Genomic DNA, 144179 nt, shown 5'->3' with positions numbered 1-144179 from the left:
TTCAAACCCTTGTTTTATGCATCACCCCACCTGATCTTTCCCGTTAAGCAGCCATAGTGTGTTTTCTAAACGTGTGACTCTGTTCTGTTTTGTAATTCAGTTCAAGTGTAGCGATTTTGACATTCCCTCTATAAGTGATATCTTAGGATAAGTGTCTTTTTCTGTGTGACTTATTTCACTTAGAGTCATCGTAACTAAATCCACTCGTCATGCTGCTACTAGCCTTGTGACGTTGATTTCATGGCTGAGTGATATTCCATTGTGCATAAGTATCACAACCTCTTTATCCATTTTTCTCTTTCCTGGGCTATTGAAGGTGTACCGAAGTGGAGATTCTTGTAAACAGAGCAGCCCTACACTCTGGGGTGCCTGTGTCTTGTGGATTTTCAGTTTTCCCAATGTATATGCCCATGAGTGGAAGTGCCCTATGCTCTCTAAGCTGTGTTTATTACATGTTTCAGAACACACCGTACACTTCTCCAGAGTGGCTGTTGGCAATTTACATCCCGCCCATCAGCGTAGCAAGGCTCCCATGTGTCCATGGCCTGTCCTGCATTTCTGGTTTTTACACTTTTTTCAGCATGGCCCTTTTGACCGATGGCAAGCGAGACTTCTTTGTAGTGCTGATTTGCCTTTCCGGCTTGCTTGGTTGGCCAAAAAGGGCGTATGCGTTTTTTCCTGAATATATTCAGGAAAAAACGCATACGCCCTTTTTGGCCAAGGGCATCATTGTCGACGTTTTGCCGCTTTTCATGTGCTTTAAAGGCGAGTCGAATCTACCTCCTGAAATCTGTTTCCTGCAATTCTGCCTTGCTTTCAAATCCTCTTCGTTGCCTTCCCTCAATATATTTGTGGACGAGAGTTATCATTTAGAACTCTGCAGGTTTGTGAATTGCAGTGCCCCTGAGCTCCATGTGTCAACTCGCTTGTTTGGGAGCTGGCCGCAAAAGCGCAGGATTGCTTCAGGCCCTATTCTGGTTCCGGGGGGGCAGGCTGAGCCTGTGGTTCATTCTTCTTCCTGATGGGAAAATAGAGTGACCTGTGCCTGTCCCAACACCTAGAGCTAGTCTATCCTTGGTTCCCCCTCTTCCCGTTCATCCTCAGGACAAATTGCAACCTGTACGAAACAGGAGGTTAACGGTGCTGATTCTCCAACTAGGGAGATTGTTATTAAAGTGGCTGGAATGGCGAACCCGAGCACAAGGATAGGAGAAATGAGGTTCGTTTTAGAAACCTTTCCCGATCACACGGTTTACCAACTTCTGAGTTTCCCATGCATGTTTTCGATGTAGGAAGATGCCCTTGAACCTGGAGATTTGGGACCCATGGGATGGGTACCACGCAGTATTACTTTAAAGGGTCTGCGTTTGCTCACCCAACCTCACCAATCCTCTCAGCCTCAAGAGTGTCCAGCCTTATGTCTCATACAGCTCTGGGTCTAGATATGGTCAATCCAGGTTGCATCACAGCCCCTGAACAGATTTTGTAAGAATTTCTCTCTCTTTCACTGTCTTTGTTTTATGGGTTTTTTTAAAAGTAATTTATTTTTGTTATGGGGTTTAGCTGCTTTTCACTGCTGTGTTTATGCCGCTTTACACCCTATTGATTCATTTCCAGAGAGATATCAATACATAGGTTTTAAGATTCTTACTAGTCAGATATATTCTTGTGCGGTGAATAGGGGATGTTGAGTCCAGTTCACTGAGCAGGGAGTAGGTTTGTCTATTACATATTTGGCTTATGGAACGGTATCTGAGCTAATTTCAAACCCTTGTTTTATGCATCACCCCACCTGATCTTTCCCGTTAAGCAGCCATAGTGTGTTTTCTAAACGTGTGATTCTGTTCTGTTTTGTAATTCAGTTCAAGTGTAGCAATTTTGACATTCCCTCTATAAGTGATATCTTAGGATAAGTGTCTTTTTCTGTGTGACTTATTTCACTTAGAGTCATCGTAACTAAATCCACTCATCATGCTGCTACTAGCCTTGTGACATTGATTTCATGGCTGAGTGATATTCCATTGTGCATAAGTACCACAACTTCTTTATCCATTTTTCTCTTTCCTGGGCTATTTAAGGTGTACCGAAGTGGAGATTCTTGTAAACAGAGCAGCCCTACACTCTGGGGTGCCTGTGTCTTGTGGATTTTCAGTTTTCCCAATGTATATGCCCATGAGTGGAAGTGCCCTATGCTCTCTAAGCTGTGTTTATTACATGTTTCAGGACACACCGTACACTTCTCCAGAGTGGCTGTTGGCAATTTACATCCCGCCCATCAGCGTAGCAAGGCTCCCATGTGTCCATGGCCTGTCCTGCATTTCTGGTTTTTACACTTTTTTCAGCATGGCCCTTTTGACCGATGGCAAGCGAGACTTCTTTGTAGTGCTGATTTGCCTTTCTGGATTGCTTGGTTGGCCAAAAAGGGCGTATGCGTTTTTTCCTGAATATACTCAGGAAAAAACGCATACGCCCTTTTTGGCCAAGGGCATCATTGTCGACGTCTTGCCGCTTTTCATGTGCTTTAAAGGCGAGTCGCATCTACCTCCTGAAATCTGTTTCCTGCAATTCTGCCTTGCTTTCAAATCCTCTTCGTTGCCTTCCCTCAATATATTTGTGGACGAGAGTTATCATTTAGAACTCTGCAGGTTTGTGAATTGCAGTGCCCCTGAGCTCCATTTGTCAACTCGCTTGTTTGGGAGCTGGCCGCAAAAGCGCAGGATTGCTTCAGGCCCTATTCTGGTTCCGGGGGGGCAGGCTGAGCCTGTGGTTCATTCTTCTTCCTGATGGGAAAATAGAGTGACCTGTGCCTGTCCCAACACCTAGAGCTAGTCTCTCCTTGGTTCCCCCTCTTCCCGTTCATCCTCAGGACAAATTGCAACCTGTACGAAACAGGAGGTTAACGGTGCTGATTCTCCAACTAGGGAGATTGTTATTAAAGTGGCTGGAATGGCGAACCCGAGCACAAGGTTAGGAGAAATGAGGTGCGTTTTAGAAACCTTTCCCGATCACACGGTTTACCAACTTCTGAGTTTCCCATGCATGTTTTCGATGTAGGAAGATGCCCTTGAACCTGGAGATTTGGGACCCATGGGATGGGAACCACGCAGTATTACTTTAAAGGGTCTGCGTTTGCTCACCCAACCTCACCAATCCTCTCAGCCTCAAGAGTGTCCAGCCTTATGTCTCATCCAGCTCTGGGTCTAGATATGGTCAATCCAGGTTGCATCAGAGCCCCTGAACGGATTTTGTAAGAATTTCTCTCTCTTTCACTGTCTTTGTTTTATGGGTTTTTTTTAAAGTAATTTATTTTTGTTATGGGGTTTAGCTGCTTTTCACTGCTGTGTTTATGCCGCTTTACACCCTATTGATTCACTTCCAGAGAGATATCAATACATAGGTTTTAAGATTCTTACTAGTCAGATATACTCTTGTGCGGTGAATAGGGAAGGTTGAGTACAGTTCACTGAGCAGGGAGTAGGTTTGTCTATTACATATTTGGCTTATGGAATGGTATCTGAGCTAATTTCAAACCCTTGTTTTATGCATCACCCCACCTGATCTTTCCCGTTAAGCAGCCATAGTGTGTTTTCTAAACGTGTGACTCTGTTCTGTTTTGTAATTCAGTTCAAGTGTAGCGATTTTGACATTGCCTCTATAAGTGATATCTTAGGATAAGTGTCTTTTTCTGTGTGACTTATTTCACTTAGAGTCATCGTACCTAAATCCACTCGTCATGCTGCTACTAGCCTTGTGACATTGATTTCATGGCTGAGTGATATTCCATTGTGCATAAGTACCACAACCTCTTTATCCATTTTTCTCTTTCCTGGGCTATTGAAGGTGTACCGAAGTGGAGATTCTTGTAAACAGAGCAGCCCTACACTCTGGGGTGCCTGTGTCTTGTGGATTTTCAGTTTTCCCAATGTATACGCCCATGAGTGGAAGTGCCCTATGCTCTCTAAGCTGTGTTTATTACATGTTTCAGGACACACCGTACACTTCTCCAGAGTGGCTGTTGGCAAATTACATCCTGCCCATCAGCGTAGCAAGGCTCCCATGTGTCCATGGCCTGTCCTGCATTTCTGGTTTTTACACTTTTTTCAGCATGGCCCTTTTGACCGATGGCAAGCGAGACTTCTTTGTAGTGCTGATTTGCCTTTCCGGCTTGCTTGGTTGGCCAAAAAGGGCGTATGCGTTTTTTCCTGAATATATTCAGGAAAAAACGCATACGCCCTTTTTGGCCAAGGGCATCATTGTCGACCTTTTGCCGCTTTTCATGTGCTTTAAAGGCGAGTCGAATCTACCTCCTGAAATCTGTTTCCTGCAATTCTGACTTGTTTTCAAATCCTCTTCGTTGCCTTCCCTGAATATATTTGTGGACGAGAGTTATCAGTTGTAACTCTACAGGTTTGTGAATTGAAGTGCCCCTGAGCTCCATTTGTCAACTCGCTTTTTTGGGAGCTGGCCGCAAAAGCGCAGGATTGCTTCAGGCCCTATTCTGGTTCCGGAGGGGGGGGGCAGGCTGAGCCTGTGGTTCATTTTTCTTCCTGATGGGAAAATAGAGTGACCTGTGCCTGTCCCAACACCTAGAGTTAGTCTCTCCTTGGTACCCCCTCTTCCCGTTCATCCTCAGGCCAAATTGCAACCTGTACGAAACAGGAGGTTAACGGTGCTGATTCTCCAATAGGGAGATTGTTCGTAAAGCGGCTGGAATGGCGAACCCGAGCACAAGGAGAGGAGAAATGAGGTGCATTTCAGAAACCTTTCCCGATCACACGGTGTACCATCTTCTGGGTTTCCCATGCATGTTTTCGATGTAGGAAGATGCCCTTGAACCTGGAGATTTAGGACTCATGGGATAGGTACCACGCACTATTACTTGAAAGGGTCTGCGTTTGCTCACCCAACCTCACCAATCCTCTCAGCCCCAAGAGTGTCCAGCCTTATGTCTCATCCAGCTGTGGGTGTAGATATGGTCAATCCAGGTTGCATCAGAGCCCCTGAACGGATTTTGTAAGAATTTCTCTCTCTTTCACTGTCTTTGTTTTATGGGTTTTTTTTAAAGTAATTTATTTTTGTTATGGGGTTTAGCTGCTTTTCACTGCTGTGTTTATGCCGCTTTACACCCTATTGATTCATTTCCAGAGAGATATCAATACATAGGTTTTGAGATTCTTACTAGTCAGATATATTCTTGTGCGGTGAATAGGGGATGTTGAGTCCAGTTCACTGAGCAGGGAGTAGGTTTGTCTATTACATATTTGGCTTATGGAACGGTATCTGAGCTAATTTCAAACCCTTTATTTTATGCATCACCCACCTGATCTTGTCGGTTAAGCAGCCATAGTGTGTTTTCTAAACGTGTGATTCTGTTCTGTTTTGTAATTCAGTTCAAGTGTAGCGAGTTTGACATTCCCTCTATAAGTGATATCTTAGGATAAGTGTCTTTTTCTGTGTGACTTATTTCACTTAGAGTCATGGTAACTAAATCCACTCATCATGCTGCTACTAGCCTTGTGACATTGATTTCATGGCTGAGTGATATTCCATTGTGCATAAGTACCACAACTTCTTTATCCATTTTTCTCTTTCCTGGGCTATTGAAGGTGTACCGAAGTGGAGATTCTTGTAAACAGAGCAGCCCTACACTCTGGTGTGCCTGTGTCTTGTGGATTTTCAGTTTTCCCAATGTATATGCCCATGAGTGGAAGTGCCCTATGCTCTCTAAGCTGTGTTTATTACATGTTTCAGAACACACCGTACACTTCTCCAGAGTGGCTGTTGGCAATTTACATCCCGCCCATCAGCGTAGCAAGGCTCCCATGTGTCCGTGGCCTGTCCTGCATTTCTGGTTTTTACACTTTTTTCAGCATGGCCCTTTTGACCGATGGCAAGCGAGACTTCTTTGTAGTGCTGATTTGCCTTTCCGGCTTGCTTGGTTGGCCAAAAAGGGCGTATGCGTTTTTTCCTGAATATATTCAGGAAAAAACGCATACGCCCTTTTTGGCCAAGGGCATCATTGTCGACGTTTTGCCGCTTTTCATGTGCTTTAAAGGCGAGTCGAATCTACCTCCTGAAATCTGTTTCCTGCAATTCTGCCTTGCTTTCAAATCCTCTTCGTTGCCTTCCCTCAATATATTTGTGGACGAGAGTTATCATTTAGAACTCTGCAGGTTTGTGAATTGCAGTGCCCCTGAGCTCCATGTGTCAACTCGCTTGTTTGGGAGCTGGCCGCAAAAGCGCAGGATTGCTTCAGGCCCTATTCTGGTTCCGGGGGGGCAGGCTGAGCCTGTGGTTCATTCTTCTTCCTGATGGGAAAATAGAGTGACCTGTGCCTGTCCCAACACCTAGAGCTAGTCTATCCTTGGTTCCCCCTCTTCCCGTTCATCCTCAGGACAAATTGCAACCTGTACGAAACAGGAGGTTAACGGTGCTGATTCTCCAACTAGGGAGATTGTTATTAAAGTGGCTGGAATGGCGAACCCGAGCACAAGGATAGGAGAAATGAGGTTCGTTTTAGAAACCTTTCCCGATCACACGGTTTACCAACTTCTGAGTTTCCCATGCATGTTTTCGATGTAGGAAGATGCCCTTGAACCTGGAGATTTGGGACCCATGGGATGGGTACCACGCAGTATTACTTTAAAGGGTCTGCGTTTGCTCACCCAACCTCACCAATCCTCTCAGCCTCAAGAGTGTCCAGCCTTATGTCTCATACAGCTCTGGGTCTAGATATGGTCAATCCAGGTTGCATCACAGCCCCTGAACAGATTTTGTAAGAATTTCTCTCTCTTTCACTGTCTTTGTTTTATGGGTTTTTTTAAAAGTAATTTATTTTTGTTATGGGGTTTAGCTGCTTTTCACTGCTGTGTTTATGCCGCTTTACACCCTATTGATTCATTTCCAGAGAGATATCAATACATAGGTTTTAAGATTCTTACTAGTCAGATATATTCTTGTGCGGTGAATAGGGGATGTTGAGTCCAGTTCACTGAGCAGGGAGTAGGTTTGTCTATTACATATTTGGCTTATGGAACGGTATCTGAGCTAATTTCAAACCCTTGTTTTATGCATCACCCCACCTGATCTTTCCCGTTAAGCAGCCATAGTGTGTTTTCTAAACGTGTGATTCTGTTCTGTTTTGTAATTCAGTTCAAGTGTAGCAATTTTGACATTCCCTCTATAAGTGATATCTTAGGATAAGTGTCTTTTTCTGTGTGACTTATTTCACTTAGAGTCATCGTAACTAAATCCACTCATCATGCTGCTACTAGCCTTGTGACATTGATTTCATGGCTGAGTGATATTCCATTGTGCATAAGTACCACAACTTCTTTATCCATTTTTCTCTTTCCTGGGCTATTTAAGGTGTACCGAAGTGGAGATTCTTGTAAACAGAGCAGCCCTACACTCTGGGGTGCCTGTGTCTTGTGGATTTTCAGTTTTCCCAATGTATATGCCCATGAGTGGAAGTGCCCTATGCTCTCTAAGCTGTGTTTATTACATGTTTCAGGACACACCGTACACTTCTCCAGAGTGGCTGTTGGCAATTTACATCCCGCCCATCAGCGTAGCAAGGCTCCCATGTGTCCATGGCCTGTCCTGCATTTCTGGTTTTTACACTTTTTTCAGCATGGCCCTTTTGACCGATGGCAAGCGAGACTTCTTTGTAGTGCTGATTTGCCTTTCTGGATTGCTTGGTTGGCCAAAAAGGGCGTATGCGTTTTTTCCTGAATATACTCAGGAAAAAACGCATACGCCCTTTTTGGCCAAGGGCATCATTGTCGACGTCTTGCCGCTTTTCATGTGCTTTAAAGGCGAGTCGCATCTACCTCCTGAAATCTGTTTCCTGCAATTCTGCCTTGCTTTCAAATCCTCTTCGTTGCCTTCCCTCAATATATTTGTGGACGAGAGTTATCATTTAGAACTCTGCAGGTTTGTGAATTGCAGTGCCCCTGAGCTCCATTTGTCAACTCGCTTGTTTGGGAGCTGGCCGCAAAAGCGCAGGATTGCTTCAGGCCCTATTCTGGTTCCGGGGGGGCAGGCTGAGCCTGTGGTTCATTCTTCTTCCTGATGGGAAAATAGAGTTACCTGTGCCTGTCCCAACACCTAGAGCTAGTCTCTACTTGGTTCCCCCTCTTCCCGTTCATCCTCAGGACAAATTGCAACCTGTACGAAACAGGAGGTTAACGGTGCTGATTCTCCAACTAGGGAGATTGTTATTAAAGTGGCTGGAATGGCGAACCCGAGCACAAGGAGAGGAGAAATGAGGTGCATTTCAGAAACCTTTCCCGATCACATGGTTTACCAACTTTTGAGTTTCCCATGCATGTTTTCGATGTAGGAAGATGCCCTTGAACCTGGAGATTTGGGACCCATGGGATGGGTACCACGCAGTATTACTTTAAAGGGTCTGCGTTTGCTCACCCAACCTCACCAATCCTCTCAGCCTCAAGAGTGTCCAGCCTTATGTCTCATCCAGCTCTGGGTCTAGATATGGTCAATCCAGGTTGCATCATAGCCCCTGAACAGATTTTGTAAGAATTTCTCTCTCTTTCACTGTCTTTGTTTTATGGGGTTTTTTTTGAGTAATTTCTTTTTATAATGGGGTTTAGCTGCTTTTCACTGCTGTGTTTATGCCGCTTTACACCCTATTGATTCACTTCCAGAGAGATATCAATACATAGGTTTTAAGATTCTTACTAGTCAGATATACTCTTGTGCGGTGAATAGGGGAGGTTGAGTCCAGTTCACTGAGCAGGGAGTAGGTTTGTCTATTACATATTTGGCTTATGGAACGGTATCTGAGCTAATTTCAAACCCTTGTTTTATGCATCACCCCACCTGATCTTTCCCGTTAAGCAGCCATAGTGTGTTTTCTAAACGTGTGATTCTGTTCTGTTTTGTAATTCAGTTCAAGTGTAGCGATTTTGACATTCCCTCTATAAGTGATATCTTAGGATAAGTGTCTTTTTCTGTGTGACTTATTTCACTTAGAGTCATGGTAACTAAATCCACTCATCATGCTGCTACTAGCCTTGTGACATTGATTTCATGGCTGAGTGATATTCCATTGTGCATAAGTACCACAACCTCTTTATCCATTTTTCTCTTTCCTGGGCTATTGAAGGTGTACCGAAGTGGAGATTCTTGTAAACAGAGCAGCCCTACACTCTGGGGTGCCTGTGTCTTGTGGATTTTCAGTTTTCCCAATGTATACGCCCATGAGTGGAAGTGCCCTATGCTCTCTAAGCTGTGTTTATTACATGTTTCAGGACACACCGTACACTTCTCCAGAGTGGCTGTTGGCAATTTACATCCCGCCCATCAGCGTAGCAAGGCTCCCATGTGTCCATGGCCTGTCCTGCATTTCTGGTTTTTACACTTTTTTCAGCATGGCCCTTTTGACCGATGGCAAGCGAGACTTCTTTGTAGTGCTGATTTGCCTTTCCGGCTTGCTTGGTTGGCCAAAAAGGGCGTATGCGTTTTTTCCTGAATATATTCAGGAAAAAACGCATACGCCCTTTTTGGCCAAGGGCATCATTGTCGACGTTTTGCCGCTTTTCATGTGCTTTAAAGGCGAGTCGAATCTACCTCCTGAAATCTGTTTCCTGCAATTCTGACTTGCTTTCAAATCCTCTTCGTTGCCTTCCCTCAATATATTTGTGGACGAGAGTTATCATTTATAACTCTACAGGTTTGTGAATTGCAGTGCCCCTGAGCTCCATTTGTCAACTCGCTTGTTTGGGAGCTGGCCGCAAAAGCGCAGGATTGCTTCAGGCCCTATTCTGGTTCCGGGGGGGCAGGCTGAGCCTGTGGTTCATTCTTCTTCCTGATGGGAAAATAGAGTGACCTGTGCCTGTCCCAACACCTAGAGCTAGTCTCTCCTTGGTTCCCCCTCTTCCCGTTCATCCTCAGGACAAATTGCAACCTGTACGAAACAGGAGGTTAACGGTGCTGATTCTCCAACTAGGGAGATTGTTATTAAAGTGGCTGGAATGGCGAACCCGAGCACAAGGATAGGAGAAATGAGGTTCGTTTTAGAAACCTTTCCCGATCACACGGTTTACCAACTTCTGAGTTTCCCATGCATGTTTTCGATGTAGGAAGATGCCCTTGAACCTGGAGATTTGGGACCCATGGGATGGGTACCACGCAGTATTACTTTAAAGGGTCTGCGTTTGCTCACCCAACCTCACCAATCCTCTCAGCCTCAAGAGTGTCCAGCCTTATGTCTCATCCAGCTCTGGGTCTAGATATGGTCAATCCAGGTTGCATCACAGCCCCTGAACAGATTTTGTAAGAATTTCTCTCTCTTTCACTGTCTTTGTTTTATGGGGTTTTTTTTGAGTAATTTCTTTTTATAATGGGGTTTAGCTGCTTTTCACTGCTGTGTTTATGCCGCTTTACACCCTATTGATTCACTTCCAGAGAGATATCAATACATAGATTTTAAGATTCTTACTAGTCAGATATATTCTTGTGCGGTGAATAGGGGATGTTGAGTCCAGTTCACTGAGCAGGGAGTAGGATTGTCTATTACATATTTGGCTTATGGAACAGTATCTGAGCTAATTTCAAACCCTTGTTTTATGCATCACCCCACCTGATCTTTCCCGTTAAGCAGCCATAGTGTGTTTTCTAAACGTGTGACTCTGTTCTGTTTTGTACTTCAGTTCAAGTGTAGCGATTTTGACATTCCCTCTATAAGTGATATCTTAGGATAAGTGTCTTTTTCTGTGTGACTTATTTCACTTAGAGTCATCGTAACTAAATCCACTCGTCATGCTGCTACTAGCCTTGTGACGTTGATTTCATGGCTGAGTGATATTCCATTGTGCATAAGTATCACAACCTCTTTATCCATTTTTCTCTTTCCTGGGCTATTGAAGGTGTACCGAAGTGGAGATTCTTGTAAACAGAGCAGCCCTACACTCTGGGGTGCCTGTGTCTTGTGGATTTTCAGTTTTCCCAATGTATATGCCCATGAGTGGAAGTGCCCTATGCTCTCTAAGCTGTGTTTATTACATGTTTCAGAACACACCGTACACTTCTCCAGAGTGGCTGTTGGCAATTTACATCCCGCCCATCAGCGTAGCAAGGCTCCCATGTGTCCATGGCCTGTCCTGCATTTCTGGTTTTTACACTTTTTTCAGCATGGCCCTTTTGACCGATGGCAAGCGAGACTTCTTTGTAGTGCTGATTTGCCTTTCCGGCTTGCTTGGTTGGCCAAAAAGGGCGTATGCGTTTTTTCCTGAATATATTCAGGAAAAAACGCATACGCCCTTTTTGGCCAAGGGCATCATTGTCGACGTTTTGCCGCTTTTCATGTGCTTTAAAGGCGAGTCGAATCTACCTCCTGAAATCTGTTTCCTGCAATTCTGCCTTGCTTTCAAATCCTCTTCGTTGCCTTCCCTCAATATATTTGTGGACGAGAGTTATCATTTAGAACTCTGCAGGTTTGTGAATTGCAGTGCCCCTGAGCTCCATGTGTCAACTCGCTTGTTTGGGAGCTGGCCGCAAAAGCGCAGGATTGCTTCAGGCCCTATTCTGGTTCCGGGGGGGCAGGCTGAGCCTGTGGTTCATTCTTCTTCCTGATGGGAAAATAGAGTGACCTGTGCCTGTCCCAACACCTAGAGCTAGTCTATCCTTGGTTCCCCCTCTTCCCGTTCATCCTCAGGACAAATTGCAACCTGTACGAAACAGGAGGTTAACGGTGCTGATTCTCCAACTAGGGAGATTGTTATTAAAGTGGCTGGAATGGCGAACCCGAGCACAAGGATAGGAGAAATGAGGTTCGTTTTAGAAACCTTTCCCGATCACACGGTTTACCAACTTCTGAGTTTCCCATGCATGTTTTCGATGTAGGAAGATGCCCTTGAACCTGGAGATTTGGGACCCATGGGATGGGTACCACGCAGTATTACTTTAAAGGGTCTGCGTTTGCTCACCCAACCTCACCAATCCTCTCAGCCTCAAGAGTGTCCAGCCTTATGTCTCATACAGCTCTGGGTCTAGATATGGTCAATCCAGGTTGCATCACAGCCCCTGAACAGATTTTGTAAGAATTTCTCTCTCTTTCACTGTCTTTGTTTTATGGGTTTTTTTAAAAGTAATTTATTTTTGTTATGGGGTTTAGCTGCTTTTCACTGCTGTGTTTATGCCGCTTTACACCCTATTGATTCATTTCCAGAGAGATATCAATACATAGGTTTTAAGATTCTTACTAGTCAGATATATTCTTGTGCGGTGAATAGGGGATGTTGAGTCCAGTTCACTGAGCAGGGAGTAGGTTTGTCTATTACATATTTGGCTTATGGAACGGTATCTGAGCTAATTTCAAACCCTTGTTTTATGCATCACCCCACCTGATCTTTCCCGTTAAGCAGCCATAGTGTGTTTTCTAAACGTGTGATTCTGTTCTGTTTTGTAATTCAGTTCAAGTGTAGCAATTTTGACATTCCCTCTATAAGTGATATCTTAGGATAAGTGTCTTTTTCTGTGTGACTTATTTCACTTAGAGTCATCGTAACTAAATCCACTCATCATGCTGCTACTAGCCTTGTGACATTGATTTCATGGCTGAGTGATATTCCATTGTGCATAAGTACCACAACTTCTTTATCCATTTTTCTCTTTCCTGGGCTATTTAAGGTGTACCGAAGTGGAGATTCTTGTAAACAGAGCAGCCCTACACTCTGGGGTGCCTGTGTCTTGTGGATTTTCAGTTTTCCCAATGTATATGCCCATGAGTGGAAGTGCCCTATGCTCTCTAAGCTGTGTTTATTACATGTTTCAGGACACACCGTACACTTCTCCAGAGTGGCTGTTGGCAATTTACATCCCGCCCATCAGCGTAGCAAGGCTCCCATGTGTCCATGGCCTGTCCTGCATTTCTGGTTTTTACACTTTTTTCAGCATGGCCCTTTTGACCGATGGCAAGCGAGACTTCTTTGTAGTGCTGATTTGCCTTTCTGGATTGCTTGGTTGGCCAAAAAGGGCGTATGCGTTTTTTCCTGAATATACTCAGGAAAAAACGCATACGCCCTTTTTGGCCAAGGGCATCATTGTCGACGTCTTGCCGCTTTTCATGTGCTTTAAAGGCGAGTCGCATCTACCTCCTGAAATCTGTTTCCTGCAATTCTGCCTTGCTTTCAAATCCTCTTCGTTGCCTTCCCTCAATATATTTGTGGACGAGAGTTATCATTTAGAACTCTGCAGGTTTGTGAATTGCAGTGCCCCTGAGCTCCATTTGTCAACTCGCTTGTTTGGGAGCTGGCCGCAAAAGCGCAGGATTGCTTCAGGCCCTATTCTGGTTCCGGGGGGGCAGGCTGAGCCTGTGGTTCATTCTTCTTCCTGATGGGAAAATAGAGTGACCTGTGCCTGTCCCAACACCTAGAGCTAGTCTCTACTTGGTTCCCCCTCTTCCCGTTCATCCTCAGGACAAATTGCAACCTGTACGAAACAGGAGGTTAACGGTGCTGATTCTCCAAGTAGGGAGATTGTTATTAAAGTGGCTGGAATGGCGAACCCGAGCACAAGGATAGGAGAAATGAGGTGTGTTTTAGAAACCTTTCCCGATCACACGGTTTACCAACTTTTGAGTTTCCCATGCATGTTTTCGATGTAGGAAGATGCCCTTGAACCTGGAGATTTGGGACCCATGGGATGGGTACCACGCAGTATTACTTTAAAGGGTCTGCGTTTGCTCACCCAACCTCACCAATCCTCTCAGCCTCAAGAGTGTCCAGCCTTATGTCTCATCCAGCTCTGGGTCTAGATATGGTCAATCCAGGTTGCATCATAGCCCCTGAACAGATTTTGTAAGAATTTCTCTCTCTTTCACTGTCTTTGTTTTATGGGGTTTTTTTTGAGTAATTTCTTTTTATAATGGGGTTTAGCTGCTTTTCACTGCTGTGTTTATGCCGCTTTACACCCTATTGATTCACTTCCAGAGAGATATCAATACATAGGTTTTAAGATTCTTACTAGTCAGATATACTCTTGTGCGGTGAATAGGGGAGGTTGAGTACAGTTCACTGAGCAGGGAGTAGGTTTGTCTATTACATATTTGGCTTATGGAATGGTATCTGAGCTAATTTCAAACCCTTGTTTTATGCATCACCCCACCTGATCTTTCCCGTTAAGCAGCCATAGTGTGTTTTCTAAACGTGTGACTCTGTTCTGTTTTGTAATTCAGTTCAAGTGTAGCGATTTTGACATTGCCTCTATAAGTGATATCTTAGGATAAGTGTCTTTTTCTGTGTGACTTATTTCACTTAGAGTCATCGTACCTAAATCCACTCGTCATGCTGCTACTAGCCTTGTGACATTGATTTCATGGCTGAGTGATATTCCATTGTGCATAAGTACCACAACCTCTTTATCCATTTTTCTCTTTCCTGGGCTATTGAAGGTGTACCGAAGTGGAGATTCTTGTAAACAGAGCAGCCCTAAATTTTGGTGTGCCTTTGTCTTGTGGATTTTCAGTTTACCCAATGTATACGCCCATGAGTGGAAGTGCCCAATGCTCTCTATGCTGTGTTTATTACATGTTTCAGGACACACCGTACACTTCTCCAGAGTGGCTGTTGGCAAATTACATCCTGCCCATCAGCGTAGCAAGGCTCCCATGTGTCCATGGCCTGTCCTGCATTTCTGGTTTTTACACTTTTTTCAGCATGGCCCTTTTGACCGATGGCAAGCGAGACTTCTTTGTAGTGCTGATTTGCCTTTCCGGCTTGCTTGGTTGGCCAAAAAGGGCGTATGCGTTTTTTCCTGAATATATTCAGGAAAAAACGCATACGCCCTTTTTGGCCAAGGGCATCATTGTCGAGGTTTTGCCGCTTTTCATGTACTTTAAAGGCGAGTCGAATCTACCTCCTGAAATCTGTTTCCTGCAATTCTGCCTTGCTTTCAAATCCTCTTCGTTGCCTTCCCTCAATATATTTGTGGACGAGAGTTATCATTTATAACTCTACAGGTTTGTGAATTGCAGTGCCCCTGAGCTCCATTTGTCAACTCGCTTGTTTGGGAGCTGGCCGCAAAAGCGCAGGATTGCTTCAGGCCCTATTCTGGTTCCGGGGGGGCAGGCTGAGCCTGTGGTTCATTCTTCTTCCTGATGGGAAAATAGAGTGACCTGTGCCTGTCCCAACACCTAGAGCTAGTCTATCCTTGGTTCCCCCTCTTCCCGTTCATCCTCAGGACAAATTGCAACCTGTACGAAACAGGAGGTTAACGGTGCTGATTCTCCAAGTAGGGAGATTGTTATTAAAGGGGCTGGAATGGCGAACCCGAGCACAAGGATAGGAGAAATGAGGTGCGTTTTAGAAACCTTTCCCGATCACACGGTTTACCAACTTCTGAGTTTCCCATGCATGTTTTCGATGTAGGAAGATGCCCTTGAACCTGGAGATTTGGGACCCATGGGATGGGTACCACGCAGTATTACTTTAAAGGGTCTGCGTTTGCTCACCCAACCTCACCAATCCTCTCAGCCTCAAGAGTGTCCAGCCTTATGTCTCATACAGCTCTGGGTGTAGATTTGGTCAATCCAGGTTGCATCATAGCCCCTGAACAGATTTTGTAAGAATTTCTCTCTCTTTCACTGTCTTTGTTTTATGGGTTTTTTTAAAAGTAATTTATTTTTGTTATGGGGTTTAGCTGCTTTTCACTGCTGTGTTTATGCCGCTTTACACCCTATTGATTCACTTCCAGAGAGATATCAATACATAGGTTTTAAGATTCTTACTAGTCAGATATACTCTTGTGCGGTGAATAGGGAAGGTTGAGTACAGTTCACTGAGCAGGGAGTAGGTTTGTCTATTACATATTTGGCTTATGGAATGGTATCTGAGCTAATTTCAAACCCTTGTTTTATGCATCACCCCACCTGATCTTTCCCGTTAAGCAGCCATAGTGTGTTTTCTAAACGTGTGACTCTGTTCTGTTTTGTAATTCAGTTCAAGTGTAGCGATTTTGACATTGCCTCTATAAGTGATATCTTAGGATAAGTGTCTTTTTCTGTGTGACTTATTTCACTTAGAGTCATCGTACCTAAATCCACTCGTCATGCTGCTACTAGCCTTGTGACATTGATTTCATGGCTGAGTGATATTCCATTGTGCATAAGTACCACAACCTCTTTATCCATTTTTCTCTTTCCTGGGCTATTGAAGGTGTACCGAAGTGGAGATTCTTGTAAACAGAGCAGCCCTACACTCTGGGGTGCCTGTGTCTTGTGGATTTTCAGTTTTCCCAATGTATACGCCCATGAGTGGAAGTGCCCTATGCTCTCTAAGCTGTGTTTATTACATGTTTCAGGACACACCGTACACTTCTCCAGAGTGGCTGTTGGCAAATTACATCCTGCCCATCAGCGTAGCAAGGCTCCCATGTGTCCATGGCCTGTCCTGCATTTCTGGTTTTTACACTTTTTTCAGCATGGCCCTTTTGACCGATGGCAAGCGAGACTTCTTTGTAGTGCTGATTTGCCTTTCCGGCTTGCTTGGTTGGCCAAAAAGGGCGTATGCGTTTTTTCCTGAATATATTCAGGAAAAAACGCATACGCCCTTTTTGGCCAAGGGCATCATTGTCGACCTTTTGCCGCTTTTCATGTGCTTTAAAGGCGAGTCGAATCTACCTCCTGAAATCTGTTTCCTGCAATTCTGACTTGTTTTCAAATCCTCTTCGTTGCCTTCCCTGAATATATTTGTGGACGAGAGTTATCAGTTGTAACTCTACAGGTTTGTGAATTGAAGTGCCCCTGAGCTCCATTTGTCAACTCGCTTGTTTGGGAGCTGGCCGCAAAAGCGCAGGATTGCTTCAGGCCCTATTCTGGTTCCGGGGGGGGGGGGGCAGGCTGAGCCTGTGGTTCATTTTTCTTCCTGATGGGAAAATAGAGTGACCTGTGCCTGTCCCAACACCTAGAGTTAGTCTCTCCTTGGTACCCCCTCTTCCCGTTCATCCTCAGGCCAAATTGCAACCTGTACGAAACAGGAGGTTAACGGTGCTGATTCTCCAATAGGGAGATTGTTCGTAAAGCGGCTGGAATGGCGAACCCGAGCACAAGGAGAGGAGAAATGAGGTGCATTTCAGAAACCTTTCCCGATCACACGGTGTACCATCTTCTGGGTTTCCCATGCATGTTTTCGATGTAGGAAGATGCCCTTGAACCTGGAGATTTAGGACTCATGGGATAGGTACCACGCACTATTACTTGAAAGGGTCTGCGTTTGCTCACCCAACCTCACCAATCCTCTCAGCCCCAAGAGTGTCCAGCCTTATGTCTCATCCAGCTGTGGGTGTAGATATGGTCAATCCAGGTTGCATCAGAGCCCCTGAACGGATTTTGTAAGAATTTCTCTCTCTTTCACTGTCTTTGTTTTATGGTTTTTTTTTAAAAGTAATTTATTTTTGTTATGGGTTTTAGCTGCTTTTCACTGCTGTGTTTATGCCGCTTTACACCCTATTGATTCATTTCCAGAGAGATATCAATACATAGGTTTTGAGATTCTTACTAGTCAGATATATTCTTGTGCGGTGAATAGGGGATGTTGAGTCCAGTTCACTGAGCAGGGAGTAGGTTTGTCTATTACATATTTGGCTTATGGAACGGTATCTGAGCTAATTTCAAACCCTTTATTTTATGCATCACCCACCTGATCTTGCCGGTTAAGCAGCCATAGTGTGTTTTCTAAACGTGTGATTCTGTTCTGTTTTGTAATTCAGTTCAAGTGTAGCGAGTTTGACATTCCCTCTATAAGTGATATCTTAGGATAAGTGTCTTTTTCTGTGTGACTTATTTCACTTAGAGTCATCGTAACTAAATCCACTCATCATGCTGCTACTAGCCTTGTGACATTGATTTCATGGCTGAGTGATATTCCATTGTGCATAAGTACCACAACTTCTTTATCCATTTTTCTCTTTCCTGGGCTATTTAAGGTGTACCGAAGTGGAGATTCTTGTAAACAGAGCAGCCCTACACTCTGGGGTGCCTGTGTCTTGTGGATTTTCAGTTTTCCCAATGTATATGCCCATGAGTGGAAGTGCCCTATGCTCTCTAAGCTGTGTTTATTACATGTTTCAGGACACACCGTACACTTCTCCAGAGTGGCTGTTGGCAATTTACATCCCGCCCATCAGCGTAGCAAGGCTCCCATGTGTCCATGGCCTGTCCTGCATTTCTGGTTTTTACACTTTTTTCAGCATGGCCCTTTTGACCGATGGCAAGCGAGACTTCTTTGTAGTGCTGATTTGCCTTTCTGGATTGCTTGGTTGGCCAAAAAGGGCGTATGCGTTTTTTCCTGAATATACTCAGGAAAAAACGCATACGCCCTTTTTGGCCAAGGGCATCATTGTCGACGTCTTGCCGCTTTTCATGTGCTTTAAAGGCGAGTCGCATCTACCTCCTGAAATCTGTTTCCTGCAATTCTGCCTTGCTTTCAAATCCTCTTCGTTGCCTTCCCTCAATATATTTGTGGACGAGAGTTATCATTTAGAACTCTGCAGGTTTGTGAATTGCAGTGCCCCTGAGCTCCATTTGTCAACTCGCTTGTTTGGGAGCTGGCCGCAAAAGCGCAGGATTGCTTCAGGCCCTATTCTGGTTCCGGGGGGGCAGGCTGAGCCTGTGGTTCATTCTTCTTCCTGATGGGAAAATAGAGTGACCTGTGCCTGTCCCAACACCTAGAGCTAGTCTCTACTTGGTTCCCCCCTCTTCCCGTTCATCCTCAGGACAAATTGCAACCTGTACGAAACAGGAGGTTAACGGTGCTGATTCTCCAACTAGGGAGATTGTTATTAAAGTGGCTGGAATGGCGAACCCGAGCACAAGGATAGGAGAAATGAGGTGCGTTTTAGAAACCTTTCCCGATCACATGGTTTACCAACTTTTGAGTTTCCCATGCATGTTTTCGATGTAGGAAGATGCCCTTGAACCTGGAGATTTGGGACCCATGGGATGGGTACCACGCAGTATTACTTTAAAGGGTCTGCGTTTGCTCACCCAACCTCACCAATCCTCTCAGCCTCAAGAGTGTCCAGCCTTATGTCTCATCCAGCTCTGGGTCTAGATATGGTCAATCCAGGTTGCATCATAGCCCCTGAACAGATTTTGTAAGAATTTCTCTCTCTTTCACTGTCTTTGTTTTATGGGGTTTTTTTTGAGTAATTTCTTTTTATAATGGGGTTTAGCTGCTTTTCACTGCTGTGTTTATGCCGCTTTACACCCTATTGATTCACTTCCAGAGAGATATCAATACATAGGTTTTAAGATTCTTACTAGTCAGATATACTCTTGTGCGCTGAATAGGGGAGGTTGAGTACAGTTCACTGAGCAGGGAGTAGGTTTGTCTATTACATATTTGGCTTATGGAATGGTATCTGAGCTAATTTCAAACCCTTGTTTTATGCATCACCCCACCTGATCTTTCCCGTTAAGCAGCCATAGTGTGTTTTCTAAACGTGTGACTCTGTTCTGTTTTGTAATTCAGTTCAAGTGTAGCGATTTTGACATTCCCTCTATAAGTGATATCTTAGGATAAGTGTCTTTTTCTGTGTGACTTATTTCACTTAGAGTCATCGTACCTAAATCCACTCGTCATGCTGCTACTAGCCTTGTGACATTGATTTCATGGCTGAGTGATATTCCATTGTGCATAAGTACCACAACCTCTTTATCCATTTTTCTCTTTCCTGGGCTATTGAAGGTGTACCGAAGTGGAGATTCTTGTAAACAGAGCAGCCCTAAACTTTGGTGTGCCTTTGTCTTGTGGATTTTCAGTTTACCCAATGTATACGCCCATGAGTGGAAGTGCCCAATGCTCTCTATGCTGTGTTTATTACATGTTTCAGGACACACCGGACACTTCTCCAGAGTGGCTGTTGGCAAATTACATCCTGCCCATCAGCGTAGCAAGGCTCCCATGTGTCCATGGCCTGTCCTGCATTTCTGGTTTTTACACTTTTTTCAGCATGGCCCTTTTGACCGATGGCAAGCGAGACTTCTTTGTAGTGCTGATTTGCCTTTCCGGCTTGCTTGGTTGGCCAAAAAGGGCGTATGTGTTTTTTCCTGAATATATTCAGGAAAAAACGTATACGCCCTTTTTGGCCAAGGGCATCATTGTCGACCTTTTGCCGCTTTTCATGTGCTTTAAAGGCGAGTCGAATCTACCTCCTGAAATTTGTTTCCTGCAATTCTGACTTGTTTTCAAATCCTCTTCGTTGCCTTCCCTGAATATATTTGTGGACGAGAGTTATCAGTTGTAACTCTAAAGGTTTGTGAATTGAAGTGCCCCTGAGCTCCATTTGTCAACTCGCTTGTTTGGGAGCTGGCCGCAAAAGCGCAGGATTGCTTCAGGCCCTATTCTGGTTCCGGGGGGGCAGGCTGAGCCTGTGGTTCATTCTTCTTCCTGATGGGAAAATAGAGTGACCTGTGCCTGTCCCAATACCTAGAGCTAGTCTATCCTTGGTTCCCCCTCTTCCCGTTCATCCTCAGGACAAATTGCAACCTGTACGAAACAGGAGGTTAACGGTGCTGATTCTCCAAGTAGGGAGATTGTTCGTAAAGCGGCTGGAATGGCGAACCCGAGCACAAGGAAAGGAGAAATGAGGTGCATTTCAGAAAGCTTTCCCGATCACACGGTGTACCATCTTCTGGGTTTCCCATGCATGTTTTCGATGTAGGAAGATGCCCTTGAACCTGGAGATTTAGGACTCATGGGATGGGTACCATGCACTATTACTTGAAAGGGTCTGCGTTTGCTCACCCAACCTCACCAATCCTCTCAGCCCCAAGAGTGTCCAGCCTTATGTCTCATCCAGCTCTGGGTCTAGATATGGTCAATCCAGGTTGCATCATAGCCCCTGAACGGATCTTGTAAGAATTTCTCTCTCTTTCACTGTCTTTGTTTTATGGGTTTTTTTTAAAGTAATTTATTTTTGTTATGGGGTTTAGCTGCTTTTCACTGCTGTGTTTATGCCGCTTTACACCCTATTGATTCATTTCCAGAGAGATATCAATACATAGGTTTTAAGATTCTTACTAGTCAGATATATTCTTGTGCAGTGAATAGGGGATGTTGAGTCCAGTTCACTGAGCAGGGAGTAGGTTTGTCTATTACATATTTGGCTTATGGAACGGTATCTGAGCTAATTTCAAACCCTTGTTTTATGCATCACCCCACCTGATCTTTCCCGTTAAGCAGCCATAGTGTGTTTTCTAAACGTGTGATTCTGTTCTGTTTTGTAATTCAGTTCAAGTGTAGCGATTTTGACATTCCCTCTATAAGTGATATCTTAGGATAAGTGTCTTTTTCTGTGTGACTTATTTCACTTAGAGTCATGGTAACTAAATCCACTCATCATGCTGCTACTAGCCTTGTGACATTGATTTCATGGCTGAGTGATATTCCATTGTGCATAAGTACCACAACCTCTTTATCCATTTTTCTCTTTCCTGGGCTATTGAAGGTGTACCGAAGTGGAGATTCTTGTAAACAGAGCAGCCCTACACTCTGGGGTGCCTGTGTCTTGTGGATTTTCAGTTTTCCCAATGTATACGCCCATGAGTGGAAGTGCCCTATGCTCTCTAAGCTGTGTTTATTACATGTTTCAGGACACACCGTACACTTCTCCAGAGTGGCTGTTGGCAATTTACATCCCGCCCATCAGCGTAGCAAGGCTCCCATGTGTCCATGGCCTGTCCTGCATTTCTGGTTTTTACACTTTTTTCAGCATGGCCCTTTTGACCGATGGCAAGCGAGACTTCTTTGTAGTGCTGATTTGCCTTTCCGGCTTGCTTGGTTGGCCAAAAAGGGCGTATGCGTTTTTTCCTGAATATATTCAGGAAAAAACGCATACGCCCTTTTTGGCCAAGGGCATCATTGTCGACGTTTTGCCGCTTTTCATGTGCTTTAAAGGCGAGTCGAATCTACCTCCTGAAATCTGTTTCCTGCAATTCTGACTTGCTTTCAAATCCTCTTCGTTGCCTTCCCTCAATATATTTGTGGACGAGAGTTATCATTTATAACTCTACAGGTTTGTGAATTGCAGTGCCCCTGAGCTCCATTTGTCAACTCGCTTGTTTGGGAGCTGGCCGCAAAAGCGCAGGATTGCTTCAGGCCCTATTCTGGTTCCGGGGGGGCAGGCTGAGCCTGTGGTTCATTCTTCTTCCTGATGGGAAAATAGAGTGACCTGTGCCTGTCCCAACACCTAGAGCTAGTCTCTCCTTGGTTCCCCCTCTTCCCGTTCATCCTCAGGACAAATTGCAACCTGTACGAAACAGGAGGTTAACGGTGCTGATTCTCCAACTAGGGAGATTGTTATTAAAGTGGCTGGAATGGCGAACCCGAGCACAAGGATAGGAGAAATGAGGTTCGTTTTAGAAACCTTTCCCGATCACACGGTTTACCAACTTCTGAGTTTCCCATGCATGTTTTCGATGTAGGAAGATGCCCTTGAACCTGGAGATTTGGGACCCATGGGATGGGTACCACGCAGTATTACTTTAAAGGGTCTGCGTTTGCTCACCCAACCTCACCAATCCTCTCAGCCTCAAGAGTGTCCAGCCTTATGTCTCATCCAGCTCTGGGTCTAGATATGGTCAATCCAGGTTGCATCATAGCCCCTGAACAGATTTTGTAAGAATTTCTCTCTCTTTCACTGTCTTTGTTTTATGGGTCTTTTTAAAAGTAATTTATTTTTGTTATGGGGTTTAGCTGCTTTTCACTGCTGTGTTTATGCCGCTTTACACCCTATTGATTCATTTCCAGAGAGATATCAATACATAGGTTTTAAGATTCTTACTAGTCAGATATATTCTTGTGCGGTGAATAGGGGATGTTGAGTCCAGTTCACTGAGCAGGGAGTATTTTTGTCTATTACATATTTGGCTTATGGAACGGTATCTGAGCTAATTTCAAACCCTTGTTTTATGCATCACCCCACCTGATCTTTCCCGTTAAGCAGCCATAGTGTGTTTTCTAAACGTGTGATTCTGTTCTGTTTTGTAATTCAGTTCAAGTGTAGCGATTTTGACATTCCGTCTATAAGTGATACCTTAGGATAAGTGTCTTTTTCTGTGTGACTTATTTTACTTAGAGTCATCGTAACTAAATCCACTCATCATGCTGCTACTAGCCTTGTGACATTGATTTCATGGCTGAGTGATATTCCATTGTGCATAAGTATCACAACCTCTTTATCCATTTTTCTCTTTCCTGGGCTATTGAATGTGTACCGAAGTGGAGATTCTTGTAAACAGAGCAGCCCTACATTTTGGTGTGCCTTTGTCTTCTGGAGTTTCAGTTTTCCCAATGTATACGCCCATGAGTGGAAGTGCCCTATGCTCTCTAAGCTGTGTTTATTACATGTTTCAGGACACACCGTACACTTCTCCAGAGTGGCTGTTGGCAATTTACATCCCGCCCATCAGCGTAGCAAGGCTCCCATGTGTCCATGGCCTGTCCTGCATTTCTGGTTTTTACACTTTTTTCAGCATGGCCCTTTTGACCGATGGCAAGCGAGACTTCTTTGTAGTGCTGATTTGCCTTTCCGGCTTGCTTGGTTGGCCAAAAAGGGCGTATGCGTTTTTTCCTGAATATATTCAGGAAAAAACGCATACGCCCTTTTTGGCCAAGGGCATCATTGTCGACATTTTGCCGCTTTTCATGTGCTTTAAAGGCGAGTCGAATCTACCTCCTGAAATCTGTTTCCTGCAATTCTGCCTTGCTTTCAAATCCTCTTCGTTGCCTTCCCTCAATATATTTGTGGAGGAGAGTTATCATTTAGAACTCTGCAGGTTTGTGAATTGCAGTGCCCCTGAGCTCCATTTGTCAACTCGCTTGTTTGGGAGCTGGCCGCAAAAGCGCAGGATTGCTTCAGGCCCTATTCTGGTTCCGGGGGGGCAGGCTGAGCCTGTGGTTCATTCTTCTTCCTGATGGGAAAATAGAGTGACCTGTGCCTGTCCCAACACCTAGAGCTAGTCTCTCCTTGGTTCCCCCTCTTCCCGTTCATCCTCAGGACAAATTGCAACCTGTACGAAACAGGAGGTTAACGGTGCTGATTCTCCACGTAGGGAGATTGTTATTAAAGTGGCTGGAATGGCGAACCCGAGCACAAGGATAGGAGAAATAAGGTTCGTTTTAGAAACCTTTCCCGATCACACGGTTTACCAACTTCTGAGTTTCCCATGCATGTTTTCGATGTAGGAAGATGCCCTTGAACCTGGAGATTTGGGACCCATGGGATGGGTACCACGCAGTATTACTTTAAAGGGTCTGCGTTTGCTCACCCAACCTCACCAATCCTCTCAGCCTCAAGAGTGTCCAGCCTTATGTCTCATACAGCTCTGGGTCTAGATATGGTCAATCCAGGTTGCATCACAGCCCCTGAACAGATTTTGTAAGAATTTCTCTCTCTTTCACTGTCTTTGTTTTATGGGTTTTTTTTTGAGTAATTTCTTTTTATAATGGGGTTTAGCTGCTTTTCACTGCTGTGTTTATGCCGCTTTACACCCTATTGATTCACTTCCAGAGAGATATCAATACATAGGTTTTAAGATTCTTACTAGTCAGATATATTCTTGTGCGGTGAATAGGGGATGTTGAGTCCAGTTCACTGAGCAGGGAGTAGGATTGTCTATTACATATTTGGCTTATGGAACAGTATCTGAGCTAATTTCAAACCCTTGTTTTATGCATCACCCCACCTGATCTTTCCCGTTAAGCAGCCATAGTGTGTTTTCTAAACGTGTGACTCTGTTCTGTTTTGTAATTCAGTTCAAGTGTAGCGATTTTGACATTCCCTCTATAAGTGATATCTTAGGATAAGTGTCTTTTTCTGTGTGACTTATTTCACTTAGAGTCATCGTAACTAAATCCACTCGTCATGCTGCTACTAGCCTTGTGACATTGATTTCATGGCTGAGTGATATTCCATTGTGCATAAGTATCACAACCTCTTTATCCATTTTTCTCTTTCCTGGGCTATTGAAGGTGTACCGAAGTGGAGATTCTTGTAAACAGAGCAGCCCTACACTCTGGGGTGCCTGTGTCTTGTGGATTTTCAGTATTCCCAATGTATATGCCCATGAGTGGAAGTGCCCTATGCTCTCTAAGCTGTGTTTATTACATGTTTCAGAACACACCGTACACTTCTCCAGAGTGGCTGTTGGCAATTTACATCCCGCCCATCAGCGTAGCAAGGCTCCCATGTGTCCATGGCCTGTCCTGCATTTCTGGTTTTTACACTTTTTTCAGCATGGCCCTTTTGACCGATGGCAAGCGAGACTTCTTTGTAGTGCTGATTTGCCTTTCCGGCTTGCTTGGTTGGCCAAAAAGGGCGTATGCGTTTTTTCCTGAATATATTCAGGAAAAAACGCATACGCCCTTTTTGGCCAAGGGCATCATTGTCGACGTTTTGCCGCTTTTCATGTGCTTTAAAGGCGAGTCGAATCTACCTCCTGAAATCTGTTTCCTGCAATTCTGCCTTGCTTTCAAATCCTCTTCGTTGCCTTCCCTCAATATATTTGTGGACGAGAGTTATCATTTAGAACTCTGCAGGTTTGTGAATTGCAGTGCCCCTGAGCTCCATGTGTCAACTCGCTTGTTTGGGAGCTGGCCGCAAAAGCGCAGGATTGCTTCAGGCCCTATTCTGGTTCCGGGGGGGCAGGCTGAGCCTGTGGTTCATTCTTCTTCCTGATGGGAAAATAGAGTGACCTGTGCCTGTCCCAACACCTAGAGCTAGTCTCTCCTTGGTTCCCCCTCTTCCCGTTCATCCTCAGGACAAATTGCAACCTGTACGAAACAGGGGGTTAACGGTGCTGATTCTCCAACTAGGGAGATTGTTATTAAAGTGGCTGGAATGGCGAACCCGAGCACAAGGAGAGGAGAAATGAGGTGCATTTCAGAAACCTTTCCCGATCACACGGTGTACCATCTTCTGGGTTTCCCATGCATGTTTTCGATGTAGGAAGATGCCCTTGAACCTGGAGATTTGGGACCCATGGGACGGGTACCACGCACTATTACTTGAAAGGGTCTGCGTTTGCTCACCCAACCTCACCAATCCTCTCAGCCCCAAGAGTGTCCAGCCTTATGTCTCATACAGCTCTGGGTGTAGATTTGGTCAATCCAGGTTGCATCATAGCCCCTGAACAGATTTTGTAAGAATTTCTCTCTCTTTCACTGTCTTTGTTTTATGGGTTTTTTTAAAAGTAATTTATTTTTGTTATGGGGTTTAGCTGCTTTTCACTGCTGTGTTTATGCCGCTTTACACCCTATTGATTCACTTCCAGAGAGATATCAATACATAGGTTTTAAGATTCTTACTAGTCAGATATACTCTTGTGCGGTGAATAGGGAAGGTTGAGTACAGTTCACTGAGCAGGGAGTAGGTTTGTCTATTACATATTTGGCTTATGGAATGGTATCTGAGCTAATTTCAAACCCTTGTTTTATGCATCACCCCACCTGATCTTTCCCGTTAAGCAGCCATAGTGTGTTTTCTAAACGTGTGACTCTGTTCTGTTTTGTAATTCAGTTCAAGTGTAGCGATTTTGACATTGCCTCTATAAGTGATATCTTAGGATAAGTGTCTTTTTCTGTGTGACTTATTTCACTTAGAGTCATCGTACCTAAATCCACTCGTCATGCTGCTACTAGCCTTGTGACATTGATTTCATGGCTGAGTGATATTCCATTGTGCATAAGTACCACAACCTCTTTATCCATTTTTCTCTTTCCTGGGCTATTGAAGGTGTACCGAAGTGGAGATTCTTGTAAACAGAGCAGCCCTACACTCTGGGGTGCCTGTGTCTTGTGGATTTTCAGTTTTCCCAATGTATACGCCCATGAGTGGAAGTGCCCTATGCTCTCTAAGCTGTGTTTATTACATGTTTCAGGACACACCGTACACTTCTCCAGAGTGGCTGTTGGCAAATTACATCCTGCCCATCAGCGTAGCAAGGCTCCCATGTGTCCATGGCCTGTCCTGCATTTCTGGTTTTTACACTTTTTTCAGCATGGCCCTTTTGACCGATGGCAAGCGAGACTTCTTGTAGTGCTGATTTGCCTTTCCGGCTTGCTTGGTTGGCCAAAAAGGGCGTATGCGTTTTTTCCTGAATATATTCAGGAAAAAACGCATACGCCCTTTTTGGCCAAGGGCATCATTGTCGACCTTTTGCCGCTTTTCATGTGCTTTAAAGGCGAGTCGAATCTACCTCCTGAAATCTGTTTCCTGCAATTCTGACTTGTTTTCAAATCCTCTTCGTTGCCTTCCCTGAATATATTTGTGGACGAGAGTTATCAGTTGTAAGTCTACAGGTTTGTGAATTGAAGTGCCCCTGAGCTCCATTTGTCAACTCGCTTGTTTGGGAGCTGGCCGCAAAAGCGCAGGATTGCTTCAGGCCCTATTCTGGTTCCGGGGGGGGGGGGGCAGGCTGAGCCTGTGGTTCATTTTTCTTCCTGATGGGAAAATAGAGTGACCTGTGCCTGTCCCAACACCTAGAGCTAGTCTATCCTTGGTTCCCCCTCTTCCCGTTCATCCTCAGGACAAATTGCAACCTGTACGAAACAGGAGGTTAACGGTGCTGATTCTCCAACTAGGGAGATTGTTATTAAAGTGGCTGGAATGGCGAACCCGAGCACAAGGATAGGAGAAATGAGGTTCGTTTTAGAAACCTTTCCCGATCACATGGTTTACCAACTTCTGAGTTTCCCATGCATGTTTTCGATGTAGGAAGATGCCCTTGAACCTGGAGATTTGGGACCCATGGGATGGGTACCACGCAGTATTACTTTAAAGGGTCTGCGTTTGCTCACCCAACCTCACCAATCCTCTCAGCCTCAAGAGTGTCCAGCCTTATGTCTCATACAGCTCTGGGTCTAGATATGGTCAATCCAGGTTGCATCACAGCCCCTGAACAGATTTTGTAAGAATTTCTCTCTCTTTCACTGTCTTTGTTTTATGGGTTTTTTTAAAAGTAATTTATTTTTGTTATGGGGTTTAGCTGCTTTTCACTGCTGTGTTTATGCCGCTTTACACCCTATTGATTCATTTCCAGAGAGATATCAATACATAGGTTTTAAGATTCTTACTAGTCAGATATATTCTTGTGCGGTGAATAGGGGATGTTGAGTCCAGTTCACTGAGCAGGGAGTAGGTTTGTCTATTACATATTTGGCTTATGGAACGGTATCTGAGCTAATTTCAAACCCTTGTTTTATGCATCACCCCACCTGATCTTTCCCGTTAAGCAGCCATAGTGTGTTTTCTAAACGTGTGATTCTGTTCTGTTTTGTAATTCAGTTCAAGTGTAGCAATTTTGACATTCCCTCTATAAGTGATATCTTAGGATAAGTGTCTTTTTCTGTGTGACTTATTTCACTTAGAGTCATCGTAACTAAATCCACTCATCATGCTGCTACTAGCCTTGTGACATTGATTTCATGGCTGAGTGATATTCCATTGTGCATAAGTACCACAACTTCTTTATCCATTTTTCTCTTTCCTGGGCTATTTAATGTGTACCGAAGTGGAGATTCTTGTAAACAGAGCAGCCCTACACTCTGGGGTGCCTGTGTCTTGTGGATTTTCAGTTTTCCCAATGTATATGCCCATGAGTGGAAGTGCCCTATGCTCTCTAAGCTGTGTTTATTACATGTTTCAGGACACACCGTACACTTCTCCAGAGTGGCTGTTGGCAATTTACATCCCGCCCATCAGCGTAGCAAGGCTCCCATGTGTCCATGGCCTGTCCTGCATTTCTGGTTTTTACACTTTTTTCAGCATGGCCCTTTTGACCGATGGCAAGCGAGACTTCTTTGTAGTGCTGCTTTGCCTTTCTGGATTGCTTGGTTGGCCAAAAAGGGCGTATGCGTTTTTTCCTGAATATACTCAGGAAAAAACGCATACGCCCTTTTTGGCCAAGGGCATCATTGTTGACGTCTTGCCGCTTTTCATGTGCTTTAAAGGCGAGTCGCATCTACCTCCTGAAATCTGTTTCCTGCAATTCTGCCTTGCTTTCAAATCCTCTTCGTTGCCTTCCCTCAATATATTTGTGGACGAGAGTTATCATTTAGAACTCTGCAGGTTTGTGAATTGCAGTGCCCCTGAGCTCCATTTGTCAACTCGCTTGTTTGGGAGCTGGCCGCAAAAGCGCAGGATTGCTTCAGGCCCTATTCTGGTTCCGGGGGGGCAGGCTGAGCCTGTGGTTCATTCTTCTTCCTGATGGGAAAATAGAGTGACCTGTGCCTGTCCCAACACCTAGAGCTAGTCTATCCTTGGTTCCCCCTCTTCCCGTTCATCCTCAGGACAAATTGCAACCTGTACGAAACAGGAGGTTAACGGTGCTGATTCTCCAAGTAGGGAGATTGTTATTAAAGTGGCTGGAATGGCGAACCCGAGCACAAGGATAGGAGAAATGAGGTGCGTTTTAGAAACCTTTCCCGATCACACGGTTTACCAACTTTTGAGTTTCCCATGCATGTTTTCGATGTAGGAAGATGCCCTTGAACCTGGAGATTTGGGACCCATGGGATGGGTACCACGCAGTATTACTTTAAAGGGTCTGCGTTTGCTCACCCAACCTCACCAATCCTCTCAGCCTCAAGAGTGTCCAGCCTTATGTCTCATCCAGCTCTGGGTCTAGATATGGTTAATCCAGGTTGCATCATAGCCCCTGAACAGATTTTGTAAGAATTTCTCTCTCTTTCACTGTCTTTGTTTTATGGGGTTTTTTTTGAGTAATTTCTTTTTATAATGGGGTTTAGCTGCTTTTCACTGCTGTGTTTATGCCGCTTTACACCCTATTGATTCACTTCCAGAGAGATATCAATACATAGGTTTTAAGATTCTTACTAGTCAGATATACTCTTGTGCGGTGAATAGGGGAGGTTGAGTACAGTTCACTGAGCAGGGAGTAGGTTTGTCTATTACATATTTGGCTTATGGAATGGTATCTGAGCTAATTTCAAACCCTTGTTTTATGCATCACCCCACCTGATCTTTCCCGTTAAGCAGCCATAGTGTGTTTTCTAAACGTGTGACTCTGTTCTGTTTTTTAATTCAGTTCAAGTGTAGCGATTTTGACATTCCCTCTATAAGTGATATCTTAGGATAAGTGTCTTTTTCTGTGTGACTTATTTCACTTAGAGTCATCGTACCTAAATCCACTCATCATGCTGCTACTAGCCTTGTGACATTGATTTCATGGCTGAGTGATATTCCATTGTGCATAAGTACCACAACCTCTTTATCCATTTTTCTCTTTCCTGGGCTATTGAAGGTGTACCGAAGTGGAGATTCTTGTAAACAGAGCAGCCCTAAACTTTGGTGTGCCTTTGTCTTGTGGATTTTCAGTTTACCCAATGTATACGCCCATGAGTGGAAGTGCCCAATGCTCTCTAAGCTGTGTTTATTACATGTTTCAGGACACACCGTACACTTCTCCAGAGTGGCTGTTGGCAAATTACATCCTGCCCATCAGCGTAGCAAGGCTCCCATGTGTCCATGGCCTGTCCTGCATTTCTGGTTTTTACACTTTTTTCAGCATGGCCCTTTTGACCGATGGCAAGCGAGACTTCTTTGTAGTGCTGATTTGCCTTTCCGGCTTGCTTGGTTGGCCAAAAAGGGCGTATGCGTTTTTTCCTGAATATATTCAGGAAAAAACGCATACGCCCTTTTTGGCCAAGGGCATCATTGTCGAGGTTTTGCCGCTTTTCATGTGCTTTAAAGGCGAGTCGAATCTACCTCCTGAAATCTGTTTCCTGCAATTCTGCCTTGCTTTCAAATCCTCTTCGTTGCCTTCCCTCAATATATTTGTGGACGAGAGTTATCATTTATAACTCTACAGGTTTGTGAATTGCAGTGCCCCTGAGCTCCATTTGTCAACTCGCTTGTTTGGGAGCTGGCCGCAAAAGCGCAGGATTGCTTCAGGCCCTATTCTGGTTCCGGGGGGGCAGGCTGAGCCTGTGGTTCATTCTTCTTCCTGATGGGAAAATAGAGTGACCTGTGCCTGTCCCAACACCTAGAGCTAGTCTATCCTTGGTTCCCCCTCTTCCCGTTCATCCTCAGGACAAATTGCAACCTGTACGAAACAGGAGGTTAACGGTGCTGATTCTCCAACTAGGGAGATTGTTATTAAAGGGGCTGGAATGGCGAACCCGAGCACAAGGATAGGAGAAATGAGGTTCGTTTTAGGAACCTTTCCCGATCACACGGTTTACCAACTTCTGAGTTTCCCATGCATGTTTTCGATGTAGGAAGATGCCCTTGAACCTGGAGATTTGGGACCCATGGGATGGGTACCACGCAGTATTACTTTAAAGGGTCTGCGTTTGCTCACCCAACCTCACCAATCCTCTCAGCCTCAAGAGTGTCCAGCCTTATGTCTCATCCAGCTCTGGGTCTAGATATGGTCAATCCAGGTTGCATCAGAGCCCCTGAACGGATTTTGTAAGAATTTCTCTCTCTTTCACTGTCTTTGTTTTATGGGTTTTTTTTAAAGTAATTTATTTTTGTTATGGGGTTTAGCTGCTTTTCACTGCTGTGTTTATGCCGCTTTACACCCTATTGATTCATTTCCAGAGAGATATCAATACATAGGTTTTGAGATTCTTACTAGTCAGATATATTCTTGTGCGGTGAATAGGGGATGTTGAGTCCAGTTCACTGAGCAGGGAGTAGGATTGTCTATTACATATTTGGCTTATGGAACGGTATCTGAGCTAATTTCAAACCCTTGTTTTATGCATCACCCCACCTGATCTTTCCCGTTAAGCAGCCATAGTGTGTTTTCTAAACGTGTAATTCTGTTCTGTTTTGTAATTCAGTTCAAGTGTAGCGATTTTGACATTCCCTCTATAAGTGATATCTTAGGATAAGTGTCTTTTTCTGTGTGACTTATTTCACTTAGAGTCATCGTACCTAAATCCACTCATCATGCTGCTACTAGCCTTGTGACATTGATTTCATGGCTGAGTGATATTCCATTGTGCATAAGTACCACAACCTCTTTATCCATTTTTCTCTTTCCTGGGCTATTGAAGGTGTACCGAAGTGGAGATTCTTGTAAACAGAGCAGCCCTACACTCTGGGGTGCCTGTGTCTTGTGGATTTTCAGTTTTCCCAATGTATACGCCCATGAGTGGAAGTGCCCTATGCTCTCTAAGCTGTGTTTATTACATGTTTCAGGACACACCGTACACTTCTCCAGAGTGGCTGTTGGCAATTTACATCCCGCCCATCAGCGTAGCAAGGCTCCCATGTGTCCATGGCCTGTCCTGCATTTCTGGTTTTTACACTTTTTTCAGCATGGCCCTTTTGACCGATGGCAAGCGAGACTTCTTTGTAGTGCTGATTTGCCTTTCCGGCTTGCTTGGTTGGCCAAAAAGGGCGTATGCGTTTTTTCCTGAATATATTCAGGAAAAAACGCATACGCCCTTTTTGGCCAAGGGCATCATTGTCGACGTTTTGCCGCTTTTCATGTGCTTTAAAGGCGAGTCGAATCTACCTCCTGAAATCTGTTTCCTGCAATTCTGCCTTGCTTTCAAATCCTCTTCGTTGCCTTCCCTCAATATATTTGTGGACGAGAGTTATCATTTAGAACTCTGCAGGTTTGTGAATTGCAGTGCCCCTGAGCTCCATTTGTCAACTCGCTTGTTTGGGAGCTGGCCGCAAAAGCGCAGGATTGCTTCAGGCCCTATTCTGGTTCCGGGGGGGCAGGCTGAGCCTGTGGTTCATTCTTCTTCCTGATTGGAAAATAGAGTGACCTGTGCCTGTCCCCACACCTAGAGCTAGTCTCTACTTGGTTCCCCCTCTTCCCGTTTATCCTCAGGACAAATTGCAACCTGTACGAAACAGGAGGTTAACGGTGCTGATTCTCCAAGTAGGGAGATTGTTCGTAAAGCGGCTGGAATGGCGAAACCGAGCACAAGGAGAGGAGAAATGAGGTGCATTTCAGAAACCTTTCCCGATCACACGGTGTACCATCTTCTGGGTTTCCCATGCATGTTTTCGATGTAGGAAGATGCCCTTGAACCTGGAGATTTGGGACCCATGGGACGGGTACCACGCACTATTACTTGAAAGGGTCTGCGTTTGCTCACCCAACCTCACCAATCCTCTCAGCCCCAAGAGTGTCCAGCCTTATGTCTCATCCAGCTGTGGGTGTAGATATGGTGAATCCAGGTTGCATCAGAGCCCCTGAACGGATTTTGTAAGAATTTATCTCTCTTTCACTGTCTTTGTTTTATGGGTTTTTTTTAAAGTAATTTATTTTTGTTATGGGGTTTAGCTGCTTTTCACTGCTGTGTTTATGCCGCTTTACACCCTATTGATTCATTTCCAGAGAGATATCAATACATAGGTTTTAAGATTCTTACTAGTCAGATATATTCTTGTGCGGTGAATAGGGGATGTTGAGTCCAGTTCACTGAGCAGGGAGTAGGTTTGTCTATTACATATTTGGCTTATGGAACGGTATCTGAGCTAATTTCAAACCCTTGTTTTATGCATCACCCCACCTGATCTTTCCCGTTAAGCAGCCATAGTGTGTTTTCTAAACGTGTGACTCTGTTCTGTTTTGTAATTCAGTTCAAGTGTAGCGAGTTTAACATTCCCTCTATAAGTGATATCTTAGGATAAGTGTCTTTTTCTGTGTGACTTATTTTACTTAGAGTCATCGTAACTAAATCCACTCGTCATGCTGCTACTAGCCTTGTGACATTGATTTCATGGCTGAGTGATATTCCATTGTGCATAAGTACCACAACCTCTTTATCCATTTTTCTCTTTCCTGGGCTATTGAAGGTGTACCGAAGTGGAGATTCTTGTAAACAGAGCAGCCCTACACTCTGGGGTGCCTGTGTCTTGTGGATTTTCAGTTTTCCCAATGTATACGCCCATGAGTGGAAGTGCCCTATGCTCTCTAAGCTGTGTTTATTACATGTTTCAGGACACACCGTACACTTCTCCAGAGTGGCTTTTGGCAATTTACATCCCGCCCATCAGCGTAGCAAGGCTCCCATGTGTCCATGGCCTGTCCTGCATTTCTGGTTTTTACACATTTTTCAGCATGGCCCTTTTGACCGATGGCAAGCGAGACTTCTTTGTAGTGCTGATTTGCCTTTCCGGCTTGCTTGGTTGGCCAAAAAGGGCGTATGCGTTTTTTCCTGAATATATTCAGGAAAAAACGCATACGCCCTTTTTGGCCAAGGGCATCATTGTCGACGTTTTGCCGCTTTTCATGTGCTTTAAAGGCGAGTCGAATCTACCTCCTGAAATCTGTTTCCTGCAATTCTGCCTTGCTTTCAAATCCTCTTCGTTGCCTTCCCTCAATATATTTGTGGACGAGAGTTATCATTTAGAACTCTGCAGGTTTGTGAATTGCAGTGCCCCTGAGCTCCATGTGTCAACTCGCTTGTTTGGGAGCTGGCCGCAAAAGCGCAGGATTGCTTCAGGCCCTATTCTGGTTCCGGGGGGGCAGGCTGAGCCTGTGGTTCATTCTTCTTCCTGATGGGAAAATAGAGTGACCTGTGCCTGTCCCAACACCTAGAGCTAGTCTCTCCTTGGTTCCCCCTCTTCCCGTTCATCCTCAGGACAAATTGCAACCTGTACGAAACAGGAGGTTAACGGTGCTGATTCTCCAACTAGGGAGATTGTTATTAAAGTGGCTGGAATGGCGAACCCGAGCACAAGGATAGGAGAAATGAGGTGCGTTTTAGAAACCTTTCCCGATCACACGGTTTACCAACTTCTGAGTTTCCCATGCATGTTTTCGATGTAGGAAGATGCCCTTGAACCTGGAGATTTGGGACCCATGGGATGGGTACCACGCAGTATTACTTTAAAGGGTCTGCGTTTGCTCACCCAACCTCACCAATCCTCTCAGCCTCAAGAGTGTCCAGCCTTATGTCTCATCCAGCTCTGGGTCTAGATATGGTCAATCCAGGTTGCATCAGAGCCCCTGAACGGATTTTGTAAGAATTTCTCTCTCTTTCACTGTCTTTGTTTTATGGGTTTTTTTTAAAGTAATTTATTTTTGTTATGGGGTTTAGCTGCTTTTCACTGCTGTGTTTATGCCGCTTTACACCCTATTGATTCATTTCCAGAGAGATATCAATACATAGGTTTTGAGATTCTTACTAGTCAGATATATTCTTGTGCGGTGAATAGGGGATGTTGAGTCCAGTTCACTGAGCAGGGAGTAGGATTGTCTATTACATATTTGGCTTATGGAACGGTATCTGAGCTAATTTCAAACCCTTGTTTTATGCATCACCCCACCTGATCTTTCCCGTTAAGCAGCCATAGTGTGTTTTCTAAACGTGTAATTCTGTTCTGTTTTGTAATTCAGTTCAAGTGTAGCGATTTTGACATTCCCTCTATAAGTGATATCTTAGGATAAGTGTCTTTTTCTGTGTGACTTATTTCACTTAGAGTCATCGTACCTAAATCCACTCATCATGCTGCTACTAGCCTTGTGACATTGATTTCATGGCTGAGTGATATTCCATTGTGCATAAGTACCACAACCTCTTTATCCATTTTTCTCTTTCCTGGGCTATTGAAGGTGTACCGAAGTGGAGATTCTTGTAAACAGAGCAGCCCTACACTCTGGGGTGCCTGTGTCTTGTGGATTTTCAGTTTTCCCAATGTATACGCCCATGAGTGGAAGTGCCCTATGCTCTCTAAGCTGTGTTTATTACATGTTTCAGGACACACCGTACACTTCTCCAGAGTGGCTGTTGGCAATTTACATCCCGCCCATCAGCGTAGCAAGGCTCCCATGTGTCCATGGCCTGTCCTGCATTTCTGGTTTTTACACTTTTTTCAGCATGGCCCTTTTGACCGATGGCAAGCGAGACTTCTTTGTAGTGCTGATTTGCCTTTCCGGCTTGCTTGGTTGGCCAAAAAGGGCGTATGCGTTTTTTCCTGAATATATTCAGGAAAAAACGCATACGCCCTTTTTGGCCAAGGGCATCATTGTCGACGTTTTGCCGCTTTTCATGTGCTTTAAAGGCGAGTCGAATCTACCTCCTGAAATCTGTTTCCTGCAATTCTGCCTTGCTTTCAAATCCTCTTCGTTGCCTTCCCTCAATATATTTGTGGACGAGAGTTATCATTTAGAACTCTGCAGGTTTGTGAATTGCAGTGCCCCTGAGCTCCATTTGTCAACTCGCTTGTTTGGGAGCTGGCCGCAAAAGCGCAGGATTGCTTCAGGCCCTATTCTGGTTCCGGGGGGGCAGGCTGAGCCTGTGGTTCATTCTTCTTCCTGATTGGAAAATAGAGTGACCTGTGCCTGTCCCCACACCTAGAGCTAGTCTCTACTTGGTTCCCCCTCTTCCCGTTTATCCTCAGGACAAATTGCAACCTGTACGAAACAGGAGGTTAACGGTGCTGATTCTCCAAGTAGGGAGATTGTTCGTAAAGCGGCTGGAATGGCGAAACCGAGCACAAGGAGAGGAGAAATGAGGTGCATTTCAGAAACCTTTCCCGATCACACGGTGTACCATCTTCTGGGTTTCCCATGCATGTTTTCGATGTAGGAAGATGCCCTTGAACCTGGAGATTTGGGACCCATGGGACGGGTACCACGCACTATTACTTGAAAGGGTCTGCGTTTGCTCACCCAACCTCACCAATCCTCTCAGCCCCAAGAGTGTCCAGCCTTATGTCTCATCCAGCTGTGGGTGTAGATATGGTGAATCCAGGTTGCATCAGAGCCCCTGAACGGATTTTGTAAGAATTTATCTCTCTTTCACTGTCTTTGTTTTATGGGTTTTTTTTAAAGTAATTTATTTTTGTTATGGGGTTTAGCTGCTTTTCACTGCTGTGTTTATGCCGCTTTACACCCTATTGATTCATTTCCAGAGAGATATCAATACATAGGTTTTAAGATTCTTACTAGTCAGATATATTCTTGTGCGGTGAATAGGGGATGTTGAGTCCAGTTCACTGAGCAGGGAGTAGGTTTGTCTATTACATATTTGGCTTATGGAACGGTATCTGAGCTAATTTCAAACCCTTGTTTTATGCATCACCCCACCTGATCTTTCCCGTTAAGCAGCCATAGTGTGTTTTCTAAACGTGTGACTCTGTTCTGTTTTGTAATTCAGTTCAAGTGTAGCGAGTTTAACATTCCCTCTATAAGTGATATCTTAGGATAAGTGTCTTTTTCTGTGTGACTTATTTCACTTAGAGTCATCGTAACTAAATCCACTCGTCATGCTGCTACTAGCCTTGTGACATTGATTTCATGGCTGAGTGATATTCCATTGTGCATAAGTACCACAACCTCTTTATCCATTTTTCTCTTTCCTGGGCTATTGAAGGTGTACCGAAGTGGAGATTCTTGTAAACAGAGCAGCCCTACACTCTGGGGTGCCTGTGTCTTGTGGATTTTCAGTTTTCCCAATGTATACGCCCATGAGTGGAAGTGCCCTATGCTCTCTAAGCTGTGTTTATTACATGTTTCAGGACACACCGTACACTTCTCCAGAGTGGCTGTTGGCAATTTACATCCCGCCCATCAGCGTAGCAAGGCTCCCATGTGTCCATGGCCTGTCCTGCATTTCTGGTTTTTACACTTTTTTCAGCATGGCCCTTTTGACCGATGGCAAGCGAGACTTCTTTGTAGTGCTGATTTGCCTTTCCGGCTTGCTTGGTTGGCCAAAAAGGGCGTATGCGTTTTTTCCTGAATATATTCAGGAAAAAACGCATACGCCCTTTTTGGCCAAGGGCATCATTGTCGACGTTTTGCCGCTTTTCATGTGCTTTAAAGGCGAGTCGAATCTACCTCCTGAAATCTGTTTCCTGCAATTCTGCCTTGCTTTCAAATCCTCTTCGTTGCCTTCCCTCAATATATTTGTGGACGAGAGTTATCATTTAGAACTCTGCAGGTTTGTGAATTGCAGTGCCCCTGAGCTCCATTTGTCAACTCGCTTGTTTGGGAGCTGGCCGCAAAAGCGCAGGATTGCTTCAGGCCCTATTCTGGTTCCGGGGGGGCAGGCTGAGCCTGTGGTTCATTCTTCTTCCTGATTGGAAAATAGAGTGACCTGTGCCTGTCCCCACACCTAGAGCTAGTCTCTACTTGGTTCCCCCTCTTCCCGTTTATCCTCAGGACAAATTGCAACCTGTACGAAACAGGAGGTTAACGGTGCTGATTCTCCAAGTAGGGAGATTGTTCGTAAAGCGGCTGGAATGGCGAAACCGAGCACAAGGAGAGGAGAAATGAGGTGCATTTCAGAAACCTTTCCCGATCACACGGTGTACCATCTTCTGGGTTTCCCATGCATGTTTTCGATGTAGGAAGATGCCCTTGAACCTGGAGATTTGGGACCCATGGGACGGGTACCACGCACTATTACTTGAAAGGGTCTGCGTTTGCTCACCCAACCTCACCAATCCTCTCAGCCCCAAGAGTGTCCAGCCTTATGTCTCATCCAGCTGTGGGTGTAGATATGGTGAATCCAGGTTGCATCAGAGCCCCTGAACGGATTTTGTAAGAATTTATCTCTCTTTCACTGTCTTTGTTTTATGGGTTTTTTTTAAAGTAATTTATTTTTGTTATGGGGTTTAGCTGCTTTTCACTGCTGTGTTTATGCCGCTTTACACCCTATTGATTCATTTCCAGAGAGATATCAATACATAGGTTTTAAGATTCTTACTAGTCAGATATATTCTTGTGCGGTGAATAGGGGATGTTGAGTCCAGTTCACTGAGCAGGGAGTAGGTTTGTCTATTACATATTTGGCTTATGGAACGGTATCTGAGCTAATTTCAAACCCTTGTTTTATGCATCACCCCACCTGATCTTTCCCGTTAAGCAGCCATAGTGTGTTTTCTAAACGTGTGACTCTGTTCTGTTTTGTAATTCAGTTCAAGTGTAGCGAGTTTAACATTCCCTCTATAAGTGATATCTTAGGATAAGTGTCTTTTTCTGTGTGACTTATTTCACTTAGAGTCATCGTAACTAAATCCACTCGTCATGCTGCTACTAGCCTTGTGACATTGATTTCATGGCTGAGTGATATTCCATTGTGCATAAGTACCACAACCTCTTTATCCATTTTTCTCTTTCCTGGGCTATTGAAGGTGTACCGAAGTGGAGATTCTTGTAAACAGAGCAGCCCTACACTCTGGGGTGCCTGTGTCTTGTGGATTTTCAGTTTTCCCAATGTATACGCCCATGAGTGGAAGTGCCCTATGCTCTCTAAGCTGTGTTTATTACATGTTTCAGGACACACCGTACACTTCTCCAGAGTGGCTTTTGGCAATTTACATCCCGCCCATCAGCGTAGCAAGGCTCCCATGTGTCCATGGCCTGTCCTGCATTTCTGGTTTTTACACATTTTTCAGCATGGCCCTTTTGACCGATGGCAAGCGAGACTTCTTTGTAGTGCTGATTTGCCTTTCCGGCTTGCTTGGTTGGCCAAAAAGGGCGTATGCGTTTTTTCCTGAATATATTCAGGAAAAAACGCATACGCCCTTTTTGGCCAAGGGCATCATTGTCGACGTTTTGCCGCTTTTCATGTGCTTTAAAGGCGAGTCGAATCTACCTCCTGAAATCTGTTTCCTGCAATTCTGCCTTGCTTTCAAATCCTCTTCGTTGCCTTCCCTCAATATATTTGTGGACGAGAGTTATCATTTATAACTCTGCAGGTTTGTGAATTGCAGTGCCCCTGAGCTCCATGTGTCAACTCGTTGTTTGGGAGCTGGCCGCAAAAGCGCAGGATTGCTTCAGGCCCTATTCTGGTTCCGGGGGGGCAGGCTGAGCCTGTGGTTCATTCTTCTTCCTGATGGGAAAATAGAGTGACCTGTGCCTGTCCCAACACCTAGAGCTAGTCTCTCCTTGGTTCCCCCTCTTCCCGTTCATCCTCAGGACAAATTGCAACCTGTACGAAACAGGAGGTTAACGGTGCTGATTCTCCAACTAGGGAGATTGTTATTAAAGTGGCTGGAATGGCGAACCCGAGCACAAGGATAGGAGAAATGAGGTGCGTTTTAGAAACCTTTCCCGATCACACGGTTTACCAACTTCTGAGTTTCCCATGCATGTTTTCGATGTAGGAAGATGCCCTTGAACCTGGAGATTTGGGACCCATGGGATGGGAACCACGCAGTATTACTTTAAAGGGTCTGCGTTTGCTCACCCAACCTCACCAATCCTCTCAGCCTCAAGAGTGTCCAGCCTTATGTCTCATACAGCTCTGGGTCTAGATATGGTCAATCCAGGTTGCATCATAGCCCCTGAACAGATTTTGTAAGAATTTCTCTCTCTTTCACTGTCTTTGTTTTATGGGTTTTTTTAAAAGTAATTTATTTTTGTTATGGGGTTTAGCTGCTTTTCACTGCTGTGTTTATGCCGCTTTACACCCTATTGATTCACTTCCAGAGAGATATCAATACATAGGTTTTAAGATTCTTACTAGTCAGATATACTCTTGTGCGGTGAATAGGGAAGGTTGAGTACAGTTCACTGAGCAGGGAGTAGGTTTGTCTATTACATATTTGGCTTATGGAATGGTATCTGAGCTAATTTCAAACCCTTGTTTTATGCATCACCCCACCTGATCTTTCCCGTTAAGCAGCCATAGTGTGTTTTCTAAACGTGTGACTCTGTTCTGTTTTGTAATTCAGTTCAAGTGTAGCGATTTTGACATTGCCTCTATAAGTGATATCTTAGGATAAGTGTCTTTTTCTGTGTGACTTATTTCACTTAGAGTCATCGTACCTAAATCCACTCGTCATGCTGCTACTAGCCTTGTGACATTGATTTCATGGCTGAGTGATATTCCATTGTGCATAAGTACCACAACCTCTTTATCCATTTTTCTCTTTCCTGGGCTATTGAAGGTGTACCGAAGTGGAGATTCTTGTAAACAGAGCAGCCCTACACTCTGGGGTGCCTGTGTCTTGTGGATTTTCAGTTTTCCCAATGTATACGCCCATGAGTGGAAGTGCCCTATGCTCTCTAAGCTGTGTTTATTACATGTTTCAGGACACACCGTACACTTCTCCAGAGTGGCTGTTGGCAAATTACATCCTGCCCATCAGCGTAGCAAGGCTCCCATGTGTCCATGGCCTGTCCTGCATTTCTGGTTTTTACACTTTTTTCAGCATGGCCCTTTTGACCGATGGCAAGCGAGACTTCTTTGTAGTGCTGATTTGCCTTTCCGGCTTGCTTGGTTGGCCAAAAAGGGCGTATGCGTTTTTTCCTGAATATATTCAGGAAAAAACGCATACGCCCTTTTTGGCCAAGGGCATCATTGTCGACCTTTTGCCGCTTTTCATGTGCTTTAAAGGCGAGTCGAATCTACCTCCTGAAATCTGTTTCCTGCAATTCTGACTTGTTTTCAAATCCTCTTCGTTGCCTTCCCTGAATATATTTGTGGACGAGAGTTATCAGTTGTAACTCTACAGGTTTGTGAATTGAAGTGCCCCTGAGCTCCATTTGTCAACTCGCTTTTTTGGGAGCTGGCCGCAAAAGCGCAGGATTGCTTCAGGCCCTATTCTGGTTCCGGAGGGGGGGGGCAGGCTGAGCCTGTGGTTCATTTTTCTTCCTGATGGGAAAATAGAGTGACCTGTGCCTGTCCCAACACCTAGAGTTAGTCTCTCCTTGGTACCCCCTCTTCCCGTTCATCCTCAGGCCAAATTGCAACCTGTACGAAACAGGAGGTTAACGGTGCTGATTCTCCAATAGGGAGATTGTTCGTAAAGCGGCTGGAATGGCGAACCCGAGCACAAGGAGAGGAGAAATGAGGTGTATTTCAGAAACCTTTCCCGATCACACGGTGTACCATCTTCTGGGTTTCCCATGCATGTTTTCGATGTAGGAAGATGCCCTTGAACCTGGAGATTTAGGACTCATGGGATAGGTACCACGCACTATTACTTGAAAGGGTCTGCGTTTGCTCACCCAACCTCACCAATCCTCTCAGCCCCAAGAGTGTCCAGCCTTATGTCTCATCCAGCTGTGGGTGTAGATATGGTCAATCCAGGTTGCATCAGAGCCCCTGAACGGATTTTGTAAGAATTTCTCTCTCTTTCACTGTCTTTGTTTTATGGGTTTTTTTTAAAGTAATTTATTTTTGTTATGGGGTTTAGCTGCTTTTCACTGCTGTGTTTATGCCGCTTTACACCCTATTGATTCATTTCCAGAGAGATATCAATACATAGGTTTTGAGATTCTTACTAGTCAGATATATTCTTGTGCGGTGAATAGGGGATGTTGAGTCCAGTTCACTGAGCAGGGAGTAGGTTTGTCTATTACATATTTGGCTTATGGAACGGTATCTGAGCTAATTTCAAACCCTTTATTTTATGCATCACCCACCTGATCTTGCCGGTTAAGCAGCCATAGTGTGTTTTCTAAACGTGTGATTCTGTTCTGTTTTGTAATTCAGTTCAAGTGTAGCGAGTTTGACATTCCCTCTATAAGTGATATCTTAGGATAAGTGTCTTTTTCTGTGTGACTTATTTCACTTAGAGTCATGGTAACTAAATCCACTCATCATGCTGCTACTAGCCTTGTGACATTGATTTCATGGCTGAGTGATATTCCATTGTGCATAAGTACCACAACTTCTTTATCCATTTTTCTCTTTCCTGGGCTATTGAAGGTGTACCGAAGTGGAGATTCTTGTAAACAGAGCAGCCCTACACTCTGGTGTGCCTGTGTCTTGTGGATTTTCAGTTTTCCCAATGTATATGCCCATGAGTGGAAGTGCCCTATGCTCTCTAAGCTGTGTTTATTACATGTTTCAGAACACACCGTACACTTCTCCAGAGTGGCTGTTGGCAATTTACATCCCGCCCATCAGCGTAGCAAGGCTCCCATGTGTCCGTGGCCTGTCCTGCATTTCTGGTTTTTACACTTTTTTCAGCATGGCCCTTTTGACCGATGGCAAGCGAGACTTCTTTGTAGTGCTGATTTGCCTTTCCGGCTTGCTTGGTTGGCCAAAAAGGGCGTATGCGTTTTTTCCTGAATATATTCAGGAAAAAACGCATACGCCCTTTTTGGCCAAGGGCATCATTGTCGACGTTTTGCCGCTTTTCATGTGCTTTAAAGGCGAGTCGAATCTACCTCCTGAAATCTGTTTCCTGCAATTCTGCCTTGCTTTCAAATCCTCTTCGTTGCCTTCCCTCAATATATTTGTGGACGAGAGTTATCATTTAGAACTCTGCAGGTTTGTGAATTGCAGTGCCCCTGAGCTCCATGTGTCAACTCGCTTGTTTGGGAGCTGGCCGCAAAAGCGCAGGATTGCTTCAGGCCCTATTCTGGTTCCGGGGGGGCAGGCTGAGCCTGTGGTTCATTCTTCTTCCTGATGGGAAAATAGAGTGACCTGTGCCTGTCCCAACACCTAGAGCTAGTCTATCCTTGGTTCCCCCTCTTCCCGTTCATCCTCAGGACAAATTGCAACCTGTACGAAACAGGAGGTTAACGGTGCTGATTCTCCAACTAGGGAGATTGTTATTAAAGTGGCTGGAATGGCGAACCCGAGCACAAGGATAGGAGAAATGAGGTTCGTTTTAGAAACCTTTCCCGATCACACGGTTTACCAACTTCTGAGTTTCCCATGCATGTTTTCGATGTAGGAAGATGCCCTTGAACCTGGAGATTTGGGACCCATGGGATGGGTACCACGCAGTATTACTTTAAAGGGTCTGCGTTTGCTCACCCAACCTCACCAATCCTCTCAGCCTCAAGAGTGTCCAGCCTTATGTCTCATACAGCTCTGGGTCTAGATATGGTCAATCCAGGTTGCATCACAGCCCCTGAACAGATTTTGTAAGAATTTCTCTCTCTTTCACTGTCTTTGTTTTATGGGTTTTTTTAAAAGTAATTTATTTTTGTTATGGGGTTTAGCTGCTTTTCACTGCTGTGTTTATGCCGCTTTACACCCTATTGATTCATTTCCAGAGAGATATCAATACATAGGTTTTAAGATTCTTACTAGTCAGATATATTCTTGTGCGGTGAATAGGGGATGTTGAGTCCAGTTCACTGAGCAGGGAGTAGGTTTGTCTATTACATATTTGGCTTATGGAACGGTATCTGAGCTAATTTCAAACCCTTGTTTTATGCATCACCCCACCTGATCTTTCCCGTTAAGCAGCCATAGTGTGTTTTCTAAACGTGTGATTCTGTTCTGTTTTGTAATTCAGTTCAAGTGTAGCAATTTTGACATTCCCTCTATAAGTGATATCTTAGGATAAGTGTCTTTTTCTGTGTGACTTATTTCACTTAGAGTCATCGTAACTAAATCCACTCATCATGCTGCTACTAGCCTTGTGACATTGATTTCATGGCTGAGTGATATTCCATTGTGCATAAGTACCACAACTTCTTTATCCATTTTTCTCTTTCCTGGGCTATTTAAGGTGTACCGAAGTGGAGATTCTTGTAAACAGAGCAGCCCTACACTCTGGGGTGCCTGTGTCTTGTGGATTTTCAGTTTTCCCAATGTATATGCCCATGAGTGGAAGTGCCCTATGCTCTCTAAGCTGTGTTTATTACATGTTTCAGGACACACCGTACACTTCTCCAGAGTGGCTGTTGGCAATTTACATCCCGCCCATCAGCGTAGCAAGGCTCCCATGTGTCCATGGCCTGTCCTGCATTTCTGGTTTTTACACTTTTTTCAGCATGGCCCTTTTGACCGATGGCAAGCGAGACTTCTTTGTAGTGCTGATTTGCCTTTCTGGATTGCTTGGTTGGCCAAAAAGGGCGTATGCGTTTTTTCCTGAATATACTCAGGAAAAAACGCATACGCCCTTTTTGGCCAAGGGCATCATTGTCGACGTCTTGCCGCTTTTCATGTGCTTTAAAGGCGAGTCGCATCTACCTCCTGAAATCTGTTTCCTGCAATTCTGCCTTGCTTTCAAATCCTCTTCGTTGCCTTCCCTCAATATATTTGTGGACGAGAGTTATCATTTAGAACTCTGCAGGTTTGTGAATTGCAGTGCCCCTGAGCTCCATTTGTCAACTCGCTTGTTTGGGAGCTGGCCGCAAAAGCGCAGGATTGCTTCAGGCCCTATTCTGGTTCCGGGGGGGCAGGCTGAGCCTGTGGTTCATTCTTCTTCCTGATGGGAAAATAGAGTTACCTGTGCCTGTCCCAACACCTAGAGCTAGTCTCTACTTGGTTCCCCCTCTTCCCGTTCATCCTCAGGACAAATTGCAACCTGTACGAAACAGGAGGTTAACGGTGCTGATTCTCCAACTAGGGAGATTGTTATTAAAGTGGCTGGAATGGCGAACCCGAGCACAAGGATAGGAGAAATGAGGTGCGTTTTAGAAACCTTTCCCGATCACATGGTTTACCAACTTTTGAGTTTCCCATGCATGTTTTCGATGTAGGAAGATGCCCTTGAACCTGGAGATTTGGGACCCATGGGATGGGTACCACGCAGTATTACTTTAAAGGGTCTGCGTTTGCTCACCCAACCTCACCAATCCTCTCAGCCTCAAGAGTGTCCAGCCTTATGTCTCATCCAGCTCTGGGTCTAGATATGGTCAATCCAGGTTGCATCATAGCCCCTGAACAGATTTTGTAAGAATTTCTCTCTCTTTCACTGTCTTTGTTTTATGGGGTTTTTTTTGAGTAATTTCTTTTTATAATGGGGTTTAGCTGCTTTTCACTGCTGTGTTTATGCCGCTTTACACACTATTGATTCACTTCCAGAGAGATATCAATACATAGGTTTTAAGATTCTTACTAGTCAGATATACTCTTGTGCGGTGAATAGGGGAGGTTGAGTCCAGTTCACTGAGCAGGGAGTAGGTTTGTCTATTACATATTTGGCTTATGGAACGGTATCTGAGCTAATTTCAAACCCTTGTTTTATGCATCACCCCACCTGATCTTTCCCGTTAAGCAGCCATAGTGTGTTTTCTAAACGTGTGATTCTGTTCTGTTTTGTAATTCAGTTCAAGTGTAGCGATTTTGACATTCCCTCTATAAGTGATATCTTAGGATAAGTGTCTTTTTCTGTGTGACTTATTTCACTTAGAGTCATGGTAACTAAATCCACTCATCATGCTGCTACTAGCCTTGTGACATTGATTTCATGGCTGAGTGATATTCCATTGTGCATAAGTACCACAACCTCTTTATCCATTTTTCTCTTTCCTGGGCTATTGAAGGTGTACCGAAGTGGAGATTCTTGTAAACAGAGCAGCCCTACACTCTGGGGTGCCTGTGTCTTGTGGATTTTCAGTTTTCCCAATGTATACGCCCATGAGTGGAAGTGCCCTATGCTCTCTAAGCTGTGTTTATTACATGTTTCAGGACACACCGTACACTTCTCCAGAGTGGCTGTTGGCAATTTACATCCCGCCCATCAGCGTAGCAAGGCTCCCATGTGTCCATGGCCTGTCCTGCATTTCTGGTTTTTACACTTTTTTCAGCATGGCCCTTTTGACCGATGGCAAGCGAGACTTCTTTGTAGTGCTGATTTGCCTTTCCGGCTTGCTTGGTTGGCCAAAAAGGGCGTATGCGTTTTTTCCTGAATATATTCAGGAAAAAACGCATACGCCCTTTTTGGCCAAGGGCATCATTGTCGACGTTTTGCCGCTTTTCATGTGCTTTAAAGGCGAGTCGAATCTACCTCCTGAAATCTGTTTCCTGCAATTCTGACTTGCTTTCAAATCCTCTTCGTTGCCTTCCCTCAATATATTTGTGGACGAGAGTTATCATTTATAACTCTACAGGTTTGTGAATTGCAGTGCCCCTGAGCTCCATTTGTCAACTCGCTTGTTTGGGAGCTGGCCGCAAAAGCGCAGGATTGCTTCAGGCCCTATTCTGGTTCCGGGGGGGCAGGCTGAGCCTGTGGTTCATTCTTCTTCCTGATGGGAAAATAGAGTGACCTGTGCCTGTCCCAACACCTAGAGCTAGTCTCTCCTTGGTTCCCCCTCTTCCCGTTCATCCTCAGGACAAATTGCAACCTGTACGAAACAGGAGGTTAACGGTGCTGATTCTCCAACTAGGGAGATTGTTATTAAAGTGGCTGGAATGGCGAACCCGAGCACAAGGATAGGAGAAATGAGGTTCGTTTTAGAAACCTTTCCCGATCACACGGTTTACCAACTTCTGAGTTTCCCATGCATGTTTTCGATGTAGGAAGATGCCCTTGAACCTGGAGATTTGGGACCCATGGGATGGGTACCACGCAGTATTACTTTAAAGGGTCTGCGTTTGCTCACCCAACCTCACCAATCCTCTCAGCCTCAAGAGTGTCCAGCCTTATGTCTCATCCAGCTCTGGGTCTAGATATGGTCAATCCAGGTTGCATCATAGCCCCTGAACAGATTTTGTAAGAATTTCTCTCTCTTTCACTGTCTTTGTTTTATGGGTCTTTTTAAAAGTAATTTATTTTTGTTATGGGGTTTAGCTGCTTTTCACTGCTGTGTTTATGCCGCTTTACACCCTATTGATTCATTTCCAGAGAGATATCAATACATAGGTTTTAAGATTCTTACTAGTCAGATATATTCTTGTGCGGTGAATAGGGGATGTTGAGTCCAGTTCACTGAGCAGGGAGTATTTTTGTCTATTACATATTTGGCTTATGGAACGGTATCTGAGCTAATTTCAAACCCTTGTTTTATGCATCACCCCACCTGATCTTTCCCGTTAAGCAGCCATAGTGTGTTTTCTAAACGTGTGATTCTGTTCTGTTTTGTAATTCAGTTCAAGTGTAGCGATTTTGACATTCCGTCTATAAGTGATACCTTAGGATAAGTGTCTTTTTCTGTGTGACTTATTTCACTTAGAGTCATCGTAACTAAATCCACTCGTCATGCTGCTACTAGCCTTGTGACATTGATTTCATGGCTGAGTGATATTCCATTGTGCATAAGTATCACAACCTCTTTATCCATTTTTCTCTTTCCTGGGCTATTGAATGTGTACCGAAGTGGAGATTCTTGTAAACAGAGCAGCCCTACACTCTGGGGTGCCTGTGTCTTGTGGATTTTCAGTTTTCCCAATGTATACGCCCATGAGTGGAAGTGCCCTATGCTCTCTAAGCTGTGTTTATTACATGTTTCAGGACACACCGTACACTTCTCCAGAGTGGCTTTTGGCAATTTACATCCCGCCCATCAGCGTAGCAAGGCTCCCATGTGTCCATGGCCTGTCCTGCATTTCTGGTTTTTACACATTTTTCAGCATGGCCCTTTTGACCGATGGCAAGCGAGACTTCTTTGTAGTGCTGATTTGCCTTTCCGGCTTGCTTGGTTGGCCAAAAAGGGCGTATGCGTTTTTTCCTGAATATATTCAGGAAAAAACGCATACGCCCTTTTTGGCCAAGGGCATCATTGTCGACGTTTTGCCGCTTTTCATGTGCTTTAAAGGCGAGTCGAATCTACCTCCTGAAATCTGTTTCCTGCAATTCTGCCTTGCTTTCAAATCCTCTTCGTTGCCTTCCCTCAATATATTTGTGGACGAGAGTTATCATTTATAACTCTGCAGGTTTGTGAATTGCAGTGCCCCTGAGCTCCATGTGTCAACTCGTTGTTTGGGAGCTGGCCGCAAAAGCGCAGGATTGCTTCAGGCCCTATTCTGGTTCCGGGGGGGCAGGCTGAGCCTGTGGTTCATTCTTCTTCCTGATGGGAAAATAGAGTGACCTGTGCCTGTCCCAACACCTAGAGCTAGTCTCTCCTTGGTTCCCCCTCTTCCCGTTCATCCTCAGGACAAATTGCAACCTGTACGAAACAGGAGGTTAACGGTGCTGATTCTCCAACTAGGGAGATTGTTATTAAAGTGGCTGGAATGGCGAACCCGAGCACAAGGATAGGAGAAATGAGGTGCGTTTTAGAAACCTTTCCCGATCACACGGTTTACCAACTTCTGAGTTTCCCATGCATGTTTTCGATGTAGGAAGATGCCCTTGAACCTGGAGATTTGGGACCCATGGGATGGGAACCACGCAGTATTACTTTAAAGGGTCTGCGTTTGCTCACCCAACCTCACCAATCCTCTCAGCCTCAAGAGTGTCCAGCCTTATGTCTCATACAGCTCTGGGTCTAGATATGGTCAATCCAGGTTGCATCATAGCCCCTGAACAGATTTTGTAAGAATTTCTCTCTCTTTCACTGTCTTTGTTTTATGGGTTTTTTTAAAAGTAATTTATTTTTGTTATGGGGTTTAGCTGCTTTTCACTGCTGTGTTTATGCCGCTTTACACCCTATTGATTCACTTCCAGAGAGATATCAATACATAGGTTTTAAGATTCTTACTAGTCAGATATACTCTTGTGCGGTGAATAGGGAAGGTTGAGTACAGTTCACTGAGCAGGGAGTAGGTTTGTCTATTACATATTTGGCTTATGGAATGGTATCTGAGCTAATTTCAAACCCTTGTTTTATGCATCACCCCACCTGATCTTTCCCGTTAAGCAGCCATAGTGTGTTTTCTAAACGTGTGACTCTGTTCTGTTTTGTAATTCAGTTCAAGTGTAGCGATTTTGACATTGCCTCTATAAGTGATATCTTAGGATAAGTGTCTTTTTCTGTGTGACTTATTTCACTTAGAGTCATCGTACCTAAATCCACTCGTCATGCTGCTACTAGCCTTGTGACATTGATTTCATGGCTGAGTGATATTCCATTGTGCATAAGTACCACAACCTCTTTATCCATTTTTCTCTTTCCTGGGCTATTGAAGGTGTACCGAAGTGGAGATTCTTGTAAACAGAGCAGCCCTACACTCTGGGGTGCCTGTGTCTTGTGGATTTTCAGTTTTCCCAATGTATACGCCCATGAGTGGAAGTGCCCTATGCTCTCTAAGCTGTGTTTATTACATGTTTCAGGACACACCGTACACTTCTCCAGAGTGGCTGTTGGCAAATTACATCCTGCCCATCAGCGTAGCAAGGCTCCCATGTGTCCATGGCCTGTCCTGCATTTCTGGTTTTTACACTTTTTTCAGCATGGCCCTTTTGACCGATGGCAAGCGAGACTTCTTTGTAGTGCTGATTTGCCTTTCCGGCTTGCTTGGTTGGCCAAAAAGGGCGTATGCGTTTTTTCCTGAATATATTCAGGAAAAAACGCATACGCCCTTTTTGGCCAAGGGCATCATTGTCGACCTTTTGCCGCTTTTCATGTGCTTTAAAGGCGAGTCGAATCTACCTCCTGAAATCTGTTTCCTGCAATTCTGACTTGTTTTCAAATCCTCTTCGTTGCCTTCCCTGAATATATTTGTGGACGAGAGTTATCAGTTGTAACTCTACAGGTTTGTGAATTGAAGTGCCCCTGAGCTCCATTTGTCAACTCGCTTTTTTGGGAGCTGGCCGCAAAAGCGCAGGATTGCTTCAGGCCCTATTCTGGTTCCGGAGGGGGGGGGCAGGCTGAGCCTGTGGTTCATTTTTCTTCCTGATGGGAAAATAGAGTGACCTGTGCCTGTCCCAACACCTAGAGTTAGTCTCTCCTTGGTACCCCCTCTTCCCGTTCATCCTCAGGCCAAATTGCAACCTGTACGAAACAGGAGGTTAACGGTGCTGATTCTCCAATAGGGAGATTGTTCGTAAAGCGGCTGGAATGGCGAACCCGAGCACAAGGAGAGGAGAAATGAGGTGTATTTCAGAAACCTTTCCCGATCACACGGTGTACCATCTTCTGGGTTTCCCATGCATGTTTTCGATGTAGGAAGATGCCCTTGAACCTGGAGATTTAGGACTCATGGGATAGGTACCACGCACTATTACTTGAAAGGGTCTGCGTTTGCTCACCCAACCTCACCAATCCTCTCAGCCCCAAGAGTGTCCAGCCTTATGTCTCATCCAGCTGTGGGTGTAGATATGGTCAATCCAGGTTGCATCAGAGCCCCTGAACGGATTTTGTAAGAATTTCTCTCTCTTTCACTGTCTTTGTTTTATGGGTTTTTTTTAAAGTAATTTATTTTTGTTATGGGGTTTAGCTGCTTTTCACTGCTGTGTTTATGCCGCTTTACACCCTATTGATTCATTTCCAGAGAGATATCAATACATAGGTTTTGAGATTCTTACTAGTCAGATATATTCTTGTGCGGTGAATAGGGGATGTTGAGTCCAGTTCACTGAGCAGGGAGTAGGTTTGTCTATTACATATTTGGCTTATGGAACGGTATCTGAGCTAATTTCAAACCCTTTATTTTATGCATCACCCACCTGATCTTGCCGGTTAAGCAGCCATAGTGTGTTTTCTAAACGTGTGATTCTGTTCTGTTTTGTAATTCAGTTCAAGTGTAGCGAGTTTGACATTCCCTCTATAAGTGATATCTTAGGATAAGTGTCTTTTTCTGTGTGACTTATTTCACTTAGAGTCATGGTAACTAAATCCACTCATCATGCTGCTACTAGCCTTGTGACATTGATTTCATGGCTGAGTGATATTCCATTGTGCATAAGTACCACAACTTCTTTATCCATTTTTCTCTTTCCTGGGCTATTGAAGGTGTACCGAAGTGGAGATTCTTGTAAACAGAGCAGCCCTACACTCTGGTGTGCCTGTGTCTTGTGGATTTTCAGTTTTCCCAATGTATATGCCCATGAGTGGAAGTGCCCTATGCTCTCTAAGCTGTGTTTATTACATGTTTCAGAACACACCGTACACTTCTCCAGAGTGGCTGTTGGCAATTTACATCCCGCCCATCAGCGTAGCAAGGCTCCCATGTGTCCGTGGCCTGTCCTGCATTTCTGGTTTTTACACTTTTTTCAGCATGGCCCTTTTGACCGATGGCAAGCGAGACTTCTTTGTAGTGCTGATTTGCCTTTCCGGCTTGCTTGGTTGGCCAAAAAGGGCGTATGCGTTTTTTCCTGAATATATTCAGGAAAAAACGCATACGCCCTTTTTGGCCAAGGGCATCATTGTCGACGTTTTGCCGCTTTTCATGTGCTTTAAAGGCGAGTCGAATCTACCTCCTGAAATCTGTTTCCTGCAATTCTGCCTTGCTTTCAAATCCTCTTCGTTGCCTTCCCTCAATATATTTGTGGACGAGAGTTATCATTTAGAACTCTGCAGGTTTGTGAATTGCAGTGCCCCTGAGCTCCATGTGTCAACTCGCTTGTTTGGGAGCTGGCCGCAAAAGCGCAGGATTGCTTCAGGCCCTATTCTGGTTCCGGGGGGGCAGGCTGAGCCTGTGGTTCATTCTTCTTCCTGATGGGAAAATAGAGTGACCTGTGCCTGTCCCAACACCTAGAGCTAGTCTATCCTTGGTTCCCCCTCTTCCCGTTCATCCTCAGGACAAATTGCAACCTGTACGAAACAGGAGGTTAACGGTGCTGATTCTCCAACTAGGGAGATTGTTATTAAAGTGGCTGGAATGGCGAACCCGAGCACAAGGATAGGAGAAATGAGGTTCGTTTTAGAAACCTTTCCCGATCACACGGTTTACCAACTTCTGAGTTTCCCATGCATGTTTTCGATGTAGGAAGATGCCCTTGAACCTGGAGATTTGGGACCCATGGGATGGGTACCACGCAGTATTACTTTAAAGGGTCTGCGTTTGCTCACCCAACCTCACCAATCCTCTCAGCCTCAAGAGTGTCCAGCCTTATGTCTCATACAGCTCTGGGTCTAGATATGGTCAATCCAGGTTGCATCACAGCCCCTGAACAGATTTTGTAAGAATTTCTCTCTCTTTCACTGTCTTTGTTTTATGGGTTTTTTTAAAAGTAATTTATTTTTGTTATGGGGTTTAGCTGCTTTTCACTGCTGTGTTTATGCCGCTTTACACCCTATTGATTCATTTCCAGAGAGATATCAATACATAGGTTTTAAGATTCTTACTAGTCAGATATATTCTTGTGCGGTGAATAGGGGATGTTGAGTCCAGTTCACTGAGCAGGGAGTAGGTTTGTCTATTACATATTTGGCTTATGGAACGGTATCTGAGCTAATTTCAAACCCTTGTTTTATGCATCACCCCACCTGATCTTTCCCGTTAAGCAGCCATAGTGTGTTTTCTAAACGTGTGATTCTGTTCTGTTTTGTAATTCAGTTCAAGTGTAGCAATTTTGACATTCCCTCTATAAGTGATATCTTAGGATAAGTGTCTTTTTCTGTGTGACTTATTTCACTTAGAGTCATCGTAACTAAATCCACTCATCATGCTGCTACTAGCCTTGTGACATTGATTTCATGGCTGAGTGATATTCCATTGTGCATAAGTACCACAACTTCTTTATCCATTTTTCTCTTTCCTGGGCTATTTAAGGTGTACCGAAGTGGAGATTCTTGTAAACAGAGCAGCCCTACACTCTGGGGTGCCTGTGTCTTGTGGATTTTCAGTTTTCCCAATGTATATGCCCATGAGTGGAAGTGCCCTATGCTCTCTAAGCTGTGTTTATTACATGTTTCAGGACACACCGTACACTTCTCCAGAGTGGCTGTTGGCAATTTACATCCCGCCCATCAGCGTAGCAAGGCTCCCATGTGTCCATGGCCTGTCCTGCATTTCTGGTTTTTACACTTTTTTCAGCATGGCCCTTTTGACCGATGGCAAGCGAGACTTCTTTGTAGTGCTGATTTGCCTTTCTGGATTGCTTGGTTGGCCAAAAAGGGCGTATGCGTTTTTTCCTGAATATACTCAGGAAAAAACGCATACGCCCTTTTTGGCCAAGGGCATCATTGTCGACGTCTTGCCGCTTTTCATGTGCTTTAAAGGCGAGTCGCATCTACCTCCTGAAATCTGTTTCCTGCAATTCTGCCTTGCTTTCAAATCCTCTTCGTTGCCTTCCCTCAATATATTTGTGGACGAGAGTTATCATTTAGAACTCTGCAGGTTTGTGAATTGCAGTGCCCCTGAGCTCCATTTGTCAACTCGCTTGTTTGGGAGCTGGCCGCAAAAGCGCAGGATTGCTTCAGGCCCTATTCTGGTTCCGGGGGGGCAGGCTGAGCCTGTGGTTCATTCTTCTTCCTGATGGGAAAATAGAGTTACCTGTGCCTGTCCCAACACCTAGAGCTAGTCTCTACTTGGTTCCCCCTCTTCCCGTTCATCCTCAGGACAAATTGCAACCTGTACGAAACAGGAGGTTAACGGTGCTGATTCTCCAACTAGGGAGATTGTTATTAAAGTGGCTGGAATGGCGAACCCGAGCACAAGGATAGGAGAAATGAGGTGCGTTTTAGAAACCTTTCCCGATCACATGGTTTACCAACTTTTGAGTTTCCCATGCATGTTTTCGATGTAGGAAGATGCCCTTGAACCTGGAGATTTGGGACCCATGGGATGGGTACCACGCAGTATTACTTTAAAGGGTCTGCGTTTGCTCACCCAACCTCACCAATCCTCTCAGCCTCAAGAGTGTCCAGCCTTATGTCTCATCCAGCTCTGGGTCTAGATATGGTCAATCCAGGTTGCATCATAGCCCCTGAACAGATTTTGTAAGAATTTCTCTCTCTTTCACTGTCTTTGTTTTATGGGGTTTTTTTTGAGTAATTTCTTTTTATAATGGGGTTTAGCTGCTTTTCACTGCTGTGTTTATGCCGCTTTACACACTATTGATTCACTTCCAGAGAGATATCAATACATAGGTTTTAAGATTCTTACTAGTCAGATATACTCTTGTGCGGTGAATAGGGGAGGTTGAGTCCAGTTCACTGAGCAGGGAGTAGGTTTGTCTATTACATATTTGGCTTATGGAACGGTATCTGAGCTAATTTCAAACCCTTGTTTTATGCATCACCCCACCTGATCTTTCCCGTTAAGCAGCCATAGTGTGTTTTCTAAACGTGTGATTCTGTTCTGTTTTGTAATTCAGTTCAAGTGTAGCGATTTTGACATTCCCTCTATAAGTGATATCTTAGGATAAGTGTCTTTTTCTGTGTGACTTATTTCACTTAGAGTCATGGTAACTAAATCCACTCATCATGCTGCTACTAGCCTTGTGACATTGATTTCATGGCTGAGTGATATTCCATTGTGCATAAGTACCACAACCTCTTTATCCATTTTTCTCTTTCCTGGGCTATTGAAGGTGTACCGAAGTGGAGATTCTTGTAAACAGAGCAGCCCTACACTCTGGGGTGCCTGTGTCTTGTGGATTTTCAGTTTTCCCAATGTATACGCCCATGAGTGGAAGTGCCCTATGCTCTCTAAGCTGTGTTTATTACATGTTTCAGGACACACCGTACACTTCTCCAGAGTGGCTGTTGGCAATTTACATCCCGCCCATCAGCGTAGCAAGGCTCCCATGTGTCCATGGCCTGTCCTGCATTTCTGGTTTTTACACTTTTTTCAGCATGGCCCTTTTGACCGATGGCAAGCGAGACTTCTTTGTAGTGCTGATTTGCCTTTCCGGCTTGCTTGGTTGGCCAAAAAGGGCGTATGCGTTTTTTCCTGAATATATTCAGGAAAAAACGCATACGCCCTTTTTGGCCAAGGGCATCATTGTCGACGTTTTGCCGCTTTTCATGTGCTTTAAAGGCGAGTCGAATCTACCTCCTGAAATCTGTTTCCTGCAATTCTGACTTGCTTTCAAATCCTCTTCGTTGCCTTCCCTCAATATATTTGTGGACGAGAGTTATCATTTATAACTCTACAGGTTTGTGAATTGCAGTGCCCCTGAGCTCCATTTGTCAACTCGCTTGTTTGGGAGCTGGCCGCAAAAGCGCAGGATTGCTTCAGGCCCTATTCTGGTTCCGGGGGGGCAGGCTGAGCCTGTGGTTCATTCTTCTTCCTGATGGGAAAATAGAGTGACCTGTGCCTGTCCCAACACCTAGAGCTAGTCTCTCCTTGGTTCCCCCTCTTCCCGTTCATCCTCAGGACAAATTGCAACCTGTACGAAACAGGAGGTTAACGGTGCTGATTCTCCAACTAGGGAGATTGTTATTAAAGTGGCTGGAATGGCGAACCCGAGCACAAGGATAGGAGAAATGAGGTTCGTTTTAGAAACCTTTCCCGATCACACGGTTTACCAACTTCTGAGTTTCCCATGCATGTTTTCGATGTAGGAAGATGCCCTTGAACCTGGAGATTTGGGACCCATGGGATGGGTACCACGCAGTATTACTTTAAAGGGTCTGCGTTTGCTCACCCAACCTCACCAATCCTCTCAGCCTCAAGAGTGTCCAGCCTTATGTCTCATCCAGCTCTGGGTCTAGATATGGTCAATCCAGGTTGCATCATAGCCCCTGAACAGATTTTGTAAGAATTTCTCTCTCTTTCACTGTCTTTGTTTTATGGGTCTTTTTAAAAGTAATTTATTTTTGTTATGGGGTTTAGCTGCTTTTCACTGCTGTGTTTATGCCGCTTTACACCCTATTGATTCATTTCCAGAGAGATATCAATACATAGGTTTTAAGATTCTTACTAGTCAGATATATTCTTGTACGGTGAATAGGGGATGTTGAGTCCAGTTCACTGAGCAGGGAGTATTTTTGTCTATTACATATTTGGCTTATGGAACGGTATCTGAGCTAATTTCAAACCCTTGTTTTATGCATCACCCCACCTGATCTTTCCCGTTAAGCAGCCATAGTGTGTTTTCTAAACGTGTGATTCTGTTCTGTTTTGTAATTCAGTTCAAGTGTAGCGATTTTGACATTCCGTCTATAAGTGATACCTTAGGATAAGTGTCTTTTTCTGTGTGACTTATTTCACTTAGAGTCATCGTAACTAAATCCACTCGTCATGCTGCTACTAGCCTTGTGACATTGATTTCATGGCTGAGTGATATTCCATTGTGCATAAGTATCACAACCTCTTTATCCATTTTTCTCTTTCCTGGGCTATTGAATGTGTACCGAAGTGGAGATTCTTGTAAACAGAGCAGCCCTACATTTTGGTGTGCCTTTGTCTTCTGGAGTTTCAGTTTTCCCAATGTATACGCCCATGAGTGGAAGTGCCCTATGCTCTCTAAGCTGTGTTTATTACATGTTTCAGGACACACCGTACACTTCTCCAGAGTGGCTGTTGGCAATTTACATCCTGCCCATCAGCGTAGCAAGGCTCCCATGTGTCCATGGCCTGTCCTGCATTTCTGGTTTTTACACTTTTTTCAGCATGGCCCTTTTGACCGATGGCAAGCGAGACTTCTTTGTAGTGCTGATTTGCCTTTCCGGCTTGCTTGGTTGGCCAAAAAGGGCGTATGCGTTTTTTCCTGAATATATTCAGGAAAAAACGCATACGCCCTTTTTGGCCAAGGGCATCATTGTCGACGTTTTGCCGCTTTTCATGTGCTTTAAAGGCGAGTCGAATCTACCTCCTGAAATCTGTTTCCTGCAATTCTGCCTTGCTTTCAAATCCTCTTCGTTGCCTTCCCTCAATATATTTGTGGACGAGAGTTATCATTTAGAACTCTGCAGGTTTGTGAATTGCAGTGCCCCTGAGCTCCATTTGTCAACTCGCTTGTTTGGGAGCTGGCCGCAAAAGCGCAGGATTGCTTCAGGCCCTATTCTGGTTCCGGGGGGGCAGGCTGAGCCTGTGGTTCATTCTTCTTCCTGATGGGAAAATAGAGTGACCTGTGCCTGTCCCAACACCTAGAGCTAGTCTCTCCTTGGTTCCCCCTCTTCCCGTTCATCCTCAGGACAAATTGCAACCTGTACGAAACAGGAGGTTAACGGTGCTGATTCTCCACGTAGGGAGATTGTTATTAAAGTGGCTGGAATGGCGAACCCGAGCACAAGGATAGGAGAAATAAGGTTCGTTTTAGAAACCTTTCCCGATCACACGGTTTACCAACTTCTGAGTTTCCCATGCATGTTTTCGATGTAGGAAGATGCCCTTGAACCTGGAGATTTGGGACCCATGGGATGGGTACCACGCAGTATTACTTTAAAGGGTCTGCGTTTGCTCACCCAACCTCACCAATCCTCTCAGCCTCAAGAGTGTCCAGCCTTATGTCTCATACAGCTCTGGGTCTAGATATGGTCAATCCAGGTTGCATCACAGCCCCTGAACAGATTTTGTAAGAATTTCTCTCTCTTTCACTGTCTTTGTTTTATGGGGTTTTTTTTGAGTAATTTCTTTTTATAATGGGGTTTAGCTGCTTTTCACTGCTGTGTTTATGCCGCTTTACACCCTATTGATTCACTTCCAGAGAGATATCAATACATAGATTTTAAGATTCTTACTAGTCAGATATATTCTTGTGCGGTGAATAGGGGATGTTGAGTCCAGTTCACTGAGCAGGGAGTAGGATTGTCTATTACATATTTGGCTTATGGAACAGTATCTGAGCTAATTTCAAACCCTTGTTTTATGCATCACCCCACCTGATGTTTCCCGTTAAGCAGCCATAGTGTGTTTTCTAAACGTGTGACTCTGTTCTGTTTTGTAATTCAGTTCAAGTGTAGCGATTTTGACATTCCCTCTATAAGTGATATCTTAGGATAAGTGTCTTTTTCTGTGTGACTTATTTCACTTAGAGTCATCGTAACTAAATCCACTCGTCATGCTGCTACTAGCCTTGTGACATTGATTTCATGGCTGAGTGATATTCCATTGTGCATAAGTACCACAACTTCTTTATCCATTTTTCTCTTTCCTGGGCTATTTAAGGTGTACCGAAGTGGAGATTCTTGTAAACAGAGCAGCCCTACACTCTGGGGTGCCTGTGTCTTGTGGATTTTCAGTTTTCCCAATGTATATGCCCATGAGTGGAAGTGCCCTATGCTCTCTAAGCTGTGTTTATTACATGTTTCAGGACACACCGTACACTTCTCCAGAGTGGCTGTTGGCAATTTACATCCCGCCCATCAGCGTAGCAAGGCTCCCATGTGTCCATGGCCTGTCCTGCATTTCTGGTTTTTACACTTTTTTCAGCATGGCCCTTTTGACCGATGGCAAGCGAGACTTCTTTGTAGTGCTGATTTGCCTTTCTGGATTGCTTGGTTGGCCAAAAAGGGCGTATGCGTTTTTTCCTGAATATACTCAGGAAAAAACGCATACGCCCTTTTTGGCCAAGGGCATCATTGTCGACGTCTTGCCGCTTTTCATGTGCTTTAAAGGCGAGTCGCATCTACCTCCTGAAATCTGTTTCCTGCAATTCTGCCTTGCTTTCAAATCCTCTTCGTTGCCTTCCCTCAATATATTTGTGGACGAGAGTTATCATTTAGAACTCTGCAGGTTTGTGAATTGCAGTGCCCCTGAGCTCCATTTGTCAACTCGCTTGTTTGGGAGCTGGCCGCAAAAGCGCAGGATTGCTTCAGGCCCTATTCTGGTTCCGGGGGGGCAGGCTGAGCCTGTGGTTCATTCTTCTTCCTGATGGGAAAATAGAGTGACCTGTGCCTGTCCCAACACCTAGAGCTAGTCTCTACTTGGTTCCCCCTCTTCCCGTTCATCCTCAGGACAAATTGCAACCTGTACGAAACAGGAGGTTAACGGTGCTGATTCTCCAAGTAGGGAGATTGTTATTAAAGTGACTGGAATGGCGAACCCGAGCAAAAGGATAGGAGAAATGAGGTGTGTTTTAGAAACCTTTCCCGATCACACGGTTTACCAACTTTTGAGTTTCCCATGCATGTTTTCGATGTAGGAAGATGCCCTTGAACCTGGAGATTTGGGACCCATGGGATGGGTACCACGCAGTATTACTTTAAAGGGTCTGCGTTTGCTCACCCAACCTCACCAATCCTCTCAGCCTCAAGAGTGTCCAGCCTTATGTCTCATCCAGCTCTGGGTCTAGATATGGTCAATCCAGGTTGCATCATAGCCCCTGAACAGATTTTGTAAGAATTTCTCTCTCTTTCACTGTCTTTGTTTTATGGGGTTTTTTTTGAGTAATTTCTTTTTATAATGGGGTTTAGCTGCTTTTCACTGCTGTGTTTATGCCGCTTTACACCCTATTGATTCACTTCCAGAGAGATATCAATACATAGGTTTTAAGATTCTTACTAGTCAGATATACTCTTGTGCGGTGAATAGGGGAGGTTGAGTACAGTTCACTGAGCAGGGAGTAGGTTTGTCTATTACATATTTGGCTTATGGAATGGTATCTGAGCTAATTTCAAACCCTTGTTTTATGCATCACCCCACCTGATCTTTCCCGTTAAGCAGCCATAGTGTGTTTTCTAAACATGTAATTCTGTTCTGTTTTGTAATTCAGTTCAAGTGTAGCGATTTTGACATTGCCTCTATAAGTGATATCTTAGGATAAGTGTCTTTTTCTGTGTGACTTATTTCACTTAGAGTCATCGTACCTAAATCCACTCATCATGCTGCTACTAGCCTTGTGACATTGATTTCATGGCTGAGTGATATTCCATTGTGCATAAGTACCACAACCTCTTTATCCATTTTTCTCTTTCCTGGGCTATTGAAGGTGTACCGAAGTGGAGATTCTTGTAAACAGAGCAGCCCTAAACTTTGGTGTGCCTTTGTCTTGTGGATTTTCAGTTTACCCAATGTATACGCCCATGAGTGGAAGTGCCCAATGCTCTCTATGCTGTGTTTATTACATGTTTCAGGACACACCGTACACTTCTCCAGAGTGGCTGTTGGCAAATTACATCCTGCCCATCAGCGTAGCAAGGCTCCCATGTGTCCATGGCCTGTCCTGCATTTCTGGTTTTTACACTTTTTTCAGCATGGCCCTTTTGACCGATGGCAAGCGAGACTTCTTTGTAGTGCTGATTTGCCTTTCCGGCTTGCTTGGTTGGCCAAAAAGGGCGTATGCGTTTTTTCCTGAATATATTCAGGAAAAAACGCATACGCCCTTTTTGGCCAAGGGCATCATTGTCGAGGTTTTGCCGCTTTTCATGTACTTTAAAGGCGAGTCGAATCTACCTCCTGAAATCTGTTTCCTGCAATTCTGCCTTGCTTTCAAATCCTCTTCGTTGCCTTCCCTCAATATATTTGTGGACGAGAGTTATCATTTATAACTCTACAGGTTTGTGAATTGCAGTGCCCCTGAGCTCCATTTGTCAACTCGCTTGTTTGGGAGCTGGCCGCAAAAGCGCAGGATTGCTTCAGGCCCTATTCTGGTTCCGGGGGGGCAGGCTGAGCCTGTGGTTCATTCTTCTTCCTGATGGGAAAATAGAGTGACCTGTGCCTGTCCCAACACCTAGAGCTAGTCTATCCTTGGTTCCCCCTCTTCCCGTTCATCCTCAGGACAAATTGCAACCTGTACGAAACAGGAGGTTAACGGTGCTGATTCTCCAACTAGGGAGATTGTTATTAAAGGGGCTGGAATGGCGAACCCGAGCACAAGGATAGGAGAAATGAGGTTCGTTTTAGAAACCTTTCCCGATCACACGGTTTACCAACTTCTGAGTTTCCCATGCATGTTTTCGATGTAGGAAGATGCCCTTGAACCTGGAGATTTGGGACCCATGGGATGGGTACCACGCAGTATTACTTTAAAGGGTCTGCGTTTGCTCACCCAACCTCACCAATCCTCTCAGCCTCAAGAGTGTCCAGCCTTATGTCTCATCCAGCTCTGGGTCTAGATATGGTCAATCCAGGTTGCATCAGAGCCCCTGAACGAATTTTGTAAGAATTTCTCTCTCTTTCACTGTCTTTGTTTTATGGGTTTTTTTTAAAGTAATTTATTTTTGTTATGGGGTTTAGCTGCTTTTCACTGCTGTGTTTATGCCGCTTTACACCCTATTGATTCATTTCCAGAGAGATATCAATACATAGGTTTTGAGATTCTTACTAGTCAGATATATTCTTGTGCGGTGAATAGGGGATGTTGAGTCCAGTTCACTGAGCAGGGAGTAGGATTGTCTATTACATATTTGGCTTATGGAACGGTATCTGAGCTAATTTCAAACCCTTGTTTTATGCATCACCCCACCTGATCTTTCCCGTTAAGCAGCCATAGTGTGTTTTCTAAACGTGTAATTCTGTTCTGTTTTGTAATTCAGTTCAAGTGTAGCGATTTTGACATTCCCTCTATAAGTGATATCTTAGGATAAGTGTCTTTTTCTGTGTGACTTATTTCACTTAGAGTCATCGTACCTAAATCCACTCATCATGCTGCTACTAGCCTTGTGACATTGATTTCATGGCTGAGTGATATTCCATTGTGCATAAGTACCACAACCTCTTTATCCATTTTTCTCTTTCCTGGGCTATTGAAGGTGTACCGAAGTGGAGATTCTTGTAAACAGAGCAGCCCTACACTCTGGGGTGCCTGTGTCTTGTGGATTTTCAGTTTTCCCAATGTATACGCCCATGAGTGGAAGTGCCCTATGCTCTCTAAGCTGTGTTTATTACATGTTTCAGGACACACCGTACACTTCTCCAGAGTGGCTGTTGGCAATTTACATCCCGCCCATCAGCGTAGCAAGGCTCCCATGTGTCCATGGCCTGTCCTGCATTTCTGGTTTTTACACTTTTTTCAGCATGGCCCTTTTGACCGATGGCAAGCGAGACTTCTTTGTAGTGCTGATTTGCCTTTCTGGCTTGCTTGGTTGGCCAAAAAGGGCGTATGCGTTTTTTCCTGAATATATTCAGGAAAAAACGCATACGCCCTTTTTGGCCAAGGGCATCATTGTCGACGTTTTGCCGCTTTTCATGTGCTTTAAAGGCGAGTCGAATCTACCTCCTGAAATCTGTTTCCTGCAATTCTGCCTTGCTTTCAAATCCTCTTCGTTGCCTTCCCTCAATATATTTGTGGACGAGAGTTATCATTTAGAACTCTGCAGGTTTGTGAATTGCAGTGCCCCTGAGCTCCATTTGTCAACTCGCTTGTTTGGGAGCTGGCCGCAAAAGCGCAGGATTGCTTCAGGCCCTATTCTGGTTCCGGGGGGGCAGGCTGAGCCTGTGGTTCATTCTTCTTCCTGATTGGAAAATAGAGTGACCTGTGCCTGTCCCCACACCTAGAGCTAGTCTCTACTTGGTTCCCCCTCTTCCCGTTTATCCTCAGGACAAATTGCAACCTGTACGAAACAGGAGGTTAACGGTGCTGATTCTCCAAGTAGGGAGATTGTTCGTAAAGCGGCTGGAATGGCGAAACCGAGCACAAGGAGAGGAGAAATGAGGTGCATTTCAGAAACCTTTCCCGATCACACGGTGTACCATCTTCTGGGTTTCCCATGCATGTTTTCGATGTAGGAAGATGCCCTTGAACCTGGAGATTTGGGACCCATGGGACGGGTACCACGCACTATTACTTGAAAGGGTCTGCGTTTGCTCACCCAACCTCACCAATCCTCTCAGCCCCAAGAGTGTCCAACCTTATGTCTCATCCAGCTGTGGGTGTAGATATGGTGAATCCAGGTTGCATCAGAGCCCCTGAACGGATTTTGTAAGAATTTATCTCTCTTTCACTGTCTTTGTTTTATGGGTTTTTTTTAAAGTAATTTATTTTTGTTATGGGGTTTAGCTGCTTTTCACTGCTGTGTTTATGCCGCTTTACACCCTATTGATTCATTTCCAGAGAGATATCAATACATAGGTTTTAAGATTCTTACTAGTCAGATATATTACTGTGCGGTGAATAGGGGATGTTGAGTCCAGTTCACTGAGCAGGGAGTAGGATTGTCTATTACATATTTGGCTTATGGAACGGTATCTGAGCTAATTTCAAACCCTTGTTTTATGCATCACCCCACCTGATCTTTCCCGTTAAGCAGCCATAGTGTGTTTTCTAAACGTGTGACTCTGTTCTGTTTTGTAATTCAGTTCAAGTGTAGCGAGTTTAACATTCCCTCTATAAGTGATATCTTAGGATAAGTGTCTTTTTCTGTGTGACTTATTTCACTTAGAGTCATCGTAACTAAATCCACTCGTCATGCTGCTACTAGCCTTGTGACATTGATTTCATGGCTGAGTGATATTCCATTGTGCATAAGTACCACAACCTCTTTATCCATTTTTCTCTTTCCTGGGCTATTGAAGGTGTACCGAAGTGGAGATTCTTGTAAACAGAGCAGCCCTACACTCTGGGGTGCCTGTGTCTTGTGGATTTTCAGTTTTCCCAATGTATACGCCCATGAGTGGAAGTGCCCTATGCTCTCTAAGCTGTGTTTATTACATGTTTCAGGACACACCGTACACTTCTCCAGAGTGGCTTTTGGCAATTTACATCCCGCCCATCAGCGTAGCAAGGCTCCCATGTGTCCATGGCCTGTCCTGCATTTCTGGTTTTTACACATTTTTCAGCATGGCCCTATTGACTGATGGCAAGCGAGACTTCTTTGTAGTGCTGATTTGCCTTTCCGGCTTGCTTGGTTGGCCAAAAAGGGCGTATGCGTTTTTTCCTGAATATATTCAGGAAAAAACGCATACGCCCTTTTTGGCCAAGGGCATCATTGTCGACGTTTTGCCGCTTTTCATGTGCTTTAAAGGCGAGTCGAATCTACCTCCTGAAATCTGTTTCCTGCAATTCTGCCTTGCTTTCAAATCCTCTTCGTTGCCTTCCCTCAATATATTTGTGGACGAGAGTTATCATTTAGAACTCTGCAGGTTTGTGAATTGCAGTGCCCCTGAGCTCCATGTGTCAACTCGCTTGTTTGGGAGCTGGCCGCAAAAGCGCAGGATTGCTTCAGGCCCTATTCTGGTTCCGGGGGGGCAGGCTGAGCCTGTGGTTCATTCTTCTTCCTGATGGGAAAATAGAGTGACCTGTGCCTGTCCCAACACCTAGAGCTAGTCTCTCCTTGGTTCCCCCTCTTCCCGTTCATCCTCAGGACAAATTGCAACCTGTACGAAACAGGAGGTTAACGGTGCTGATTCTCCAAGTAGGGAGATTGTTATTAAAGTGGCTGGAATGGCGAACCCGAGCACAAGGATAGGAGAAATGAGGTGCGTTTTAGAAACCTTTCCCGATCACACGGTTTACCAACTTCTGAGTTTCCCATGCATGTTTTCGATGTAGGAAGATGCCCTTGAACCTGGAGATTTGGGACCCATGGGATGGGTACCACGCAGTATTACTTTAAAGGGTCTGCGTTTGCTCACCCAACCTCACCAATCCTCTCAGCCTCAAGAGTGTCCAGCCTTATGTCTCATACAGCTCTGGGTGTAGATTTGGTCAATCCAGGTTGCATCATAGCCCCTGAACAGATTTTGTAAGAATTTCTCTCTCTTTCACTGTCTTTGTTTTATGGGTTTTTTTAAAAGTAATTTATTTTTGTTATGGGGTTTAGCTGCTTTTCACTGCTGTGTTTATGCCGCTTTACACCCTATTGATTCACTTCCAGAGAGATATCAATACATAGGTTTTAAGATTCTTACTAGTCAGATATACTCTTGTGCGGTGAATAGGGAAGGTTGAGTACAGTTCACTGAGCAGGGAGTAGGTTTGTCTATTACATATTTGGCTTATGGAATGGTATCTGAGCTAATTTCAAACCCTTGTTTTATGCATCACCCCACCTGATCTTTCCCGTTAAGCAGCCATAGTGTGTTTTCTAAACGTGTGACTCTGTTCTGTTTTGTAATTCAGTTCAAGTGTAGCGATTTTGACATTGCCTCTATAAGTGATATCTTAGGATAAGTGTCTTTTTCTGTGTGACTTATTTCACTTAGAGTCATCGTACCTAAATCCACTCGTCATGCTGCTACTAGCCTTGTGACATTGATTTCATGGCTGAGTGATATTCCATTGTGCATAAGTACCACAACCTCTTTATCCATTTTTCTCTTTCCTGGGCTATTGAAGGTGTACCGAAGTGGAGATTCTTGTAAACAGAGCAGCCCTACACTCTGGGGTGCCTGTGTCTTGTGGATTTTCAGTTTTCCCAATGTATACGCCCATGAGTGGAAGTGCCCTATGCTCTCTAAGCTGTGTTTATTACATGTTTCAGGACACACCGTACACTTCTCCAGAGTGGCTGTTGGCAAATTACATCCTGCCCATCAGCGTAGCAAGGCTCCCATGTGTCCATGGCCTGTCCTGCATTTCTGGTTTTTACACTTTTTTCAGCATGGCCCTTTTGACCGATGGCAAGCGAGACTTCTTTGTAGTGCTGATTTGCCTTTCCGGCTTGCTTGGTTGGCCAAAAAGGGCGTATGCGTTTTTTCCTGAATATATTCAGGAAAAAACGCATACGCCCTTTTTGGCCAAGGGCATCATTGTCGACGTTTTGCCGCTTTTCATGTGCTTTAAAGGCGAGTCGAATCTACCTCCTGAAATCTGTTTCCTGCAATTCTGACTTGTTTTCAAATCCTCTTCGTTGCCTTCCCTGAATATATTTGTGGACGAGAGTTATCAGTTGTAACTCTACAGGTTTGTGAATTGAAGTGCCCCTGAGCTCCATTTGTCAACTCGCTTGTTTGGGAGCTGGCCGCAAAAGCGCAGGATTGCTTCAGGCCCTATTCTGGTTCCGGGGGGGGGGGGGGCAGGCTGAGCCTGTGGTTCATTTTTCTTCCTGATGGGAAAATAGAGTGACCTGTGCCTGTCCCAACACCTAGAGTTAGTCTCTCCTTGGTACCCCCTCTTCCCGTTCATCCTCAGGCCAAATTGCAACCTGTACGAAACAGGAGGTTAACGGTGCTGATTCTCCAATAGGGAGATTGTTCGTAAAGCGGCTGGAATGGCGAACCCGAGCACAAGGAGAGGAGAAATGAGGTGCATTTCAGAAACCTTTCCCGATCACACGGTGTACCATCTTCTGGGTTTCCCATGCATGTTTTCGATGTAGGAAGATGCCCTTGAACCTGGAGATTTAGGACTCATGGGATAGGTACCACGCACTATTACTTGAAAGGGTCTGCGTTTGCTCACCCAACCTCACCAATCCTCTCAGCCCCAAGAGTGTCCAGCCTTATGTCTCATCCAGCTGTGGGTGTAGATATGGTCAATCCAGGTTGCATCAGAGCCCCTGAACGGATTTTGTAAGAATTTCTCTCTCTTTCACTGTCTTTGTTTTATGGTTTTTTTTTAAAAGTAATTTATTTTTGTTATGGGGTTTAGCTGCTTTTCACTGCTGTGTTTATGCCGCTTTACACCCTATTGATTCATTTCCAGAGAGATATCAATACATAGGTTTTGAGATTCTTACTAGTCAGATATATTCTTGTGCGGTGAATAGGGGATGTTGAGTCCAGTTCACTGAGCAGGGAGTAGGTTTGTCTATTACATATTTGGCTTATGGAACGGTATCTGAGCTAATTTCAAACCCTTTATTTTATGCATCACCCACCTGATCTTGCCGGTTAAGCAGCCATAGTGTGTTTTCTAAACGTGTGATTCTGTTCTGTTTTGTAATTCAGTTCAAGTGTAGCGAGTTTGACATTCCCTCTATAAGTGATATCTTAGGATAAGTGTCTTTTTCTGTGTGACTTATTTCACTTAGAGTCATCGTAACTAAATCCACTCATCATGCTGCTACTAGCCTTGTGACATTGATTTCATGGCTGAGTGATATTCCATTGTGCATAAGTACCACAACTTCTTTATCCATTTTTCTCTTTCCTGGGCTATTTAAGGTGTACCGAAGTGGAGATTCTTGTAAACAGAGCAGCCCTACACTCTGGGGTGCCTGTGTCTTGTGGATTTTCAGTTTTCCCAATGTATATGCCCATGAGTGGAAGTGCCCTATGCTCTCTAAGCTGTGTTTATTACATGTTTCAGGACACACCGTACACTTCTCCAGAGTGGCTGTTGGCAATTTACATCCCGCCCATCAGCGTAGCAAGGCTCCCATGTGTCCATGGCCTGTCCTGCATTTCTGGTTTTTACACTTTTTTCAGCATGGCCCTTTTGACCGATGGCAAGCGAGACTTCTTTGTAGTGCTGATTTGCCTTTCTGGATTGCTTGGTTGGCCAAAAAGGGCGTATGCGTTTTTTCCTGAATATACTCAGGAAAAAACGCATACGCCCTTTTTGGCCAAGGGCATCATTGTCGACGTCTTGCCGCTTTTCATGTGCTTTAAAGGCGAGTCGCATCTACCTCCTGAAATCTGTTTCCTGCAATTCTGCCTTGCTTTCAAATCCTCTTCGTTGCCTTCCCTCAATATATTTGTGGACGAGAGTTATCATTTAGAACTCTGCAGGTTTGTGAATTGCAGTGCCCCTGAGCTCCATTTGTCAACTCGCTTGTTTGGGAGCTGGCCGCAAAAGCGCAGGATTGCTTCAGGCCCTATTCTGGTTCCGGGGGGGCAGGCTGAGCCTGTGGTTCATTCTTCTTCCTGATGGGAAAATAGAGTGACCTGTGCCTGTCCCAACACCTAGAGCTAGTCTCTACTTGGTTCCCCCTCTTCCCGTTCATCCTCAGGACAAATTGCAACCTGTACGAAACAGGAGGTTAACGGTGCTGATTCTCCAACTAGGGAGATTGTTATTAAAGTGGCTGGAATGGCGAACCCGAGCACAAGGATAGGAGAAATGAGGTGCGTTTTAGAAACCTTTCCCGATCACATGGTTTACCAACTTTTGAGTTTCCCATGCATGTTTTCGATGTAGGAAGATGCCCTTGAACCTGGAGATTTGGGACCCATGGGATGGGTACCACGCAGTATTACTTTAAAGGGTCTGCGTTTGCTCACCCAACCTCACCAATCCTCTCAGCCTCAAGAGTGTCCAGCCTTATGTCTCATCCAGCTCTGGGTCTAGATATGGTCAATCCAGGTTGCATCATAGCCCCTGAACAGATTTTGTAAGAATTTCTCTCTCTTTCACTGTCTTTGTTTTATGGGGTTTTTTTTGAGTAATTTCTTTTTATAATGGGGTTTAGCTGCTTTTCACTGCTGTGTTTATGCCGCTTTACACCCTATTGATTCACTTCCAGAGAGATATCAATACATAGGTTTTAAGATTCTTACTAGTCAGATATACTCTTGTGCGGTGAATAGGGGAGGTTGAGTACAGTTCACTGAGCAGGGAGTAGGTTTGTCTATTACATATTTGGCTTATGGAATGGTATCTGAGCTAATTTCAAACCCTTGTTTTATGCATCACCCCACCTGATCTTTCCCGTTAAGCAGCCATAGTGTGTTTTCTAAACGTGTGACTCTGTTCTGTTTTGTAATTCAGTTCAAGTGTAGCGATTTTGACATTCCCTCTATAAGTGATATCTTAGGATAAGTGTCTTTTTCTGTGTGACTTATTTCACTTAGAGTCATCGTACCTAAATCCACTCGTCATGCTGCTACTAGCCTTGTGACATTGATTTCATGGCTGAGTGATATTCCATTGTGCATAAGTACCACAACCTCTTTATCCATTTTTCTCTTTCCTGGGCTATTGAAGGTGTACCGAAGTGGAGATTCTTGTAAACAGAGCAGCCCTAAACTTTGGTGTGCCTTTGTCTTGTGGATTTTCAGTTTACCCAATGTATACGCCCATGAGTGGAAGTGCCCAATGCTCTCTATGCTGTGTTTATTACATGTTTCAGGACACACCGGACACTTCTCCAGAGTGGCTGTTGGCAAATTACATCCTGCCCATCAGCGTAGCAAGGCTCCCATGTGTCCATGGCCTGTCCTGCATTTCTGGTTTTTACACTTTTTTCAGCATGGCCCTTTTGACCGATGGCAAGCGAGACTTCTTTGTAGTGCTGATTTGCCTTTCCGGCTTGCTTGGTTGGCCAAAAAGGGCGTATGCGTTTTTTCCTGAATATATTCAGGAAAAAACGCATACGCCCTTTTTGGCCAAGGGCATCATTGTCGACCTTTTGCCGCTTTTCATGTGATTTAAAGGCGAGTCGAATCTACCTCCTGAAATCTGTTTCCTGCAATTCTGACTTGTTTTCAAATCCTCTTCGTTGCCTTCCCTGAATATATTTGTGGACGAGAGTTATCAGTTGTAACTCTAAAGGTTTGTGAATTGAAGTGCCCCTGAGCTCCATTTGTCAACTCGCTTGTTTGGGAGCTGGCCGCAAAAGCGCAGGATTGCTTCAGGCCCTATTCTGGTTCCGGGGGGGCAGGCTGAGCCTGTGGTTCATTCTTCTTCCTGATGGGAAAATAGAGTGACCTGTGCCTGTCCCAATACCTAGAGCTAGTCTATCCTTGGTTCCCCCTCTTCCCGTTCATCCTCAGGACAAATTGCAACCTGTACGAAACAGGAGGTTAACGGTGCTGATTCTCCAAGTAGGGAGATTGTTCGTAAAGCGGCTGGAATGGCGAACCCGAGCACAAGGAAAGGAGAAATGAGGTGCATTTCAGAAAGCTTTCCCGATCACACGGTGTACCATCTTCTGGGTTTCCCATGCATGTTTTCGATGTAGGAAGATGCCCTTGAACCTGGAGATTTAGGACTCATGGGATGGGTACCATGCACTATTACTTGAAAGGGTCTGCGTTTGCTCACCCAACCTCACCAATCCTCTCAGCCCCAAGAGTGTCCAGCCTTATGTCTCATCCAGCTCTGGGTCTAGATATGGTCAATCCAGGTTGCATCATAGCCCCTGAACGGATCTTGTAAGAATTTCTCTCTCTTTCACTGTCTTTGTTTTATGGGTTTTTTTTAAAGTAATTTATTTTTGTTATGGGGTTTAGCTGCTTTTCACTGCTGTGTTTATGCCGCTTTACACCCTATTGATTCATTTCCAGAGAGATATCAATACATAGGTTTTAAGATTCTTACTAGTCAGATATATTCTTGTGCAGTGAATAGGGGATGTTGAGTCCAGTTCACTGAGCAGGGAGTAGGTTTGTCTATTACATATTTGGCTTATGGAACGGTATCTGAGCTAATTTCAAACCCTTGTTTTATGCATCACCCCACCTGATCTTTCCCGTTAAGCAGCCATAGTGTGTTTTCTAAACGTGTGATTCTGTTCTGTTTTGTAATTCAGTTCAAGTGTAGCGATTTTGACATTCCCTCTATAAGTGATATCTTAGGATAAGTGTCTTTTTCTGTGTGACTTATTTCACTTAGAGTCATGGTAACTAAATCCACTCATCATGCTGCTACTAGCCTTGTGACATTGATTTCATGGCTGAGTGATATTCCATTGTGCATAAGTACCACAACCTCTTTATCCATTTTTCTCTTTCCTGGGCTATTGAAGGTGTACCGAAGTGGAGATTCTTGTAAACAGAGCAGCCCTACACTCTGGGGTGCCTGTGTCTTGTGGATTTTCAGTTTTCCCAATGTATACGCCCATGAGTGGAAGTGCCCTATGCTCTCTAAGCTGTGTTTATTACATGTTTCAGGACACACCGTACACTTCTCCAGAGTGGCTGTTGGCAATTTACATCCCGCCCATCAGCGTAGCAAGGCTCCCATGTGTCCATGGCCTGTCCTGCATTTCTGGTTTTTACACTTTTTTCAGCATGGCCCTTTTGACCGATGGCAAGCGAGACTTCTTTGTAGTGCTGATTTGCCTTTCCGGCTTGCTTGGTTGGCCAAAAAGGGCGTATGCGTTTTTTCCTGAATATATTCAGGAAAAAACGCATACGCCCTTTTTGGCCAAGGGCATCATTGTCGACGTTTTGCCGCTTTTCATGTGCTTTAAAGGCGAGTCGAATCTACCTCCTGAAATCTGTTTCCTGCAATTCTGACTTGCTTTCAAATCCTCTTCGTTGCCTTCCCTCAATATATTTGTGGACGAGAGTTATCATTTATAACTCTACAGGTTTGTGAATTGCAGTGCCCCTGAGCTCCATTTGTCAACTCGCTTGTTTGGGAGCTGGCCGCAAAAGCGCAGGATTGCTTCAGGCCCTATTCTGGTTCCGGGGGGGCAGGCTGAGCCTGTGGTTCATTCTTCTTCCTGATGGGAAAATAGAGTGACCTGTGCCTGTCCCAACACCTAGAGCTAGTCTCTCCTTGGTTCCCCCTCTTCCCGTTCATCCTCAGGACAAATTGCAACCTGTACGAAACAGGAGGTTAACGGTGCTGATTCTCCAACTAGGGAGATTGTTATTAAAGTGGCTGGAATGGCGAACCCGAGCACAAGGATAGGAGAAATGAGGTTCGTTTTAGAAACCTTTCCCGATCACACGGTTTACCAACTTCTGAGTTTCCCATGCATGTTTTCGATGTAGGAAGATGCCCTTGAACCTGGAGATTTGGGACCCATGGGATGGGTACCACGCAGTATTACTTTAAAGGGTCTGCGTTTGCTCACCCAACCTCACCAATCCTCTCAGCCTCAAGAGTGTCCAGCCTTATGTCTCATCCAGCTCTGGGTCTAGATATGGTCAATCCAGGTTGCATCATAGCCCCTGAACAGATTTTGTAAGAATTTCTCTCTCTTTCACTGTCTTTGTTTTATGGGTCTTTTTAAAAGTAATTTATTTTTGTTATGGGGTTTAGCTGCTTTTCACTGCTGTGTTTATGCCGCTTTACACCCTATTGATTCATTTCCAGAGAGATATCAATACATAGGTTTTAAGATTCTTACTAGTCAGATATATTCTTGTGCGGTGAATAGGGGATGTTGAGTCCAGTTCACTGAGCAGGGAGTATTTTTGTCTATTACATATTTGGCTTATGGAACGGTATCTGAGCTAATTTCAAACCCTTGTTTTATGCATCACCCCACCTGATCTTTCCCGTTAAGCAGCCATAGTGTGTTTTCTAAACGTGTGATTCTGTTCTGTTTTGTAATTCAGTTCAAGTGTAGCGATTTTGACATTCCGTCTATAAGTGATACCTTAGGATAAGTGTCTTTTTCTGTGTGACTTATTTCACTTAGAGTCATCGTAACTAAATCCACTCGTCATGCTGCTACTAGCCTTGTGACATTGATTTCATGGCTGAGTGATATTCCATTGTGCATAAGTATCACAACCTCTTTATCCATTTTTCTCTTTCCTGGGCTATTGAATGTGTACCGAAGTGGAGATTCTTGTAAACAGAGCAGCCCTACATTTTGGTGTGCCTTTGTCTTCTGGAGTTTCAGTTTTCCCAATGTATACGCCCATGAGTGGAAGTGCCCTATGTTCTCTAAGCTGTGTTTATTACATGTTTCAGGACACACCGTACACTTCTCCAGAGTGGCTGTTGGCAATTTACATCCCGCCCATCAGCGTAGCAAGGCTCCCATGTGTCCATGGCCTGTCCTGCATTTCTGGTTTTTACACTTTTTTCAGCATGGCCCTTTTGACCGATGGCAAGCGAGACTTCTTTGTAGTGCTGATTTGCCTTTCCGGCTTGCTTGGTTGGCCAAAAAGGGCGTATGCGTTTTTTCCTGAATATATTCAGGAAAAAACGCATACGCCCTTTTTGGCCAAGGGCATCATTGTCGACATTTTGCCGCTTTTCATGTGCTTTAAAGGCGAGTCGAATCTACCTCCTGAAATCTGTTTCCTGCAATTCTGCCTTGCTTTCAAATCCTCTTCGTTGCCTTCCCTCAATATATTTGTGGAGGAGAGTTATCATTTAGAACTCTGCAGGTTTGTGAATTGCAGTGCCCCTGAGCTCCATTTGTCAACTCGCTTGTTTGGGAGCTGGCCGCAAAAGCGCAGGATTGCTTCAGGCCCTATTCTGGTTCCGGGGGGGCAGGCTGAGCCTGTGGTTCATTCTTCTTCCTGATGGGAAAATAGAGTGACCTGTGCCTGTCCCAACACCTAGAGCTAGTCTCTCCTTGGTTCCCCCTCTTCCCGTTCATCCTCAGGACAAATTGCAACCTGTACGAAACAGGAGGTTAACGGTGCTGATTCTCCACGTAGGGAGATTGTTATTAAAGTGGCTGGAATGGCGAACCCGAGCACAAGGATAGGAGAAATAAGGTTCGTTTTAGAAACCTTTCCCGATCACACGGTTTACCAACTTCTGAGTTTCCCATGCATGTTTTCGATGTAGGAAGATGCCCTTGAACCTGGAGATTTGGGACCCATGGGATGGGTACCACGCAGTATTACTTTAAAGGGTCTGCGTTTGCTCACCCAACCTCACCAATCCTCTCAGCCTCAAGAGTGTCCAGCCTTATGTCTCATACAGCTCTGGGTCTAGATATGGTCAATCCAGGTTGCATCACAGCCCCTGAACAGATTTTGTAAGAATTTCTCTCTCTTTCACTGTCTTTGTTTTATGGGTTTTTTTTTGAGTAATTTCTTTTTATAATGGGGTTTAGCTGCTTTTCACTGCTGTGTTTATGCCGCTTTACACCCTATTGATTCACTTCCAGAGAGATATCAATACATAGGTTTTAAGATTCTTACTAGTCAGATATATTCTTGTGCGGTGAATAGGGGATGTTGAGTCCAGTTCACTGAGCAGGGAGTAGGATTGTCTATTACATATTTGGCTTATGGAACAGTATCTGAGCTAATTTCAAACCCTTGTTTTATGCATCACCCCACCTGATCTTTCCCGTTAAGCAGCCATAGTGTGTTTTCTAAACGTGTGACTCTGTTCTGTTTTGTAATTCAGTTCAAGTGTAGCGATTTTGACATTCCCTCTATAAGTGATATCTTAGGATAAGTGTCTTTTTCTGTGTGACTTATTTCACTTAGAGTCATCGTAACTAAATCCACTCGTCATGCTGCTACTAGCCTTGTGACATTGATTTCATGGCTGAGTGATATTCCATTGTGCATAAGTATCACAACCTCTTTATCCATTTTTCTCTTTCCTGGGCTATTGAATGTGTACCGAAGTGGAGATTCTTGTAAACAGAGCAGCCCTACACTCTGGGGTGCCTGTGTCTTGTGGATTTTCAGTATTCCCAATGTATATGCCCATGAGTGGAAGTGCCCTATGCTCTCTAAGCTGTGTTTATTACATGTTTCAGGACACACCGTACACTTCTCCAGAGTGGCTGTTGGCAATTTACATCCCGCCCATCAGCGTAGCAAGGCTCCCATGTGTCCATGGCCTGTCCTGCATTTCTGGTTTTTACACTTTTTTCAGCATGGCCCTTTTGACCGATGGCAAGCGAGACTTCTTTGTAGTGCTGATTTGCCTTTCCGGCTTGCTTGGTTGGCCAAAAAGGGCGTATGCGTTTTTTCCTGAATATATTCAGGAAAAAACGCATACGCCCTTTTTGGCCAAGGGCATCATTGTCGACGTTTTGCCGCTTTTCATGTGCTTTAAAGGCGAGTCGAATCTACCTCCTGAAATCTGTTTCCTGCAATTCTGCCTTGCTTTCAAATCCTCTTCGTTGCCTTCCCTCAATATATTTGTGGACGAGAGTTATCATTTAGAACTCTGCAGGTTTGTGAATTGCAGTGCCCCTGAGCTCCATGTGTCAACTCGCTTGTTTGGGAGCTGGCCGCAAAAGCGCAGGATTGCTTCAGGCCCTATTCTGGTTCCGGGGGGGCAGGCTGAGCCTGTGGTTCATTCTTCTTCCTGATGGGAAAATAGAGTGACCTGTGCCTGTCCCAACACCTAGAGCTAGTCTATCCTTGGTTCCCCCTCTTCCCGTTCATCCTCAGGACAAATTGCAACCTGTACGAAACAGGAGGTTAACGGTGCTGATTCTCCAACTAGGGAGATTGTTATTAAAGTGGCTGGAATGGCGAACCCGAGCACAAGGATAAGAGAAATGAGGTTCGTTTTAGAAACCTTTCCCGATCACACGGTTTACCAACTTCTGAGTTTCCCATGCATGTTTTCGATGTAGGAAGATGCCCTTGAACCTGGAGATTTGGGACCCATGGGATGGGTACCACGCAGTATTACTTTAAAGGGTCTGCGTTTGCTCACCCAACCTCACCAATCCTCTCAGCCTCAAGAGTGTCCAGCCTTATGTCTCATACAGCTCTGGGTCTAGATATGGTCAATCCAGGTTGCATCACAGCCCCTGAACAGATTTTGTAAGAATTTCTCTCTCTTTCACTGTCTTTGTTTTATGGGTTTTTTTTAAAGTAATTTATTTTTGTTATGGGGTTTAGCTGCTTTTCACTGCTGTGTTTATGCCGCTTTACACCCTATTGATTCATTTCCAGAGAGATATCAATACATAGGTTTTAAGATTCTTACTAGTCAGATATATTCTTGTGCGGTGAATAGGGGATGTTGAGTCCAGTTCACTGAGCAGGGAGTAGGTTTGTCTATTACATATTTGGCTTATGGAACGGTATGTGAGCTAATTTCAAACCCTTGTTTTATGCATCACCCCACCTGATCTTTCCCGTTAAGCAGCCATAGTGTGTTTTCTAAACGTGTGATTCTGTTCTGTTTTGTAATTCAGTTCAAGTGTAGCAATTTTGACATTCCCTCTATAAGTGATATCTTAGGATAAGTGTCTTTTTCTGTGTGACTTATTTCACTTAGAGTCATCGTAACTAAATCCACTCATCATGCTGCTACTAGCCTTGTGACATTGATTTCATGGCTGAGTGATATTCCATTGTGCATAAGTACCACAACTTCTTTATCCATTTTTCTCTTTCCTGGGCTATTTAAGGTGTACCGAAGTGGAGATTCTTGTAAACAGAGCAGCCCTACACTCTGGGGTGCCTGTGTCTTGTGGATTTTCAGTTTTCCCAATGTATATGCCCATGAGTGGAAGTGCCCTATGCTCTCTAAGCTGTGTTTATTACATGTTTCAGGACACACCGTACACTTCTCCAGAGTGGCTGTTGGCAATTTACATCCCGCCCATCAGCGTAGCAAGGCTCCCATGTGTCCATGGCCTGTCCTGCATTTCTGGTTTTTACACTTTTTTCAGCATGGCCCTTTTGACCGATGGCAAGCGAGACTTCTTTGTAGTGCTGATTTGCCTTTCTGGATTGCTTGGTTGGCCAAAAAGGGCGTATGCGTTTTTTCCTGAATATACTCAGGAAAAAACGCATACGCCCTTTTTGGCCAAGGGCATCATTGTCGACGTCTTGCCGCTTTTCATGTGCTTTAAAGGCGAGTCGCATCTACCTCCTGAAATCTGTTTCCTGCAATTCTGCCTTGCTTTCAAATCCTCTTCGTTGCCTTCCCTGAATATATTTGTGGACGAGAGTTATCATTTAGAACTCTGCAGGTTTGTGAATTGCAGTGCCCCTGAGCTCCATTTGTCAACTCGCTTGTTTGGGAGCTGGCCGCAAAAGCGCAGGATTGCTTCAGGCCCTATTCTGGTTCCGGGGGGGCAGGCTGAGCCTGTGGTTCATTCTTCTTCCTGATGGGAAAATAGAGTGACCTGTGCCTGTCCCAACACCTAGAGCTAGTCTCTCCTTGGTTCCCCCTCTTCCCGTTCATCCTCAGGACAAATTGCAACCTGTACGAAACAGGAGGTTAACGGTGCTGATTCTCCAAGTAGGGAGATTGTTATTAAAGTGGCTGGAATGGCGAACCCGAGCACAAGGATAGGAGAAATGAGGTGCGTTTTAGAAACCTTTCCCGATCACACGGTTTACCAACTTTTGAGTTTCCCATGCATGTTTTCGATGTAGGAAGATGCCCTTGAACCTGGAGATTTGGGACCCATGGGATGGGTACCACGCAGTATTACTTTAAAGGGTCTGCGTTTGCTCACCCAACTTCACCAATCCTCTCAGCCTCAAGAGTGTCCAGCCTTATGTCTCATCCAGCTCTGGGTCTAGATATGGTCAATCCAGGTTGCATCATAGCCCCTGAACAGATTTTGTAAGAATTTCTCTCTCTTTCACTGTCTTTGTTTTATGGGGTTTTTTTTGAGTAATTTCTTTTTATAATGGGGTTTAGCTGCTTTTCACTGCTGTGTTTATGCCGCTTTACACCCTATTGATTCACTTCCAGAGAGATATCAATACATAGGTTTTAAGATTCTTACTAGTCAGATATACTCTTGTGCGGTGAATAGGGGAGGTTGAGTACAGTTCACTGAGCAGGGAGTAGGTTTGTCTATTACATATTTGGCTTATGGAATGGTATCTGAGCTAATTTCAAACCCTTGTTTTATGCATCACCCCACCTGATCTTTCCCGTTAAGCAGCCATAGTGTGTTTTCTAAACATGTAATTCTGTTCTGTTTTGTAATTCAGTTCAAGTGTAGCGATTTTGACATTCCCTCTATAAGTGATATCTTAGGATAAGTGTCTTTTTCTGTGTGACTTATTTCACTTAGAGTCATCGTACCTAAATCCACTCATCATGCTGCTACTAGCCTTGTGACATTGATTTCATGGCTGAGTGATATTCCATTGTGCATAAGTACCACAACCTCTTTATCCATTTTTCTCTTTCCTGGGCTATTGAAGGTGTACCGAAGTGGAGATTCTTGTAAACAGAGCAGCCCTACACTCTGGGGTGCCTGTGTCTTGTGGATTTTCAGTTTTCCCAATGTATACGCCCATGAGTGGAAGTGCCCTATGCTCTCTAAGCTGTGTTTATTACATGTTTCAGGACACACCGTACACTTCTCCAGAGTGGCTGTTGGCAATTTACATCCCGCCCATCAGCGTAGCAAGGCTCCCATGTGTCCATGGCCTGTCCTGCATTTCTGGTTTTTACACTTTTTTCAGCATGGCCCTTTTGACCGATGGCAAGCGAGACTTCTTTGTAGTGCTGATTTGCCTTTCCGGCTTGCTTGGTTGGCCAAAAAGGGCGTATGCGTTTTTTCCTGAATATATTCAGGAAAAAACGCATACGCCCTTTTTGGCCAAGGGCATCATTGTCGACGTTTTGCCGCTTTTCATGTGCTTTAAAGGCGAGTCGAATCTACCTCCTGAAATCTGTTTCCTGCAATTCTGCCTTGCTTTCAAATCCTCTTCGTTGCCTTCCCTCAATATATTTGTGGACGAGAGTTATCATTTAGAACTCTGCAGGTTTGTGAATTGCAGTGCCCCTGAGCTCCATTTGTCAACTCGCTTGTTTGGGAGCTGGCCGCAAAAGCGCAGGATTGCTTCAGGCCCTATTCTGGTTCCGGGGGGACAGGCTGAGCCTGTGGTTCATTCTTCTTCCTGATTGGAAAATAGAGTGACCTGTGCCTGTCCCCACACCTAGAGCTAGTCTCTACTTGGTTCCCCCTCTTCCCGTTTATCCTCAGGACAAATTGCAACCTGTACGAAACAGGAGGTTAACGGTGCTGATTCTCCAAGTAGGGAGATTGTTCGTAAAGCGGCTGGAATGGCGAAACCGAGCACAAGGAGAGGAGAAATGAGGTGCATTTCAGAAACCTTTCCCGATCACACGGTGTACCATCTTCTGGGTTTCCCATGCATGTTTTCGATGTAGGAAGATGCCCTTGAACCTGGAGATTTGGGACCCATGGGACGGGTACCACGCACTATTACTTGAAAGGGTCTGCGTTTGCTCACCCAACCTCACCAATCCTCTCAGCCCCAAGAGTGTCTAGCCTTATGTCTCATCCAGCTGTGGGTGTAGATATGGTGAATCCAGGTTGCATCAGAGCCCCTGAACGGATTTTGTAAGAATTTATCTCTCTTTCACTGTCTTTGTTTTATGGGTTTTTTTTAAAGTAATTTATTTTTGTTATGGGGTTTAGCTGCTTTTCACTGCTGTGTTTATGCCGCTTTACACCCTATTGATTCATTTCCAGAGAGATATCAATACATAGGTTTTAAGATTCTTACTAGTCAGATATATTCCTGTGCGGTGAATAGGGGATGTTGAGTACAGTTCACTGAGCAGGGAGTAGGTTTGTCTATTACATATTTGGCTTATGGAACGGTATCTGAGCTAATTTCAAACCCTTGTTTTATGCATCACCCCACCTGATCTTTCCCGTTAAGCAGCCATAGTGTGTTTTCTAAACGTGTGACTCTGTTCTGTTTTGTAATTCAGTTCAAGTGTAGCGATTTTGACATTGCCTCTATAAGTGATATCTTAGGATAAGTGTCTTTTTCTGTGTGACTTATTTCACTTAGAGTCATCGTACCTAAATCCACTCGTCATGCTGCTACTAGCCTTGTGACATTGATTTCATGGCTGAGTGATATTCCATTGTGCATAAGTACCACAACCTCTTTATCCATTTTTCTCTTTCCTGGGCTATTGAAGGTGTACCGAAGTGGAGATTCTTGTAAACAGAGCAGCCCTACACTCTGGGGTGCCTGTGTCTTGTGGATTTTCAGTTTTCCCAATGTATATGCCCATGAGTGGAAGTGCCCTATGCTCTCTAAGCTGTGTTTATTACATGTTTCAGGACACACCGTACACTTCTCCAGAGTGGCTGTTGGCAATTTACATCCCGCCCATCAGCGTAGCAAGGCTCCCATGTGTCCATGGCCTGTCCTGCATTTCTGGTTTTTACACTTTTTTCAGCATGGCCCTTTTGACCGATGGCAAGCGAGACTTCTTTGTAGTGCTGATTTGCCTTTCCGGCTTGCTTGGTTGGCCAAAAAGGGCGTATGCGTTTTTTCCTGAATATATTCAGGAAAAAACGCATACGCCCTTTTTGGCCAAGGGCATCATTGTCGACGTTTTGCCGCTTTTCATGTGCTTTAAAGGCGAGTCGAATCTACCTCCTGAAATCTGTTTCCTGCAATTCTGACTTGTTTTCAAATCCTCTTCGTTGCCTTCCCTGAATATATTTGTGGACGAGAGTTATCAGTTGTAACTCTACAGGTTTGTGAATTGAAGTGCCCCTGAGCTCCATTTGTCAACTCGCTTGTTTGGGAGCTGGCCGCAAAAGCGCAGGATTGCTTCAGGCCCTATTCTGGTTCCGGGGGGGGGGGGCAGGCTGAGCCTGTGGTTCATTTTTCTTCCTGATGGGAAAATAGAGTGACCTGTGCCTGTCCCAACACCTAGAGCTAGTCTATCCTTGGTTCCCCCTCTTCCCGTTCATCCTCAGGACAAATTGCAACCTGTACGAAACAGGAGGTTAACGGTGCTGATTCTCCAACTAGGGAGATTGTTATTAAAGTGGCTGGAATGGCGAACCCGAGCACAAGGATAGGAGAAATGAGGTTCGTTTTAGAAACCTTTCCCGATCACACGGTTTACCAACTTCTGAGTTTCCCATGCATGTTTTCGATGTAGGAAGATGCCCTTGAACCTGGAGATTTGGGACCCATGGGATGGGTACCACGCAGTATTACTTTAAAGGGTCTGCGTTTGCTCACCCAACCTCACCAATCCTCTCAGCCTCAAGAGTGTCCAGCCTTATGTCTCATACAGCTCTGGGTCTAGATATGGTCAATCCAGGTTGCATCACAGCCCCTGAACAGATTTTGTAAGAATTTCTCTCTCTTTCACTGTCTTTGTTTTATGGGTTTTTTTAAAAGTAATTTATTTTTGTTATGGGGTTTAGCTGCTTTTCACTGCTGTGTTTATGCCGCTTTACACCCTATTGATTCATTTCCAGAGAGATATCAATACATAGGTTTTAAGATTCTTACTAGTCAGATATATTCTTGTGCGGTGAATAGGGGATGTTGAGTCCAGTTCACTGAGCAGGGAGTAGGTTTGTCTATTACATATTTGGCTTATGGAACGGTATGTGAGCTAATTTCAAACCCTTGTTTTATGCATCACCCCACCTGATCTTTCCCGTTAAGCAGCCATAGTGTGTTTTCTAAACGTGTGATTCTGTTCTGTTTTGTAATTCAGTTCAAGTGTAGCAATTTTGACATTCCCTCTATAAGTGATATCTTAGGATAAGTGTCTTTTTCTGTGTGACTTATTTCACTTAGAGTCATCGTAACTAAATCCACTCATCATGCTGCTACTAGCCTTGTGACATTGATTTCATGGCTGAGTGATATTCCATTGTGCATAAGTACCACAACTTCTTTATCCATTTTTCTCTTTCCTGGGCTATTTAAGGTGTACCGAAGTGGAGATTCTTGTAAACAGAGCAGCCCTACACTCTGGGGTGCCTGTGTCTTGTGGATTTTCAGTTTTCCCAATGTATATGCCCATGAGTGGAAGTGCCCTATGCTCTCTAAGCTGTGTTTATTACATGTTTCAGGACACACCGTACACTTCTCCAGAGTGGCTGTTGGCAATTTACATCCCGCCCATCAGCGTAGCAAGGCTCCCATGTGTCCATGGCCTGTCCTGCATTTCTGGTTTTTACACTTTTTTCAGCATGGCCCTTTTGACCGATGGCAAGCGAGACTTCTTTGTAGTGCTGATTTGCCTTTCTGGATTGCTTGGTTGGCCAAAAAGGGCGTATGCGTTTTTTCCTGAATATACTCAGGAAAAAACGCATACGCCCTTTTTGGCCAAGGGCATCATTGTCCACGTCTTGCCGCTTTTCATGTGCTTTAAAGGCGAGTCGCATCTACCTCCTGAAATCTGTTTCCTGCAATTCTGCCTTGCTTTCAAATCCTCTTCGTTGCCTTCCCTCAATATATTTGTGGACGAGAGTTATCATTTAGAACTCTGCAGGTTTGTGAATTGCAGTGCCCCTGAGCTCCATTTGTCAACTCGCTTGTTTGGGAGCTGGCCGCAAAAGCGCAGGATTGCTTCAGGCCCTATTCTGGTTCCGGGGGGGCAGGCTGAGCCTGTGGTTCATTCTTCTTCCTGATGGGAAAATAGAGTGACCTGTGCCTGTCCCAACACCTAGAGCTAGTCTCTCCTTGGTTCCCCCTCTTCCCGTTCATCCTCAGGACAAATTGCAACCTGTACGAAACAGGAGGTTAACGGTGCTGATTCTCCAAGTAGGGAGATTGTTATTAAAGTGGCTGGAATGGCGAACCCGAGCACAAGGATAGGAGAAATGAGGTGCGTTTTAGAAACCTTTCCCGATCACACGGTTTACCAACTTTTGAGTTTCCCATGCATGTTTTCGATGTAGGAAGATGCCCTTGAACCTGGAGATTTGGGACCCATGGGATGGGTACCACGCAGTATTACTTTAAAGGGTCTGCGTTTGCTCACCCAACCTCACCAATCCTCTCAGCCTCAAGAGTGTCCAGCCTTATGTCTCATCCAGCTCTGGGTCTAGATATGGTCAATCCAGGTTGCATCATAGCCCCTGAACAGATTTTGTAAGAATTTCTCTCTCTTTCACTGTCTTTGTTTTATGGGGTTTTTTTTGAGTAATTTCTTTTTATAATGGGGTTTAGCTGCTTTTCACTGCTGTGTTTATGCCGCTTTACACCCTATTGATTCACTTCCAGAGAGATATCAATACATAGGTTTTAAGATTCTTACTAGTCAGATATACTCTTGTGCGGTGAATAGGGGAGGTTGAGTACAGTTCACTGAGCAGGGAGTAGGTTTGTCTATTACATATTTGGCTTATGGAATGGTATCTGAGCTAATTTCAAACCCTTGTTTTATGCATCACCCCACCTGATCTTTCCCGTTAAGCAGCCATAGTGTGTTTTCTAAACATGTAATTCTGTTCTGTTTTGTAATTCAGTTCAAGTGTAGCGATTTTGACATTCCCTCTATAAGTGATATCTTAGGATAAGTGTCTTTTTCTGTGTGACTTATTTCACTTAGAGTCATCGTACCTAAATCCACTCATCATGCTGCTACTAGCCTTGTGACATTGATTTCATGGCTGAGTGATATTCCATTGTGCATAAGTACCACAACCTCTTTATCCATTTTTCTCTTTCCTGGGCTATTGAAGGTGTACCGAAGTGGAGATTCTTGTAAACAGAGCAGCCCTACACTCTGGGGTGCCTGTGTCTTGTGGATTTTCAGTTTTCCCAATGTATACGCCCATGAGTGGAAGTGCCCTATGCTCTCTAAGCTGTGTTTATTACATGTTTCAGGACACACCGTACACTTCTCCAGAGTGGCTGTTGGCAATTTACATCCCGCCCATCAGCGTAGCAAGGCTCCCATGTGTCCATGGCCTGTCCTGCATTTCTGGTTTTTACACTTTTTTCAGCATGGCCCTTTTGACCGATGGCAAGCGAGACTTCTTTGTAGTGCTGATTTGCCTTTCCGGCTTGCTTGGTTGGCCAAAAAGGGCGTATGCGTTTTTTCCTGAATATATTCAGGAAAAAACGCATACGCCCTTTTTGGCCAAGGGCATCATTGTCGACGTTTTGCCGCTTTTCATGTGCTTTAAAGGCGAGTCGAATCTACCTCCTGAAATCTGTTTCCTGCAATTCTGCCTTGCTTTCAAATCCTCTTCGTTGCCTTCCCTCAATATATTTGTGGACGAGAGTTATCATTTAGAACTCTGCAGGTTTGTGAATTGCAGTGCCCCTGAGCTCCATTTGTCAACTCGCTTGTTTGGGAGCTGGCCGCAAAAGCGCAGGATTGCTTCAGGCCCTATTCTGGTTCCGGGGGGACAGGCTGAGCCTGTGGTTCATTCTTCTTCCTGATTGGAAAATAGAGTGACCTGTGCCTGTCCCCACACCTAGAGCTAGTCTCTACTTGGTTCCCCCTCTTCCCGTTTATCCTCAGGACAAATTGCAACCTGTACGAAACAGGAGGTTAACGGTGCTGATTCTCCAAGTAGGGAGATTGTTCGTAAAGCGGCTGGAATGGCGAAACCGAGCACAAGGAGAGGAGAAATGAGGTGCATTTCAGAAACCTTTCCCGATCACACGGTGTACCATCTTCTGGGTTTCCCATGCATGTTTTCGATGTAGGAAGATGCCCTTGAACCTGGAGATTTGGGACCCATGGGACGGGTACCACGCACTATTACTTGAAAGGGTCTGCGTTTGCTCACCCAACCTCACCAATCCTCTCAGCCCCAAGAGTGTCTAGCCTTATGTCTCATCCAGCTGTGGGTGTAGATATGGTGAATCCAGGTTGCATCAGAGCCCCTGAACGGATTTTGTAAGAATTTATCTCTCTTTCACTGTCTTTGTTTTATGGGTTTTTTTTAAAGTAATTTATTTTTGTTATGGGGTTTAGCTGCTTTTCACTGCTGTGTTTATGCCGCTTTACACCCTATTGATTCATTTCCAGAGAGATATCAATACATAGGTTTTAAGATTCTTACTAGTCAGATATATTCCTGTGCGGTGAATAGGGGATGTTGAGTACAGTTCACTGAGCAGGGAGTAGGTTTGTCTATTACATATTTGGCTTATGGAACGGTATCTGAGCTAATTTCAAACCCTTGTTTTATGCATCACCCCACCTGATCTTTCCCGTTAAGCAGCCATAGTGTGTTTTCTAAACGTGTGACTCTGTTCTGTTTTGTAATTCAGTTCAAGTGTAGCGATTTTGACATTGCCTCTATAAGTAATATCTTAGGATAAGTGTCTTTTTCTGTGTGACTTATTTCACTTAGAGTCATCGTACCTAAATCCACTCGTCATGCTGCTACTAGCCTTGTGACATTGATTTCATGGCTGAGTGATATTCCATTGTGCATAAGTACCACAACCTCTTTATCCATTTTTCTCTTTCCTGGGCTATTGAAGGTGTACCGAAGTGGAGATTCTTGTAAACAGAGCAGCCCTACACTCTGGGGTGCCTGTGTCTTGTGGATTTTCAGTTTTCCCAATGTATACGCCCATGAGTGGAAGTGCCCTATGCTCTCTAAGCTGTGTTTATTACATGTTTCAGGACACACCGTACACTTCTCCAGAGTGGCTGTTGGCAATTTACATCCCGCCCATCAGCGTAGCAAGGCTCCCATGTGTCCATGGCCTGTCCTGCATTTCTGGTTTTTACACTTTTTTCAGCATGGCCCTTTTGACCGATGGCAAGCGAGACTTCTTTGTAGTGCTGATTTGCCTTTCCGGCTTGCTTGGTTGGCCAAAAAGGGCGTATGCGTTTTTTCCTGAATATATTCAGGAAAAAACGCATACGCCCTTTTTGGCCAAGGGCATCATTGTCGACGTTTTGCCGCTTTTCATGTGCTTTAAAGGCGAGTCGAATCTACCTCCTGAAATCTGTTTCCTGCAATTCTGACTTGTTTTCAAATCCTCTTCGTTGCCTTCCCTGAATATATTTGTGGACGAGAGTTATCAGTTGTAACTCTACAGGTTTGTGAATTGAAGTGCCCCTGAGCTCCATTTGTCAACTCGCTTGTTTGGGAGCTGGCCGCAAAAGCGCAGGATTGCTTCAGGCCCTATTCTGGTTCCGGGGGGGGGGGCAGGCTGAGCCTGTGGTTCATTTTTCTTCCTGATGGGAAAATAGAGTGACCTGTGCCTGTCCCAACACCTAGAGCTAGTCTATCCTTGGTTCCCCCTCTTCCCGTTCATCCTCAGGACAAATTGCAACCTGTACGAAACAGGAGGTTAACGGTGCTGATTCTCCAACTAGGGAGATTGTTATTAAAGTGGCTGGAATGGCGAACCCGAGCACAAGGATAGGAGAAATGAGGTTCGTTTTAGAAACCTTTCCCGATCACACGGTTTACCAACTTCTGAGTTTCCCATGCATGTTTTCGATGTAGGAAGATGCCCTTGAACCTGGAGATTTGGGACCCATGGGATGGGTACCACGCAGTATTACTTTAAAGGGTCTGCGTTTGCTCACCCAACCTCACCAATCCTCTCAGCCTCAAGAGTGTCCAGCCTTATGTCTCATACAGCTCTGGGTCTAGATATGGTCAATCCAGGTTGCATCACAGCCCCTGAACAGATTTTGTAAGAATTTCTCTCTCTTTCACTGTCTTTGTTTTATGGGTTTTTTAAAAAGTAATTTATTTTTGTTATGGGGTTTAGCTGCTTTTCACTGCTGTGTTTATGCCGCTTTACACCCTATTGATTCATTTCCAGAGAGATATCAATACATAGGTTTTAAGATTCTTACTAGTCAGATATATTCTTGTGCGGTGAATAGGGGATGTTGAGTCCAGTTCACTGAGCAGGGAGTAGGTTTGTCTATTACATATTTGGCTTATGGAACGGTATGTGAGCTAATTTCAAACCCTTGTTTTATGCATCACCCCACCTGATCTTTCCCGTTAAGCAGCCATAGTGTGTTTTCTAAACGTGTGATTCTGTTCTGTTTTGTAATTCAGTTCAAGTGTAGCAATTTTGACATTCCCTCTATAAGTGATATCTTAGGATAAGTGTCTTTTTCTGTGTGACTTATTTCACTTAGAGTCATCGTAACTAAATCCACTCATCATGCTGCTACTAGCCTTGTGACATTGATTTCATGGCTGAGTGATATTCCATTGTGCATAAGTACCACAACTTCTTTATCCATTTTTCTCTTTCCTGGGCTATTTAAGGTGTACCGAAGTGGAGATTCTTGTAAACAGAGCAGCCCTACACTCTGGGGTGCCTGTGTCTTGTGGATTTTCAGTTTTCCCAATGTATATGCCCATGAGTGGAAGTGCCCTATGCTCTCTAAGCTGTGTTTATTACATGTTTCAGGACACACCGTACACTTCTCCAGAGTGGCTGTTGGCAATTTACATCCCGCCCATCAGCGTAGCAAGGCTCCCATGTGTCCATGGCCTGTCCTGCATTTCTGGTTTTTACACTTTTTTCAGCATGGCCCTTTTGACCGATGGCAAGCGAGACTTCTTTGTAGTGCTGATTTGCCTTTCTGGATTGCTTGGTTGGCCAAAAAGGGCGTATGCGTTTTTTCCTGAATATACTCAGGAAAAAACGCATACGCCCTTTTTGGCCAAGGGCATCATTGTCCACGTCTTGCCGCTTTTCATGTGCTTTAAAGGCGAGTCGCATCTACCTCCTGAAATCTGTTTCCTGCAATTCTGCCTTGCTTTCAAATCCTCTTCGTTGCCTTCCCTCAATATATTTGTGGACGAGAGTTATCATTTAGAACTCTGCAGGTTTGTGAATTGCAGTGCCCCTGAGCTCCATTTGTCAACTCGCTTGTTTGGGAGCTGGCCGCAAAAGCGCAGGATTGCTTCAGGCCCTATTCTGGTTCCGGGGGGGCAGGCTGAGCCTGTGGTTCATTCTTCTTCCTGATGGGAAAATAGAGTGACCTGTGCCTGTCCCAACACCTAGAGCTAGTCTCTACTTGGTTCCCCCTCTTCCCGTTCATCCTCAGGACAAATTGCAACCTGTACGAAACAGGAGGTTAACGGTGCTGATTCTCCAAGTAGGGAGATTGTTATTAAAGTGGCTGGAATGGCGAACCCGAGCACAAGGATAGGAGAAATGAGGTGCGTTTTAGAAACCTTTCCCGATCACACGGTTTACCAACTTTTGAGTTTCCCATGCATGTTTTCGATGTAGGAAGATGCCCTTGAACCTGGAGATTTGGGACCCATGGGATGGGTACCACGCAGTATTACTTTAAAGGGTCTGCATTGCTCACCCAACCTCACCAATCCTCTCAGCCTCAAGAGTGTCCAGCCTTATGTCTCATCCAGCTCTGGGTCTAGATATGGTCAAACCAGGTTGCATCATAGCCCCTGAACAGATTTTGTAAGAATTTCTCTCTCTTTCACTGTCTTTGTTTTATGGGTTTTTTTTTGAGTAATTTCTTTTTATAATGGGGTTTAGCTGCTTTTCACTGCTGTGTTTATGCCGCTTTACACCCTATTGATTCACTTCCAGAGAGATATCAATACATAGGTTTTAAGATTCTTACTAGTCAGATATATTCTTGTGCGGTGAATAGGGGATGTTGAGTCCAGTTCACTGAGCAGGGAGTAGGATTGTCTATTACATATTTGGCTTATGGAACAGTATCTGAGCTAATTTCAAACCCTTGTTTTATGCATCACCCCACCTGATCTTTCCCGTTAAGCAGCCATAGTGTGTTTTCTAAACATGTAATTCTGTTCTGTTTTGTAATTCAGTTCAAGTGTAGCGATTTTGACATTCCCTATATAAGTGATATCTTAGGATAAGTGTCTTTTTCTGTGTGACTTATTTCACTTAGAGTCATCGTACCTAAATCCACTCATCATGCTGCTACTAGCCTTGTGACATTGATTTCATGGCTGAGTGATATTCCATTGTGCATAAGTACCACAACCTCTTTATCCATTTTTCTCTTTCCTGGGCTATTGAAGGTGTACCGAAGTGGAGATTCTTGTAAACAGAGCAGCCCTACACTCTGGGGTGCCTGTGTCTTGTGGATTTTCAGTTTTCCCAATGTATACGCCCATGAGTGGAAGTGCCCTATGCTCTCTAAGCTGTGTTTATTACATGTTTCAGGACACACCGTACACTTCTCCAGAGTGGCTGTTGGCAATTTACATCCCGCCCATCAGCGTAGCAAGGCTCCCATGTGTCCATGGCCTGTCCTGCATTTCTGGTTTTTACACTTTTTTCAGCATGGCCCTTTTGACCGATGGCAAGCGAGACTTCTTTGTAGTGCTGATTTGCCTTTCCGGCTTGCTTGGTTGGCCAAAAAGGGCGTATGCGTTTTTTCCTGAATATATTCAGGAAAAAACGCATACGCCCTTTTTGGCCAAGGGCATCATTGTCGACGTTTTGCCGCTTTTCATGTGCTTTAAAGGCGAGTCGAATCTACCTCCTGAAATCTGTTTCCTGCAATTCTGCCTTGCTTTCAAATCCTCTTCGTTGCCTTCCCTCAATATATTTGTGGACGAGAGTTATCATTTATAACTCTGCAGGTTTGTGAATTGCAGTGCCCCTGAGCTCCATGTGTCAACTCGCTTGTTTGGGAGCTGGCCGCAAAAGCGCAGGATTGCTTCAGGCCCTATTCTGGTTCCGGGGGGGCAGGCTGAGCCTGTGGTTCATTCTTCTTCCTGATGGGAAAATAGAGTGACCTGTGCCTGTCCCAACACCTAGAGCTAGTCTCTCCTTGGTTCCCCCTCTTCCCGTTCATCCTCAGGACAAATTGCAACCTGTACGAAACAGGAGGTTAACGGTGCTGATTCTCCAAGTAGGGAGATTGTTATTAAAGTGGCTGGAATGGCGAACCCGAGCACAAGGATAGGAGAAATGAGGTGCGTTTTAGAAACCTTTCCCGATCACACGGTTTACCAACTTCTGAGTTTCCCATGCATGTTTTCGATGTAGGAAGATGCCCTTGAACCTGGAGATTTGGGACCCATGGGATGGGTACCACGCAGTATTACTTTAAAGGGTCTGCGTTTGCTCACCCAACCTCACCAATCCTCTCAGCCTCAAGAGTGTCCAGCCTTATGTCTCATACAGCTCTGGGTGTAGATTTGGTCAATCCAGGTTGCATCATAGCCCCTGAACAGATTTTGTAAGAATTTCTCTCTCTTTCACTGTCTTTGTTTTATGGGTTTTTTTAAAAGTAATTTATTTTTGTTATGGGGTTTAGCTGCTTTTCACTGCTGTGTTTATGCCGCTTTACACCCTATTGATTCACTTCCAGAGAGATATCAATACATAGGTTTTAAGATTCTTACTAGTCAGATATACTCTTGTGCGGTGAATAGGGAAGGTTGAGTACAGTTCACTGAGCAGGGAGTAGGTTTGTCTATTACATATTTGGCTTATGGAATGGTATCTGAGCTAATTTCAAACCCTTGTTTTATGCATCACCCCACCTGATCTTTCCCGTTAAGCAGCCATAGTGTGTTTTCTAAACGTGTGACTCTGTTCTGTTTTGTAATTCAGTTCAAGTGTAGCGATTTTGACATTGCCTCTATAAGTGATATCTTAGGATAAGTGTCTTTTTCTGTGTGACTTATTTCACTTAGAGTCATCGTACCTAAATCCACTCGTCATGCTGCTACTAGCCTTGTGACATTGATTTCATGGCTGAGTGATATTCCATTGTGCATAAGTACCACAACCTCTTTATCCATTTTTCTCTTTCCTGGGCTATTGAAGGTGTACCGAAGTGGAGATTCTTGTAAACAGAGCAGCCCTACACTCTGGGGTGCCTGTGTCTTGTGGATTTTCAGTTTTCCCAATGTATACGCCCATGAGTGGAAGTGCCCTATGCTCTCTAAGCTGTGTTTATTACATGTTTCAGGACACACCGTACACTTCTCCAGAGTGGCTGTTGGCAAATTACATCCTGCCCATCAGCGTAGCAAGGCTCCCATGTGTCCATGGCCTGTCCTGCATTTCTGGTTTTTACACTTTTTTCAGCATGGCCCTTTTGACCGATGGCAAGCGAGACTTCTTTGTAGTGCTGATTTGCCTTTCCGGCTTGCTTGGTTGGCCAAAAAGGGCGTATGCGTTTTTTCCTGAATATATTCAGGAAAAAACGCATACGCCCTTTTTGGCCAAGGGCATCATTGTCGACCTTTTGCCGCTTTTCATGTGCTTTAAAGGCGAGTCGAATCTACCTCCTGAAATCTGTTTCCTGCAATTCTGACTTGTTTTCAAATCCTCTTCGTTGCCTTCCCTCAATATATTTGTGGACGAGAGTTATCAGTTGTAACTCTACAGGTTTGTGAATTGAAGTGCCCCTGAGCTCCATTTGTCAACTCGCTTGTTTGGGAGCTGGCCGCAAAAGCGCAGGATTGCTTCAGGCCCTATTCTGGTTCCGGGGGGGGGGGCAGGCTGAGCCTGTGGTTCATTTTTCTTCCTGATGGGAAAATAGAGTGACCTGTGCCTGTCCCAACACCTAGAGCTAGTCTATCCTTGGTTCCCCCTCTTCCCGTTCATCCTCAGGACAAATTGCAACCTGTACGAAACAGGAGGTTAACGGTGCTGATTCTCCAACTAGGGAGATTGTTATTAAAGTGGCTGGAATGGCGAACCCGAGCACAAGGATAGGAGAAATGAGGTTCGTTTTAGAAACCTTTCCCGATCACACGGTTTACCAACTTCTGAGTTTCCCATGCATGTTTTCGATGTAGGAAGATGCCCTTGAACCTGGAGATTTGGGACCCATGGGATGGGTACCACGCAGTATTACTTTAAAGGGTCTGCGTTTGCTCACCCAACCTCACCAATCCTCTCAGCCTCAAGAGTGTCCAGCCTTATGTCTCATCCAGCTCTGGGTCTAGATATGGTCAATCCAGGTTGCATCACAGCCCCTGAACAGATTTTGTAAGAATTTCTCTCTCTTTCACTGTCTTTGTTTTATGGGTTTTTTTTAAAGTAATTTATTTTTGTTATGGGGTTTAGCTGCTTTTCACTGCTGTGTTTATGCCGCTTTACACCCTATTGATTCATTTCCAGAGAGATATCAATACATAGGTTTTAAGATTCTTACTAGTCAGATATATTCTTGTGCGGTGAATAGGGGATGTTGAGTCCAGTTCACTGAGCAGGGAGTAGGTTTGTCTATTACATATTTGGCTTATGGAACGGTATCTGAGCTAATTTCAAACCCTTGTTTTATGCATCACCCCACCTGATCTTTCCCGTTAAGCAGCCATAGTGTGTTTTCTAAACATGTAATTCTGTTCTGTTTTGTAATTCAGTTCAAGTGTAGCGATTTTGACATTCCCTCTATAAGTGATATCTTAGGATAAGTGTCTTTTTCTGTGTGACTTATTTCACTTAGAGTCATCGTACCTAAATCCACTCATCATGCTGCTACTAGCCTTGTGACATTGATTTCATGGCTGAGTGATATTCCATTGTGCATAAGTACCACAACCTCTTTATCCATTTTTCTCTTTCCTGGGCTATTGAAGGTGTACCGAAGTGGAGATTCTTGTAAACAGAGCAGCCCTACACTCTGGGGTGCCTGTGTCTTGTGGATTTTCAGTTTTCCCAATGTATACGCCCATGAGTGGAAGTGCCCTATGCTCTCTAAGCTGTGTTTATTACATGTTTCAGGACACACCGTACACTTCTCCAGAGTGGCTGTTGGCAATTTACATCCCGCCCATCAGCGTAGCAAGGCTCCCATGTGTCCATGGCCTGTCCTGCATTTCTGGTTTTTACACTTTTTTCAGCATGGCCCTTTTGACCGATGGCAAGCGAGACTTCTTTGTAGTGCTGATTTGCCTTTCCGGCTTGCTTGGTTGGCCAAAAAGGGCGTATGCGTTTTTTCCTGAATATATTCAGGAAAAAACGCATACGCCCTTTTTGGCCAAGGGCATCATTGTCGACGTTTTGCCGCTTTTCATGTGCTTTAAAGGCGAGTCGAATCTACCTCCTGAAATCTGTTTCCTGCAATTCTGCCTTGCTTTCAAATCCTCTTCGTTGCCTTCCCTCAATATATTTGTGGACGAGAGTTATCATTTAGAACTCTGCAGGTTTGTGAATTGCAGTGCCCCTGAGCTCCATTTGTCAACTCGCTTGTTTGGGAGCTGGCCGCAAAAGCGCAGGATTGCTTCAGGCCCTATTCTGGTTCCGGGGGGACAGGCTGAGCCTGTGGTTCATTCTTCTTCCTGATTGGAAAATAGAGTGACCTGTGCCTGTCCCCACACCTAGAGCTAGTCTCTACTTGGTTCCCCCTCTTCCCGTTTATCCTCAGGACAAATTGCAACCTGTACGAAACAGGAGGTTAACGGTGCTGATTCTCCAAGTAGGGAGATTGTTCGTAAAGCGGCTGGAATGGCGAAACCGAGCACAAGGAGAGGAGAAATGAGGTGCATTTCAGAAACCTTTCCCGATCACACGGTGTACCATCTTCTGGGTTTCCCATGCATGTTTTCGATGTAGGAAGATGCCCTTGAACCTGGAGATTTGGGACCCATGGGACGGGTACCACGCACTATTACTTGAAAGGGTCTGCGTTTGCTCACCCAACCTCACCAATCCTCTCAGCCCCAAGAGTGTCTAGCCTTATGTCTCATCCAGCTGTGGGTGTAGATATGGTGAATCCAGGTTGCATCAGAGCCCCTGAACGGATTTTGTAAGAATTTATCTCTCTTTCACTGTCTTTGTTTTATGGGTTTTTTTTAAAGTAATTTATTTTTGTTATGGGGTTTAGCTGCTTTTCACTGCTGTGTTTATGCCGCTTTACACCCTATTGATTCATTTCCAGAGAGATATCAATACATAGGTTTTAAGATTCTTACTAGTCAGATATATTCCTGTGCGGTGAATAGGGGATGTTGAGTACAGTTCACTGAGCAGGGAGTAGGTTTGTCTATTACATATTTGGCTTATGGAACGGTATCTGAGCTAATTTCAAACCCTTGTTTTATGCATCACCCCACCTGATCTTTCCCGTTAAGCAGCCATAGTGTGTTTTCTAAACGTGTGACTCTGTTCTGTTTTGTAATTCAGTTCAAGTGTAGCGATTTTGACATTGCCTCTATAAGTAATATCTTAGGATAAGTGTCTTTTTCTGTGTGACTTATTTCACTTAGAGTCATCGTACCTAAATCCACTCGTCATGCTGCTACTAGCCTTGTGACATTGATTTCATGGCTGAGTGATATTCCATTGTGCATAAGTACCACAACCTCTTTATCCATTTTTCTCTTTCCTGGGCTATTGAAGGTGTACCGAAGTGGAGATTCTTGTAAACAGAGCAGCCCTACACTCTGGGGTGCCTGTGTCTTGTGGATTTTCAGTTTTCCCAATGTATACGCCCATGAGTGGAAGTGCCCTATGCTCTCTAAGCTGTGTTTATTACATGTTTCAGGACACACCGTACACTTCTCCAGAGTGGCTGTTGGCAATTTACATCCCGCCCATCAGCGTAGCAAGGCTCCCATGTGTCCATGGCCTGTCCTGCATTTCTGGTTTTTACACTTTTTTCAGCATGGCCCTTTTGACCGATGGCAAGCGAGACTTCTTTGTAGTGCTGATTTGCCTTTCCGGCTTGCTTGGTTGGCCAAAAAGGGCGTATGCGTTTTTTCCTGAATATATTCAGGAAAAAACGCATACGCCCTTTTTGGCCAAGGGCATCATTGTCCACGTTTTGCCGCTTTTCATGTGCTTTAAAGGCGAGTCGAATCTACCTCCTGAAATCTGTTTCCTGCAATTCTGACTTGTTTTCAAATCCTCTTCGTTGCCTTCCCTGAATATATTTGTGGACGAGAGTTATCAGTTGTAACTCTACAGGTTTGTGAATTGAAGTGCCCCTGAGCTCCATTTGTCAACTCGCTTGTTTGGGAGCTGGCCGCAAAAGCGCAGGATTGCTTCAGGCCCTATTCTGGTTCCGGGGGGGGGGGGGGGCAGGCTGAGCCTGTGGTTCATTTTTCTTCCTGATGGGAAAATAGAGTGACCTGTGCCTGTCCCAACACCTAGAGCTAGTCTATCCTTGGTTCCCCCTCTTCCCGTTCATCCTCAGGACAAATTGCAACCTGTACGAAACAGGAGGTTAACGGTGCTGATTCTCCAACTAGGGAGATTGTTATTAAAGTGGCTGGAATGGCGAACCCGAGCACAAGGATAGGAGAAATGAGGTTCGTTTTAGAAACCTTTCCCGATCACACGGTTTACCAACTTCTGAGTTTCCCATGCATGTTTTCGATGTAGGAAGATGCCCTTGAACCTGGAGATTTGGGACCCATGGGATGGGTACCACGCAGTATTACTTTAAAGGGTCTGCGTTTGCTCACCCAACCTCACCAATCCTCTCAGCCTCAAGAGTGTCCAGCCTTATGTCTCATACAGCTCTGGGTCTAGATATGGTCAATCCAGGTTGCATCACAGCCCCTGAACAGATTTTGTAAGAATTTCTCTCTCTTTCACTGTCTTTGTTTTATGGGTTTTTTAAAAAGTAATTTATTTTTGTTATGGGGTTTAGCTGCTTTTCACTGCTGTGTTTATGCCGCTTTACACCCTATTGATTCATTTCCAGAGAGATATCAATACATAGGTTTTAAGATTCTTACTAGTCAGATATATTCTTGTGCGGTGAATAGGGGATGTTGAGTCCAGTTCACTGAGCAGGGAGTAGGTTTGTCTATTACATATTTGGCTTATGGAACGGTATGTGAGCTAATTTCAAACCCTTGTTTTATGCATCACCCCACCTGATCTTTCCCGTTAAGCAGCCATAGTGTGTTTTCTAAACGTGTGATTCTGTTCTGTTTTGTAATTCAGTTCAAGTGTAGCAATTTTGACATTCCCTCTATAAGTGATATCTTAGGATAAGTGTCTTTTTCTGTGTGACTTATTTCACTTAGAGTCATCGTAACTAAATCCACTCATCATGCTGCTACTAGCCTTGTGACATTGATTTCATGGCTGAGTGATATTCCATTGTGCATAAGTACCACAACTTCTTTATCCATTTTTCTCTTTCCTGGGCTATTTAAGGTGTACCGAAGTGGAGATTCTTGTAAACAGAGCAGCCCTACACTCTGGGGTGCCTGTGTCTTGTGGATTTTCAGTTTTCCCAATGTATATGCCCATGAGTGGAAGTGCCCTATGCTCTCTAAGCTGTGTTTATTACATGTTTCAGGACACACCGTACACTTCTCCAGAGTGGCTGTTGGCAATTTACATCCCGCCCATCAGCGTAGCAAGGCTCCCATGTGTCCATGGCCTGTCCTGCATTTCTGGTTTTTACACTTTTTTCAGCATGGCCCTTTTGACCGATGGCAAGCGAGACTTCTTTGTAGTGCTGATTTGCCTTTCTGGATTGCTTGGTTGGCCAAAAAGGGCGTATGCGTTTTTTCCTGAATATACTCAGGAAAAAACGCATACGCCCTTTTTGGCCAAGGGCATCATTGTCCACGTCTTGCCGCTTTTCATGTGCTTTAAAGGCGAGTCGCATCTACCTCCTGAAATCTGTTTCCTGCAATTCTGCCTTGCTTTCAAATCCTCTTCGTTGCCTTCCCTCAATATATTTGTGGACGAGAGTTATCATTTAGAACTCTGCAGGTTTGTGAATTGCAGTGCCCCTGAGCTCCATTTGTCAACTCGCTTGTTTGGGAGCTGGCCGCAAAAGCGCAGGATTGCTTCAGGCCCTATTCTGGTTCCGGGGGGGCAGGCTGAGCCTGTGGTTCATTCTTCTTCCTGATGGGAAAATAGAGTGACCTGTGCCTGTCCCAACACCTAGAGCTAGTCTCTACTTGGTTCCCCCTCTTCCCGTTCATCCTCAGGACAAATTGCAACCTGTACGAAACAGGAGGTTAACGGTGCTGATTCTCCAAGTAGGGAGATTGTTATTAAAGTGGCTGGAATGGCGAACCCGAGCACAAGGATAGGAGAAATGAGGTGCGTTTTAGAAACCTTTCCCGATCACACGGTTTACCAACTTTTGAGTTTCCCATGCATGTTTTCGATGTAGGAAGATGCCCTTGAACCTGGAGATTTGGGACCCATGGGATGGGTACCACGCAGTATTACTTTAAAGGGTCTGCATTGCTCACCCAACCTCACCAATCCTCTCAGCCTCAAGAGTGTCCAGCCTTATGTCTCATCCAGCTCTGGGTCTAGATATGGTCAAACCAGGTTGCATCATAGCCCCTGAACAGATTTTGTAAGAATTTCTCTCTCTTTCACTGTCTTTGTTTTATGGGTTTTTTTTTGAGTAATTTCTTTTTATAATGGGGTTTAGCTGCTTTTCACTGCTGTGTTTATGCCGCTTTACACCCTATTGATTCACTTCCAGAGAGATATCAATACATAGGTTTTAAGATTCTTACTAGTCAGATATATTCTTGTGCGGTGAATAGGGGATGTTGAGTCCAGTTCACTGAGCAGGGAGTAGGATTGTCTATTACATATTTGGCTTATGGAACAGTATCTGAGCTAATTTCAAACCCTTGTTTTATGCATCACCCCACCTGATCTTTCCCGTTAAGCAGCCATAGTGTGTTTTCTAAACATGTAATTCTGTTCTGTTTTGTAATTCAGTTCAAGTGTAGCGATTTTGACATTCCCTATATAAGTGATATCTTAGGATAAGTGTCTTTTTCTGTGTGACTTATTTCACTTAGAGTCATCGTACCTAAATCCACTCATCATGCTGCTACTAGCCTTGTGACATTGATTTCATGGCTGAGTGATATTCCATTGTGCATAAGTACCACAACTTCTTTATCCATTTTTCTCTTTCCTGGGCTATTTAAGGTGTACCGAAGTGGAGATTCTTGTAAACAGAGCAGCCCTACACTCTGGGGTGCCTGTGTCTTGTGGATTTTCAGTTTTCCCAATGTATATGCCCATGAGTGGAAGTGCCCTATGCTCTCTAAGCTGTGTTTATTACATGTTTCAGGACACACCGTACACTTCTCCAGAGTGGCTGTTGGCAATTTACATCCCGCCCATCAGCGTAGCAAGGCTCCCATGTGTCCATGGCCTGTCCTGCATTTCTGGTTTTTACACTTTTTTCAGCATGGCCCTTTTGACCGATGGCAAGCGAGACTTCTTTGTAGTGCTGATTTGCCTTTCTGGATTGCTTGGTTGGCCAAAAAGGGCGTATGCGTTTTTTCCTGAATATACTCAGGAAAAAACGCATACGCCCTTTTTGGCCAAGGGCATCATTGTCCACGTCTTGCCGCTTTTCATGTGCTTTAAAGGCGAGTCGCATCTACCTCCTGAAATCTGTTTCCTGCAATTCTGCCTTGCTTTCAAATCCTCTTCGTTGCCTTCCCTCAATATATTTGTGGACGAGAGTTATCATTTAGAACTCTGCAGGTTTGTGAATTGCAGTGCCCCTGAGCTCCATTTGTCAACTCGCTTGTTTGGGAGCTGGCCGCAAAAGCGCAGGATTGCTTCAGGCCCTATTCTGGTTCCGGGGGGGCAGGCTGAGCCTGTGGTTCATTCTTCTTCCTGATGGGAAAATAGAGTGACCTGTGCCTGTCCCAACACCTAGAGCTAGTCTCTACTTGGTTCCCCCTCTTCCCGTTCATCCTCAGGACAAATTGCAACCTGTACGAAACAGGAGGTTAACGGTGCTGATTCTCCAAGTAGGGAGATTGTTATTAAAGTGGCTGGAATGGCGAACCCGAGCACAAGGATAGGAGAAATGAGGTGCGTTTTAGAAACCTTTCCCGATCACACGGTTTACCAACTTTTGAGTTTCCCATGCATGTTTTCGATGTAGGAAGATGCCCTTGAACCTGGAGATTTGGGACCCATGGGATGGGTACAACGCAGTATTACTTTAAAGGGTCTGCATTGCTCACCCAACCTCACCAATCCTCTCAGCCTCAAGAGTGTCCAGCCTTATGTCTCATCCAGCTCTGGGTCTAGATATGGTCAATCCAGGTTGCATCATAGCCCCTGAACAGATTTTGTAAGAATTTCTCTCTCTTTCACTGTCTTTGTTTTATGGGGTTTTTTTTGAGTAATTTCTTTTTATAATGGGGTTTAGCTGCTTTTCACTGCTGTGTTTATGCCGCTTTACACCCTATTGATTCACTTCCAGAGAGATATCAATACATAGGTTTTAAGATTCTTACTAGTCAGATATACTCTTGTGCGGTGAATAGGGGAGGTTGAGTACAGTTCACTGAGCAGGGAGTAGGTTTGTCTATTACATATTTGGCTTATGGAATGGTATCTGAGCTAATTTCAAACCCTTGTTTTATGCATCACCCCACCTGATCTTTCCCGTTAAGCAGCCATAGTGTGTTTTCTAAACGTGTGACTCTGTTCTGTTTTGTAATTCAGTTCAAGTGTAGCGATTTTGACATTCCCTCTATAAGTGATATCTTAGGATAAGTGTCTTTTTCTGTGTGACTTATTTCACTTAGAGTCATCGTACCTAAATCCACTCGTCATGCTGCTACTAGCCTTGTGACATTGATTTCATGGCTGAGTGATATTCCATTGTGCATAAGTACCACAACCTCTTTATCCATTTTTCTCTTTCCTGGGCTATTGAAGGTGTACCGAAGTGGAGATTCTTGTAAACAGAGCAGCCCTACACTCTGGGGTGCCTGTGTCTTGTGGATTTTCAGTTTTCCCAATGTATATGCCCATGAGTGGAAGTGCCCTATGCTCTCTAAGCTGTGTTTATTACATGTTTCAGGACACACCGTACACTTCTCCAGAGTGGCTGTTGGCAATTTACATCCCGCCCATCAGCGTAGCAAGGCTCCCATGTGTCCATGGCCTGTCCTGCATTTCTGGTTTTTACACTTTTTTCAGCATGGCCCTTTTGACCGATGGCAAGCGAGACTTCTTTGTAGTGCTGATTTGCCTTTCTGGATTGCTTGGTTGGCCAAAAAGGGCGTATGCGTTTTTTCCTGAATATACTCAGGAAAAAACGCATACGCCCTTTTTGGCCAAGGGCATCATTGTCCACGTCTTGCCGCTTTTCATGTGCTTTAAAGGCGAGTCGCATCTACCTCCTGAAATCTGTTTCCTGCAATTCTGCCTTGCTTTCAAATCCTCTTCGTTGCCTTCCCTCAATATATTTGTGGACGAGAGTTATCATTTAGAACTCTGCAGGTTTGTGAATTGCAGTGCCCCTGAGCTCCATTTGTCAACTCGCTTGTTTGGGAGCTGGCCGCAAAAGCGCAGGATTGCTTCAGGCCCTATTCTGGTTCCGGGGGGGCAGGCTGAGCCTGTGGTTCATTCTTCTTCCTGATGGGAAAATAGAGTGACCTGTGCCTGTCCCAACACCTAGAGCTAGTCTCTACTTGGTTCCCCCTCTTCCCGTTCATCCTCAGGACAAATTGCAACCTGTACGAAACAGGAGGTTAACGGTGCTGATTCTCCAAGTAGGGAGATTGTTATTAAAGTGGCTGGAATGGCGAACCCGAGCACAAGGATAGGAGAAATGAGGTGCGTTTTAGAAACCTTTCCCGATCACACGGTTTACCAACTTTTGAGTTTCCCATGCATGTTTTCGATGTAGGAAGATGCCCTTGAACCTGGAGATTTGGGACCCATGGGATGGGTACCACGCAGTATTATTTTAAAGGGTCTGCATTGCTCACCCAACCTCACCAATCCTCTCAGCCTCAAGAGTGTCCAGCCTTATGTCTCATCCAGCTCTGGGTCTAGATATGGTCAATCCAGGTTGCATCATAGCCCCTGAACAGATTTTGTAAGAATTTCTCTCTCTTTCACTGTCTTTGTTTTATGGGGTTTTTTTTGAGTAATTTCTTTTTATAATGGGGTTTAGCTGCTTTTCACTGCTGTGTTTATGCCGCTTTACACCCTATTGATTCACTTCCAGAGAGATATCAATACATAGGTTTTAAGATTCTTACTAGTCAGATATACTCTTGTGCGGTGAATAGGGGAGGTTGAGTACAGTTCACTGAGCAGGGAGTAGGTTTGTCTATTACATATTTGGCTTATGGAATGGTATCTGAGCTAATTTCAAACCCTTGTTTTATGCATCACCCCACCTGATCTTTCCCGTTAAGCAGCCATAGTGTGTTTTCTAAACGTGTGACTCTGTTCTGTTTTGTAATTCAGTTCAAGTGTAGCGATTTTGACATTCCCTCTATAAGTGATATCTTAGGATAAGTGTCTTTTTCTGTGTGACTTATTTCACTTAGAGTCATCGTACCTAAATCCACTCGTCATGCTGCTACTAGCCTTGTGACATTGATTTCATGGCTGAGTGATATTCCATTGTGCATAAGTACCACAACCTCTTTATCCATTTTTCTCTTTCCTGGGCTATTGAAGGTGTACCGAAGTGGAGATTCTTGTAAACAGAGCAGCCCTACACTCTGGGGTGCCTGTGTCTTGTGGATTTTCAGTTTTCCCAATGTATACGCCCATGAGTGGAAGTGCCCTATGCTCTCTAAGCTGTGTTTATTACATGTTTCAGGACACACCGTACACTTCTCCAGAGTGGCTGTTGGCAATTTACATCCCGCCCATCAGCGTAGCAAGGCTCCCATGTGTCCATGGCCTGTCCTGCATTTCTGGTTTTTACACTTTTTTCAGCATGGCCCTTTTGACCGATGGCAAGCGAGACTTCTTTGTAGTGCTGATTTGCCTTTCCGGCTTGCTTGGTTGGCCAAAAAGGGCGTATGCGTTTTTTCCTGAATATATTCAGGAAAAAACGCATACGCCCTTTTTGGCCAAGGGCATCATTGTCGAGGTTTTGCCGCTTTTCATGTGCTTTAAAGGCGAGTCGAATCTACCTCCTGAAATCTGTTTCCTGCAATTCTGCCTTGCTTTCAAATCCTCTTCGTTGCCTTCCCTCAATATATTTGTGGACGAGAGTTATCATTTAGAACTCTGCAGGTTTGTGAATTGCAGTGTCCCTGAGCTCCATTTGTCAACTCGCTTGTTTGGGAGCTGGCCGCAAAAGCGCAGGATTGCTTCAGGCCCTATTCTGGTTCCGGGGGGGCAGGCTGAGCCTGTGGTTCATTCTTCTTCCTGATGGGAAAATAGAGTGACCTGTGCCTGTCCCCACACCTAGAGCTAGTCTCTACTTGGTTCCCCCTCTTCCCATTTATCCTCAGGACAAATTGCAACCTGTACGAAACAGGAGGTTAACGGTGCTGATTCTCCAAGTAGGGAGATTGTTCGTAAAGCGGCTGGAATGGCGAACCCGAGCACAAGGAGAGGAGAAATGAGGTGCATTTCAGAAACCTTTCCCGATCACACGGTGTACCATCTTCTGGGTTTCCCATGCATGTTTTCGATGTAGGAAGATGCCCTTGAACCTGGAGATTTGGGACCCATGGGACGGGTACCACGCACTATTACTTGAAAGGGTCTGCGTTTGCTCACCCAACCTCACCAATCCTCTCAGCCCCAAGAGTGTCCAGCCTTATGTCTCATCCAGCTGTGGGTGTAGATATGGTGAATCCAGGTTGCATCAGAGCCCCTGAACGGATTTTGTAAGAATTTCTCTCTCTTTCACTGTCTTTGTTTTATGGGTTTTTTTTAAAGTAATTTATTTTTGTTATGGGGTTTAGCTGCTTTTCACTGCTGTGTTTATGCCGCTTTACACCCTATTGATTCATTTCCAGAGAGATATCAATACATAGGTTTTAAGATTCTTACTAGTCAGATATATTACTGTGCGGTGAATAGGGGATGTTGAGTCCAGTTCACTGAGCAGGGAGTAGGTTTGTCTATTACATATTTGGCTTATGGAACGGTATCTGAGCTAATTTCAAACCCTTGTTTTATGCATCACCCCACCTGATCTTTCCCGTTAAGCAGCCATAGTGTGTTTTCTAAACGTGTGACTCTGTTCTGTTTTGTAATTCAGTTCAAGTGTAGCGAGTTTAACATTCCCTCTATAAGTGATATCTTAGGATAAGTGTCTTTTTCTGTGTGACTTATTTCACTTAGAGTCATCGTAACTAAATCCACTCGTCATGCTGCTACTAGCCTTGTGACATTGATTTCATGGCTGAGTGATATTCCATTGTGCATAAGTACCACAACCTCTTTATCCATTTTTCTCTTTCCTGGGCTATTGAAGGTGTACCGAAGTGGAGATTCTTGTAAACAGAGCAGCCCTACACTCTGGGGTGCCTGTGTCTTGTGGATTTTCAGTTTTCCCAATGTATACGCCCATGAGTGGAAGTGCCCTATGCTCTCTAAGCTGTGTTTATTACATGTTTCAGAACACACCGTACACTTCTCCAGAGTGGCTTTTGGCAATTTACATCCCGCCCATCAGCGTAGCAAGGCTCCCATGTGTCCATGGCCTGTCCTGCATTTCTGGTTTTTACACATTTTTCAGCATGGCCCTTTTGACCGATGGCAAGCGAGACTTCTTTGTAGTGCTGATTTGCCTTTCCGGCTTGCTTGGTTGGCCAAAAAGGGCGTATGCGTTTTTTCCTGAATATATTCAGGAAAAAACGCATACGCCCTTTTTGGCCAAGGGCATCATTGTCGACGTTTTGCCGCTTTTCATGTGCTTTAAAGGCGAGTCGAATCTACCTCCTGAAATCTGTTTCCTGCAATTCTGCCTTGCTTTCAAATCCTCTTCGTTGCCTTCCCTCAATATATTTGTGGACGAGAGTTATCATTTAGAACTCTGCAGGTTTGTGAATTGCAGTGCCCCTGAGCTCCATGTGTCAACTCGCTTGTTTGGGAGCTGGCCGCAAAAGCGCAGGATTGCTTCAGGCCCTATTCTGGTTCCGGGGGGGCAGGCTGAGCCTGTGGTTCATTCTTCTTCCTGATGGGAAAATAGAGTGACCTGTGCCTGTCCCAACACCTAGAGCTAGTCTCTCCTTGGTTCCCCCTCTTCCCGTTCATCCTCAGGACAAATTGCAACCTGTACGAAACAGGAGGTTAACGGTGCTGATTCTCCAACTAGGGAGATTGTTATTAAAGTGGCTGGAATGGCGAACCCGAGCACAAGGATAGGAGAAATGAGGTGCGTTTTAGAAACCTTTCCCGATCACACGGTTTACCAACTTCTGAGTTTCCCATGCATGTTTTCGATGTAGGAAGATGCCCTTGAACCTGGAGATTTGGGACCCATGGGATGGGTACCACGCAGTATTACTTTAAAGGGTCTGCGTTTGCTCACCCAACCTCACCAATCCTCTCAGCCTCAGGAGTGTCCAGCCTTATGTCTCATCCAGCTCTGGGTGTAGATTTGGTCAATCCAGGTTGCATCATAGCCCCTGAACAGATTTTGTAAGAATTTCTCTCTCTTTCACTGTCTTTGTTTTATGGGTTTTTTTAAAAGTAATTTATTTTTGTTATGGGGTTTAGCTGCTTTTCACTGCTGTGTTTACGCCGCTTTACACCCTATTGATTCACTTCCAGAGAGATATCAATACATAGGTTTTAAGATTCTTACTAGTCAGATATACTCTTGTGCGGTGAATAGGGAAGGTTGAGTACAGTTCACTGAGCAGGGAGTAGGTTTGTCTATTACATATTTGGCTTATGGAATGGTATCTGAGCTAATTTCAAACCCTTGTTTTATGCATCACCCCACCTGATCTTTCCCGTTAAGCAGCCATAGTGTGTTTTCTAAACGTGTGACTCTGTTCTGTTTTGTAATTCAGTTCAAGTGTAGCGATTTTGACATTGCCTCTATAAGTGATATCTTAGGATAAGTGTCTTTTTCTGTGTGACTTATTTCACTTAGAGTCATCGTACCTAAATCCACTCGTCATGCTGCTACTAGCCTTGTGACATTGATTTCATGGCTGAGTGATATTCCATTGTGCATAAGTACCACAACCTCTTTATCCATTTTTCTCTTTCCTGGGCTATTGAAGGTGTACCGAAGTGGAGATTCTTGTAAACAGAGCAGCCCTAAACTTTGGTGTGCCTTTGTCTTGTGGATTTTCAGTTTACCCAATGTATACGCCCATGAGTGGAAGTGCCCAATGCTCTCTATGCTGTGTTTATTACATGTTTCAGGACACACCGTACACTTCTCCAGAGTGGCTGTTGGCAAATTACATCCTGCCCATCAGCGTAGCAAGGCTCCCATGTGTCCATGGCCTGTCCTGCATTTCTGGTTTTTACACTTTTTTCAGCATGGCCCTTTTGACCGATGGCAAGCGAGACTTCTTTGTAGTGCTGATTTGCCTTTCCGGCTTGCTTGGTTGGCCAAAAAGGGCGTATGCGTTTTTTCCTGAATATATTCAGGAAAAAACGCATACGCCCTTTTTGGCCAAGGGCATCATTGTCGACCTTTTGCCGCTTTTCATGTGCTTTAAAGGCGAGTCGAATCTACCTCCTGAAATCTGTTTCCTGCAATTCTGACTTGTTTTCAAATCCTCTTTGTTGCCTTCCCTGAATATATTTGTGGACGAGAGTTATCAGTTGTAACTCTACAGGTTTTTGAATTGAAGTGCCCCTGAGCTCCATTTGTCAACTCGCTTGTTTGGGAGCTGGCCGCAAAAGCGCAGGATTGCTTCAGGCCCTATTCTGGTTCCAGGGTGGGGGGGGGCAGGCTGAGCCTGTGGTTCATTTTTCTTCCTGATGGGAAAATAGAGTGACCTGTGCCTGTCCCAACACCTAGAGTTAGTCTCTCCTTGGTACCCCCTCTTCCCGTTCATCCTCAGGCCAAATTGCAACCTGTACGAAACAGGAGGTTAACGGTGCTGATTCTCCAATAGGGAGATTGTTCGTAAAGCGGCTGGAATGGCGAACCCGAGCACAAGGAGAGGAGAAATGAGGTGCATTTCAGAAACCTTTCCCGATCACACGGTGTACCATCTTCTGGGTTTCCCATGCATGTTTTCGATGTAGGAAGATGCCCTTGAACCTGGAGATTTGGGACCCATGGGATGGGAACCACGCAGTATTACTTTAAAGGGTCTGCGTTTGCTCACCCAACCTCACCAATCCTCTCAGCCCCAAGAGTGTCCAGCCTTATGTCTCATCCAGCTGTGGGTGTAGATATGGTCAATCCAGGTTGCATCAGAGCCCCTGAACGGATTTTGTAAGAATTTCTCTCTCTTTCACTGTCTTTGTTTTATGGGTTTTTTTTAAAGTAATTTATTTTTGTTATGGGGTTTAGCTGCTTTTCACTGCTGTGTTTATGCCGCTTTACACCCTATTGATTCATTTCCAGAGAGATATCAATACATAGGTTTTGAGATTCTTACTAGTCAGATATATTCTTGTGCGGTGAATAGGGGGTGTTGAGTCCAGTTCACTGAGCAGGGAGTAGGTCTTGTCCATTACATATTTGGCTTATGGAACGGTATCTGAGCTAATTTCAAACCCTTGTTTTATGCATCACCCCACCTGACCTTTCCCGTTAAGCAGCCATAGTGTGTTTTCTAAACGTGTGACTCTGTTCTGTTTTGTAATTCAGTTCAAGGGTAGCGATTTTGACATTCCCTCTATAAGTGATATCATAGGATAAGTGTCTTTTTCTGTGTGACTTATTTCACTTAGAGTCATCGTACCTAAATCCACTCATCATGCTGCTACTAGCCTTATGACATTGATTTCATGGCTGAGTGATATTCCATTGTGCATAAGTACCACAACTTCTTTATCCATTTTTCTCTTTCCTGGGCTATTTAAGGTGTACCGAAGTGGAGGTTCTTGTAAACAGAGCAGCCCTACACTTTGGGGTGCCTGTGTCTTGTGGATTTTCAGTTTTCCCAATGTATACGCCCATGAGTGGAAGTGCCCTATGCTCTCTAAGCTGTGTTTATTACATGTTTCAGGACACACCGGACACTTCTCCAGAGTGGCTGTTGGCAATTTACATCCCGCTCATCAGCGTAGCAAGGCTCCCCTGTCTCCATGGGCTGTCCTGCATTTCTGGTTTTTACACTTGTTTCAGCATGGCCCTTTTGACCAATGGCAAGCGAGACTCGTTTGTAGTGCTGATTTGCCTTTCCGGCTTGCTTGGTTGGCCAAAAAGGGCGTATGCGTTTTTTCCTGAATATATTCAGGAAAAAACGCATACGCCCTTTTTGGCCAAGGGCATCATTGTCGACCTTTTGCCGCTTTTCATGTGCTTTAAAGGCGAGTCGCATCTACCTCCTGAAATCTGTTTCCTGCAACTCTGCCTTGCTTTCAAATCCTCTTCGTTGCCTTCCCTAAATATATTTGTGGATGAGAGTTATCATTTAGAACTCTGCAGGTTTGTGAATTGCAGTGCCCCTGAGCTCCATTTGTCAACTCGCTTGTTTGGGAGCTGGCCGCAAAAGCGCAGGATTGCTTCAGGCCCTATTCTGGTTCCAGGGGGGCAGGCTGAGCCTGTGGTTCATTCTTCTTCCTGATGAGAAAATAGAGTGACCTGTGCCTGTCCCAACACCTAGAGTTAGTCTCTCCTTGGTACCCCCTCTTCCCGTTCATCCTCAGGCCAAATTGCAACCTGTACGAAACAGGAGGTTAACGGTGCTGATTCTCCAAGTAGGGAGATTGTTCGTAAAGCGGCTGGAATGGCGAACCCGACCACAAGGAGAGGAGAAATGAGGTGCATTTCAGAAAGCTTTCCCGATCACACGGTGTACCATCTTCTGGGTTTCCCATGCATGTTTTCGATGTAGGAAGATGCCCTTGAACCTGGAGATTTGGGACCCATGGGAAGGGTACCACGCACTATTACTTGAAAGGGTCTGCGTTTGCTCACCCAACCTCACCAATCCTCTCAGCCCCAAGAGTGTCCAGCCTTATGTCTCATCCAGCTGTGGGTGTAGATATGGTCAATCCAGGTTGCATCAGAGCCCCTGAACGGATTTTGTAAGAATTTCTCTCTCTTTCACTGTCTTTGTTTTATGGGTTTTTTTTAAAGTAATTTATTTTTGTTATGGGGTTTAGCTGCTTTTCACTGCTGTGTTTATGCCGCTTTACACCCTATTGATTCATTTACAGAGAGATATCAATACATAGGTTTTAAGATTCTTACTAGTCAGATATATTCTTGTGCGGTGAATAGGGGATGTTGAGTCCAGTTCACTGAGCAGGGAGTAGGTTTGTCTATTACATATTTGGCTTATGGAACGGTATCTGAGCTAATTTCAAACCCTTGTTTTATGCATCACCCCACCTGATCTTTCCCGTTAAGCAGCCATAGTGTGTTTTCTAAACGTGTGATTCTGTTCTGTTTTGTAATTCAGTTCAAGTGTAGCAATTTTGACATTCCCTCTATAAGTGATATCTTAGGATAAGTGTCTTTTTCTGTGTGACTTATTTCACTTAGAGTCATCGTAACTAAATCCACTCATCATGCTGCTACTAGCCTTGTGACATTGATTTCATGGCTGAGTGATATTCCATTGTGCATAAGTACCACAACCTCTTTATCCATTTTTCTCTTTCCTGGGCTATTGAAGGTGTACCGAAGTGGAGATTCTTGTAAACAGAGCAGCCCTACACTCTGGGGTGCCTGTGTCTTGTGGATTTTCAGTTTTCCCAATGTATATGCCCATGAGTGGAAGTGCCCTATGCTCTCTAATCTGTGTTTATTACATGTTTCAGGACACACCGTACACTTCTCCAGAGTGGCTGTTGGCAAATTACATCCTGCCCATCAGCGTAGCAAGGCTCCCATGTGTCCATGGCCTGTCCTGCATTTCTGGTTTTTACACTTTTTTCAGCATGGCCCTTTTGACCGATGGCAAGCGAGACTTCTTTGTAGTGCTGATTTGCCTTTCCGGCTTGCTTGGTTGGCCAAAAAGGGCGTATGCGTTTTTTCCTGAATATATTCAGGAAAAAACGCATACGCCCTTTTTGGCCAAGGGCATCATTGTCGACGTTTACCGCTTTTCATGTGCTTTAAAGGCGAGTCGAATCTACCTCCTGAAATCTGTTTCCTGCAATTCTGACTTGCTTTCAAATCCTCTTCGTTGCCTTCCCTCAATATATTTGTGGACGAGAGTTATCATTTATAACTCTACAGGTTTGTGAATTGCAGTGCCCCTGAGCTCCATTTGTCAACTCGCTTGTTTGGGAGCTGGCCGCAAAAGCGCAGGATTGGTTCAGGCCCTATTCTGGTTCCGGGGGGGCAGGCTGAGCCTGTGGTTCATTCTTCTTCCTGATGGGAAAATAGAGTGACCTGTGCCTGTCCCAACACCTAGAGTTAGTCTCTCCTTGGTACCCCCTCTTCCCGTTCATCCTCAGGCCAAATTGCAACCTGTACGAAACAGGAGGTTAACGGTGCTGATTCTCCAAGTAGGGAGATTGTTCGTAAAGCGGCTGGAATGGCGAACCCGAGCACAAGGAGAGGAGAAATGAGGTGCATTTCAGAAACCTTTCCCGATCACACGGTGTACCATCTTCTGGGTTTCCCATGCATGTTTTCGATGTAGGAAGATGCCCTTGAACCTGGAGATTTGGGACCCATGGGAAGGGTACCACGCACTATTACTTGAAAGGGTCTGCGTTTGCTCACCCAACCTCACCAATCCTCTCAGCCCCAAGAGTGTCCAGCCTTATGTCTCATCCAGCTGTGGGTGTAGATATGGTCAATCCAGGTTGCATCAGAGCCCCTGAAAGGATTTTGTAAGAATTTCTCTCTCTTTCACTGTCTTTGTTTTATGGGTTTTTTTTAAAGTAATTTATTTTTGTTATGGGGTTTAGCTGCTTTTCACTGCTGTGTTTATGCCGCTTTACACCCTATTGATTCATTTCCAGAGAGATATCAATACATAGGTTTTAAGATTCTTACTAGTCAGATATATTCTTGTGCGGTGAATAGGGGATGTTGAGTCCAGTTCACTGAGCAGGGAGTAGGTTTGTCTATTACATATTTGGCTTATGGAACGGTATCTGAGCTAATTTCAAACCCTTGTTTTATGCATCACCCCACCTGATCTTTCCCGTTAAGCAGCCATAGTGTGTTTTCTAAACGTGTGATTCTGTTCTGTTTTGTAATTCAGTTCAAGTGTAGCGAGTTTGACATTCCCTCTATAAGTGATATCTTAGGATAAGTGTCTTTTTCTGTGTGACTTATTTCACTTTGAGTCATCGTACCTAAATCCACTCATCATGCTGCTACTAGCCTTGTGACATTGATTTCATGGCTGAGTGATATTCCATTGTGCATAAGTACCACAACCTCTTTATCCATTTTTCTCTTTCCTGGGCTATTGAAGGTGTACCGAAGTGGAGATTCTTGTAAACAGAGCAGCCCTACACTCTGGGGTGCCTGTGTCTTGTGGATTTTCAGTTTTCCCAATGTATACGCCCATGAGTGGAAGTGCCCTATGCTCTCTAAGCTGTGTTTATTACATGTTTCAGAACACACCGTACACTTCTCCAGAGTGGCTTTTGGCAATTTACATCCCGCCCATCAGCGTAGCAAGGCTCCCATGTGTCCATGGCCTGTCCTGCATTTCTGGTTTTTACACATTTTTCAGCATGGCCCTTTTGACCGATGGCAAGCGAGACTTCTTTGTAGTGCTGATTTGCCTTTCCGGCTTGCTTGGTTGGCCAAAAAGGGCGTATGCGTTTTTTCCTGAATATATTCAGGAAAAAACGCATACGCCCTTTTTGGCCAAGGGCATCATTGTCGACGTTTTGCCGCTTTTCATGTGCTTTAAAGGCGAGTCGAATCTACCTCCTGAAATCTTTTTCCTGCAATTCTGCCTTGCTTTCAAATCCTCTTCGTTGCCTTCCCTCAATATATTTGTGGACGAGAGTTATCATTTAGAACTCTGCAGGTTTGTGAATTGCAGTGCCCCTGAGCTCCATGTGTCAACTCGCTTGTTTGGGAGCTGGCCGCAAAAGCGCAGGATTGCTTCAGGCCCTATTCTGGTTCCGGGGGGGCAGGCTGAGCCTGTGGTTCATTCTTCTTCCTGATGGGAAAATAGAGTGACCTGTGCCTGTCCCAACACCTAGAGCTAGTCTCTCCTTGGTTCCCCCTCTTCCCGTTCATCCTCAGGACAAATTGCAACCTGTACGAAACAGGAGGTTAACGGTGCTGATTCTCCAACTAGGGAGATTGTTATTAAAGTGGCTAGAATGGCGAACCCGAGCACAAGGATAGGAGAAATGAGGTGCGTTTTAGAAACCTTTCCCGATCACACGGTTTACCAACTTCTGAGTTTCCCATGCATGTTTTCGATGTAGGAAGATGCCCTTGAACCTGGAGATTTGGGACCCATGGGATGGGTACCACGCAGTATTACTTTAAAGGGTCTGCGTTTGCTCACCCAACCTCACCAATCCTCTCAGCCTCAAGAGTGTCCAGCCTTATGTCTCATACAGCTCTGGGTGTAGATTTGGTCAATCCAGGTTGCATCATAGCCCCTGAACAGATTTTGTAAGAATTTCTCTCTCTTTCACTGTCTTTGTTTTATGGGTTTTTTTAAAAGTAATTTATTTTTGTTATGGAGTTTAGCTGCTTTTCACTGCTGTGTTTATGCCGCTTTACACCCTATTGATTCACTTCCAGAGAGATATCAATACATAGGTTTTAAGATTCTTACTAGTCAGATATATTCTTGTGCGGTGAATAGGGGATGTTGAGTCCAGTTCACTGAGCAGGGAGTAGGTTTGTCTATTACATATTTGGCTTATGGAACGGTATCTGAGCTAATTTCAAACCCTTGTTTTATGCATCACCCCACCTGATCTTTCCCGTTAAGCAGCCATAGTGTGTTTTCTAAACGTGTGATTCTGTTCTGTTTTGTAATTCAGTTCAAGTGTAGCGAGTTTGACATTCCCTCTATAAGTGATATCTTAGGATAAGTGTCTTTTTCTGTGTGACTTATTTCACTTTGAGTCATCGTACCTAAATCCACTCATCATGCTGCTACTAGCCTTGTGACATTGATTTCATGGCTGAGTGATATTCCATTGTGCATAAGTACCACAACCTCTTTATCCATTTTTCTCTTTCCTGGGCTATTGAAGGTGTACCGAAGTGGAGATTCTTGTAAACAGAGCAGCCCTACACTCTGGGGTGCCTGTGTCTTGTGGATTTTCAGTTTTCCCAATGTATACGCCCATGAGTGGAAGTGCCCTATGCTCTCTAAGCTGTGTTTATTACATGTTTCAGAACACACCGTACACTTCTCCAGAGTGGCTTTTGGCAATTTACATCCCGCCCATCAGCGTAGCAAGGCTCCCATGTGTCCATGGCCTGTCCTGCATTTCTGGTTTTTACACATTTTTCAGCATGGCCCTTTTGACCGATGGCAAGCGAGACTTCTTTGTAGTGCTGATTTGCCTTTCTGGATTGCTTGGTTGGCCAAAAAGGGCGTATGCGTTTTTTCCTGAATATATTCAGGAAAAAACGCATACGCCCTTTTTGGCCAAGGGCATCATTGTCGACGTTTTGCCGCTTTTCATGTGCTTTAAAGGCGAGTCGAATCTACCTCCTGAAATCTTTTTCCTGCAATTCTGCCTTGCTTTCAAATCCTCTTCGTTGCCTTCCCTCAATATATTTGTGGACGAGAGTTATCATTTAGAACTCTGCAGGTTTGTGAATTGCAGTGCCCCTGAGCTCCATGTGTCAACTCGCTTGTTTGGGAGCTGGCCGCAAAAGCGCAGGATTGCTTCAGGCCCTATTCTGGTTCCGGGGGGGCAGGCTGAGCCTGTGGTTCATTCTTCTTCCTGATGGGAAAATAGAGTGACCTGTGCCTGTCCCAACACCTAGAGCTAGTCTATCCTTGGTTCCCCCTCTTCCCGTTCATCCTCAGGACAAATTGCAACCTGTACGAAACAGGAGGTTAACGGTGCTGATTCTCCAACTAGGGAGATTGTTATTAAAGTGGCTGGAATGGCGAACCCGAGCACAAGGATAGGAGAAATGAGGTGCGTTTTAGAAACCTTTCCCGATCACACGGTTTACCAACTTCTGAGTTTCCCATGCATGTTTTCGATGTAGGAAGATGCCCTTGAACCTGGAGATTTGGGACCCATGGGATGGGTACCACGCAGTATTACTTTAAAGGGTCTGCGTTTGCTCACCCAACCTCACCAATCCTCTCAGCCTCAAGAGTGTCCAGCCTTATGTCTCATACAGCTCTGGGTGTAGATTTGGTCAATCCAGGTTGCATCATAGCCCCTGAACAGATTTTGTAAGAATTTCTCTCTCTTTCACTGTCTTTGTTTTATGGGTTTTTTTAAAAGTAATTTATTTTTGTTATGGAGTTTAGCTGCTTTTCACTGCTGTGTTTATGCCGCTTTACACCCTATTGATTCACTTCTAGAGAGATATCAATACATAGGTTTTAAGATTCTTACTAGTCAGATATACTCTTGTGCGGTGAATAGGGAAGGTTGAGTACAGTTCACTGAGCAGGGAGTAGGTTTGTCTATTACATATTTGGCTTATGGAATGGTATCTGAGCTAATTTCAAACCCTTGTTTTATGCATCACCCCACCTGATCTTTCCCGTTAAGCAGCCATAGTGTGTTTTCTAAACGTGTGACTCTGTTCTGTTTTGTAATTCAGTTCAAGTGTAGCGATTTTGACATTGCCTCTATAAGTGATATCTTAGGATAAGTGTCTTTTTCTGTGTGACTTATTTCACTTAGAGTCATCGTACCTAAATCCACTCGTCATGCTGCTACTAGCCTTGTGACACTGATTTCATGGCTGAGTGATATTCCATTGTGCATAAGTACCACAACCTCTTTATCCATTTTTCTCTTTCCTGGGCTATTGAAGGTGTTCCGAAGTGGAGATTCTTGTAAACAGAGCAGCCCTACACTTTGGTGTGCCTTTGTCTTGTGGATATTCAGTTTTCCCAATGTATACGCCCATGAGTGGAAGTGCCCTATGCTCTCTAAGCTGTGTTTATTACATGTTTCAGGACACACCGGACACTTCTCCAGAGTGGCTGTTGGCAAATTACATCCTGCCCATCAGCGTAGCAAGGCTCCCATGTGTCCATGGCCTGTCCTGCATTTCTGGTTTTTACACTTTTTTCAGCATGGCCCTTTTGACCGATGGCAAGCGAGACTTCTTTGTAGTGCTGATTTGCCTTTCAGGCTTGCTTGGTTGGCCAAAAAGGGCGTATGCGTTTTTTCCTGAATATATTCAGGAAAAAACGCATACGCCCTTTTTGGCCAAGGGCATCATTGTCGACGTTTTGCCGTTTTTCATGTGCTTTAAAGGCGAGTCGAATCTACCTCCTGAAATCTGTTTCCTGCAATTCTGACTTGCTTTCAAATCCTCTTCGTTGCCTTCCCTCAATATATTTGTGGACGAGAGTTATCATTTATAACTCTACAGGTTTGTGAATTGCAGTGCCCCAGAGCTCCATTTGTCAACTCGCTTGTTTGGGAGCTGGCCGCAAAAGCGCAGGATTGCTTCAGGCCCTATTCTGGTTCCGGGGGGGCAGGCTGAGCCTGTGGTTCATTCTTCTTCCTGATGAGAAAATAGAGTGACCTGTGCCTGTCCCAACACCTAGAGTTAGTCTCTCCTTGGTACCCCCTCTTCCCGTTCATCCTCAGGCCAAATTGCAACCTGTACGAAACAGGAGGTTAACGGTGCTGATTCTCCAAGTAGGGAGATTGTTCGTAAAGCGGCTGGAATGGCGAACCTGAGCACAAGGAGAGGAGAAATGAGGTGCATTTCAGAAACCTTTCCCGATCACACGTTGTACCATCTTCTGGGTTTCCCATGCATGTTTTCGATGTAGGAAGATGCCCTTGAACCTGGAGATTTGGGACCCATGGGAAGGGTACCACGCACTATTACTTGAAAGGGTCTGCGTTTGCTCACCCAACCTCACCAATCCTCTCAGCCCCAAGAGTGTCCAGCCTTATGTCTCATCCAGCTGTGGGTGTAGATATGGTCAATCCAGGTTGCATCAGAGCCCCTGAACGGATTTTGTAAGAATTTCTCTCTCTTTCACTGTCTTTGTTTTATGGGTTTTTTTTAAAGTAATTTATTTTTGTTATGGGGTTTAGCTGCTTTTCACTGCTGTGTTTATGCCGCTTTACACCCTATTGATTCATTTCCAGAGAGATATCAATACATAGGTTTTAAGATTCTTACTAGTCAGATATATTCTTGTGCGGTGAATAGGGGATGTTGAGTCCAGTTCACTGAGCAGGGAGTAGGTTTGTCTATTACATATTTGGCTTATGGAACGGTATCTGAGCTAATTTCAAACCCTTGTTTTATGCATCACCCCACCTGATCTTTCCCGTTAAGCAGCCATAGTGTGTTTTCTAAACGTGTGATTCTGTTCTGTTTTGTAATTCAGTTCAAGTGTAGCGAGTTTGACATTCCCTCTATAAGTGATATCTTAGGATAAGTGTCTTTTTCTGTGTGACTTATTTCACTTAGAGTCATCGTAACTAAATCCACTCATCATGCTGCTACTAGCCTTGTGACATTGATTTCATGGCTGAGTGATATTCCATTGTGCATAAGTACCACAACCTCTTTATCCATTTTTCTCTTTCCTGGGCTATTGAAGGTGTACCGAAGTGGAGATTCTTGTAAACAGAGCAGCCCTACACTCTGGTGTGCCTGTGTCTTGTGGATTTTCAGTTTTCCCAATGTATATGCCCATGAGTGGAAGTGCCCTATGCTCTCTAAGCTGTGTTTATTACATGTTTCAGGACACACCGTACACTTCTCCAGAGTGGCTGTTGGCAAATTACATCCTGCCCATCAGCGTAGCAAGGCTCCCATGTGTCCATGGCCTGTCCTGCATTTCTGGTTTTTACACTTTTTTCAGCATGGCCCTTTTGACCGATGGCAAGCGAGACTTCTTTGTAGTGCTGATTTGCCTTTCCGGCTTGCTTGGTTGGCCAAAAAGGGCGTATGCGTTTTTTCCTGAATATATTCAGGAAAAAACGCATACGCCCTTTTTGGCCAAGGGCATCATTGTCGACGTTTACCGCTTTTCATGTGCTTTAAAGGCGAGTCGAATCTACCTCCTGAAATCTTTTTCCTGCAATTCTGCCTTGCTTTCAAATCCTCTTCGTTGCCTTCCCTCAATATATTTGTGGACGAGAGTTATCATTTATAACTCTGCAGGTTTGTGAATTGCAGTGCCCCTGAGCTCCATTTGTCAACTCGCTTGTTTGGGAGCTGGCCGCAAAAGCGCAGGATTGCTTCAGGCCCTATTCTGGTTCCGGGGGGGCAGGCTGAGCCTGTGGTTCATTCTTCTTCCTGATGGGAAAATAGAGTGACCTGTGCCTGTCCCAACACCTAGAGCTAGTCTCTCCTTGGTTCCCCCTCTTCCCGTTCATCCTCAGGACAAATTGCAACCTGTACGAAACAGGAGGTTAACGGTGCTGATTCTCCAACTAGGGAGATTGTTATTAAAGGGGCTGGAATGGCGAACCCGAGCACAAGGATAGGAGAAATGAGGTTCGTTTTAGAAAACTTTCCCGATCACACGGTTTACCAACTTCTGAGTTTCCCATGCATGTTTTCGATGTAGGAAGATGCCCTTGAACCTGGAGATTTGGGACCCATGGGATGGGTACCACGCAGTATTACTTTAAAGGGTCTGCGTTTGCTCACCCAACCTCACCAATCCTCTCAGCCTCAAGAGTGTCCAGCCTTATGTCTCATCCAGCTCTGGGTCTAGATATGGTCAATCCAGGTTGCATCAGAGCCCCTGAACGGATTTTGTAAGAATTTCTCTCTCTTTCACTGTCTTTGTTTTATGGGTTTTTTTTAAAGTAATTTATTTTTGTTATGGGGTTTAGCTGCTTTTCACTGCTGTGTTTATGCCGCTTTACACCCTATTGATTCATTTCCAGAGAGATATCAATACATAGGTTTTGAGATTCTTACTAGTCAGATATATTCTTGTGCGGTGAATAGGGGATGTTGAGTCCAGATCACTGAGCAGGGAGTAGGATTGTCTATTACATATTTGGCTTATGGAACGGTATGTGAGCTAATTTCAAACCCTTGTTTTATGCATCACCCCACCTGACCTTTCCCGTTAAGCAGCCATAGTGTGTTTTCTAAACGTGTGATTCTGTTCTGTTTTGTAATTCAGTTCAAGTGTAGCGATTTTGACATTCCCTCTATAAGTGATATCTTAGGATAAGTGTCTTTTTCTGTGTGACTTATTTCACTTAGAGTCATCGTACCTAAATCCACTCATCATGCTGCTACTAGCCTTGTGACATTGATTTCATGGCTGAGTGATATTCCATTGTGCATAAGTACCACAACCTCTTTATCCATTTTTCTCTTTCCTGGGCTATTGAAGGTGTACCGAAGTGGAGATTCTTGTAAACAGAGCAGCCCTACACTCTGGGGTGCCTGTGTCTTGTGGATTTTCAGTTTTCCCAATGTATACGCCCATGAGTGGAAGTGCCCTATACTCTCTAAGCTGTGTTTATTACATGTTTCAGGACACACCGTACACTTCTCCAGAGTGGCTGTTGTCAATTTACATCCCGCCCATCAGCGTAGCAAGGCTCCCATGTGTCCATGGCCTGTCCTGCATTTCTGGTTTTTACACTTTTTTCAGCATGGCCCTTTTGACCGATGGCAAGCGAGACTTCTTTGTAGTGCTGATTTGCCTTTCAGGCTTGCTTGGTTGGCCAAAAAGGGCGTATGCGTTTTTTCCTGAATATATTCAGGAAAAAACGCATACGCCCTTTTTGGCCAAGGGCATCATTGTCGACGTTTTGCCGCTTTTCATGTGCTTTAAAGGCGAGTCGAATCTACCTCCTGAAATCTGTTTCCTGCAATTCTGCCTTGCTTTCAAATCCTCTTCGTTGCCTTCCCTCAATATATTTGTGGACGAGAGTTATCATTTAGAACTCTGCAGGTTTGTGAATTGCAGTGCCGCTGAGCTCCATTTGTCAACTCGCTTGTTTGGGAGCTGGCCGCAAAAGCGCAGGATTGCTTCAGGCCCTATTCTGGTTCCGGGGGGGCAGGCTGAGCCTGTGGTTCATTCTTCTTCCTGATGGGAAAATAGAGTGACCTGTGCCTGTCCCCACACCTAGAGCTAGTCTCTACTTGGTTCCCCCTCTTCCCGTTTATCCTCAGGACAAATTGCAACCTGTACGAAACAGGAGGTTAACGGTGCTGATTCTCCAAGTAGGGAGATTGTTATTAAAGTGGCTGGAATGGCGAACCCGAGCACAAGGATAGGAGAAATAAGGTTCGTTTTAGAAACCTTTCCCGATCACACGGTGTACCATCTTCTGGGTTTCCCATGCATGTTTTCGATGTAGGAAGATGCCCTTGAACCTGGAGATTTGGGACCCATGGGAAGGGTACCACGCACTATTACTTGAAAGGGTCTTCGTTTGCTCACCCAACCTCACCAATCCTCTCAGCCCCAAGAGTGTCCAGCCTTATGTCTCATCCAGCTGTGGGTGTAGATATGGTCAATCCAGGTTGCATCAGAGCCCCTGAACGGATTTTGTAAGAATTTCTCTCTCTTTCACTGTCTTTGTTTTATGGGGTTTTTTTAAAGTAATTTATTTTTGTTATGGGGTTTAGCTGCTTTTCACTGCTGTGTTTATGCCGCTTTACACCCTATTGATTCATTAACAGAGAGATATCAATACATAGGTTTTAAGATTCTTACTAGTCAGATATATTCTTGTGCGGTGAATAGGGGATGTTGAGTCCAGTTCACTGAGCAGGGAGTAGGTTTGTCTATTACATATTTGGCTTATGGAACGGTATCTGAGCTAATTTCAAACCCTTGTTTTATGCATCACCCCACCTGATCTTTCCCGTTAAGCAGCCATAGTGTGTTTTCTAAACGTGTGATTCTGTTCTGTTTTGTAATTCAGTTCAAGTGTAGCGAGTTTGACATTCCCTCTATAAGTGATATCTTAGGATAAGTGTCTTTTTCTGTGTGACTTATTTCACTTAGAGTCATCGTAACTAAATCCACTCATCATGCTGCTACTAGCCTTGTGACATTGATTTCATGGCTGAGTGATATTCCATTGTGCATAAGTACCACAACCTCTTTATCCATTTTTCTCTTTCCTGGGCTATTGAAGGTGTACCGAAGTGGAGATTCTTGTAAACAGAGCAGCCCTACACTCTGGGGTGCCTGTGTCTTGTGGATTTTCAGTTTTCCCAATGTATATGCCCATGAGTGGAAGTGCCCTATGCTCTCTAAGCTGTGTTTATTACATGTTTCAGAACACACCGTACACTTCTCCAGAGTGGCTGTTGGCAATTTACATCCCGCCCATCAGCGTAGCAAGGCTCCCATGTGTCCGTGGCCTGTCCTGCATTTCTGGTTTTTACACTTTTTTCAGCATGGCCCTTTTGACCGATGGCAAGCGAGACTTCTTTGTAGTGCTGATTTGCCTTTCCGGCTTGCTTGGTTGGCCAAAAAGGGCGTATGCGTTTTTTCCTGAATATATTCAGGAAAAAACGCATACGCCCTTTTTGGCCAAGGGCATCATTGTCGACGTTTTGCCGCTTTTCATGTGCTTTAAAGGCGAGTCGAATCTACCTCCTGAAATCTGTTTCCTGCAATTCTGCCTTGCTTTCAAATCCTCTTCGTTGCCTTCCCTCAATATATTTGTGGACGAGAGTTATCATTTAGAACTCTGCAGGTTTGTGAATTGCAGTGCCCCTGAGCTCCATGTGTCAACTCGCTTGTTTGGGAGCTGGCCGCAAAAGCGCAGGATTGCTTCAGGCCCTATTCTGGTTCCGGGGGGGCAGGCTGAGCCTGTGGTTCATTCTTCTTCCTGATGGGAAAATAGAGTGACCTGTGCCTGTCCCAACACCTAGAGCTAGTCTATCCTTGGTTCCCCCTCTTCCCGTTCATCCTCAGGACAAATTGCAACCTGTACGAAACAGGAGGTTAACGGTGCTGATTCTCCAAGTAGGGAGATTGTTATTAAAGTGGCTGGAATGGCGAACCCGAGCACAAGGATAGGAGAAATGAGGTTCGTTTTAGAAACCTTTCCCGATCACACGGTTTACCAACTTCTGAGTTTCCCATGCATGTTTTCGATGTAGGAAGATGCCCTTGAACCTGGAGATTTGGGACCCATGGGATGGGTACCACGCAGTATTACTTTAAAGGGTCTGCGTTTGCTCACCCAACCTCACCAATCCTCTCAGCCTCAAGAGTGTCCAGCCTTATGTCTCATACAGCTCTGGGTCTAGATATGGTCAATCCAGGTTGCATCACAGCCCCTGAACAGATTTTGTAAGAATTTCTCTCTCTTTCACTGTCTTTGTTTTATGGGTTTTTTTAAAAGTAATTTATTTTTGTTATGGGGTTTAGCTGCTTTTCACTGCTGTGTTTATGCCGCTTTACACCCTATTGATTCATTTCCAGAGAGATATCAATACATAGGTTTTAAGATTCTTACTAGTCAGATATATTCTTGTGCGGTGAATAGGGGATGTTGAGTCCAGTTCACTGAGCAGGGAGTAGGTTTGTCTATTACATATTTGGCTTATGGAACGGTATCTGAGCTAATTTCAAACCCTTGTTTTATGCATCACCCCACCTGATCTTTCCCGTTAAGCAGCCATAGTGTGTTTTCTAAACGTGTGATTCTGTTCTGTTTTGTAATTCAGTTCAAGTGTAGCAATTTTGACATTCCCTCTATAAGTGATATCTTAGGATAAGTGTCTTTTTCTGTGTGACTTATTTCACTTAGAGTCATCGTAACTAAATCCACTCATCATGCTGCTACTAGCCTTGTGACATTGATTTCATGGCTGAGTGATATTCCATTGTGCATAAGTACCACAACTTCTTTATCCATTTTTCTCTTTCCTGGGCTATTTAAGGTGTACCGAAGTGGAGATTCTTGTAAACAGAGCAGCCCTACACTCTGGGGTGCCAGTGTCTTGTGGATTTTCAGTTTTCCCAATGTATATGCCCATGAGTGGAAGTGCCCTATGCTCTCTAAGCTGTGTTTATTACATGTTTCAGGACACACCGTACACTTCTCCAGAGTGGCTGTTGGCAATTTACATCCCGCCCATCAGCGTAGCAAGGCTCCCATGTGTCCATGGCCTGTCCTGCATTTCTGGTTTTTACACTTTTTTCAGCATGGCCCTTTTGACCGATGGCAAGCGAGACTTCTTTGTAGTGCTGATTTGCCTTTCTGGATTGCTTGGTTGGCCAAAAAGGGCGTATGCGTTTTTTCCTGAATATACTCAGGAAAAAACGCATACGCCCTTTTTGGCCAAGGGCATCATTGTCGACGTCTTGCCGCTTTTCATGTGCTTTAAAGGCGAGTCGCATCTACCTCCTGAAATCTGTTTCCTGCAATTCTGCCTTGCTTTCAAATCCTCTTCGTTGCCTTCCCTCAATATATTTGTGGACGAGAGTTATCATTTAGAACTCTGCAGGTTTGTGAATTGCAGTGCCCCTGAGCTCCATTTGTCAACTCGCTTGTTTGGGAGCTGGCCGCAAAAGCGCAGGATTGCTTCAGGCCCTATTCTGGTTCCGGGGGGGCAGGCTGAGCCTGTGGTTCATTCTTCTTCCTGATGGGAAAATAGAGTGACCTGTGCCTGTCCCAACACCTAGAGCTAGTCTCTACTTGGTTCCCCCTCTTCCCGTTCATCCTCAGGACAAATTGCAACCTGTACGAAACAGGAGGTTAACGGTGCTGATTCTCCAACTAGGGAGATTGTTATTAAAGTGGCTGGAATGGCGAACCCGAGCACAAGGATAGGAGAAATGAGGTGCGTTTTAGAAACCTTTCCCGATCACATGGTTTACCAACTTTTGAGTTTCCCATGCATGTTTTCGATGTAGGAAGATGCCCTTGAACCTGGAGATTTGGGACCCATGGGATGGGTACCACGCAGTATTACTTTAAAGGGTCTGCGTTTGCTCACCCAACCTCACCAATCCTCTCAGCCTCAAGAGTGTCCAGCCTTATGTCTCATCCAGCTCTGGGTCTAGATATGGTCAATCCAGGTTGCATCATAGCCCCTGAACAGATTTTGTAAGAATTTCTCTCTCTTTCACTGTCTTTGTTTTATGGGGTTTTTTTTGAGTAATTTCTTTTTATAATGGGGTTTAGCTGCTTTTCACTGCTGTGTTTATGCCGCTTTACACCCTATTGATTCACTTCCAGAGAGATATCAATACATAGGTTTTAAGATTATTACTAGTCAGATATACTCTTGTGCGGTGAATAGGGGAGGTTGAGTACAGTTCACTGAGCAGGGAGTAGGTTTGTCTATTACATATTTGGCTTATGGAATGGTATCTGAGCTAATTTCAAACCCTTGTTTTATGCATCACCCCACCTGATCTTTCCCGTTAAGCAGCCATAGTGTGTTTTCTAAACGTGTGACTCTGTTCTGTTTTGTAATTCAGTTCAAGTGTAGCGATTTTGACATTCCCTCTATAAGTGATATCTTAGGATAAGTGTCTTTTTCTGTGTGACTTATTTCACTTAGAGTCATCGTACCTAAATCCACTCGTCATGCTGCTACTAGCCTTGTGACATTGATTTCATGGCTGAGTGATATTCCATTGTGCATAAGTACCACAACCTCTTTATCCATTTTTCTCTTTCCTGGGCTATTGAAGGTGTACCGAAGTGGAGATTCTTGTAAACAGAGCAGCCCTAAACTTTGGTGTGCCTTTGTCTTGTGGATTTTCAGTTTACCCAATGTATACGCCCATGAGTGGAAGTGCCCAATGCTCTCTATGCTGTGTTTATTACATGTTTCAGGACACACCGGACACTTCTCCAGAGTGGCTGTTGGCAAATTACATCCTGCCCATCAGCGTAGCAAGGCTCCCATGTGTCCATGGCCTGTCCTGCATTTCTGGTTTTTACACTTTTTTCAGCATGGCCCTTTTGACCGATGGCAAGCGAGACTTCTTTGTAGTGCTGATTTGCCTTTCCGGCTTGCTTGGTTGGCCAAAAAGGGTGTATGCGTTTTTTCCTTAATATATTCAGGAAAAAACGCATACGCCCTTTTTGGCCAAGGGCATCATTGTCGACCTTTTGCCGCTTTTCATGTGCTTTAAAGGCGAGTCGAATCTACCTCCTGAAATCTGTTTCCTGCAATTCTGACTTGTTTTCAAATCCTCTTCGTTGCCTTCCCTGAATATATTTGTGGACGAGAGTTATCAGTTGTAACTCTACAGGTTTGTGAATTGAAGTGCCCCTGAGCTCCATTTGTCAACTCGCTTGTTTGGGAGCTGGCCGCAAAAGCGCAGGATTGCTTCAGGCCCTATTCTGGTTCCGGGGGGGCAGGCTGAGCCTGTGGTTCATTCTTCTTCCTGATGGGAAAATAGAGTGACCTGTGCCTGTCCGAATACCTAGAGCTAGTCTATCCTTGGTTCCCCCTCTTCCCGTTCATCCTCAGGACAAATTGCAACCTGTACGAAACAGGAGGTTAACGGTGCTGATTCTCCAAGTAGGGAGATTGTTCGTAAAGCGGCTGGAATGGCGAACCCGAGCACAAGGAGAGGAGAAATGAGGTGCATTTCAGAAAGCTTTCCCGATCACACGGTGTACCATCTTCTGGGTTTCCCATGCATGTTTTCGATGTAGGAAGATGCCCTTGAACCTGGAGATTTAGGACTCATGGGATGGGTACCATGCACTATTACTTGAAAGGGTCTGCGTTTGCTCACCCAACCTCACCAATCCTCTCAGCCCCAAGAGTGTCCAGCCTTATGTCTCATCCAGCTCTGGGTCTAGATATGGTCAATCCAGGTTGCATCATAGCCCCTGAACGGATCTTGTAAGAATTTCTCTCTCTTTCACTGTCTTTGTTTTATGGGTTTTTTTTAAAGTAATTTATTTTTGTTATGGGGTTTAGCTGCTTTTCACTGCTGTGTTTATGCCGCTTTACACCCTATTGATTCATTTCCAGAGAGATATCAATACATAGGTTTTAAGATTCTTACTAGTCAGATATATTCTTGTGCAGTGAATAGGGGATGTTGAGTCCAGTTCACTGAGCAGGGAGTAGGTTTGTCTATTACATATTTGGCTTATGGAACGGTATCTGAGCTAATTTCAAACCCTTGTTTTATGCATCACCCCACCTGATCTTTCCCGTTAAGCAGCCATAGTATGTTTTCTAAACGTGTGATTCTGTTCTGTTTTGTAATTCAGTTCAAGTGTAGCGATTTTGACATTCCCTCTATAAGTGATATCTTAGGATAAGTGTCTTTTTCTGTGTGACTTATTTCACTTAGAGTCATGGTAACTAAATCCACTCATCATGCTGCTACTAGCCTTGTGACATTGATTTCATGGCTGAGTGATATTCCATTGTGCATAAGTACCACAACCTCTTTATCCATTTTTCTCTTTCCTGGGCTATTGAAGGTGTACCGAAGTGGAGATTCTTGTAAACAGAGCAGCCCTACACTCTGGGGTGCCTGTGTCTTGTGGATTTTCAGTTTTCCCAATGTATACGCCCATGAGTGGAAGTGCCCTATGCTCTCTAAGCTGTGTTTATTACATGTTTCAGGACACACCGTACACTTCTCCAGAGTGGCTGTTGGCAATTTACATCCCGCCCATCAGCGTAGCAAGGCTCCCATGTGTCCATGGCCTGTCCTGCATTTCTGGTTTTTACACTTTTTTCAGCATGGCCCTTTTGACCGATGGCAAGCGAGACTTCTTTGTAGTGCTGATTTGCCTTTCCAGCTTGCTTGGTTGGCCAAAAAGGGCGTATGCGTTTTTTCCTGAATATATTCAGGAAAAAACGCATACGCCCTTTTTGGCCAAGGGCATCATTGTCGACGTTTTGCCGCTTTTCATGTGCTTTAAAGGCGAGTCGAATCTACCTCCTGAAATCTGTTTCCTGCAATTCTGACTTGCTTTCAAATCCTCTTCGTTGCCTTCCCTCAATATATTTGTGGACGAGAGTTATCATTTATAACTCTACAGGTTTGTGAATTGCAGTGCCCCTGAGCTCCATTTGTCAACTCGCTTGTTTGGGAGCTGGCCGCAAAAGCGCAGGATTGCTTCAGGCCCTATTCTGGTTCCGGGGGGGCAGGCTGAGCCTGTGGTTCATTCTTCTTCCTGATGGGAAAATAGAGTGACCTGTGCCTGTCCCAACACCTAGAGCTAGTCTCTACTTGGTTCCCCCTCTTCCCGTTCATCCTCAGGACAAATTGCAACCTGTACGAAACAGGAGGTTAACGGTGCTGATTCTCCAACTAGGGAGATTGTTATTAAAGTGGCTGGAATGGCGAACCCGAGCACAAGGATAGGAGAAATGAGGTTCGTTTTAGAAACCTTTCCCGATCACACGGTTTACCAACTTCTGAGTTTCCCATGCATGTTTTCGATGTAGGAAGATGCCCTTGAACCTGGAGATTTGGGACCCATGGGATGGGTACCACGCAGTATTACTTTAAAGGGTCTGCGTTTGCTCACCCAACCTCACCAATCCTCTCAGCCTCAAGAGTGTCCAGCCTTATGTCTCATCCAGCTCTGGGTCTAGATATGGTCAATCCAGGTTGCATCATAGCCCCTGAACAGATTTTGTAAGAATTTCTCTCTCTTTCACTGTCTTTGTTTTATGGGTCTTTTTAAAAGTAATTTATTTTTGTTATGGGGTTTAGCTGCTTTTCACTGCTGTGTTTATGCCGCTTTACACCCTATTGATTCATTTCCAGAGAGATATCAATACATAGGTTTTAAGATTCTTACTAGTCAGATATATTCTTGTGCGGTGAATAGGGGATGTTGAGTCCAGTTCACTGAGCAGGGAGTATTTTTGTCTATTACATATTTGGCTTATGGAACGGTATCTGAGCTAATTTCAAACCCTTGTTTTATGCATCACCCCACCTGATCTTTCCCGTTAAGCAGCCATAGTGTGTTTTCTAAACGTGTGATTCTGTTCTGTTTTGTAATTCAGTTCAAGTGTAGCGATTTTGACATTCCGTCTATAAGTGATACCTTAGGATAAGTGTCTTTTTCTGTGTGACTTATTTCACTTAGAGTCATCGTAACTAAATCCACTCGTCATGCTGCTACTAGCCTTGTGACATTGATTTCATGGCTGAGTGATATTCCATTGTGCATAAGTATCACAACCTCTTTATCCATTTTTCTCTTTCCTGGGCTATTGAAGGTGTACCGAAGTGGAGATTCTTGTAAACAGAGCAGCCCTACACTCTGGGGTGCCTGTGTCTTGTGGATTTTCAGTTTTCCCAATGTATATGCCCATGAGTGGAAGTGCCCTATGCTCTCTAAGCTGTGTTTATTACATGTTTCAGGACACACCGTACACTTCTCCAGAGTGGCTGTTGGCAATTTACATCCCGCCCATCAGCGTAGCAAGGCTCCCATGTGTCCATGGCCTGTCCTGCATTTCTGGTTTTTACACTTTTTTCAGCATGGCCCTTTTGACCGATGGCAAGCGAGACTTCTTTGTAGTGCTGATTTGCCTTTCTGGATTGCTTGGTTGGCCAAAAAGGGCGTATGCGTTTTTTCCTGAATATACTCAGGAAAAAACGCATACGCCCTTTTTGGCCAAGGGCATCATTGTCGACGTCTTGCCGCTTTTCATGTGCTTTAAAGGCGAGTCGCATCTACCTCCTGAAATCTGTTTCCTGCAATTCTGCCTTGCTTTCAAATCCTCTTCATTGCCTTCCCTCAATATATTTGTGGACGAGAGTTATCATTTAGAACTCTGCAGGTTTGTGAATTGCAGTGCCCCTGAGCTCCATTTGTCAACTCGCTTGTTTGGGAGCTGGCCGCAAAAGCGCAGGATTGCTTCAGGCCCTATTCTGGTTCCGGGGGGGCAGGCTGAGCCTGTGGTTCATTCTTCTTCCTGATGGGAAAATAGAGTGACCTGTGCCTGTCCCAACACCTAGAGCTAGTCTCTACTTGGTTCCCCCTCTTCCCGTTCATCCTCAGGACAAATTGCAACCTGTACGAAACAGGAGGTTAACGGTGCTGATTCTCCAACTAGGGAGATTGTTATTAAAGTGGCTGGAATGGCGAACCCGAGCACAAGGATAGGAGAAATGAGGTGCGTTTTAGAAACCTTTCCCGATCACATGGTTTACCAACTTTTGAGTTTCCCATGCATGTTTTCGATGTAGGAAGATGCCCTTGAACCTGGAGATTTGGGACCCATGGGATGGGTACCACGCAGTATTACTTTAAAGGGTCTGCGTTTGCTCACCCAACCTCACCAATCCTCTCAGCCTCAAGAGTGTCCAGCCTTATGTCTCATCCAGCTCTGGGTCTAGATATGGTCAATCCAGGTTGCATCATAGCCCCTGAACAGATTTTGTAAGAATTTCTCTCTCTTTCACTGTCTTTGTTTTATGGGGTTTTTTTTGAGTAATTTCTTTTTATAATGGGGTTTAGCTGCTTTTCACTGCTGTGTTTATGCCGCTTTACACCCTATTGATTCACTTCCAGAGAGATATCAATACATAGGTTTTAAGATTATTACTAGTCAGATATACTCTTGTGCGGTGAATAGGGGAGGTTGAGTACAGTTCACTGAGCAGGGAGTAGGTTTGTCTATTACATATTTGGCTTATGGAATGGTATCTGAGCTAATTTCAAACCCTTGTTTTATGCATCACCCCACCTGATCTTTCCCGTTAAGCAGCCATAGTGTGTTTTCTAAACGTGTGACTCTGTTCTGTTTTGTAATTCAGTTCAAGTGTAGCGATTTTGACATTCCCTCTATAAGTGATATCTTAGGATAAGTGTCTTTTTCTGTGTGACTTATTTCACTTAGAGTCATCGTACCTAAATCCACTCGTCATGCTGCTACTAGCCTTGTGACATTGATTTCATGGCTGAGTGATATTCCATTGTGCATAAGTACCACAACCTCTTTATCCATTTTTCTCTTTCCTGGGCTATTGAAGGTGTACCGAAGTGGAGATTCTTGTAAACAGAGCAGCCCTAAACTTTGGTGTGCCTTTGTCTTGTGGATTTTCAGTTTACCCAATGTATACGCCCATGAGTGGAAGTGCCCAATGCTCTCTATGCTGTGTTTATTACATGTTTCAGGACACACCGGACACTTCTCCAGAGTGGCTGTTGGCAAATTACATCCTGCCCATCAGCGTAGCAAGGCTCCCATGTGTCCATGGCCTGTCCTGCATTTCTGGTTTTTACACTTTTTTCAGCATGGCCCTTTTGACCGATGGCAAGCGAGACTTCTTTGTAGTGCTGATTTGCCTTTCCGGCTTGCTTGGTTGGCCAAAAAGGGCGTATGCGTTTTTTCCTTAATATATTCAGGAAAAAACGCATACGCCCTTTTTGGCCAAGGGCATCATTGTCGACCTTTTGCCGCTTTTCATGTGCTTTAAAGGCGAGTCGAATCTACCTCCTGAAATCTGTTTCCTGCAATTCTGACTTGTTTTCAAATCCTCTTCGTTGCCTTCCCTGAATATATTTGTGGACGAGAGTTATCAGTTGTAACTCTACAGGTTTGTGAATTGAAGTGCCCCTGAGCTCCATTTGTCAACTCGCTTGTTTGGGAGCTGGCCGCAAAAGCGCAGGATTGCTTCAGGCCCTATTCTGGTTCCGGGGGGGCAGGCTGAGCCTGTGGTTCATTCTTCTTCCTGATGGGAAAATAGAGTGACCTGTGCCTGTCCCAATACCTAGAGCTAGTCTATCCTTGGTTCCCCCTCTTCCCGTTCATCCTCAGGACAAATTGCAACCTGTACGAAACAGGAGGTTAACGGTGCTGATTCTCCAAGTAGGGAGATTGTTCGTAAAGCGGCTGGAATGGCGAACCCGAGCACAAGGAGAGGAGAAATGAGGTGCATTTCAGAAAGCTTTCCCGATCACACGGTGTACCATCTTCTGGGTTTCCCATGCATGTTTTCGATGTAGGAAGATGCCCTTGAACCTGGAGATTTAGGACTCATGGGATGGGTACCATGCACTATTACTTGAAAGGGTCTGCGTTTGCTCACCCAACCTCACCAATCCTCTCAGCCCCAAGAGTGTCCAGCCTTATGTCTCATCCAGCTCTGGGTCTAGATATGGTCAATCCAGGTTGCATCATAGCCCCTGAACAGATTTTGTAAGAATTTCTCTCTCTTTCACTGTCTTTGTTTTATGGGTTTTTTTTAAAGTAATTTATTTTTGTTATGGGGTTTAGCTGCTTTTCACTGCTGTGTTTATGCCGCTTTACACCCTATTGATTCATTTCCAGAGAGATATCAATACATAGGTTTTAAGATTCTTACTAGTCAGATATATTCTTGTGCAGTGAATAGGGGATGTTGAGTCCAGTTCACTGAGCAGGGAGTAGGTTTGTCTATTACATATTTGGCTTATGGAACGGTATCTGAGCTAATTTCAAACCCTTGTTTTATGCATCACCCCACCTGATCTTTCCCGTTAAGCAGCCATAGTGTGTTTTCTAAACGTGTGATTCTGTTCTGTTTTGTAATTCAGTTCAAGTGTAGCGATTTTGACATTCCCTCTATAAGTGATATCTTAGGATAAGTGTCTTTTTCTGTGTGACTTATTTCACTTAGAGTCATGGTAACTAAATCCACTCATCATGCTGCTACTAGCCTTGTGACATTGATTTCATGGCTGAGTGATATTCCATTGTGCATAAGTACCACAACCTCTTTATCCATTTTTCTCTTTCCTGGGCTATTGAAGGTGTACCGAAGTGGAGATTCTTGTAAACAGAGCAGCCCTACACTCTGGGGTGCCTGTGTCTTGTGGATTTTCAGTTTTCCCAATGTATACGCCCATGAGTGGAAGTGCCCTATGCTCTCTAAGCTGTGTTTATTACATGTTTCAGGACACACCGTACACTTCTCCAGAGTGGCTGTTGGCAATTTACATCCCGCCCATCAGCGTAGCAAGGCTCCCATGTGTCCATGGCCTGTCCTGCATTTCTGGTTTTTACACTTTTTTCAGCATGGCCCTTTTGACCGATGGCAAGCGAGACTTCTTTGTAGTGCTGATTTGCCTTTCCGGCTTGCTTGGTTGGCCAAAAAGGGCGTATGCGTTTTTTCCTGAATATATTCAGGAAAAAACGCATACGCCCTTTTTGGCCAAGGGCATCATTGTCGACGTTTTGCCGCTTTTCATGTGCTTTAAAGGCGAGTCGAATCTACCTCCTGAAATCTGTTTCCTGCAATTCTGACTTGCTTTCAAATCCTCTTCGTTGCCTTCCCTCAATATATTTGTGGACGAGAGTTATCATTTATAACTCTACAGGTTTGTGAATTGCAGTGCCCCTGAGCTCCATTTGTCAACTCGCTTGTTTGGGAGCTGGCCGCAAAAGCGCAGGATTGCTTCAGGCCCTATTCTGGTTCCGGGGGGGCAGGCTGAGCCTGTGGTTCATTCTTCTTCCTGATGGGAAAATAGAGTGACCTGTGCCTGTCCCAACACCTAGAGCTAGTCTCTCCTTGGTTCCCCCTCTTCCCGTTCATCCTCAGGACAAATTGCAACCTGTACGAAACAGGAGGTTAACGGTGCTGATTCTCCAACTAGGGAGATTGTTATTAAAGTGGCTGGAATGGCGAACCCGAGCACAAGGATAGGAGAAATGAGGTTCGTTTTAGAAACCTTTCCCGATCACACGGTTTACCAACTTCTGAGTTTCCCATGCATGTTTTCGATGTAGGAAGATGCCCTTGAACCTGGAGATTTGGGACCCATGGGATGGGTACCACGCAGTATTACTTTAAAGGGTCTGCGTTTGCTCACCCAACCTCACCAATCCTCTCAGCCTCAAGAGTGTCCAGCCTTATGTCTCATCCAGCTCTGGGTCTAGATATGGTCAATCCAGGTTGCATCATAGCCCCTGAACAGATTTTGTAAGAATTTCTCTCTCTTTCACTGTCTTTGTTTTATGGGTCTTTTTAAAAGTAATTTATTTTTGTTATGGGGTTTAGCTGCTTTTCACTGCTGTGTTTATGCCGCTTTACACCCTATTGATTCATTTCCAGAGAGATATCAATACATAGGTTTTAAGATTCTTACTAGTCAGATATATTCTTGTGCGGTGAATAGGGGATGTTGAGTCCAGTTCACTGAGCAGGGAGTATTTTTGTCTATTACATATTTGGCTTATGGAACGGTATCTGAGCTAATTTCAAACCCTTGTTTTATGCATCACCCCACCTGATCTTTCCCGTTAAGCAGCCATAGTGTGTTTTCTAAACGTGTGATTCTGTTCTGTTTTGTAATTCAGTTCAAGTGTAGCGATTTTGACATTCCGTCTATAAGTGATACCTTAGGATAAGTGTCTTTTTCTGTGTGACTTATTTCACTTAGAGTCATCGTAACTAAATCCACTCGTCATGCTGCTACTAGCCTTGTGACATTGATTTCATGGCTGAGTGATATTCCATTGTGCATAAGTATCACAACCTCTTTATCCATTTTTCTCTTTCCTGGGCTATTGAATGTGTACCGAAGTGGAGATTCTTGTAAACAGAGCAGCCCTACATTTTGGTGTGCCTTTGTCTTCTGGAGTTTCAGTTTTCCCAATGTATACGCCCATGAGTGGAAGTGCCCTATGCTCTCTAAGCTGTGTTTATTACATGTTTCAGGACACACCGTACACTTCTCCAGAGTGGCTGTTGGCAATTTACATCCCGCCCATCAGCGTAGCAAGGCTCCCATGTGTCCATGGCCTGTCCTGCATTTCTGGTTTTTACACTTTTTTCAGCATGGCCCTTTTGACCGATGGCAAGCGAGACTTCTTTGTAGTGCTGATTTGCCTTTCCGGCTTGCTTGGTTGGCCAAAAAGGGCGTATGCGTTTTTTCCTTAATATATTCAGGAAAAAACGCATACGCCCTTTTTGGCCAAGGGCATCATTGTCGACGTTTTGCCGCTTTTCATGTGCTTTAAAGGCGAGTCGAATCTACCTCCTGAAATCTGTTTCCTGCAATTCTGCCTTGCTTTCAAATCCTCTTCGTTGCCTTCCCTCAATATATTTGTGGACGAGAGTTATCATTTAGAACTCTGCAGGTTTGTGAATTGCAGTGCCCCTGAGCTCCATTTGTCAACTCGCTTGTTTGGGAGCTGGCCGCAAAAGCGCAGGATTGCTTCAGGCCCTATTCTGGTTCCGGGGGGGCAGGCTGAGCCTGTGGTTCATTCTTCTTCCTGATGGGAAAATAGAGTGACCTGTGCCTGTCCCAACACCTAGAGCTAGTCTCTCCTTGGTTCCCCCTCTTCCCGTTCATCCTCAGGACAAATTGCAACCTGTACGAAACAGGAGGTTAACGGTGCTGATTCTCCAAGTAGGGAGATTGTTATTAAAGTGGCTGGAATGGCGAACCCGAGCACAAGGATAGGAGAAATAAGGTTCGTTTTAGAAACCTTTCCCGATCACACGGTTTACCAACTTCTGAGTTTCCCATGCATGTTTTCGATGTAGGAAGATGCCCTTGAACCTGGAGATTTGGGACCCATGGGATGGGTACCACGCAGTATTACTTTAAAGGGTCTGCGTTTGCTCACCCAACCTCACCAATCCTCTCAGCCTCAAGAGTGTCCAGCCTTATGTCTCATACAGCTCTGGGTCTAGATATGGTCAATCCAGGTTGCATCACAGCCCCTGAACAGATTTTGTAAGAATTTCTCTCTCTTTCACTGTCTTTGTTTTATGGGGTTTTTTTTGAGTAATTTCTTTTTATAATGGGGTTTAGCTGCTTTTCACTGCTGTGTTTATGCCGCTTTACACCCTATTGATTCACTTCCAGAGAGATATCAATACATAGGTTTTAAGATTCTTACTAGTCAGATATATTCTTGTGCGGTGAATAGGGGATGTTGAGTCCAGTTCACTGAGCAGGGAGTAGGATTGTCTATTACATATTTGGCTTATGGAACAGTATCTGAGCTAATTTCAAACCCTTGTTTTATGCATCACCCCACCTGATCTTTCCCGTTAAGCAGCCATAGTGTGTTTTCTAAACGTGTGACTCTGTTCTGTTTTGTAATTCAGTTCAAGTGTAGCGATTTTGACATTCCCTCTATAAGTGATATCTTAGGATAAGTGTCTTTTTCTGTGTGACTTATTTCACTTAGAGTCATCGTAACTAAATCCACTCGTCATGCTGCTACTAGCCTTGTGACATTGATTTCATGGCTGAGTGATATTCCATTGTGCATAAGTATCACAACCTCTTTATCCATTTTTCTCTTTCCTGGGCTATTGAAGGTGTACCGAAGTGGAGATTCTTGTAAACAGAGCAGCCCTACTCTCTGGGGTGCCTGTGTCTTGTGGATTTTCAGTTTTCCCAATGTATATGCCCATGAGTGGAAGTGCCCTATGCTCTCTAAGCTGTGTTTATTACATGTTTCAGGACACACCGTACACTTCTCCAGAGTGGCTGTTGGCAATTTACATCCCGCCCATCAGCGTAGCAAGGCTCCCATGTGTCCATGGCCTGTCCTGCATTTCTGGTTTTTACACTTTTTTCAGCATGGCCCTTTTGACCGATGGCAAGCGAGACTTCTTTGTAGTGCTGATTTGCCTTTCTGGATTGCTTGGTTGGCCAAAAAGGGCGTATGCGTTTTTTCCTGAATATACTCAGGAAAAAACGCATACGCCCTTTTTGGCCAAGGGCATCATTGTCGACGTCTTGCCGCTTTTCATGTGCTTTAAAGGCGAGTCGCATCTACCTCCTGAAATCTGTTTCCTGCAATTCTGCCTTGCTTTCAAATCCTCTTCGTTGCCTTCCCTCAATATATTTGTGGACGAGAGTTATCATTTAGAACTCTGCAGGTTTGTGAATTGCAGTGCCCCTGAGCTCCATTTGTCAACTCGCTTGTTTGGGAGCTGGCCGCAAAAGCGCAGGATTGCTTCAGGCCCTATTCTGGTTCCGGGGGGGCAGGCTGAGCCTGTGGTTCATTCTTCTTCCTGATGGGAAAATAGAGTGACCTGTGCCTGTCCCAACACCTAGAGCTAGTCTCTACTTGGTTCCCCCTCTTCCCGTTCATCCTCAGGACAAATTGCAACCTGTACGAAACAGGAGGTTAACGGTGCTGATTCTCCAACTAGGGAGATTGTTATTAAAGTGGCTGGAATGGCGAACCCGAGCACAAGGATAGGAGAAATGAGGTGCGTTTTAGAAACCTTTCCCGATCACATGGTTTACCAACTTTTGAGTTTCCCATGCATGTTTTCGATGTAGGAAGATGCCCTTGAACCTGGAGATTTGGGACCCATGGGATGGGTACCACGCAGTATTACTTTAAAGGGTCTGCGTTTGCTCACCCAACCTCACCAATCCTCTCAGCCTCAAGAGTGTCCAGCCTTATGTCTCATCCAGCTCTGGGTCTAGATATGGTCAATCCAGGTTGCATCATAGCCCCTGAACAGATTTTGTAAGAATTTCTCTCTCTTTCACTGTCTTTGTTTTATGGGGTTTTTTTTGAGTAATTTCTTTTTATAATGGGGTTTAGCTGCTTTTCACTGCTGTGTTTATGCCGCTTTACACCCTATTGATTCACTTCCAGAGAGATATCAATACATAGGTTTTAAGATTCTTACTAGTCAGATATACTCTTGTGCGGTGAATAGGGGAGGTTGAGTACAGTTCACTGAGCAGGGAGTAGGTTTGTCTATTACATATTTGGCTTATGGAATGGTATCTGAGCTAATTTCAAACCCTTGTTTTATGCATCACCCCACCTGATCTTTCCCGTTAAGCAGCCATAGTGTGTTTTCTAAACGTGTGACTCTGTTCTGTTTTGTAATTCAGTTCAAGTGTAGCGATTTTGACATTCCCTCTATAAGTGATATCTTAGGATAAGTGTCTTTTTCTGTGTGACTTATTTCACTTAGAGTCATCGTACCTAAATCTACTCGTCATGCTGCTACTAGCCTTGTGACATTGATTTCATGGCTGAGTGATATTCCATTGTGCATAAGTACCACAACCTCTTTATCCATTTTTCTCTTTCCTGGGCTATTGAAGGTGTACCGAAGTGGAGATTCTTGTAAACAGAGCAGCCCTAAACTTTGGTGTGCCTTTGTCTTGTGGATTTTCAGTTTACCCAATGTATACGCCCATGAGTGGAAGTGCCCAATGCTCTCTATGCTGTGTTTATTACATGTTTCAGGACACACCGGACACTTCTCCAGAGTGGCTGTTGGCAAATTACATCCTGCCCATCAGCGTAGCAAGGCTCCCATGTGTCCATGGCCTGTCCTGCATTTCTGGTTTTTACACTTTTTTCAGCATGGCCCTTTTGACCGATGGCAAGCGAGACTTCTTTGTAGTGCTGATTTGCCTTTCCGGCTTGCTTGGTTGGCCAAAAAGGGCGTATGCGTTTTTTCCTTAATATATTCAGGAAAAAACGCATACGCCCTTTTTGGCCAAGGGCATCATTGTCGACCTTTTGCCGCTTTTCATGTGCTTTAAAGGCGAGTCGAATCTACCTCCTGAAATCTGTTTCCTGCAATTCTGACTTGTTTTCAAATCCTCTTCGTTGCCTTCCCTGAATATATTTGTGGACGAGAGTTATCAGTTGTAACTCTACAGGTTTGTGAATTGAAGTGCCCCTGAGCTCCATTTGTCAACTCGCTTGTTTGGGAGCTGGCCGCAAAAGCGCAGGATTGCTTCAGGCCCTATTCTGGTTCCGGGGGGGCAGGCTGAGCCTGTGGTTCATTCTTCTTCCTGATGGGAAAATAGAGTGACCTGTGCCTGTCCCAATACCTAGAGCTAGTCTATCCTTGGTTCCCCCTCTTCCCGTTCATCCTCAGGACAAATTGCAACCTGTACGAAACAGGAGGTTAACGGTGCTGATTCTCCAAGTAGGGAGATTGTTCGTAAAGCGGCTGGAATGGCGAACCCGAGCACAAGGAGAGGAGAAATGAGGTGCATTTCAGAAAGCTTTCCCGATCACACGGTGTACCATCTTCTGGGTTTCCCATGCATGTTTTCGATGTAGGAAGATGCCCTTGAACCTGGAGATTTAGGACTCATGGGATGGGTACCATGCACTATTACTTGAAAGGGTCTGCGTTTGCTCACCCAACCTCACCAATCCTCTCAGCCCCAAGAGTGTCCAGCCTTATGTCTCATCCAGCTCTGGGTCTAGATATGGTCAATCCAGGTTGCATCATAGCCCCTGAACGGATCTTGTAAGAATTTCTCTCTCTTTCACTGTCTTTGTTTTATGGGTTTTTTTTAAAGTAATTTATTTTTGTTATGGGGTTTAGCTGCTTTTCACTGCTGTGTTTATGCCGCTTTACACCCTATTGATTCATTTCCAGAGAGATATCAATACATAGGTTTTAAGATTCTTACTAGTCAGATATATTCTTGTGCAGTGAATAGGGGATGTTGAGTCCAGTTCACTGAGCAGGGAGTAGGTTTGTCTATTACATATTTGGCTTATGGAACGGTATCTGAGCTAATTTCAAACCCTTGTTTTATGCATCACCCCACCTGATCTTTCCCGTTAAGCAGCCATAGTGTGTTTTCTAAACGTGTGATTCTGTTCTGTTTTGTAATTCAGTTCAAGTGTAGCGATTTTGACATTCCCTCTATAAGTGATATCTTAGGATAAGTGTCTTTTTCTGTGTGACTTATTTCACTTAGAGTCATGGTAACTAAATCCACTCATCATGCTGCTACTAGCCTTGTGACATTGATTTCATGGCTGAGTGATATTCCATTGTGCATAAGTACCACAACCTCTTTATCCATTTTTCTCTTTCCTGGGCTATTGAAGGTGTACCGAAGTGGAGATTCTTGTAAACAGAGCAGCCCTACACTCTGGGGTGCCTGTGTCTTGTGGATTTTCAGTTTTCCCAATGTATACGCCCATGAGTGGAAGTGCCCTATGCTCTCTAAGCTGTGTTTATTACATGTTTCAGGACACACCGTACACTTCTCCAGAGTGGCTGTTGGCAATTTACATCCCGCCCATCAGCGTAGCAAGGCTCCCATGTGTCCATGGCCTGTCCTGCATTTCTGGTTTTTACACTTTTTTCAGCATGGCCCTTTTGACCGATGGCAAGCGAGACTTCTTTGTAGTGCTGATTTGCCTTTCCGGCTTGCTTGGTTGGCCAAAAAGGGCGTATGCGTTTTTTCCTGAATATATTCAGGAAAAAACGCATACGCCCTTTTTGGCCAAGGGCATCATTGTCGACGTTTTGCCGCTTTTCATGTGCTTTAAAGGCGAGTCGAATCTACCTCCTGAAATCTGTTTCCTGCAATTCTGACTTGCTTTCAAATCCTCTTCGTTGCCTTCCCTCAATATATTTGTGGACGAGAGTTATCATTTATAACTCTACAGGTTTGTGAATTGCAGTGCCCCTGAGCTCCATTTGTCAACTCGCTTGTTTGGGAGCTGGCCGCAAAAGCGCAGGATTGCTTCAGGCCCTATTCTGGTTCCGGGGGCGCAGGCTGAGCCTGTGGTTCATTCTTCTTCCTGATGGGAAAATAGAGTGACCTGTGCCTGTCCCAACACCTAGAGCTAGTCTCTCCTTGGTTCCCCCTCTTCCCGTTCATCCTCAGGACAAATTGCAACCTGTACGAAACAGGAGGTTAACGGTGCTGATTCTCCAACTAGGGAGATTGTTATTAAAGTGGCTGGAATGGCGAACCCGAGCACAAGGATAGGAGAAATGAGGTTCGTTTTAGAAACCTTTCCCGATCACACGGTTTACCAACTTCTGAGTTTCCCATGCATGTTTTCGATGTAGGAAGATGACCTTGAACCTGGAGATTTGGGACCCATGGGATGGGTACCACGCAGTATTACTTTAAAGGGTCTGCGTTTGCTCACCCAACCTCACCAATCCTCTCAGCCTCAAGAGTGTCCAGCCTTATGTCTCATCCAGCTCTGGGTCTAGATATGGTCAATCCAGGTTGCATCATAGCCCCTGAACAGATTTTGTAAGAATTTCTCTCTCTTTCACTGTCTTTGTTTTATGGGTCTTTTTAAAAGTAATTTATTTTTGTTATGGGGTTTAGCTGCTTTTCACTGCTGTGTTTATGCCGCTTTACACCCTATTGATTCATTTCCAGAGAGATATCAATACATAGGTTTTAAGATTCTTACTAGTCAGATATATTCTTGTGCGGTGAATAGGGGATGTTGAGTCCAGTTCACTGAGCAGGGAGTATTTTTGTCTATTACATATTTGGCTTATGGAACGGTATCTGAGCTAATTTCAAACCCTTGTTTTATGCATCACCCCACCTGATCTTTCCCGTTAAGCAGCCATAGTGTGTTTTCTAAACGTGTGATTCTGTTCTGTTTTGTAATTCAGTTCAAGTGTAGCGATTTTGACATTCCGTCTATAAGTGATACCTTAGGATAAGTGTCTTTTTCTGTGTGACTTATTTCACTTAGAGTCATCGTAACTAAATCCACTCGTCATGCTGCTACTAGCCTTGTGACATTGATTTCATGGCTGAGTGATATTCCATTGTGCATAAGTATCACAACCTCTTTATCCATTTTTCTCTTTCCTGGGCTATTGAATGTGTACCGAAGTGGAGATTCTTGTAAACAGAGCAGCCCTACATTTTGGTGTGCCTTTGTCTTCTGGAGTTTCAGTTTTCCCAATGTATACGCCCATGAGTGGAAGTGCCCTATGCTCTCTAAGCTGTGTTTATTACATGTTTCAGGACACACCGTACACTTCTCCAGAGTGGCTGTTGGCAATTTACATCCCGCCCATCAGCGTAGCAAGGCTCCCATGTGTCCATGGCCTGTCCTGCATTTCTGGTTTTTACACTTTTTTCAGCATGGCCCTTTTGACCGATGGCAAGCGAGACTTCTTTGTAGTGCTGATTTGCCTTTCCGGCTTGCTTGGTTGGCCAAAAAGGGCGTATGCGTTTTTTCCTGAATATATTCAGGAAAAAACGCATACGCCCTTTTTGGCCAAGGGCATCATTGTCGACGTTTTGCCGCTTTTCATGTGCTTTAAAGGCGAGTCGAATCTACCTCCTGAAATCTGTTTCCTGCAATTCTGCCTTGCTTTCAAATCCTCTTCGTTGCCTTCCCTCAATATATTTGTGGACGAGAGTTATCATTTAGAACTCTGCAGGTTTGTGAATTGCAGTGCCCCTGAGCTCCATTTGTCAACTCGCTTGTTTGGGAGCTGGCCGCAAAAGCGCAGGATTGCTTCAGGCCCTATTCTGGTTCCGGGGGGGCAGGCTGAGCCTGTGGTTCATTCTTCTTCCTGATGGGAAAATAGAGTGACCTGTGCCTGTCCCAACACCTAGAGCTAGTCTCTCCTTGGTTCCCCCTCTTCCCGTTCATCCTCAGGACAAATTGCAACCTGTACGAAACAGGAGGTTAACGGTGCTGATTCTCCACGTAGGGAGATTGTTATTAAAGTGGCTGGAATGGCGAACCCGAGCACAAGGATAGGAGAAATAAGGTTCGTTTTAGAAACCTTTCCCGATCACACGGTTTACCAACTTCTGAGTTTCCCATGCATGTTTTCGATGTAGGAAGATGCCCTTGAACCTGGAGATTTGGGACCCATGGGATGGGTACCACGCAGTATTACTTTAAAGGGTCTGCGTTTGCTCACCCAACCTCACCAATCCTCTCAGCCTCAAGAGTGTCCAGCCTTATGTCTCATACAGCTCTGGGTCTAGATATGGTCAATCCAGGTTGCATCATAGCCCCTGAACAGATTTTGTAAGAATTTCTCTCTCTTTCACTGTCTTTGTTTTATGGGGTTTTTTTTGAGTAATTTCTTTTTATAATGGGGTTTAGCTGCTTTTCACTGCTGTGTTTATGCCGCTTTACACCCTATTGATTCACTTCCAGAGAGATATCAATACATAGGTTTTAAGATTCTTACTAGTCAGATATATTCTTGTGCGGTGAATAGGGGATGTTGAGTCCAGTTCACTGAGCAGGGAGTAGGATTGTCTATTACATATTTGGCTTATGGAACAGTATCTGAGCTAATTTCAAACCCTTGTTTTATGCATCACCCCACCTGATCTTTCCCGTTAAGCAGCCATAGTGTGTTTTCTAAACGTGTGACTCTGTTCTGTTTTGTAATTCAGTTCAAGTGTAGCGATTTTGACATTCCCTCTATAAGTGATATCTTAGGATAAGTGTCTTTTTCTGTGTGACTTATTTCACTTAGAGTCATCGTAACTAAATCCACTCGTCATGCTGCTACTAGCCTTGTGACATTGATTTCATGGCTGAGTGATATTCCATTGTGCATAAGTATCACAACCTCTTTATCCATTTTTCTCTTTCCTGGGCTATTGAAGGTGTACCGAAGTGGAGATTCTTGTAAACAGAGCAGCCCTACACTCTGGGGTGCCTGTGTCTTGTGGATTTTCAGTTTTCCCAATGTATATGCCCATGAGTGGAAGTGCCCTATGCTCTCTAAGCTGTGTTTATTACATGTTTCAGGACACACCGTACACTTCTCCAGAGTGGCTGTTGGCAATTTACATCCCGCCCATCAGCGTAGCAAGGCTCCCATGTGTCCATGGCCTGTCCTGCATTTCTGGTTTTTACACTTTTTTCAGCATGGCCCTTTTGACCGATGGCAAGCGAGACTTCTTTGTAGTGCTGATTTGCCTTTCTGGATTGCTTGGTTGGCCAAAAAGGGCGTATGCGTTTTTTCCTGAATATACTCAGGAAAAAACGCATACGCCCTTTTTGGCCAAGGGCATCATTGTCGACGTCTTGCCGCTTTTCATGTGCTTTAAAGGCGAGTCGCATCTACCTCCTGAAATCTGTTTCCTGCAATTCTGCCTTGCTTTCAAATCCTCTTCGTTGCCTTCCCTCAATATATTTGTGGACGAGAGTTATCATTTAGAACTCTGCAGGTTTGTGAATTGCAGTGCCCCTGAGCTCCATTTGTCAACTCGCTTGTTTGGGAGCTGGCCGCAAAAGCGCAGGATTGCTTCAGGCCCTATTCTGGTTCCGGGGGGGCAGGCTGAGCCTGTGGTTCATTCTTCTTCCTGATGGGAAAATAGAGTGACCTGTGCCTGTCCCAACACCTAGAGCTAGTCTCTACTTGGTTCCCCCTCTTCCCGTTCATCCTCAGGACAAATTGCAACCTGTACGAAACAGGAGGTTAACGGTGCTGATTCTCCAACTAGGGAGATTGTTATTAAAGTGGCTGGAATGGCGAACCCGAGCACAAGGATAGGAGAAATGAGGTGCGTTTTAGAAACCTTTCCCGATCACATGGTTTACCAACTTTTGAGTTTCCCATGCATGTTTTCGATGTAGGAAGATGCCCTTGAACCTGGAGATTTGGGACCCATGGGATGGGTACCACGCAGTATTACTTTAAAGGGTCTGCGTTTGCTCACCCAACCTCACCAATCCTCTCAGCCTCAAGAGTGTCCAGCCTTATGTCTCATCCAGCTCTGGGTCTAGATATGGTCAATCCAGGTTGCATCATAGCCCCTGAACAGATTTTGTAAGAATTTCTCTCTCTTTCACTGTCTTTGTTTTATGGGGTTTTTTTTGAGTAATTTCTTTTTATAATGGGGTTTAGCTGCTTTTCACTGCTGTGTTTATGCCGCTTTACACCCTATTGATTCACTTCCAGAGAGATATCAATACATAGGTTTTAAGATTCTTACTAGTCAGATATACTCTTGTGCGGTGAATAGGGGAGGTTGAGTACAGTTCACTGAGCAGGGAGTAGGTTTGTCTATTACATATTTGGCTTATGGAATGGTATCTGAGCTAATTTCAAACCCTTGTTTTATGCATCACCCCACCTGATCTTTCCCGTTAAGCAGCCATAGTGTGTTTTCTAAACGTGTGACTCTGTTCTGTTTTGTAATTCAGTTCAAGTGTAGCGATTTTGACATTCCCTCTATAAGTGATATCTTAGGATAAGTGTCTTTTTCTGTGTGACTTATTTCACTTAGAGTCATCGTACCTAAATCCACTCGTCATGCTGCTACTAGCCTTGTGACATTGATTTCATGGCTGAGTGATATTCCATTGTGCATAAGTACCACAACCTCTTTATCCATTTTTCTCTTTCCTGGGCTATTGAAGGTGTACCGAAGTGGAGATTCTTGTAAACAGAGCAGCCCTAAACTTTGGTGTGCCTTTGTCTTGTGGATTTTCAGTTTACCCAATGTATACGCCCATGAGTGGAAGTGCCCAATGCTCTCTATGCTGTGTTTATTACATGTTTCAGGACACACCGGACACTTCTCCAGAGTGGCTGTTGGCAAATTACATCCTGCCCATCAGCGTAGCAAGGCTCCCATGTGTCCATGGCCTGTCCTGCATTTCTGGTTTTTACACTTTTTTCAGCATGGCCCTTTTGACCGATGGCAAGCGAGACTTCTTTGTAGTGCTGATTTGCCTTTCCGGCTTGCTTGGTTGGCCAAAAAGGGCGTATGCGTTTTTTCCTTAATATATTCAGGAAAAAACGCATACGCCCTTTTTGGCCAAGGGCATCATTGTCGACGTTTTGCCGCTTTTCATGTGCTTTAAAGGCGAGTCGAATCTACCTCCTGAAATCTGTTTCCTGCAATTCTGACTTGTTTTCAAATCCTCTTCGTTGCCTTCCCTGAATATATTTGTGGACGAGAGTTATCAGTTGTAACTCTACAGGTTTGTGAATTGAAGTGCCCCTGAGCTCCATTTGTCAACTCGCTTGTTTGGGAGCTGGCCGCAAAAGCGCAGGATTGCTTCAGGCCCTATTCTGGTTCCGGGGGGGCAGGCTGAGCCTGTGGTTCATTCTTCTTCCTGATGGGAAAATAGAGTGACCTGTGCCTGTCCCAATACCTAGAGCTAGTCTATCCTTGGTTCCCCCTCTTCCCGTTCATCCTCAGGACAAATTGCAACCTGTACGAAACAGGAGGTTAACGGTGCTGATTCTCCAAGTAGGGAGATTGTTCGTAAAGCGGCTGGAATGGCGAACCCGAGCACAAGGAGAGGAGAAATGAGGTGCATTTCAGAAAGCTTTCCCGATCACACGGTGTACCATCTTCTGGGTTTCCCATGCATGTTTTCGATGTAGGAAGATGCCCTTGAACCTGGAGATTTAGGACTCATGGGATGGGTACCATGCACTATTACTTGAAAGGGTCTGCGTTTGCTCACCCAACCTCACCAATCCTCTCAGCCCCAAGAGTGTCCAGCCTTATGTCTCATCCAGCTCTGGGTCTAGATATGGTCAATCCAGGTTGCATCATAGCCCCTGAACGGATCTTGTAAGAATTTCTCTCTCTTTCACTGTCTTTGTTTTATGGGTTTTTTTTAAAGTAATTTATTTTTGTTATGGGGTTTAGCTGCTTTTCACTGCTGTGTTTATGCCGCTTTACACCCTATTGATTCATTTCCAGAGAGATATCAATACATAGGTTTTAAGATTCTTACTAGTCAGATATATTCTTGTGCAGTGAATAGGGGATGTTGAGTCCAGTTCACTGAGCAGGGAGTAGGTTTGTCTATTACATATTTGGCTTATGGAACGGTATCTGAGCTAATTTCAAACCCTTGTTTTATGCATCACCCCACCTGATCTTTCCCGTTAAGCAGCCATAGTGTGTTTTCTAAACGTGTGATTCTGTTCTGTTTTGTAATTCAGTTCAAGTGTAGCGATTTTGACATTCCCTCTATAAGTGATATCTTAGGATAAGTGTCTTTTTCTGTGTGACTTATTTCACTTAGAGTCATGGTAACTAAATCCACTCATCATGCTGCTACTAGCCTTGTGACATTGATTTCATGGCTGAGTGATATTCCATTGTGCATAAGTACCACAACCTCTTTATCCATTTTTCTCTTTCCTGGGCTATTGAAGGTGTACCGAAGTGGAGATTCTTGTAAACAGAGCAGCCCTACACTCTGGGGTGCCTGTGTCTTGTGGATTTTCAGTTTTCCCAATGTATACGCCCATGAGTGGAAGTGCCCTATGCTCTCTAAGCTGTGTTTATTACATGTTTCAGGACACACCGTACACTTCTCCAGAGTGGCTGTTGGCAATTTACATCCCGCCCATCAGCGTAGCAAGGCTCCCATGTGTCCATGGCCTGTCCTGCATTTCTGGTTTTTACACTTTTTTCAGCATGGCCCTTTTGACCGATGGCAAGCGAGACTTCTTTGTAGTGCTGATTTGCCTTTCCGGCTTGCTTGGTTGGCCAAAAAGGGCGTATGCGTTTTTTCCTGAATATATTCAGGAAAAAACGCATACGCCCTTTTTGGCCAAGGGCATCATTGTCGACGTTTTGCCGCTTTTCATGTGCTTTAAAGGCGAGTCGAATCTACCTCCTGAAATCTGTTTCCTGCAATTCTGCCTTGCTTTCAAATCCTCTTCGTTGCCTTCCCTCAATATATTTGTGGACGAGAGTTATCATTTAGAACTCTGCAGGTTTGTGAATTGCAGTGCCCCTGAGCTCCATTTGTCAACTCGCTTGTTTGGGAGCTGGCCGCAAAAGCGCAGGATTGCTTCAGGCCCTATTCTGGTTCCGGGGGGGCAGGCTGAGCCTGTGGTTCATTCTTCTTCCTGATGGGAAAATAGAGTGACCTGTGCCTGTCCCAACACCTAGAGCTAGTCTCTCCTTGGTTCCCCCTCTTCCCGTTCATCCTCAGGACAAATTGCAACCTGTACGAAACAGGAGGTTAACGGTGCTGATTCTCCACGTAGGGAGATTGTTATTAAAGTGGCTGGAATGGCGAACCCGAGCACAAGGATAGGAGAAATAAGGTTCGTTTTAGAAACCTTTCCCGATCACACGGTTTACCAACTTCTGAGTTTCCCATGCATGTTTTCGATGTAGGAAGATGCCCTTGAACCTGGAGATTTGGGACCCATGGGATGGGTACCACGCAGTATTACTTTAAAGGGTCTGCGTTTGCTCACCCAACCTCACCAATCCTCTCAGCCTCAAGAG

The sequence above is a fragment of the Eubalaena glacialis genome, chromosome 3, assembly GCF_028564815.1.
Source record: "Eubalaena glacialis isolate mEubGla1 chromosome 3, mEubGla1.1.hap2.+ XY, whole genome shotgun sequence".
Lineage (NCBI taxonomy): Eukaryota > Metazoa > Chordata > Mammalia > Artiodactyla > Balaenidae > Eubalaena > Eubalaena glacialis.
This window is presented reverse-complemented; position numbering follows the sequence as displayed.